Genomic DNA, 118,736 nt, shown 5'->3' on the forward strand with positions numbered 1-118,736 from the left:
TGGAGTAAATAAGCTTGTGTCAAGAAGGAATATTAGGCTACGATGGTAAGCCACTTGGTCGCTATGAAAAAAATCAGGATTAAACAAGTGTTTGTTTGCCTATGTTTTACCAGAATGTGATGTGGGACGTGTGATCGATCAAAATAGGCAGGAAGACATGCAACCTCCGTTGTTTAGCTTTTTCTTTTTTAATCTGACAGATATGTATTTGCTATGGCAGTATCTACGTGCGCATATGTTACGGCCTGGTACCGTTTTCATATTCTTTGTTCTTCAGATTCAGCATATTATGATTTTATAAACACGAGCATGGCTACATACGTAAACATTTATTCAACATACAATCTTGAAATGTGGCTCATGTGGGTAATATGGATATAGTAATTAAGGGTCGATTAAAGGTAATCAAGGTGAATGTACCAGAAGTAGGTTGCACATCAAGTTCAATTTATTTGCAAGCTCTTTCCTCGATCGATATGAGTAGATGTATCAAGTCAATTCTGTTTGTCCCTCCGTAGACACGTTGCTGGAATAATGCTATACTAGGTCAAGATTTCAATTCACTCCCAACTCACCCTCAGTCCCTCATTTCCTTTGGCAGTATCTGGTGGACCTTTGCAGTATTGCTGATGTCTGCCTACATGTCCTATAACATAACACAAGAGCTGATGAACTACTACAGATACCCAGTGATCACCAACACGAAGGTGGAAGTCCGACAAGAGCTTCCCTTTCCAGCCATCACCTTCTGCAACCTGAGTCCTTTCAACCTGACTGCGGTCAAAGAAACTGATCCCTACTTGGAGAACTATTTCAATGGGGTCAGCTTGCTTGGGAGTTTTAATGGTGCAATCAATTGGAGTGACCCGGGATACGGTTCTACTTTTTCAGAAGGGCAGAGTCAGGATTGGTGGAAAAGGATATACATGAAACCAAGCGAAATGATTTTGTTATGCATTATGAAAAGTGTCATGTGTTTGGCAGCTTTCAAACCAGTTGTGACCAACATGGGTCACTGCACAACATTCAACTGGAATGCTTCTGATGTTGCTAGAGTGAGAATCACAGGTGTCGATAATAACCTCATCATATTTGCAAATATACATCATGATAAATATGTGCTTGGTTCACAGATGGCAGCTGGACTGAGGGTATGTACACGATCGTATGAAGCACAGAGGGTCCTCCGTTATTTCGTGGGGATGTCTGTCAAAGATATGTGCATGTGGGAAGTAAACTATTCGCCTGAAAATAATGTCATCGTGTCATTAAGTTTGTTTGTGAGTCGGTTGGTTAACTCTGCACTCGGCATTATTGCTGCCATATGAAGGCGGTCTGTATGTAATCACATCTGGACCAGACGATCCAGTGGTTGATATCATGATCACCGATCCACGCAATTGGGATGCGATGAGATGCATCAACCAAGGCAGTGAGCCTGACCACCCAATCCCGTCAGTCGTCTCTTACGGCATGCATGGGTTGCTGAAGACCTATTCTGACACGGCTCTTTTGGGGCCTGGCGTTAAGTGCTCACATTCATGTTCTTTTGAGATTGTTGCTTTTTGTGATATAGGTTTGGCGTTTATTTTTTTCATGTGTGCCTAGGTGATCCTGCACGACCCCCGCATCCACCCAGACGTTGCGACATCTTCGTTTTTGGCAGCTCCGGGTACATCTACGTACGCAGCCGTGAAAAGATCTACGGTTAGTAATACAAAGTGTTAGTATTCCCGTAACTGGTGCATCACTCTGATTCGATTTGATTGTCAACGTGTACTGACTGAATGTACATTTCTATTGAGTTCATTACTGTTTGTAGTTATATGCATTTACATTTTGTACTAAATGCAAGACGGCACCCAAGTTGCAACATTTACATAAACTACGCCTGGAATTGTTGGTCATAGTAGAACTTCTCAGTGAGTTAAATATATTTCTGTATAAGACCGTTTGGCCAAGATGCATTTCATTGACGAAAACCATTCGTGAAAAGAACGTGCAGCTCAAAGCTTCTTGGACATCTGAACATCTCATCACCATGTACCACTTTGCACGTCAAATATGACGACTCTTGGCGCTACGACGAAACCAATCTTATTGACATTTGACCCTTAAAGTAAAGACAACTAATTTCTTTCGTAAATGCCAGTGATTTCCAAATTGAATGAGAGTGAAAAATAACGAAATGGGTAACGTTCACTACAATGAACAGGATAGAAGATTACAAGACATCACGTTAGCAACAAATGCATAACATGAGTGACATTGTTCTGGTTATTATTTTTTTATTATTGGCATTCCTTTTCTTTTGAACAGTTCAAATACCTACCTGCACCCTATACATCCTTCGAGAATAGGACATGTGTGGACACTTTGTCTCCGACGTTCAATAACACTCTGGAATATCACGACATCTACACGTATGAAACCTGTCTCCAGGAATGCTTTACAAGGATTACCTTTAACAAGTGCGGGTGTGTCAAGCCTTCGTATGATGGTGAGCGCTAACGGGCGATGAATCATATTTCACCATTATTTGCATTATCCTTCCAATGTCATGTTGCAATATCATGACACACATGTTGACCGAGTTCATGTGTTTATTCAGATTCTTGATAAACATCTTTCATTCAAACTGAAGCAAACGACGTTTTCGACAATAATCGGGCTTTTTACTCTGATCATAGTACGTGCTATCAACAGGCGATGAATGGAATACTTAATACTGGCTCTTACGACAAGCATGGTCGCCTCTTTCGACAAGCATAGTCGCCTTTTACGACAAGCATGGGTTGCTGAAGACCTGTTCTACCCCGGATCTTCACGGGTCCTGGAGGCTGTGTGTTATTTATTCTGACATGAAGAATGATTAATGCTTGATTTGGTTATAAGTGAGGTAAAAACGAATATTGAATCTCTAAATTAAGCCTTTTGACATAAAAACAATGTGTATTAATACATTGATAGGCCTCATCTCAATAAATATAAAAATGGCTGCCCATAACCCTTCTAATGTGGTAACATTTGATATTGTAATATTTTGGAATGGTTTGGCGACGATTGTAACGCCCTGGACCTTATCTCTGACTGGTTTGATTAATAAGACAAAGGCATCTCGTTTGCATACAAATGGTAACTGTCATAAAACTTTTAGGTACATGTTCGTGTAAAATCAACAAAACGTTATACGTGACAACATATTATTAAGAAATCATCGCCATCATCGTCAATTCAACATGATAAAGAGCCACAAATTTAATTGATGCGAACAATGTCTTCGAGGTGATGCTTCGTAAAAAATAAATTGTGCTTGGACGCAGCGAGTCACGGTGAGCCTATTTCGGTTTCTTTGGTTGAAATTTTATTTAGAAAGAAGAAATCAGTAGAACATCCAGTTGGATGTAAGGATTTGGAAGGCGGGAAGTTGACGTCAAGTTGACCTCTCCTGCAATACGATCTGTGTCGAAAAAACACCTCTTTAATTTACATGATTCAAACCACACGAAACCAAAACTATATCCAATTAGTACAATGCCTGTCCTGCTCCTTCATTGAATGCATCCAACAAACAAATCTCCCGACACTCACTGGTACACAACATGGGCACTTGGACACTACAACTTATCAAACATTCAGAACACGTACAGTTAAGCAAAACATGCACGAACTTCTAGGACAGGGCTCGTCTTCAGATACATGTTGGACTCAAAAACGGCTTTATTCAAACAATATTTCAGGTTGGCTCCCCAGGCTCCTTTGGCGTGGTAACGAGAAAGTCAGGATCAGCCGCGTGTAATTTCGGATTGGAGAGGAATCCATTTAGAACTTTACAAGGAGTTACCAACCGTGTTTTGAATAATTTAGTTCAGAGTTATAAATTACTATTTCTATAACCCCACAAAAGGAAATGCCATGTTCATTTCCATTTCCAAGAAACGACTTGGGTTGAGTCCATGCAATGAAAAACAAGATGGGATGAAATTAAAACATCTATCTTTTATTTGACCATTTTTTAAGTATAGGAATATAAGTATCTCATTTTGAATTAATTTGGGCTAATATGTGATACATTTGTCACCCCTTTTGTGAATTTAAAAAGGTGTTCCCAGGGGTTATTACATTTAAGGGGAAAACCTACTGTGTTTTAAAAATTGAGGTAGTCTCCCTGTAGATTAGCTCTCGGTTCCAGGTTAAAGTAGTATGCATCGAATCTTCTTCAGTTAGACGTCCACAAATTTCAAACAAAGTAGGTTTATCTGCTTATTGATGCCTGTTACCGTCGTAAAATGTCATCAAATATTACCTGCCGTTGTTTCAACTGAGAGTCACCACATAATATCTGTGTTTTACATTTTAGAAGTCATCCAAAATGCCGTGTATTAAGATGTACTTTTTACATGACATTGAGGTGAATCTGTTTTAATTGTAATCCCTTTTTGCGAAGACCTGGTGTCATCACTGATTTTCAGTGATCCATTCTCCATTCTTACAACAGTTTACTTTTTACTCCCCATGGAATCTGTTTCGGCAGATAATCGACTGATTATTTTCTGGCGTTGACCTTTTATATGTGTGTAAATGTATGTACATTATATGTGTGAAAATGTGTAGAGTATCATTAAAAGAAGTGACCCTTTAATGCTGTTTTCAGGAACGATGGGAAAGATATGCTCTATTATTGAAGCTAACACTTGTTATGAGCCAACATTTGGTAAGAACCCTATTGACATCGACATCTAACGGCGTTAGTTTCAATTACTACATTAATTCTGATTCCTGTTGCTGGTTCTCACTGCCTCAGTAAAGTTCCATGCTCCCATGAACATTTTAATAAATGTTTCTTATCACCAGTTTCTTTTCTGTTAACATTTATGGTTTTAAAGCTTCTATGTCTATGTCTATGTCTAATGTAAAGACTGTTAGGCTTAAACAGTAAAGGTGTGGTTCCTTTTCCTTGAAGGTTCCATCTCGCAAAACCCAGATGTACATACTGAATGTGGTTGTCGAATCCCATGTACCTTTGATACATACGAGACAAAGGTGTCATCTTCTAAATATCCATCCAACGTCTCAATACAGTACATAATTGACCTCGGTGTCCCCGTGGACGAAGCCTTCATGAGGTTTGTATAACGACGTCATCCTTATCTGAGTAAATATATGTAACTATCAGTAACTATCTTTCTCAGACTTAAATTAGTTCTAAAGGAGATTTATAACAAAATTGAGAAATGTGTATACATTTTGAACTGTAAAAACAAATAGCGAAATAAAGATTAAATAAGTTCATGTTGATGAGTTAGTATAATTCGTGCAATGCATATTCTCATCTCGAGAATGTATTTCTAGCTATGATGCATGCCTTGCATTACTACAAATATTGTTCTTGTGATACGATCATGGTTATAAATGTCGTGTTCATTCAATCATTAGGTTTTAATTACCGACGACGCGTCACTAGTGCCCATTTTCCAACTTCAGAGACAACTATTTGGAAATCAGAATCTACTATGAAGACCTCATGCTCCAGGTAACTGAACAAGTCCCCCAGTATACGACAGAAACCATGACAGGTACGTGATCACCCAGGCATAGAAAGTTAGAGCTATTGGCATTCGCAAAGTAAAATTGTTTTAATGTTTTCTTTGCCATTTTGTTACATTTTGTTTGCAATTTTGAAATCTCCTGTTCAGATACACATATAATTATGTACTTGTTGAAATATGTGTAATACATATACGCCCATTATACGCGTCAATTATTAAAGTATATTAAGTAACTGGTAGTAATAGAATTGGTACTATGCTGTACATGTTATGTGCAATTGTAAGTTGGAGTACACGAGGATCATAATATAAACTGCTTGAACTCACGACCAAAAGATGGCTAGGGGATGGCCATCTCCAAAATGTATTGTGACCGCTGGACCATTGGACCACCCGTCCTTGTGCAGTCACCAGAGCAATACATATTGAGCCTGATGTTGATTTTGATACTGATTGAGTCATATCAAGTATATTTTATATCAAACATTTAATTTCATTAATTCCACACTTTAGTCATGTGTAAAGGAAGAGTTGGTTCTTTTGGCAGGTAATCTGGGAGGTCAGATGGGCATCTGTCTCGGAGCCAGCATCCTGACTCTCACAGAACTCGGAGAGTTCTTTCTCATACTCTGCTTGTTCATCTTCAAAAGAATTAAGACCGGTGGAGAACTTAAGCGCATCAAACCCACCAAGAACTGACACAGACTGATGTCGAGAATATGATATATCATTAGTAGTTAAAATCTATATTTTTTTCTCCTTCTTGTGAAAATTAGCAAAATCACATGATTCTGATCATGATATGGTCGAAATATACAATGGACTCTGCTTGAACAGATTTTTCTTAAGATTAAATTGTTTGTTGCTCTTCTTTTGCGCGCATTTGGGGTCGATGACATACATATCAACCAAGTCAGCGAGCCTGACCACCCGATCCCGTTAGTCGCCTTTTACGACAAGCATAGTCGTCTTTTACGGCAAGCATGGGTTACATATGTCGCTTATTAAAACTAAATTTAAGGCCACAGGGGAAAGACACTCATTCAATTTGTTGACAACAATAAAGATTTGGGCCGAATTGTATCATTGAGTATTAACATTTGTTCAAGCACGACAACTGTGAGGAACCATTGGTCAACGAACATGTAAATTACTCTGCCATTATTATATTATATCACATCAAACCGGTAAAGACCCAGGGTAGAATAGGTCTTCAGCAACCCATCCTTGCCGTAACGGGCGACTATGCTTGTCGTAAAAGGCGAATAACGGGATCGGGTGGTCAGACTCGCTGACTTAATTGATGCATGTCATCGTATCCCAATTGCATGTAAGGTCCAGACACGATTATTTTCAAACCGCCGCCATATAGCTGGAATATTGATCAGTATGGCGTTAAACAACAACAACAACATCAGACTACCTTAAAATGTCCAAAGCTAATAGGGCACCAGGTCCTGCTAGTTTCTAGGACTGCTTTTGTATGTTGTTTCCCTGTGTACACGGGCATTTACTGATTAATTTGAATGTCGTGCTCCCACTTATACACTTTCACTTGTTTCAATACGCGTTTGACAATAGGATTCACACATTGTACCGATGAGGGAATCAAACATGGGTCTTTGGCATGACGAGTGCGTGCTTTAGCCAGTAGGAAACCTCATTGTCCCTTTTTTAAAGGAGGAGAAAGGAGCCACACAAGGGTGCAGGGGAGGCAAGGGTCAACTTCTGTTGGTTAGGAAATGGTACTTGAATAAACTCAAAACCTACCCCTTTAACCCCTTAAAGTAGTGGCCTGTCTAAAAGAAATCAAATAGATTCTGAAGTCTCTGTAATGTATTCACCTACCATAACGACTACTTGTTTCGCTCTTCTACTTGCAGTAGATACACTCAAGGATCTCAATTTCAGTCAGATGGATAATATGCGAATCGTTTCGTCTTTTGCTGTTTTTCTTGTCATTAAACAGGACTACCAATCTGGAAATCACACAGCACTTTTGTTTGAAACATAGAAAACAATTAACCGATTATTGAGACATTTTAAGGGACGAGATGTTAGGATTGGCCTATTTTCTGATACAATGTTTGGGAACCAGACACTGTCGCTCCAACAATGAGTCTGAATGCGACCATGCAGGAATATCTTGTCGACTTCAGACCATCTGAAACGAAAGTTCAACTCATGGAGAAAAAACATCAGCAACTATTAATTACAACAGAAATACCCTGGCAGCAATAACACGGTCACGTTGACTAACATACGCCCGGCAGGCGTTGTGAGCTTATGTGGGCTAACTGTAAGTGGTTCGGGGCAAGACATAACATTCAAACACACACATGTCAAAGGAGTGATCAACGTAACCTTTGCTGGAATCACACCAGAGATATGGCAAAATATTGAAGATCACGTTTTGAAAATGGTCACTTCCGGCAACGTGACAGCGTAGATATCAGCCTTGTTGCACCAGTCAGCATATCTTTAGGTGATACTGCAGATGCACACACGTCATCAGCTTAGTCAGCTGCTGTCTAAAGAATTCATCTGTAAAACAAGAACTACTTCTTGATACAAAAGCCCAAACCTTCCAATACATTTCTAAATTGCTTCCCCGTCAACGAATAGCTCAATAAAGTACAATTACAGCAATATTTTGAGAGCACCCCCCACCCGACATTTGCACCTGTAAGAATGCATTCCCTCGTGACAGGTGTCAGGTAATCACATCAGGCTTTTGGCTATTTCATACATACATGTATGACGTGCATCACACAAATAATATCTACATTTATCATCATTCGTTCTCAGTAAAGTACAGATTCTAGTACTTGCTTGCCATCCGGGATTGTGTGTTCATAGAATAGGTAAATTTGCGTTATTTGGATACATGCTATTTTCTTAGCCCTATGATTCGTACTTATTTAATCCAACCAGTAAAGCATTCTGAAAGGAGAAATGTTCAACTTTTGCCGGGGCATGTGTACTACGCGAGACCTCAATAAAAGTACGCGTGAGCATTGTCAAAACGTAGCCGATCAGCCGATTGGTGAACCAAATCGTCCACCATTATAATGGAGTCCGACGACTGCATATACATTGGATTCAAACAAGACTTTTCAAGAGCAAGGTCCGCATACTCAGCTTGATTTTCCTGATTATTGCCGACGACGCTGCTGTTAAAAAGGGATTTAAACTTAAATAACATAAAAATGCCATTGCTTTACCACAGGGACATACCCAGGATTGTTTGCCAGTACGAGTGACTGGTCCTGGGTACAAAACAGAAAGCAACCACCCAACTTCATGCAGGCAAAGGTGTAAGTAAGGTAGCTATTTTTCTGTTCCACACACAGTTAGTTACTAGTATATAACAAACAGCTGATGGAAGAAAATTGGCGTTAGATGTTTCCATTACGTTGACAGTTGTTTAGTTACTGGTTGATAGTGGTGAAACCAGGACTCATCACTAGTTTAAAAAATGTTGTTTGTTTGTTTGTTGTTTAACGCCGTACTCAGCCATATTCCAGCTATACGATGTCATTGGATCCAGAATAGTATCTTCACGATTACCCGATAATATTAGTATATTCACAGCAGAAGCATACGCAATTCTAACAGCACAATAATACATCAAGAACAAATCCAAATATAAAGAATATGTTATCTTTTTCAGATTCACTTTCGTGCCTTCAGCTTTTAAAGATATGTTTTGTAAACATCCATTTTTAATTGAAATTCTTGAATTATGATCTTAATGATCTCGCGACTGGCCAATATGACATCGGCTTTTGTTGGTTACCGAGCCATGTTTGTATCACTGGTAACATAATGGCTGCTGCTGCTGCAAAAACAGCACTCAACAAATCTGTGACACCACTTCTTACCCCATACACTGATTATAAACCTATAAATAGATCTTACATCCGTGATCTGATGCAACAGAAATGGGACACCCAAGAAGGTATCAATAAATTACATGAAATTAAACCAAATATTGGTTACACCTACTTGGGCTGTCAGTCCAGTTTTGAAGAGGTCATTATGCGACGATGTCGTATTGGCCCTTCTAGATATACACATGAGTATTTGCTAAAAGGTGAGGATCCTCCGTTTTGTATCCCTTGTGATGAAAGAATCACGGTCAAACATGTCCTCCTTGACTGCATTGATTTTTCCAGCACAAGGGATAAATATTTCAGTGTCAAAACAGTTAAGGACCTTTTTAATTATGTTAATTCTCATGTTATATTAAGGTTTTTTAAAAGAAATCGAACTTGTCCATAAATGTTGATGTACTGAATGTATTATTTTATAAATTGGTAGTGCTAATCAATAACCTAGAATGTGAGTGGTTGTACCCTCGAGGGGAGTTGAAGTAGCGTAAAATTATTGTCCCCCTAATTATAAGAGCGTATGTAAGTGCTAAATCATTCGAAGTATTTTTATGCATACCAGACTTTTAAAACGTAGCGTTTTTGTCATTTTAATCTTAGGCTTAACTGGCAAACTATCGCCAGTGACTGAAGGGATGATATAAATCCTGCCGGGGTCCATGCAGGTAGCAAAGGCACTGTAAGTCCCCATGGTCCCTAGTATGGTGATCTCCCTTTAGTTGCTGACGATCCCTAGCCCATTTTTATATTGTGTTGTTCACTGATGCTTGTGGCTTTTATATATTCTCAACTAGTTTTAAATCGAATCTGTGATATTCTAGTTATTGTACTGTCCTTCGTTGACAGCTTTTTATTTAGTCTAAATCTATGTATTATTAATGTATTTCTAGTCACGATATGGCTGAAATACTGCCGATGTGACGTTAAATTTTAACTCATTTACTCACTCCAGCTATATGACGGCGGTCTGTAAAATACCAGACAATCCAGTGATTGACATCATGAGCATCGATCCACTTAGTTGAGATCGATGACATGCATCAACCAAGTCGGTGACCCTGACCACCCGATCCCGTTAGTTGCCTCTAACAACAAGCATAGTCGCCTTTTATGGCAAGCGTTGGTTGCTGAAGACCTATTCTACGGGTCCCCATCACTAGTTACAAATCAGGCCTTTGAAAGGCATTTAGCAGTGATACACACAGGGACATCCATAAGGATACACATAAGTTGACATCCATATATTCTCTTTCTTAGTTAAAAATCGCTCAACAAAATCGGTTGCGTCCGCTCCCAATATACGTAAATTCTCACGGGATATGATAAGCATGGACTGTTTCTGCTTAGGAGCCACGCGCCTTGGAACCAAGCATGCTGAAACCAAGCATTCTGTCATACCTACTGTCGGAAATGTAAAAAACAAAAACCTTTGTTTTCTTATGATTAAACTGTTTGTTGCTCTTCTTTTGCAGAAAGGTAAATTTTATTACACGCCTACACATATACCGGTGTTGTCAATCATAATTCATGTATGTACTGTCAATAATTACAGCACGACAATGTCCCTTATGTTTTTATTCAAATTATATGCATCTGGACCAGAGGAAGCTGTATTTTTTTTTATTTGTTGACTCCTACCAAACGTAAGTTTTATGAAAATACTATACAGGTTTTGTCTTGCAATAATGAATATTGATGACATGTTAACCAAAGGTAGATAATTGAGGTTACAGTAGCAATGATTGATAAAATACCAGTGGGGACTCCGGGAACGAATGTATATCCTGCATATATGCTTGTTGCAAGATGCTCCTAAGTGTGATATGTCACGAACCCTTTACAGTGATGCTCACAAAGTCTACCTGGCGCGCGTACATGTAAGACAACGTGACCGTGTTGAGCCACCAGGACATCTGTCTTGTAATTAAAAGTTTCTTATTCAAGTAAATTTTATCCATGAGTTTAACTTTCGTTTCAGATGGTCTAACGGCGACATTGCGTGCAGCAACATAGAAAGTACAAACTGGTACCTTTACTTGGCTGATCGGTTTGAGGAAGTCCATCATCAAAATTTGTCATGATGTTAAATGGTAGATGTGCACTTCCAGGAATTACATTTGAATTATACATTAGGTTGTTCAATATTTTAGGTACGTGATTTCAAGAATGAGTGAGTGAGTGGCATTGAACGTTATGTCAGTGACATGTCAGCGTGATGTAGGACATAACGACTTTGTAGTCGTTTACCAAACAGTCGTTCGAGAAAAACATGGGCACACGAAAAGTGCTCACAAACCAAGTATCATAACTATTTGTTGGGGCTCGAACCCACCATCAGCAGACGACAGGAATATATATGCCACGTGATCGTGCAATGGATTATCTATATGACATGTCACAGCCTTGGATTCTGACCGCATTAATATAATAGTTTTCAAACTCATCCAAAATCCATCATGAAGAACTAAATGCAACGCAGGTGTGTAAAAGGTTTAATTGAAATATAATGAAGACAAAACGGACATTTTAAACCCAATAACGTCACACAGAAATGATTATAATCGAAATCACAATTCAACATTCCCCACGACTCCGTCAAATACTGGATTCTGATTGGTCATTTTCTTAAACGACCAGTGTGAAATGTGTTGGTATGATTTTATGAGCTCTTTACCACGTAATGACACTCTTGGATCGTGTTAACAAGGTACTTCGACTTAATTGTACAGGTTCCGGATTAGACAGACCGTCATGTATCTTTCAATGCCTCTTCAAATTTCAAACAGGTCAGAATGTAAGAAACGGCGCGTACAACTACAGATAATAGGCAGGTCATAACCGCTGATAGGAAACGCGATCGGTATGTTGTCTTTAAACGAGTATGACAACAGCTGCTTCTCATCGAACATATGTAAATGTTGTGTTTTTCTCCTCGAGGTGTTTTCGTTTTTATGTGGGCGTATAACATCTTGGGAAAGTGTCAGAGAAACCTTCCAACGCTTTATATGAGCCTCGCCTGATCAACCAACGTAAGCCACGGTACGAAAGGATTTCATATTAAATCGGTCATGGTAGAATGGAGATAAACCTACAGTTAGAAAATAGAGGTATATTATATAACGAATGAATAGCCTCTAAATTGAAACTAAAATAATAGCGTTTCAAACGAGAAAACTTAGAATAACATTTTTCTCCTAAATTATAAACGTGTGATAAAGAAGTGTCAGTGAATGACAATGCGCTGCCTAGGTTGTTGCTAACGTTTAAGGGCACGGTACAAGCGTTTGCAACAGCTAAGAATGTCTGGTACTATCATCAGCCCAAACGTAAAAGACAGCAACACGATTCCAAGTGTGCCAACATCTTTGGCACTACTTCTCTCGTCAGTGGCACTGATGTATTTACGTACAGTTTTCGACAATGATTTGGTATCCAACAGGAGTTCTTCCTTAATCTCGTCAGTGACCTCCTTCACGACTGCCTCATCCAGTACCTCGAGACGAGCACCTTTACACAGGCACAAGCATGCGCTTGAAGAAATGTCCTTGATACTGTTGGCCTTTCTGAACAAATTAGCCAGAATAGCTTCTGTGGGTGTGGCATCGACCTTTAATGTAGTAGATATTCCAGGTAATTCAAACGAAATTTCCTTTTGGATCGGGATTTGTGTCATTGCAGAGTTACTTGTCAGGATTGTTTCTGCTAAGGTTACATCGACGTTCAAAGTCGTGGGTATCATATTTAACTCAGAAGGAATACCTGGTTGTACTGGACTTGTCGATATGTGTGGTTGGAATTGGGACATTGTTAGAGAGGTTGTTAATGTATGGTACTCCGTTTCCGACAATGGCGTTGTTGCATACGTAGTTGTAGAAGGGGTAACCAGTGGTGGAGACACGGTCGCCGAGTCCATTGTCTGCGTGGAAGGTACTTCCGTGAGGCCTAATCCTGAATTGGGGGTGATAAAGGTGTTTGTGGAGTCAGCGTCAAGGACATTAGTCACCGGACTAACAGACGTGAGTAATGAAGTATCTGGAAGAACAAAACATTATACGTCTGGAAATATCTAGAAAAACGCAACATTATACGTATTGAAGTATCTGAAAAGTTAAATATTACATTATGAATTTAAGTATCTGGAAAGGCGAAACTATAATTCTGTGCTAGTGAAGCGTCAAGAGAGACACAACATGGTACATATTGAAGTAACTGGAATGACATATATTGTGCGTATTGAGGTATGTAGAAAAGACAAAACATTGTACTATTGAAGTATCTGACATGACACAACATCGTACGTATTGCAGTAAATGAAAGATAAAACAGTATACACATCGAAGTATCTTGAATGACACAATTGACTACATATTGATATACATGAAATGAAACAACATTGTACATAGTTATATCAAACACATTCTGGGCACAGGAGATGAACGTGCACTATGAATGACATCACTTCAAAAATAGAGAAGAACAGATCTAAATGACCGGCTCACGCCTGGAAAATTAAATAAATCTTTCTTGTGTGAATTGCATTACAATAACCAACATGGGAACATTGTCAAGACAGCTGTTTACTGCTAGGTATTTATCTAATGAATATGATTGGGCAATCATCGTAATTGAAAGGGAGAGGCGTACAAAAACGTCTCTTCTATAATGGAATAGCACGGTTTGCTGCAGACCTTTGCTTTTGCAATCAAAACACCATGCGATATCAAAGTATCGTGATTATAGCGGTTACCTCGCCATGACATTCATGAGTTTAAAGGCGTTTATATCAGTACTTGTCAAATTAAATGTAATAGCGACCAGAACAGAGACCACGGCGAGAAATTTTCATCTTCCCGAGGCAAGGGAGTTAACTCACTGTAAGGTCCAGTTTCCACCTTTGCTGAGCTAGGCTGGAATTGCTGGGTTCGACAGCAGAGTCACCTGTGACTAGTTATGTCCCTACCATGTCTCTTCTATTGACCAAACAGATTCCACCTATGATATCACTTACATTTGCTTCAAACCAGTGAAGACGACATGATCGATAATCAAGATCTATATTGTACTTCGCGAAGAAAAGATTTTGAAAATATCTGTTGACGCCCAGTTGACGGTAAACATGCTTTCAATTGCCAATCCTGCAATCGGCCGAAATCTGAACGGCAGTTTTAGAACCGCATGTTGATGTCGTTACGCGATTTTGATCGGACTATGCATAGACTCGTTAGTCCAGCCAAAAAATAATTCCATAATTCCAGCCAAGTTCGGCAAGGTAGGAAATTGGACTTTTGTAGTCAGTTAACTCCCTTACCTAGGGAAGATGGAAATGTTCGGATCACAGCAAAAGTGTTGAGATTGCATACAGTTGCATTGCAGTTATGAGAGATGAAATAATCTATAGGGTACTACAGAGGACATTCTGAAGATGAATCTTCTTTATTGAATTGAATATATCGGGGTAGATTGCATTTTCACAAATATTCTCCACATTCACATTCGAAGGGATTGCATTGTTATTGAATATTTAAATACTGTATACTTTCTGTGACTGATTATATTTTCACGAACAAGGCATGAATGTTTAACCAACACCCAACATCATCAACCGTAGAGCTATTATTTTTAAACTGTAATGCTTCCATGTGTATCTGTTTTCCTCTGCTGCGAATATTGCTGGCCCGGTGATATGTGTTTGTTTGTGTTTTAACACCGCATGCAGCAATATTCAATATGTATGATGGCGGTCTGTAAATAATCTGGATTCTGAACCAGACAATACACTGATTGATATTATGCGCACTCAACAAAGTCACAGTGCCTGACCACCCGTTCCATTTAGAGTCTCTCACGAGTATAGCTTGTTCAGCACCAGGAATCCCCACGACTGTTCATGACAGTGGGGATGATAGTAAAAGATGAATCACTACAGTAGGGAGATCGATTCTAAATAAATCAGAGGCTGAGTATTCGCCTTTGGGGGAATTATATAATTTTCATGTTGTCGACACTGGCATCGAAGGGGTCGATGTGAATGTAAAATATTTTATAGTCTCGTTTTGCTCCATTGTTGTCATTTTTACTGACGAGGGGAGTGTTTTTGCGGATTTATATATCTAAAATAGATTGTTTTTCTCTCTGTCTCCTTAAAAAGTTGAGGTCTGTTCAGTTTGTTCAATGCCGTGTCGTGCACAGAACGAGAAACATCCTAACACCTTCCTGTGTGAGCCCCGTTTGCCTTTGTTCTCGACACCCTCACTGGTTTGGGCGAGTTGGTACAGAATGTCGGTCTTTTTAATAACGTATGACAAAACGTACGGTTGTGATGCTTTAATGGATTTATCTCATTTTGATAATGACAAAACCTGTGTTCATAAAAAAGAGAGTCATGTGTGAAAAAAAATCATCAAAATCACGAAACCATCCTGACACTAGTTTCCCGAGAGTGTTTCCATTTCATTTAACACAATAGTACCTGTAGTTGGTGCTACGTTCACCGCAAGAGGATAGCATGCCACTATTATGATTCTGTGAAGTGTTTCTATGCAAGTCATATATGAAGTCTAACAAACCCCTGATGCGTGGTGTATTATTGTGTTTACCTGCAAGGCAACTGTTGTATCGTTTATATATTGATCACATCTCGCCCACATATCGGAGCCAGGATCTCGTAATGAGCATATCAGTAAATTAACAACCCCGATTGTCACTAGATCAGTGGAGTTTTCGTTTAAAACAGATGAATATTCGATGTGTGCTGTGAACGAAATACAACGGAGGTGTTCTTTCCAAAATAATGGCTCTAGCTATTTGGTCGATACGATTAGAAATACACGTCACTTCTTAAAACGATCTGAGTCATGCAATCCAGATATTAATTATTAATATGCATCAATTCATATCCAGTTTTGTATATTGGGCTTATAGCTGAAATATAGCCTATTGGTAACGACTATGTCTAAAAAAGAGCCAGGTAGCGTTAGATCATACTCCTTTAGGGGAGACCATTTGATAGTCATGGACTGATGCCATAGTCTGGCCCCCCAGGACTGTAGGTAACAGGGATACAAATGGGCATATGTATGATTTCATGTCATCAACTGTGACACGCAGAAACACTGACGGCGACATGCGAGACAATAGTCAACCTATCTTGCACATACAGATCTACGTATAGCCAATCCGTTCTTGCACATTAAGACCTGCGGCCCAAACAGACACCGTCACACACTGCACATACACACACACATTCATACACACACATCCATTCATTCATCCATCCATCCATCCATACATACATCCATCCATCCATCCATACATACATACATACATATAGACATACATCCGTAGACATACATCCGTATATAGCCAGTCATAACTTAAACATGCGACTTACGTCAACAGTAAAGCCAGTCATATCCTGCACATGCAGACATACGGCTAAAGTATAACCTCATTCATATCTAAAACAAACAGCCCAAAAGCCCAAGAATATAGTAAGCCATTATTTGCACATACAGACATACGAACACGTATTTTGCCAGTCACATCATACATCAGTAGTGTTGTCAGCAACGCATTGCACATACAGACATACGAAACTATTATGGTCAGAATTGTATTGAATACCTACATGGTATTTCGTCCTAACTATAGTCAAACGTACCTGGATCATATTGACAAACATCTCCAGTAAAGCCAGATTGACATTCGCAGACAAAAGAGTCATTTACTTCATGGCAGATGCCGTTGTTCAGACACGTGCTGCTCCAGCATATCTGCGGCTCTGTAAATACAAGGGTAATATGTCCATACATGCGAAATAAATGTAAGATATGTATATGTAAAATGTATATGTCTTGATATCATCTGGCGTAACTATTATCAAATAATAGGGAGTGTTCTGGCACATTCATTAGCCTAGAAGTGATCACAATGTCATTTGATAGGAACGCACATGTCAGTCGGCCTATTTACGAAGCTCTCTTATCGCTAAAATTGCCTTAAAAGCGACAAATATCTTAACTATTTATTCTCGAAGCTGTCTTGGCGCTATGTCATCCTCGTTTCCTAGAACTATTATGACAGGGTCAGTTCTATCTTAGGGACGTACGAAACATCAGATGGCGGAAAAGGACGGCATGTTGAAGAAAATGATCCGACAGTATGGGTCCACTGTTTCATTTCTAACTGCAAACCACATGTTTTCTTTTGCACGTTCAAAACACGAAGAACAGATCCCGGGAAACACACAATCAACATTTACCGTTATGACGTATTACCCGTGATAGCGTCACACTCATCCCATACAAATTGCTAAGCGATTCAATCTACGTTTTCGTTTATTTAAGTTGAAACACTTGCAGCGTGTTTGTATGTTATAGCAATGACCGTGACCTTTTCTTGTCAAGGGCAGTAAATTTCAATAGCGTGTGGGAGTGGTTTCCCTTTGTCTTCCACGTGAGAAGGCGTCTAGTGGAGAGCATCTTGTCGAGTATGTATAGATGGAGGGTAATGATTTTTGAAGACATTTAGTCCATGAATGAATATGTCATAACAGTGATAAACGAGTCACGATTATACTCTCAGTGTTGTTTAAAAATATTTCACGTCATTTGCAGACAGAAACCATTATGTTTTTTGTAGATCGACGTCACAATTCACGTTTACTACATTTGCTAGAGTAGTTTTAGTCGTTACCGTACAGGGATCCTTATGATGAGTTCTTGAAGATCTGATTTGCAATATTATTCTAAAATCAATATAATTATTTCTTCAAGGATGTTTGCTCATAGTGTGTGGTGCAGCCTGTCTGTTTTTGACATGTGGCCATACTGCTAAAATCCCTTGCCCTTGTAAATATATGTCCGTTTTGCAAGATGTTAGATCCTACACAGTGACACTCACAGTCGTTAGTTTACAAAATGTAACAAAGAAACATATGCATGAAGGGTATTTACAAACTGCCATGCACACCGATAATCATTCGGATGATCTAACTGGGCAACATTCAGACAAATTGTTGTCTTAGTGTTGAACATAGTCTTTTTCTGAGGTGAAGCAGTGTTCTCCATTCGTCCTAACTTTGTTTACAAATTATTACGGACATATCGCCAGCTGCAGGTGTGTTTATAAACCGAATGAAAAGTGTGCGACCCTGTATTTATATCGCAACGTTACGACATACTTATGACATAATTGCGACAAATTCTTTATATCATGGTCAATCTTCAATGTTTTACGATATTATCTTCACTGATTATTTGCACATAACAATAATATGAATAAAACAGCCACGTAGAAAGAAAAGAATCGATATTTATCCTCAATTGCGGCTAAAGTTTTAATCTTTGAATGGTGTATGTTTACACATTTACTCCCCTCACAGCAAGGGCCAACTGTCATAGCTTTGATTTGTGTCGTAAGTAAGATAGCGTTGCGATAGGTTATTGACAGTTCCCCTCTTTAGTCGCGGAGATTTATCTTAGCTAGGACAGCTTCATGAATAGGCCGGAAAGGTCTTATAATTTCCGGTATCAATTGACTTGCGTTACTGAAAAAAGAATACCAATTACACGAAAGTGGCATTTTCCAAGCCTAAATCAATTACATGTCTCCGATGGTCAGAACCTCCTAGCTGTATTGTAACAAATCACGATAACAGTCTATTATGGAGTTACAACCTCTGGTTATGCCAGGATCCGATGATTGTGGGTTTAAATGTCACATGTTCTCTAATTATAACAATTATGACCCGTGGTTTGGCACCACCATACCCATGCTCGTGGTGTCATCAAAGTAGAAATATCACTTCGGGATTCCTCCAAAATATACAGTGGACACGCCGTGATATAACTGAAATACTGTCTGGAGCAATATATGGTGAATTATGACTATACTTACCTAATACCATGCCTAACGGAAAAGCGACTCCACGAAACTTTAATGACACCGAGTACAGTGTGGCACCAAAGATGGTATTGTTGTCAGTCTGCAGCTGGAGAGGCCATGTTGTTATCTGGGTGTGTATTACACCATAATTACTGTTACTCAAAGGAGTATGGGTTGCTGTCAACATCGCCTCTAAGTCCCCAATACCATCTACAGATGCAATCACAGTTATAAAGTCAGAACCTGAATATGCTCCGATGCCTTGTCCCAAATCAGAACCAAAAAAATACTCGTTCGAGAAACTATTTGTTGATGGAATTACTGTCATAAAGGGGTCCCCTTTTTTGTCAGTGTTAACCTGGATGCCTTTCCCAAAGGCTACGACCATGACAGGATCAGATGTCTGGATGCACTGCTCACCGTGTGTGTCTGTGTCAATGTCAATGAAGTCGAGGGCATTGATATGATAGACAGCCCCAGAACTTGAATTAACCGTGGTATTGTCCATGACCGCAACTATTCTGTTGATGGATCCCGCTGCTCTTCCCGCGTTAGTCAACACATACTCAAACCCGAAATCTTTCACCGGTATAAGCATATCCTCCATGACATCCTTCCCGTTGACGTTAACAGGAACGTTTCCTCCGACGTTACCTGACACAACGCTGATTGGTCTGTTACTCGTGATTGACGTTCCAGTAAGGTCTTCAGTGCAATGGACACCGATAACGTCCAGTCGATGCAGCATATGTATAGAGATGTCCCCCGTCTGGTAACCATCAGGACCACACACACCACCATGTGTGTTGTAATGAATTATCACCTCTGTGGCGTCTTCAACTGCTGCTACAACGACGGATGTATTAAAGGACTTCCTTGTGTATGATACTGCAATGTAATAATCACCCAGGACATTAACAGGGATGGCGAGGAATCCGGACCCCGAGTTAAACACGTAGCTATGCGAGTAGACTGTAATTTTTGCTGTGGCATTAATGAACATAGCTTTTTTCACAACGGCTAGATTCTCTTCGTATCTGTTGTCCCATTGAAGCTCGACGGTGTGTTGGGAATATGCTAGGATTGTGAAGGAGTCTGTCTTTGATTCCCAAGGGATTTCAACATATACCGATGTCTCCACCTTTGTCACCATTTTGATGTAAATTGTCCCTTTTTTCTCAAAGTTTGACAGAAATGGAATGACAAACTGCTGGCCCCAGGTGCTTTGTCCTCCTGTTACTGAAACAACGAGTTCAACAGATTAGCCTCACTATTTCACATATTTATCGTAAGTAATATCTATCAGTCCAATATTGTCAATTAAAGATTGACTGTGTATATTTCCCGGTTCATTGAGGTATGAATCAGCAACCGATGTGCAAACTGTATGAATCCGCGTCCTGGCATTCAAGATTAATACAGTGATTCAATATTAAGTGCAGCTGCCACGATAGATTAACGTACATGTACAAGTGAGCTACGTACCTATATGGTAACAGAGTCCATGCAAGAGAAAGGCACAGTACACCTGAAACAAGAATACACATTGATATAAAATACAGGGATATGTAGATAAGTGGACAATTGTTTTCGTAAAATAAATAGTACTTTCTTTGTGAACGAGCGGCTCCCGGTGCGTCATTGGGGCGCACCTGTACATATCCACAGCAGATTGCCCTGCTTTCTTGTCGTAAGATGCGACTAACGGGATCGGGTGGTCAGACTCGCGGACTTAGTTGATGCATGTCATCGATCCCAATTGCGTGGATCTATGCTCATGATATTAATCACTGGATTGTGTGGGCCAGACTCAATTGTTTCTAGACCGACTTTGTATTACTGTTTTGCTACTACTCCGATATTATTATTTACAGTAATTGTTGTGTCCAGCAAAACATTACTTGTAGTAATATGCTTCAAATATTCCACCACCGATGTTTTTTTGTCTGCGAAAGGAGACGTCAAACACATCCATCATGTCCAGCTTACAATATATTTTTGGGTAAAACCAGAGGACGAGTTATTTTTGTTCGATCTCTTCTGGAATCCTTTAGTTTATACATTTTATATCACCAACCCTCTCCTTCTACTTCCCTACACACAGGCGCGCACGCACTCACACACACGCGCGCGCACCCTGGGGATGGGCCACATCCAGGATGGTCACATCGAGCCAGGGTACGTGACCTGACGAGGAAGCCGTTTGACCATTATACTACCTCCGCCATCATGTTCCAGGTGAACAACCTTGAAGTGTATTGTTAAAAGTACTTCAATGTTCAAATTCAATAACATTGCGTGTATGGACAATCGATCATTTTGAGGAACTTATGTACACTCTATGACCCCAGCAACCTTGTTGCTAGGCTTACGTCTCGTGTCATTGCTTCGCCGATGTATCTTGCAACAAAATTTCACAAATCATGTCATTGCGTAATGTGACGTGTTTGTAAATTTCACATTGCAACGGACGTCGTAAGTATGAGTTAAAGTATGGGAGCAATCTGCCGACAGAGGGTGCTGGCATAACTGGTGAGTAATAGCTGAACGTGATGTCTGCCAATTTAAAAGACTATAAACGCCAAGTAATAAATGAAATACATACTAAACGAGCTCGCGTGTAATACTAATTTTCGTAAAATCGAACAGCTGTTTTCGATAAATTTGTTTGAATTCTTTTACAATGTCGTATTAATACATGTCGGTAAGATAAATTCGTTTTGGCCGGTTGGTTGGTTTGTCGTTTTATGCACACTCAGCTATATTCCAGCGACATGATGGTGGTCTGTAAATAATCGAGTCTGGACCAGACAATCCAGTAACTGATATCATGAGCATCGATCCACGACAATTGAAATCGATGACCTGCTTCAACCAAGTCAGCGATCCTGACCACCCGATCCCGTTAGTCGCCTCTTCCGACGAGCATAGTTGCCTTTTACGGCAAGCATGGGTTGCTGAAGACCTATTCTGCCCCGGGTCTTCATGGGTCTCGTTGTAGCAGGATCACTCGGGGTTCAAAGGGTTTTATTCGTCCCACGTTAGGTTTTATACCTATAAAACCTAACGCGGGACGCATAAAACCTCATGTAGGTATAAACCCCGAGTAGGTATAAAACCTCATGTACCCCGAGTAGGTATAAAACCTCATGTACCCCGAGTAGGTATAAATCCTAACGCGGGACGCATAAAACCTCATGTACCCCGAGTAGGTATAAATCCTAACGCGGGACGCATAAAACCTCATGTACCCCGAGTAGGCATAAAACCTCATGTACCCCGAGTAGGTATAAATCCTAACGCGGGACGCATAAAACCTCATGTATCCCGAGTAGGTATAAATCCTAACGCGGGACGCATAAAACCTCATGTATCCCGAGTAGGTATAAAACCTCATGTATCCCGAGTAGGTATAAATCCTAACGCGGGACGCATAAAACCTCATGTACCCCGAGTAGGTATAAAACCTAACGCGGGACGCATAAAACCTCATGTATCCCGAGTAGGTATAAATCCTAACGCGGAACGCATAAAACCTCATGTATCCCGAGTAGGTATAAATCCTAACGCGGGACGCATAAAACCTCATGTATCCCGAGTAGGTATAAATCCTAACGCGGGACGCATAAAACCTCATGTACCCCGAGTAGGTATAAATCCTAACGCGGGACGCATAAAACCTCATGTATCCCGAGTAGGTATAAATCCTAACGCGGGACGCATAAAACCTCATGTATCCCGAGTAGGTATAAAACCTAACGCGGGACGCATAAAACCTCATGTATCCCGAGTAGGTATAAATCCTAACGCGGGACGCATAAAACCTCATGTATCCCGAGTAGGTATAAAACCTAACGCGGGACGCATAAAACCTCATGTATCCCGAGTGATCCTGCAACACCTTATAATTTATACATACATATATATCAAACATTATGATGTTTTGTCGGGGTTTTTTAAAATATATATATAATACAAATGTCCATTATAGGCATGTTGTTGTGGCTTATTTCGTACTGGCAATGTCAGGTTATGATACATTTCGACACTTAACTTTAACGTTTTCATTCGTCAATCCATTACATAGAGCGGAGACACATTTTGAGGAATTAAAGGACATGCGGTAACAAAAACAATGCCTTCTTTCCACCCAACTCACGCTCAAGGGCAGTAACGCCATTATGCACATATCTGATGGTCGATTCATGCTGCTATTTATTTACACTCGCATTTATTCCTTTTACCATCGCTGCCTGTAATGCATATTATTGTTTTGAGTTAAAACAGACTGCATTTAACATATATCTTCCTCTGAGTGCTGAGGGAAGGGATGATATACAGGTAACTTCAATGTTTCCGACTGAGAATATATTACACAACCAGCTAACATAACATCGATTTCAATGCGCTGCTAAATATAAATAATTTTATAACTTTACAATTTTCGAGAGGAGATAATAAATCGATGCAAATACTCTCAACGTGATTTCAACCGAAGAGTCCGTTAGCGAGAAAACACCACTGATGAAATACTTTGTATCATATTTCACAATTTACATGTTTAGCCTGTGTGAGTCTCAATACATACAAATGCAAAAACAGATTTACAAATAGCTTTACATATTATTCAAACACAGAGAAAATACTGAAAGTTGCAAGAAAACAATTGCAAATGTACTGCAGGACAAAGGAACGTTGTAGGGTAACCGATGAAATCTAAACGATTCGAGGCGACAAGCTACCATTAACCTTTAATGTTATTCACAGTAAACACAAAACTGAATAATAAATGCATATATATATATATATATATATATATATATGCTAGTCTTTTTGATATGTCATAACGCTACCGCGCATTTATGCACTTGCTCCATAAATCAGCTCATGAACTAGTATCATGGGGTAGCTTAATCATGTAATATGATCAGCAATTGTGACCATAGCCACACATACGTAAAGACATGTATTATGTACATGTATACGCTTATATCTCAGACGAATTATCACCAGGGCAGATCTTGAACTCACCAGGGTCGATTGGAACTGATATATACTTAGAAACGCTATACGGATACTTTTAGCCATAAAAGCAACAGTAGCGGACCAAGCGGACCAAGAGGTGCAAAATGAACAGCTTTAATGTGTTATAGTGTCAGTGACACATTTCCCGGATCAAAATGATAATATTAAGGACATGCATACCATTAGTCGGGAAACACGTACGATTCGGAAAAAAAACGGGCCATGGAGCTGCACGTACTGCACGTACAGCAGCACTATGAATGGTATTAAAGTGCAGGGTTTTTGCTTGCCTGGCATCTGCGACAGTGACAGTTCAAGACCATGCCGAGATTAACAGAAGTGCAAAGAAATAACGCCATATGCCGCTTGCAGGCAGGGAAATCCCGATCAGCTGTAGCCAGGATTTTCAAATAGCACTCAGCACCATCGCAAGGCTATGGGATCGGTTTCAACAGCAGTGGTCAACACGTGATTGGCCAAGGTCGGGACGACAAAGAGTAACCACCCCCGCCCAAGATCCGACTGCACCACCTACGTGAAAGGGCGACAACCAGCCACCTCAACCGCATCCCAAATACCCGGACGGAGCAGAATCTCCGACCAGACAGTACGGAACCGTTTAAGAGCAGCAGGTCTACGAGCAAGACGTCCTGTTCGGCGCGTCATATTAAGTCCACAATATCGTCAACAACGACTGCATTGGTGTCGTCAACACAGGGTATGGCCTCAGCTGCGATGGAGAGATGTCTGGTTCAGCGACGAATCAAGATTTCTCCTCCGTCGAGGGGATGGAAGAGCACGGGTCCACAGACGTCGTGGAGAACGTTACGCCGGAAACGGAAGTGAACAGGTTTGGTGGGGGGTAGCGTTATGATGTGGGTGACTATCTCTCATCATGGCAGGACAGTTTTGGTCCATACCAAGGGCAATCTTACGGCTCAACAACACATCAACGAAATTCTCCTACCACACGTCCTCCCAATTGCAGCCAACGGCAACGGTGTATTCCAGCAGGAATAGGCGGCTTCCACGACGTTAACCAAAGCCCAAGACGTTGAAGCAGTTTACTTTTGCGTTGCAGGCCGAGCTGGCTACCATTTCCAAGGATGTGATTCCCAAACTCGTCTCTTCCATGGGCAGGAGATATCCAGCCGCTATCGAATCCAACGGGGGACATACGCGTTATTGATGGTGGCTGATCTTCACCGTGGACTTTTCCTATATGTACCGATAACTGAGATGACTACAATCACCAAGTGTTCTTTCCACAACATTTTGGCTCAATACCGTTTACGGTTCCTCGTATAAATGTATTTTCCTACCTCACACAATGGTGATTAAGATAGTTCGAAACTATTCTTCAACACCTATAACTTGTAAACACAAATGTAAGCAGGAAAAATGAAACCAATAAGCTAATATTGTTCTTCAAGAAAGGTGTAATTATTATTCTTTCTATATAGATAGTGATGCTCATAAATGAAGATTTGTTATTGCTATCAAGAAGTGATTGCTCACAAAACAACATCTATTGTGAAAAATCAATTGTATAATCATATTATGGAAGCTACACGTACACCAATAAGTTGCTACAAAATATGAAAAGTAAATGTTCACAAACCTGTAAAATCAGCATAGTGACAAGAAGATGTTTCTGCTGGTAACTCGCCCGATGCTGTACTGCATTCTACGTTCGTCGAGCTATCGACCGTTTGAGACGCACTGTACATACATTGTTGTAGGTCATTGATGGATAGAATGGCATTGATTCATTCACGGTCTCTCTCCACTGGCATTGGAAGGATGTTGGAAGGGCGTGAAGTGTGGAGAGGAATATGTAAGCATATTGGCCCGTGCAGAGGGCATCGTTTTCTGAGCAGGAAATGAAGAAAATATCAACTTAATTTGTAATGTTATAGTCATATTAGTCCAAGATATAGCATGGATTATATTTACCTCAGAGGTCCAAAAAGGTTTAAAAACTGGATCATCGAGAAAATTGATTATATTTTCGGATAATCAATTTCTTACAAATCGTATCGTGATGATTACCTCGAGCTCAGAGTATTTTTTCAAACGCTAAGATAATAAAGAAGTGAGTGAGTGGGTATGGTGTTATTACTACTATTTCCTGTACATGTGACCATCCATAACTCGTTACCAACACATATGGTCAACTTAGAATCCAATTTGAAGTGAGATAATAAAGAGGAAAGCAACAAACATTTGCTGAAAGCACTCCATTTTACGATTCCAACTATATAAATTAAACATAAAACGTCCAAATCAGAGAATAACCAGTCTCGATTATCCAACGAAACATATTGCATTGGGCGTAAAAGACCAAAACGTGTGAACAAAATACCAAAGGATTACTGAAAATGATGACACTTTAATACATTTTTTGATCTAGTGAGTTAACTGTGTCTATAGTTGCATTCATGAAATAATGATAGTTTCCTTCGAATGAGCAAATCTATATGAGTACACGTCAATATTGTTGTTCTCTATCTATAAACCTCCAAGGTATTACTATTCATCATAATGTCCCTGTGAAAAGAGATAATAGTTGTTGATTCCTATATAGATATCAGCAAGATTATCTCTTGTGATGAGTGTATGTTCTAGTGTTACAGTGACCCTGATAATCACGCTTACAGACAACACAAATTCTTTGCGTCCTTGAACTTGTTGCGAGATCAATGTTCAGGGGCCCGTTAGGTTTCGTTTTAGAAGTAGTCACAATGAATGATGTATATATTGATGAAAATTATGATGCGGAAAATGAACGCTTTTTATATGAAAGACCACAGGACCATATTCATTGTTTTTACATTAGGTGGTGGCCACTATTGAAACAAATGAAACATTCTATATAATAGGGAATATTAATACTGTCTATATTTAACACGGGATAGGATATTGTTCAAGGATAGCATTGAAGATTTCAGCTAATTGACACAACTAGTAGCGCTGGGTTTCTGAATCGTTCACTTGATCATTGTACAAGATATGGTTGATGTACAGAACGTTGTCTTAAATGACCAATAGAAGGACACATAAGTGTGAAGTTATAAAGGCCTTTAACAGATGCGCAGACGCTCGTGATACTCGACTGTCTATCTGAGTCACTACCGAGATGTGAAGTACCAACTCTTAATCTGGAAAATATGTTTCTGAATACACATAAAGGGGAGTAAAGGGAACGATCATTAGATACTATGGGGGAGCCTAGAAGTTTGTCGTAAACAATACAATGTCCCTTTACAATTCTGGAAAAAACATTAACTATGATTCAGACTGTTTTGAAAAAAAGAAATACATTGTTGAAACATGGTTTTAAATCTTTAAAATATTTAGGCTCATAATTTTGCAGCTGTAGCTAGTAGCTGTAACTAGGCAAAATTCTGATCTGCTCCTGAGAGTAATATAAGTTTACTATATATACTTTACGTTTCACGGTGAATGCTGGTTGTTAGTGTCGATCTCAATTGTTGAAAACATAACGGCACAACAACTACTCAGCACCTGAAATCCTAGTTTGTCTACCCTTCATTATCCACATTTTATAACATTAAGATGCCCTGGGATTCCATGAAAAGTAGTTTTAACCAGTATTTAACGGTTTTCTGAGTAGTGAGTGAGTGAGTATGGTTTTACGCCGCTTTAGCAATATTCCGGGATTCGAACCCGGGTCTTCGGCGTGACGAGCGAACGCTTTAACCACTAGGCTCCCCGACTTTCTTCCCATGTAAACGCCATAAATGGATGCCACATTTCTCAAAACAGCCAACGCGAAAATAAAACATTTGCAGAAATCGATATATTAATGGGTCCAATTATGTACATGACAACCAATCCAACCACGCCGTAAACCCGAATTTGTGGGCTGACGGAAACTCATATGGGATTAGTGGCGACTATTGTCCCGAAGCATCACATCGAGTGACGTTTCTTGTGGTTGTGTCGTAGTTGTTCAGGTTAGATTTCAATACGTGCAGACCAAAGACCACACAAGCACATAGGAATTGATATGTCTATGGTGTTTTTACTTCCTGTATTGAAGTTGATGACTATTGTCACGATATGTTATGTTTAAGATACAATACATTGTCAATATCATTCTGCAGTCAGTATTTCCAATATGTACGGACAAGGAATAATCATACACAAATCAATCTGTATGAGTGCAAATATGCCTCCCGTGCCCCAGATAATATGTATATATACAACCATGACTGTTATAAAATATCTTAAAACTGAAACTGACACTGAATCTTATCCACCGTTTCAGTATCTATTGTTATAACCGCGAGATCTTATGTGTGAAAATGATTATCATTTTTTCAGATTAGGTCCAAAGTACATAATGCTTAAATCGTATGGGCATACTCTGTGACGGCGCTGATTTGCATATAGACATGGTTGGATGGACATAGTCTGTGCAGTGGTAGATTTGCGTGTCGTCATTGTTGGATGGACAAACTCTGTTTTATTGCATGTTGTCATGGTGCGATCGTTGCTCATGGTGTCTGCCACCGGTTAAAACTCGATTAGTTGTTTGACGTCGTGATGTGGCTGGAGTGGAACTAACTGCACCGTTCAACGTTCAAGCAACATGTAAAACGTTCATTGGCCTAGCCACCATCATGACGTCATTTTCATTTGGCACATTGAATATTAATATTTTTTAATTATGATATCCTGTTTTCAGTGAAACTGAATTATTGACAGTCATTCAATAAACGCGACAAGCTGTTTCCATAATCATAATAAATATCTGCTAAACATCAGAGCCAAATGTACCATTCCGAAGCTTGTGTATATAAACCACTGTAATGCATTGTCGATACCAAGTGTTTCCAATCCAAAAAAAGATAATTGCTTCGGACATCACTTTGGTCACTGATATGGAGTGTGGCTGTAACGGTCTTTGCCCCACAACAAAGAATTATAGACCACGCTGACAAATTGCCTGTACAATATTTTCAATGTTTACAGGTTGTATTTAAACCAGTTACGCAAACAAGTAGCATATTTCTGTAGGCATTAAAGGGAGGTGAGGTGAAATGGGTTTCAACATCGCGTCCAATACTAATGCACTTATATAGCGACGTGCATGCACAGTGTGTGCGGCTGCTTGTACCCTTAGTCTGTACTAATGCCAATTTTATAGTGCCAGCCCACTTATATACCATGCCGCAGTTTAACATGAATACCCCACTCAGACACAGTATACTGACTCCGATCCGACCAGTCCTTGTTTTAGCCCCTTAATGCAGATCCCCGGGCGCGTCATACCAAAATACGTTAAATGATGGTACTTGTTGTTACCCTCCGTAATCGTTTATCTTTAAACGTATTTTGGTATGACGCGGCCGGGGAACGGCGGACGCTGTACCACTAGACCACGGAGACGGTCGCATCAAAGGGACGAGATACTTTCTCTTGATGAAAATGAAAGAAATTGGCTTCGGCAACTGAAGGGAAAAACTCCAACAGCATTCCCTGCTGACATGTTGTCCACTATAGTGGATGATGCCCATTCGTTTGCCACTGTTCAGAGGTGGGCAACCGTGTTCTAAAGAGGATGAGAAGGTCCCGAAGATGAGCCAAGATCACGAGGGACCTTCATCTGCCACCACTAGGACAAATGTTGATAAAATACATGATAGGATTGACGACTCACAACACAGCACATAGCGATACAGAAGGCATCTCTCAGGAAACAGTTAAAACTGTCCTGATTCAACGGTACAATGCGCCTTTGCGGAAGTTTGATGCAGACTTGGCTGCAATGCAGGACTGTAGTTTTGGACTCATTGAGCATTCTCCGTAATCACCAGATTTGGCGACTCCCGGTTTCAAACCTTTTTCCAAACTAGACGAAAGACCTGTCTGGCAAGCAATGTGCAAATTACGATGACGTTATTCTGCCGTGGGTGACGTTTTACGCCACTTGGAAGAAGCCTTCTTCACCAGTGGCATTCTGGCACTCCAGTGTCGTTGACAGTGTGTGGACCTCGGAGGGGGCTATGTTGACAAATAATTAGCAACCAACTCCATCCTCATTGTTACATGTGGGCGCAGAGCTTTTCAACCGCCCCTCGTATCCTCCACATGTCCATCACACAACCTTTTGAAAGCTTTTCTTAGGCATTGAATGATGTAACCATGATCAAACTTTGCTTTAGCAAAAGTCTAATGACGTTTAATCACCGTTTTGTACTCTTAGTGAAACCCAACTACCAATACCCAAAACAAATATGAGATTTCAATGCACGGATGTATTGCAATTTGTTTTTGCTCTTATAATGTAAACTAATCTTATGTAATAGTGTCAGTCATTTATACTATCATTTTAACTTCTTTATTGTCAGTACCCGTAGCCTGCGTCACATATCAATACATATTAATCAATTCTTATTCATTTATGACTGAAATGACAAACAACAAAATCGATGACGTTGGCATAGGATACGAACATTGTTAGAAGTACAACCTTGCAATTACATGTATGAAATGTAGCGTAATGAAAATATTATTAAATCGCAGCCTGATAAATGAAATTGATAATTACTTGCAACTAAATCGGATAATGTATTGTTAAAGACTGATAATGATGTGCGTTTTTTAGACAACCATGAGCTATTCACTCATACCCCTACCTTTTAACGAAAACAAACAATGCAAAGGTTTTATTCGAAATAATGTGTTGGGGCGGGATAGATGTCACACAAAATGGTTATGCAATGTGAAAGTAATGTGAAAGCAAATATTTGTACGTGCGTGACATGCACTCATAATAATTGTGATTTCATATGTCTTCATATTGGTCCATTAAAGTTTATGAGAATCCAGAAAACAGCTGACCTCCAGAGATATCATTTATCAATATAATAGTGCTTGTATTTGGTCAAGACCATGAATGATAGATTTATCACGCCACAGGTTTTAATTACATGCCTTTGGGATCAATCAAAATATCAGGTTTGAAAAGGACGAACCCTGACGAGAATCAACAACAAAGCTACAATATTGAATACAATATCGAATATATTTGACAACTTGGTTATACACATTTTTTCTATTTAGTCGACTGTTGTTTGTGCCGTCTATGATCGAAGTTAGACTATTTTTGTTACATATCTTCACAAAGCTGCCGTCATGGGAAAGTAGGTTATTGCTACAGAAGATGGATACATCTGTATTTAGTCAAACTGATTGAACAGTCAAATTGCACTGGTGACTGTGTGACGTATTGTGTTTGCACGCACTAATGTGCATATAGTTGCTTTGTCAAGGCATAAGGACAATTTTCTTCGTATTTCCAAATCTCTTTAATGCCTTTGTATAGTGCACTGGTGATTCACCCTGAAATTTCAATATGACGAGGGCATCACATAATTGAAGCTAATGAGCCGTTATTCCACAAGATATAATCGTAAGTGTTGAGTTGCATGATATATTTCACATCCTTCCATCGATCTGTTCAATGTTTGCCGTCTGTAAAGCATTACTGCATTGAATAATAATTATGTGCTTTCCCATCAACACCAAGGGTAACTTGAATAGTTTTAAGGACATCATATAAATTATTTGATGAGCAGGAAGCGGAGAAAGCGTCAACTTACTGGGATTATAAGTGATTATAAACAACCATTTGAAAATTGGAAAGTAAATGCCCAAATAATGTCAACATCCACATTGGTTTTAGTGTTGCGACCACATTATCAACAGTAATGTTTTGCCATTACTATAACGATAGGATACACGTTCATGTGTTCAAATGTTGTAAAAAAAAGGATTATGAAAGTACAGTAAAAGTAAAAATAGTTCTATAAACGTAAGCAATCTCCATAGAACCATCCCGACTATATCAGATGCGAGTGTATGCGAATCAATATGAAATACAGATACCAGGTGTTCGATACCAAGTTGAGCACAAGCACATGCAGAGACGAGGAAAGTTTTCACTTAAACACGGGTAAAGAAGTGGTACGGCAATGAAGGAAATTCATGTCAGTAGGAGTCCCTGGGTGTCAAAATCAATACTCGGATTTTATTGAGGTACATGTACTAATATCCTAATGGGTAGTCGTGTGGTTAATGCGTACGTTACTCACGCCAAATTAAAGACCATCATGTATAAAATGTGTGATTGAGCTTTTATCATGATCAAACAAGTACGATACCTGCACCTGGTACAAACATAGAAATTCATTTTTTATATATGATATAAATATTGATTCCATTAATCAATGAGTTACAAAAATTACATTAGGAGGCGTTTTTTCAACACTTGTTATTTTTGTAATAAAATAATTTTCCAATCCGTTTCATTTCATTAATGCATGTAGCTACAAATTAATCTTTAACATTTGAGTTCTAACAAAAGTTACATTCTTCCATTACATTGGGTTCGATGTGTATTGATTAATTACAGGCGTTGAACACAAACAATTACATATTTAGAAAGCGTTACTTTTATTCCGCAATCGGAAAATAATGTGTGTGAGTGTTTGTTGTTTAATACCACGTACACTCGGCAATATTCCAGCCTTATGACTGTGGGCCACGCAATCCAGTGATCAATATCATAATCAACGATCCACGCCGACTTGGTACGTTAACAACCTACCATCATGCATGTAGGTTGGTACCCATTCTATCACGGAATCCCCACCGGTTTGCAATTCAATCGCCTTACGTCTAGCAATATATCGGGTGATGGGGACACATTCTACCTCGGGACCGCACGGGGAAATTATGTACCTGCACTGATCCAGTACGAAGAGGTCGCATAGTGGTTAAGCCACGGAGATGACCGAGAACGAATGTATGTGACTATGTAGGGGTTTACACCACGTGAGGAACAATCTCCTGTTGAAGTTATTATAACAAAATTATTGCAATGAAAAAATGAAAATAATAAGTGCACTATGCAGCCAATATGTACGATTATAATAATCATACCAAAGACACATGAAGCTTTGCCAGATTTTATTGTGTGTTTTCCAAATATTGGTGGGTGAGTTTACCGCCGCCTTAAGCAGTAATTCCCGTTAAGTATTCGAGTTTGATGTGGAAGGAAAGACCGACGTGATGCACGTTTACCACTTCCGTGAAACCCGCGAGCACGTGTATTGTGCTGAGAAACCTGGAAATACATGTAATATATGAGCGTTAGCCGAGCCCATTTTAAGCATGGAGTATAGATATCAAATATGTACGACATGTGTTATTAATGCGTGTATTAATCTCAGTAGATGTCGGTTTATAAGTCGGTCTCATTCTCGTGAACATTGGCGTGAAAGACGGGTATTTCATGGCATAATCACTGAATGTGTCCATGGTCAAATAGTACCAAAAACGGTAGCAAAAGTATTGGATAGTGTTTCTTTACTAAAGGAGAACTTGTTGCAGGCATGTGAGAGTGGACACTCGGACACAAACCGACAAACAGGGATGTCGGGCCACATGGAGTCGTAGCTGGAATAACGACATCGATGACTACAGATAACATACATATGTATCATATGACTTAAACATTCATGGTTTTGATATTACCATACGCTGAATATATGTTGTATCTAAACATAGAATGATTTCGCTCAATAGACATAGAGTGAGAGAGTGAGTATTATTTTACGCCGTTTTTAAGCAATATTCCTGCAATATCACGGTGGAGGACACCAGAAATGGGCTTCACACATTGCGCCCATATGGGAAATCGAACTCGGGTCTTCGAACGCTTTAACCACTAGGCTACCCCACCGCCTCAAGAGACACAAAGCTTTAGACAGACACTAGTATATATGATACAGTTGTATCTTGTGACAAGTACTGCTCAAACTCCATGTTCACATAGAAGGCGTTAACGCCGTCGGTTTAAAATTTCCAAGCTTTGAATACTCAATAACCACCGCAAATGATGTGTATCGACAATGTAAAATACTATAGTTATCAATGATTCTCTTTCTTTGTTAACTCTCACAATTGTGAGCCAAACAACTTCACTGTTATCAAGAAAAGATTTATGTGTTTCCAATCATTTTGAACAACAGCTTGTCATTAACCAGAGAGCAACGTAGACATCAATTCAGTTGACTGTGTCAGCGACCACACCCACCTCACTGTCCCTGATGAATGTGACACCCTTGCTTCACGGCAGAACAAGGAATGGTAGGTCAAGTCGTCTGATCGCAGAGGCGTTGGTCACGTTAAATCAGGAAAGTTCGACATTTTGATAACACGGAACTGCATCTTTGTCACATGACACACACTGACTTATTTCATCCTCCAAGCTTTTAACAGACAAGCTTCAAACAAAAATGACAGCACTGGTATGTTCGATTCAAGTCGTTCCAACATTTAATGATTTGTATCAACGTGAATTATATAATACACATTTCAATTGCCTAGACACACATGTCATGGATAACAGTTGAAACGATTTGACCTGGATTGCATCCAGCATACAACATGCTTAACGATCCGTGTTCATAAAAATAAAGAAACATTTACAATAAAACAATAAAACAATAAACAATTATGTATGTGAACAATTATCTTGACATCTGGCGTTCACCGGTCCTACTTCCAGGAGGGTGACCCTCTCGCCGTGTGAGTGGAGGCCAACAATGGGGTAGAACCCCCCCCCCCCCCCCCCCCCCCTTCGGGTGGCGGTCAGGGGAGGAGACGTGTAGATCTGAAATGTCAACAGATTCATGTTCGAAAATGATTAAAAGATGGCTACATGTCCTTCATAGTGGGTGCATATATTAATGTTTAAAAAAAATAGAGGTTCACCGCTTCAGTTAAATGTGACAGTGTTTTTGGACATGTTCAGTAAACAGGCCATTACTTCTCCAACACTGACTCTTCCATTCGTGTTCCGAGGAAACCCAGTAGCCACATAGATCCTGGAGTCAAAAGCGGGCCATTCAACAATATACTTTCAACTGTCTACAACATTACATATGGGTATAACATCGCCTTTAATAGACCTGAGTATGTTCGATACCATGGTGCGTCCGTTTCCCGTTGGAGGATAGCCTATACAGTGATTTACCACATTTGTTAAACCCGCGAGCAGGTTCTTGTGCGGACAAATCCAATCACGATAAAAACATATATTTAACCAATTCAATATCTTTCTCACAAAGCCACCGTATGATGTCACGTCAGTTGAGCTTTCTGGTCAGGCAATCACGCAGCGTTGAAGCTTCTAATGTATCGGCAATGACGAGCGAAACCTTCGGAGCTCCATGCCTTATTCCTGATACTCAAATGGGTAGTTCCGAATTGAGAATCATAAGATTCCTGTTATGGTTTGGATAATTTATACCTTGTCGCTTCTGAGTGTTAAGAATCAAAAGGTGTCTTTACGTTTGTGTTTTGCGACAGACAAATGACACCAGAAAGCTTAGTGTTGGAAAGCTGACATTAGATTTGAAACGAGGTGCACCTAACATAACCTCCAAATTCAGGGTTTGCCAGGTGTTTTCCTGCGAGGTATCGAATGAGAGTAAAATATCTGAAAACAGTTAAGGATTATGAATAGTGCGAATCCGGGATTCCAACCCACGATCGTTGGATTTAGGGTTGCAAGTCTGCACAGCAGTTCGTGACACTTTAACCGCCTGGGTCGCTCCTATGTCTATAGCATCGCATCGACGTGTTACGGAATGTGTATTTTACAACCTAAGCAACATGATATGCTTATACCACAGTATGAATTCTAAACTTGGAAATCGTGGAGAGACTTTTTCTTCTGATGATTATTAGGCTTCTATGCGTATGACATCGTATCAACCTGTTACGGAATATGAATTTGTACTTCACACCTAAAACAATGTGATACTGTTAACATGTCTTGACGACGGCCATACACATGTGAGGACATAAGTGTCCGTTAAATGTTATGTATCCTACGGAGTTGGCCTCCACCCTGGCTGCCTGTGGGCGGGGTAGTGTCTGTAACATACTCCTATAGCTATGTAGCAGTGCATGCCGGATCGTCTCCCCATTGTTCTCGGTGCCTTAGGTTTGGTACCTCTCAAACTGATGACTGACATTGGGAGAGTACCCGGGTTGCTACCAGGAATACAGCCCGTCTGACAATCTGGGTAATGCAGAACGCTGCAGTGTTGGGGGGTCTTCACATTCTCCGAAATATTCTCAGTGGGTTTGACAAGGCAACGCTTCCTGGGAGAAGTCCCATTCGCTGTCTCGGCTGCGTGTAGAGGGGGCAACAAGGGCCCTGAGCTGATGATGAGCCTAACCAGCCTGACTGTGCCAAGGTCACCCAAACCCTCTTTGCTGCTTTTTTTTATTTTAATCCGTAAATGATAATAATAATAATAATAATAATAATAATAATAATAAGTGTATTACCGTCTTCGCTATGCTTGTTGTTTTGACACAGATGTCTCTACAAACCCGTTCTCTCTTCATAAATCTGCCATATTCTTCGCAAAATAGCAACGTCGACGCCATCTTGGTCGATTGAAAGACCTTAAGATTGGTCCGGACCAATGGTTTCGATTGTAGCTTACAACAATCTCAGCCTTCAATCGCTTTGTGCAAGTGGATGGCGATTGTAGCCGATGCCTGAGATCGCGATCTTAAGGATTTACTATATTTGTAGCGCCTAAGATCGCTTTGAGCAAGTGTTTAATCTGTGTCTTATGTGTATGCAGGCATGTGATTTCTGTTTTCTGAATTCTGCGGGCGAGTGATCTGCTCTTTGGTCAGCGGTGAGTGAGGTAAACGCCACTTTGAACAGTATTTCGGTTAAATCACGGCGTGTGAGACTAGTGTGGGAGGAAAGACCGAAGTGATGCAGGTCTTAGGAAAATGTGAGCGTATCCAGCCCCACCGATGACACCCGTCACAAATACATGCAAAGGCCAGTCAACTGTTCACCAAACAAAAACATTATGGTACAAACACAGTGATGCCAGCCCTCACTACTGCCGAGCACAAAAGACATTTTGTCAACCAAAGACATGGACGTGTATCAATAATATGTTCCAATTCCTTCAGGCAATGCATGTCAAACATTCGCCAAAGTTATTAGTAAGAACGTTTAGACGCTCAAATAGGCATACATTATAACACATCACCCTTCCAATCATTGATAATCCTTCTAATTATAAAAATAAAGAGCTATGAAATCAGAAGCTCTAACATAGTTTAGCATTATATATTTTAATGGGCATGTTGGGTTTCCTTTTCATAATTGGGTCATATTTGCTCGGATTACCGATCACAAAATTTGAAAATTCAAAAAACGTAATCTTCATGTAATATGTCAGTAACAAACGTTATGAATACATGTGCGATGATTACATACAGTTTACCTGTAAAGTGTTGAGTTAACCTTGACTTTGTATCTTATAAAATATGTTACGTAACTCCGTTGAATATGGGCCTATGGCTTTTCATACAATAAAGAAATGAAATTGAAAATTGATATTATAGTAAGGAAGCGGAACATGTATTAGTGTATTCTGACATTATTCTAGATCACAACAGGTCCTCAGCTTCTGCTAACAGCCACCTTATTTGCGGATCAGGTACAACTTTCAAGATTCAAGATGCAATTAATTCTTATACAACAAACCTTTTAACAGTTCTACATCAGCCATTGTATACAAATAAAAAATACATGCATACACAGTCGAGATAACAAATGCAAATTAATATCTTATAACCCCCAAGAACTGGGAATCGATCGCAATGTCATTCGTCACCACATGCTTGGACACTTTGTCAGCGACCCTGCTAGAGTTGCGTCCCTTGAAATGTATACCGCATACTTAATACACGACAACATTCAAAGCACAGCCTATGGTCAAGTCGAAACATTAGCGACGGTAATTGACGTAAGAAGGTAAGGAAAGCCGACGAACATTGAACGTCTGTCCACAATTCAATTAAATAGTCTCGCTTATGAAATCTTGATGTATTTAGAAATATTTCACGCATTCCAACGTTTACCAAAATCAGGTGTCAAGAAAATACTTGCATGCATGATATTGACATTGACAAACTATACGAGTAGTGTGAAAAGAGTAATTGAATTAGATACCTGTACATAAAGCCAATCGGTTGGTGTCATAATATTTTATGTGACACCGTGAAAGATGTACCGTGTTTCTCATGGAGTGGTCATGAAAACAGAAAGAAATAGCGTGCATTCGAAAGAATAACAAACGATGTCGCGCAATGAAAACGTTTATATAGGGGAAAATAGACATGGGTAGAACGAAAGAGTGGCGTCACAAGAAAAATATATATTTCTATAACGCGGTTGTGAAATAGGCCACAATCATTCCTCACATGTGAATACTTCCTTGTTCTAAAAATAGGAAGGAAAGCTGAGTCGCGTCGCTGATATACTGTCAGAACACTGCAGCTGATATGATTCTGTAATGACTTTGGCAGCTACAACAAACACTCGGCTTTCCGGGGAAAGGGTGTATTCTCTCATTACATGCTAATACACTCAGTCAAGTGCAGTCGGCAGCCATGTGGTCTGCTAGCGCACAACACACACACTTCCGGCGCTGTTACACATGCGCACTCATTTATCTAGAGACATCGTATGGATAAAGCGAGTGACTGGTTATATGATACTAAAACGCTACAGATTCGTAATGTTTACTCCAACAGAAGACTTAGATGGAGTGTTGTGATATATAACAGATACCTTTCAATGATATGAGGCATGTCGCATAGAGCCAACATAGAGACGGACATATCACAGCGGTTGTAATAACACAGACCCGTATTACACCCCCTTGCCGGGCTAATGATTATGGCTTGTCAATGGATTTTCAATGGGCGATCCATATCAGCCGGGGATAAGACATTAGAGTTACGTCCCTTAATGTGTCGTCTGAACGACTGCTCGACTGCCGTGTCTTCTCAAACAAGGCGAAAATGTATTCACCTTCACTTGCAAATAGAAAGTCTTACATGTTGTGATGTATAATATAAAGGTTAGTATAAGGAACGAGGGTTTCTTACACCGAATAATCTCCATTTCATCATATTTTCAGCAAAGTTGTGATATTTGTTCATACCCTAAAACTATACAGTTTTGAATCAGGCGTTAGATTTTATAACGGGGTCGTGCTATAGGCGTATGGTAACGTGTTCTAAATACAGCTCGGGCTCTCGAGGAAAACCACGTCATGTTATACTGTCATTAATACACTGTCGCCGACATGTCTCGGAATATATACATGTACACTGAACCTGGAGGCTTTGCTGGGGTGTATTGCTGTACAATAAAACCAGAATATGTAAGCCGCTTCTCTTTCGAGGTTTATCTTTTAACATATATGATTACATATTGCATACATAGCATTTACGAATGTGACAACAACAGATGAATTTCCATATCGTAATCAAGCGAAATTACTTCATTTATGTAAGTATATTGTGTGTGTGTCTCTACTTTTGGTCGCCTCCACAACTGAAGTGTATTTTTGCGCTTCATTAAAACAGTAAATTTTTATTTCATCTTCACATTGGTATTTATTATCTGACAAGGATATGTATTGTTGCCCTTCAAGCTCTGTTGACAAAATGGCCGCACACATTGCCTATCACAGCCTGCACTGCCGAGAGATGACAGTCGACCAACAGACGGGAGAACTGAGGTATGTAACAACAAAGTTATCTGTTATAACCCTCTTTGTGAACGAGTGTGGTTTTACATCACATCAGGGGAAACTTGAAAAGGAATTCACATATTGTACCCATGTAGGGTTAGACCTCTGGTCTCCGGTGCGACGAACAAACACGGAAGCGATTCGGACTACCCACCCCACACACCCATACCCACCCCTCACCCCGCTTTTTCCTTTAGCAACCAATTCCACACACGTTTTGTAACTTGACATGCAGTGATCTGGACTTTGTCTTGTTACTGTGCATATATTTTACTCATGAGTCACTTGAATGGAGTTCTATACATTGTGAGTCAGTCATGTATAGCAGCGATGTGTTCGTGATCAGATCGGCCATTCTTTCTCATGGTATTATCATTATTCATATTCATATCATTATTATTATTATTATTATTATTATTATTATTATTATTAGGTACAGATTTAAAAAATGCAACAAAGAGGGTTTGGGTGATCCTGGCTCAGTCAGGCTGGTTAGGCTCATCATCGGCTCAGGGCCCTTGCCCCCTCTACACGCAGCCCAGACAGCGAATGGGACTTCTCCCAGGAAGCGCTGCCTAGTCAAACCCACCCAGACGTTTTCGGAGAATGTGAAGACTCCCCAACACTGCAGCCTTCTGCATTACCCAGATTGTCAGAAGGGCTGTATTCCTGGTAGCAAACCCGGGTACTCTCCCAATATCAGGCAACAGATTGGGAGGTACCAAACCTACGGCACCGAGAACAATTGGGAGTCGGACAACTTGGTACTTGGGATGCAAGCGTGACATTTCGAATGAGAGGTCTGCATATTTGCCCTGTTTTTTCCTGAATCTTGTCAATCACATTAGTGTCAAAAGGGAGAGAAAATTCAATAATATAAATAATTTCATTGGATTTATCAAATGTTTTATTATTATTATTACAGATACGAAACTGCTTCACCAGACATACCAGTGGCTCAGTTTATTGGACCGAAGCCGTTGTCACCAGCGAGTAACAGGTTTTCAATAGGTATTATAAAATAATGGTAATACTACCATCTGTATAAGACAGAATGCATCATAGTGTATTGGGGTGACACGCAAATAGATATCCCTTGGTGACCAAAATTGGATATGTAATTATTGATCACAACTTTGTATTGTTACAGGTTTTAATTTGTAATAACATGGATGAGTTAACAACAAACAAATATAAGGCACACATAACAACTTGGTCTACTTAATAACCTCCAATTACTACTGCTGTGTATTCCTCTTCAGAGATCGCCAATCCCGGCATGCACTGCTACATAGCTATAGGAGTGTGTAACAGACACTACCCCGCCCACAGGCAGCCAGGGTGGGAGGCCAACTCCGTGGGGTACCACGCAGACGACGGAGGGTGAGGAAATAACATAACATGTATAAGAACTAAACTGGGTACGACTAACGGCACACTTATGTCCTCACATGTGTATGGCCGTCGTCAAGACATGTTAACAGTATCACATTGTTTAGGGTGTAAAGTACACATTCCGTAACACGTTGATGCGATGCCATAGACATAGAAGCCTCATAACCAGAAGACAAACGTCTCTTGCAGGAGGTAGGAGTGACCCATGGCCAGTCGGTTAAAGTGTCATGAATTTGTGTGCAGGCTTACAATTCTAAGTCCGACGATCGTGGGTTGGAATCCCAGATTCGCACTATTCATGATTCTTAACTGTTTTCAAATATTTTACTCGTATTCGATGCCTCGTAGGAAAACATCTGACAAACCCTGAATTTGGAGGTTATGTTAGGTGAACCTGTAGCTGGTTTCAAATCTAATGTCAGCTTTCCGACACTAAGCTTTCAAGTTTCAAGCGCAGTTTCTGTCCAGCAATAGAATGCCCACACAAAGCACATACGACAATACACCCTTTGTTACCTAACGCTCAGAAACAACAAGGTATTAGTTCACCAAATTCGGAACTACCCATTTGAGTTCGTTACAGCTTCAGCGAGATACAACTATCAGGCATGACGCTCCGGATGTTTGGCTCGTATTGCCAATACTTTCGAGGCTTCAACGCTGCTTGATTGCCCCGAAAGCTCAACTGACGTGACACCATGCGGTGGCTTTCTCAGAAAGGTATTGAATTGGTAAAATGTCTGCTTTTAACGTGACTGGATCTGTCCGAACCAGAACCTGCACGCGGTTTTAACAAAAGTGGTAAATCACTGTATTAGCGCACCTCCCACGGGAAACTGACGCACCATGGTATCGAACAGAGACAGTTGAAATTATATTGTTGAATGGCGTGCTCTTGTCGCCAGGATCTATGTGGCTACTGGGTTTCCTCGGCACACGTATGGAAGAGTCAGTGTTGGAGAAGTAATGGCCTGTTCACTGAACATGTCCAAAAACACTGCCACATTTTACAGAAACGAAAAAGCGGTAAGTGACCTAAAATTTCAGATTCTACTCCGATGTCATTAGCCAGAAGGTTATATTTAATTTGCATGTTGCTTTTAGTTTATACTTACTACACGATAATTTATGTTACATTTTTTAAACATAAACATATGCACCCACTATGAAAGCCATGTAGCCATATTTTAATTATTTCGATCATGAATCTGTTGACATTTCAGATCTACACGTCTCCTCCTCTGGCCGCCCCTCCCGGGGGGTTCTACCCCGTTGTTGGCCTCCACTCACACGGCGAGAGGGTCACCCTCCTGGAAGTAGGACCGTGGACGCCAGATGTCAAGGTAATTGTTCACATACATAATTGTTTATTGTGTTATTGTTAATGTTTCTTTATTTTTATGAACACGGGTCGTTAAGCATGTTGAATGCTGGATGCAATCCAGGTCCAATCGTTTCAACTGTTATCCATGACATGTGTGTCTATGCAATTGATATGTGTATCATATAATTCACGTTGATACAAATCATTAAATGTTGGAACGACTTGAATCGAACATACTTGTACTGCCATTTTAGGCTGAAGCTACTAGTCTCTGTTAACAGCTTTAAGGATGAAATGAAATATGCCGTTTTGGTCATTCAATCCATTATCTATGTCGCATACGATGACATGTTTATGAATGATCCGATTGTAACGAGTGACCTGAGTTACTTAAAACTACGTCAGTGTGTGTCATGTGACAAAAATGCAGTTCAGTGTTATCAAAATGTCGAACTTTCCTGATTTAACGTGACAGACACCTCTGCGATCAGACGACGTGACCTACCATTCCTTGTTCTGCCGAGAAGCAAGGGTGTCACATTCATCAGGGACAGTGAGGTGGGTGTGGTCGCTGACATAGTAAACTGAATTGGAGTCTACGTTGCTGTCTGGTTAATGACAAACTGTTGTTCAAAATGACTGGAAACACAGAAATCTTGTCTGTGAAGTTGTTTGGCTCACAATTGTGAGAGTTAACAAAGAAAGAGAATCATTGATAACTATAGTATTTTACATTGTCGATAAACGTTATGTCTTTATCACATTTCCGAGTTTTATTGAGTATTTAATGCTCGCAAATTTTAAACCGACGGCGTTAAGGCCTTACAAGACAAAATGCATGGCGTCTTCTGTGTGAACATGAAGTTTCAGCAGTGCTTGTCACAAGATACAACTGTATCGTATATACTAGTGTCTGTCTAAAACTCTGTGTCTCTTGAGGCGGTGGGGTAGCCTAGTGGTTAAAGCGTTCGCTCATCACGCCGAAGACCCGGGTTCGATTTCCCATATGGGGGCAATATTTGAAGCCCATATCCGGTGTCCCCCGCCTAGATATTGCAGGAATATTGCTAAAAGCGGCGTAAAATCATATTTGCTCATTCACCCTATGTCTATTGAGCGAATTCATTCTCATGTTTAGATACAACATATATTTGGCCTATGGTAATAACAAAACGATGAATGTTGAATACATTTTTTATATGACACGAGTCATATGATACATATGTATGTTATGTGTAGTCATCGATGTCGTTATTCCAGCTACGACTCCATGTCGCCCGACATCCCTGTTGGTCAGTTTGTGTCCGAGTGTCCACTCTCACCTGTCTGCAACAAGTTCTCCTTTGGTAAAGAAACAATATCCAACTATGTTGCTACCAATTTGGTACTATGTGACCATGAACACATTTACTACTGATTATGCCATGAAATACCCGTCTTTCACGACCGAGAATGAGACAAGCACGAACAGTATTGCACGTGCACAAGCGACGCGCGCTGTCACAAGCCATGTGCTCTGGTGACCTTCACCTCATCATGGGATGACGTCACCGGAGGTTAAGAATGATTTCCGTAACTTATCGTAAAACTGTATCTCACTGTTATGCCAATTTAGGTTAATATAATTCCTTCTGTCATGTTTACTACCAAACATGCACTGAAGCTAATAAACAAAATCATGGGAAGAACACCAGTACTGTGTTTAATATTTTAATGGAAAATTAGAAAATCTGAAACTGGGTCGAAAAATACGTGATACACCAAACACGAAGAATATATTAATATATACTATGTAAAAGAAGAACATTTGCAGTTGATGACATTATCATTATTACATTTGTATCAGAAATATTTCGTATTTATACAGAAATCGTCAACCAAGGACAAATGTGCTACATATCTATCGGAGTGTGTCACCGCCGTTACCCCGGCAACAGACAACCAGGATGCCTGCCCAACTCGATAGCATATCATGCGGACGACGGCGGGTACTGTAATGTCAACACCTTTTGCAGCAGCATTTCTATTTTGTTATCTAGACAATAATATAATCAGCTAGATCCTTACAACATAGATTTAGGAAGTAACTTGGATTTAACTCCACTGTATTTTAGTTACATCACGGCGTTCAAATTAATGAGGAAATCCCAAAGTAGCACAGTTCGTACATTCGTGTATACACATGTAGTAGAAGTGTTTCTCTTCCATGGTAAGAGGGGCGGTCGGGTAGCCTCGTGGTTAAAGCCTTCGCTTGCCACGGCGAAGACCCCCGACATTGGTACAATGTCCGAAGACCCATTTCTGGTGACCCCTGCCGTGATATTGCTGGAATATTGCTAAAGACGACGTAAAATCAAACTCACTCACTCACTCACTCACTCACTCACTCACTCACTCCATGGTAAGACCACCAAGGAAGTGAGCAGTATTCCAGTTTTAGCATGTCTTGTCCGCTTGATATTGATGCAGGTCTAACACGTTTACTTTTTCTGGGACCCGTGAAAATCCAGGTTAGAATAGGTCTTCAGCAACCCATGCTTGCAGTAAAAGGTGACTATGCTTGTTATAAGAAGTGACGGGATCGGGTGGTCAGGCTCGCTGACATGGTTGATGCATGTCATCATATCCCATTGCGTGGATCGATGCTCATGATGTCAATCACTGGATTGTCTGGTCCAGATTCGATTATGCACAGACCGCTGTCATATAGCTGGAGTATTGCTGAGTATCGTTAAACAAAAAAAACAAAAAAACTTTTTTCTGGGACCCCTGAAGATCCGGGTTAGAATACGTCTTCAGCAACTTATGCTTGCCGTAAAAGATGACTATGCTTGTTATAAGAGTGGTGTTGATTCGACAAAAAGAAAAGAAAATGTATGCCTACATATACAATGTTTTGAATAACTTGCATACATAACAAAAAAAAACATTTCCCTACATTTAACATACAGTGGGTTTCAATCAGGGAATATCGGTATATCAAACAACTGTGAGGCATTATCGGACATGGATAGATAAAGACCTATAACGTCAGAGTATGTAGAGGCAACGAATCTGGTTTTGAATGTTAATAACGTGGAATATATACTTCAAGTGTATCATTGATTTCCCCTAAAATATGACGACTTGTTCAAGAGAAGATTATGTACAAATGAAAACACAATTATGCATTCATATTCTCCCTGTTTCTAGAATATACCATGGCAATGGTCAGCCATCACGTCACGCTTCCAGAGCCCGAGTCGGAGACACCATGTCGTGTGAGGTGGACTTCCAAGCGAAGATTGTTATATTCAGCCTTAACGATGTTGTAGTGAGTTGATCTAATACATCGATGTCCCCAGTTTAGATTTGTATATTTGATGATACGAGACATGTTGTATCTGTGTAGTGTGTACTGTTCATGTGTATGCGGGTGTACGACCAATGTGAATTTTGTCTACAGAAGTACTGTTTCTGTTTGCTTGGCCTGTGTGTAATTAAACTGTGACTTATATGTATGTAGGCATGTGATTTCTGTTTGTGAATTCTGGGGACGAGTGATCTGCTCTTTCGTCCGCAGGCGTATGATTTGCATCTGCAGGCATCTTATATGTGTCTGCAAATGTGCAACCCATGTCTGCTGTGTCTGCCGGTTTATAAGATCTCTGTCTGCAGGCGTGCCATCTGTGGGCGTGTGATCTCTGTTTTCTGGCGTGCCATCTGTGTCTGTGGGCGTGTGATCTCTGTTTACAGGCTAGTCATCTGTGTCTGAGGGCGGGACATCAGTGTGTGTGCCACCTGTGTGTGCTCTCTGCAGACATGTCTGCTGGGTATACGTGTGTAAAGGCTGCTGTACCTGCATGTGAATCTGTTTCTGCTGTGTAAGTGTGCCTGCGGGTGTATGATATGTGTCTGTGCGCGCATGATCTGAGTCTGCTGTGAAATGTATGTATCTGCTTCTTAGCTAGGACCTGTATCTGGTGTGTCTGCTGTGTCTGCAGGTGTACAGGAGCCCCGCCCTCAGGCTCCCTCCAGGAGGGTTCCACGCTGCAATCGGGCTCCACTCCCACGGGGAGTCAGTCTGTCTACTGGAGATGGAGCCATGGAGATCTGCTACAAACCAGGTACTGTCTTCACGCTTTACAAAAAAATTCTATAAACATCGATGTCTAAGAACACGGTATGTATGCTGTAGACGGGGCCTGACCATGGTAGACGGTGGTTGCACATAACGCTGGGTGTCAAAGTAATTATATTTGCTGTTTCTGTGGATATACTGAGACTGAAGGGTGGCTTGTGCTACTGATCTGCTTTAATCAAACGCTCTGTTAAAACTAAAAAAAATAATCGTCATAACGACACCGAATACAAAAGTGATGTGAGTGCATACTAGTTGTCACGTGCCGCGTGGCCAAAATGTCGTTTCGTCGCATTGTCACACTATGGTTGACTTTCACACTTTCTGCTTTGTTTTCCCCGTGCGAAAATGCGACAACACGACAATATCTCTTCTAGGATTCTATAAAAAAGATACTACGGTCAGGTCATAACACTCGTTTGCACTTGTAACACACAAGATTAATTTCATTGATGTGCATGTATGATGATTTGGAGAACAATTTCCAAATAGGCAGCATATTTTAGTTTATTTCCTTACTTTAAATAAGGAGTTACGTTTTAGAAAGGGCCCGGTATGAGCAATCTATGTTTATCTTATGAGGCTACTAAATAGATCGTATGGTCAGGTTCATTGGGTGTCATCGTAGCCGACGGCGCTGGATGTTGTTCATTATATCAATCACTAGTTTGTCTTGTCCATACTCCGAATATTTACTGGCCACAGTCATATAGCTGAAATATTGCTTAGCGTTACCTTAAACTACATTATAATGTCTGTTAAGCCTGATAATAGGCAACATTTGGTGCTGATTATCAGTACCATTATTCGGTGTGCCGGGATGCTACACTCAATCAACACAACGGTGTTTTGAGGTAATAATATTAATCATCAAGTGCATTACATGTATGAAATTTGAAATTTGTAACAGGAAATAATTTTGTCTCAGACTGGAAGTCGTGAAAACCTGATTGCTGGTCCCCAAACAATTGGAAAGCCAACGTGTACACATGCCCATTGAAGCAGCGACCCACAACCTCAGCCTCGTCACACAATCCTCCCTATATTGTCCGTTACGAATTGATAACATATTTCGTTTTCATTTACATATGTATAGCTTCAACCGTCAACAATTTGTCAAATACATATTTTTTTATTGAAGACAAATACAGTTTCAGCTACACTGGAGATGGTGATGATGATGATGTCCCCGTGGCTCTCCTACTCTCCAAGCGCCCCATGACCCCAGATGTCAATACGTTCTCTATTGGTAAGTGCTTCCTTTATATAATGTAGTCTCCGGACTAGCAGATGTTTAGCTCACCTGGCCCAGATCTGAGATATTGATGTCGAGAATCGCTTCAGTTATGATTTTTGTTCTGGTCCCGTTGTATCAAACTGTAATGATACATCAACGCGACCTAGTACCTCCATTAACTAACGTGCCATTAAATTCGGTTGTACATTCTTACATTCCCGATTTATTAACATATGGAGGTTTTGGGGAACCTTTAACCTGTCACTATAATCCTGTACAAGTGCTTGTGCAGATATATAGGTGAACACCCTAACTTATTGACACGATAGTGGAAATATTAGACAATATATTACACACACAGTTAATGCTAGAATACGTACGGCGTTGTACAACCCACCTTAAAGCTGCGGCGTACCTTTAACTAATAAAACAACGAATTGAATCAATTAAAGACCGTCCTTCCTTTCAGTACCCAAAGGATACCAGCGAAGTTATTCGACACATGCTAATTACTTTAGTCGTGTTTGTGATAAATTGATTAAAAAGGAATACGGAAGAGAAGTCGAACCAGTAAGACACGAATAGTATATGTGAAATGGTATTTTCTCTATTACAAAATGTCGCCTCCAGGTCAACGGTGTTCTGCGGATTGAAACCTTCTCCACAAATTAAAATAGTTGGATTTGGAACCAAATATGTTTGAATTGTTACCTTGTTTCGTTTTGTCGCTGTGTGTACATCTGACTACACTTCTTAACGTTATGACAGACCGACGGTCAACAACGTCTGACCGTGGCCGTGACGTCTCATAGACAAGGGTTAGAGTAGCTTCCCTTTGACAAAGGGCAGTTACTCTAGCGGACAGACCGATGGATTGCCGCGAAAGGCAAATTAAAACAATAATTTGTTTTTTTGCGTATATGTTCCTTCGCCACTGCATAAGAAACAGATTTCAGTTGGAACTATATTGGCTACTGTCACTGTCCGACTGACACATCACTTACCATATGACGTAATATATATTAATACGCGCATTCCAGGAAAACTCGCAATGTTTCGGTAATGTATGTGAGAGAGGGAAAGCAATTTTAAAGCACAGAATTAAAGAATGACATTATATGATAAAGAGGTTATCACGCTTGTGTGTTTGGGGATGGTAAATATCCTGAATTAGGAATAAACACTATGTATTTAGCTCGCCAAGGCTCGCTAAATACAATGTTTATTCCTAATGCAGGATATTTACCATCCCCAAACACACTCGCGTGATAACCTCTATGTATCAACAAACTAATTGATAACTTCCCGCTGTACGGTTCTTAAGATCCTCACAGAAAACGCCTTTCGATCACGCAGAATAATATCTGAATTCTGAGATCCTTTTTTCTCATTGTATCCTTTCAGAAATCCTAAATGAAGGAAGAGAATGCTATATCGCAGTTGGACTGTGCCCACAACACTACCCCGCCGAGGGACTTCCTGGCTGGGGCAGACACTCCATTGGCTACCATGCTGATGATGGAGGGTGAGTTTATAATAGTGTTGTTGATTGTGTTGAAGGTGCCCTTGTCACTATATGAAAACGTAATTGCTGACTAACGTTGTGAAAGTGATGTCTCATGGTTGATAAATGTTCGATGTCACAGGAGAGGTCTTCATTGGTAGATGATGAAGGTTATTTATATCCAACGTCAACGTCTAAGATCTCGATTATTCGGCGAAACAGATCATCTGGTCGTAAAAGGCAAAATAGCGGTGTACACTATATGGTGATCACCTGACAATCAATGATGATACCAGATGTACGCGAAAGATGTAGATGTTCGCGTGTTCTGTCCTACCGGTAGCACCAGGCATTCACACAAGGCGTTCATTTATCACCCAGAAGCCTTTGGTTTCATTCATTACATGGGTACTTGGAAATGAAGTTAACACATTCTTTGACGGATAAATTCAAGTATGTACTATTGGGCCGCAGATTCGTGATATACGATAGGTCATGAAATACACATGCACTGCAATACACCGCACCGACTATGAAGTCTCTTATACTAAGTATTTTATTTTCAAAGTTTCGTTTTCAGTCCCATAGAAAATGTGCGACTCACATTCCGGCCAATCAAATTACAATATGTTTGTTGTTGTGTATTTCAGTGTGTTCGTAGCGTCAGGCCATCCGGTAAAGGTTGTCCCTGCAGCTCGACAAGGTGCTACCATGACATGTCAGTTCAACTTCTCAACCAATACGGCAACATTTCTTCTCAATGGAGAAAAGGTAGCTTATCAACAACTTGAATGCACCTACCGCATACCGTGACATCTTGATATTGTGTATGTCTTAAACAAATCTTGATATCAGTTTTATTTGTACTCACATACACATGATCGACGAATCTGGCATCGTGAATATTGGCAACCAGGTTCTTGTCTTTATATCACATGAACATAAGTCAAGTATATACCTACTCATGACGAAGGGCGGCGAGTTAGCATCGTGGATACATTAAAGCGTTCACTCGTCACACCGAAGACTCGGGTACATGATCATAATGGTGTGTGGTCCATTTCTGGTGTCCACCGCCGTAATATTGCCGAAGGCGTCTCAAAGTATATCGATACCCGGAATTCGTTTTTCATTTACAATGCCTGTCACGCATCTTTCCAAATTGAACACGCATGAAGATTAGAGGTAGAATATGTCTTCAGCAAACCATGCTTACCGTAAAAGGCTTCTATGCTTGTCGTAAGAGGTGACTAACGGGATTGGGTGGTCAGCCTCGCTAACTTGGTTGAAACATGTCATCGATCCCAATCGCGTGGATCGAGGCTCATGATACCAATCACTGGATTGTCTGGTCCAGGCCCGATTATTTACAGACCGCCGTCATATAATAGGAATATTGCTGGGTGCTGCGTAAAACAACAAATGAACCAACCAATCCAAATTGAAAGTTGACCCAGAAGTTAGTTCGCACAATTCTGAACTGTGAAATCAGTAGATGACCACACAAGATAAATAAATAATCACCAAATTATAATCAAACGCAGTCAAATAGGTGGCATCAACAATGCGTAATAGACCCTATGAAAAATTCAAAGAACACACAAATCTCTGGCATGTGTCAGAGCCGAAAGTCTTGACACAGACACGTTCTTGAATCCGGAAACAGTCTCGGAAGCTGTCAGGAAGACGATATTTTCAGATAGGTATCTGACCCGCACTGAGACACGAGTCATGTTGTAGAATGTCTCGAATCACAGTCGTCTCGATGCCCAAAACTGTGACAAACACTTTGAATGATGTAGCTGTCCAGTTCATTGATACACAATCAAGGGATGTGACTCTGACTCATACAGCTGTACAGACTGGCAAGTAGATAGTTTACGAGCGTTTCATCTGCTGCCACTGACCATCACTGACAGTAAAACCAGAAGCTCTACTGCCACAAAACAATTGATAGCTATAGTTATATTAGTATTCTGGATTCACTTACTTTAGATGTCACATGATACTACTGAGAAGTGTCTTAAAAAGGTTTCAAACCTGCAGTATTGTGTAGTATCGCTTCAACATTGATTATATCTGCTTCAAAATCTAGTTGTGATTGAAAGTATTTTTCTCACAGGTGTATGAGTCTCAACCTCTCACAGTGCCCCCTGGCGGTTTCTACGCAGCTGTAGGGCTTAACTCACAAGGGGAGATAATAAGGCTGTGTGAAACTGAGCCTTGGCGAGGGAGTGAAGCACTGCCGTGTCTTGAACCAGAAGTGGTAGGTGTTTGAATAGTCCCTTATCTCGGTTCGTAGATCTCGTGTCAAGGTAAAACTCCATGTATGATTATTTATAATTTTTATTTTGACACAAGCTATTCTGAATTTAATTATGAAACTTATCAAAAATGAGAATTATTTCTTTTCTGACAGGGTAGAAGCTACACTAATGTTTGTCACAACATTTCTCAGGAAAGATAAATGATGCGATATGTATACGCATGCTTCACGTGATCAAATGTTGACCTCTCACCGGACAGGAGGCTGTTGACAATGTTTACTTTATCTTCATAATCACTGTCTGTCTTAACACTCGACAATATCTCTTCTAGGATTCTATAAAAAAAGATACTACGGTCAGGTCATAACACTCATTTGCACTTGTAACACACAAGATAAATTTCACTGATGTGCATATATGATGATTTGGAGAACAATTTCCAAATAGACAGCATATTTTAGTTTATTTCCTTACTTTAAATAAGAAGATTACGTTTTCGAAAGGGTCCTGCATGAGCAATCTATGTTTATCTTATGAGGCTAATAAATAGGTCATATGGTAGGTTCATTGGGTGTCATCGTAGCCGACGGCGCTGGATGTTGTTCATTATATCATCACTAGTTTGTCTTGTCCATACTCCGAATATTTACTGGCCACAGTCATATAGCTGAAATATTGCTTAGTGTTACGTTAAACTACATTATAATGTCTGTTAAGCCTGATAATAGGCAACACTTGGTGCTGATAGGCCGTTGCGGCCTTTTACGAATGCAATGATAAATGCAATTATTGTGTGTGCGTTTTACAAATCACACACATATTTCAGTGTTCTTTAGATTCGTGTACGTACTTTTGGATTCGTTTTTTTTAAATATTGACCCATGTTCGCATAAATTTCATTGATAATCCGAGTTGGAAATGCTTGCTGATCCCAAGTGTTTGCAGGTGTCACGTATTCAAGTTGAAGAATTAAGAGCAGTTCAAGAGCAGTACCATTATTCGGTGTGCCGGGATGCTACACTCAATCAACACAACGGTGTTTTGAGGTAATAATATTAATCATCAAGTGCATTACATGTATAAAATTTAAAATTTGTACCAGAAAATAATTTTATCTCAGACTGGAAGTCGTGAAAACGTGTACCGCTGGTCCCCAAACAATTGGAGAGCCAACGTGTACACATGCCCATTGAAGCAGCGAACCACAACCTCAGCCTCGTCACACAATCCTCCCTATATTGTCCGTTACGAATTGATAATATCTTTTGTTTTCATTTAAATATGTATAGCTTCAACCGTCAACAATTAGTCACATACATATTTTTTATTGAAGACAAATACAGTTTCAGCTACACTGGAGATGGTGATGATGATGATGTCCCCGTGGCTCTCCTACTCTCCAAGCGCCCCATGACCCCAGATGTCAATACGTTCTCTATCGGTAAGTGCTTCCGTTATATAATGAAGTATCCGGACTAGCAGATGTTTAGCTCACCTGGCCCAGATCTGAGATATTGATGTCGAGAATCGCTTCAGTTATGATTTTTGTTCTGGACCCGTTGTATCAAACTGTAATGATACATCAACGCGACCTAGTACCTCCATTAACTAACGTGCCATTAAATTCGGTTGTACATTCTTACATTCCCGATTTATTAACATAATGGGGGTTTTGGGGAACTTTTAACCTGTCACTATAATCCTGTACAAGTGCTTGTGCAGATATATAGGTGAACACCCTAACTTAGTGACACGATAGTGGAAATATTAGACAATATATTACACACACAGTTAATGCTAGAATACGTACGGCGTTGTACAACCCACCTTAAAGCTGCGGCGTACCTTTAACTAATAAAACAACGAATTGAATCAATTAAAGACCGTCGTTCTTTTCAGTACTCAACGGATACTAGGGAAACCATCAGTTATTCGACACATGCTAATTACTTTAGTCGTGTTTCTGATAAATTGATTAATAAGGAATACGAAAGAGAAGTCGAACCAGTAAGACACGAATAATATATGTGAAATGGTATTTTCTCTATTACAAAATGTCGCCTAGAGGTCAACGGTGTTCCATGATTTCAATGACAGGCTGTGGAACACAGGTGCGATTATTACCCATGTGGTTCGTAGTTAACTGTACATGTACTACCTCTGTAATAAATATTGATAAGCATGTACAAGTATATATAATACTGATAGGTTGTTTTAATTGTCCACATAAACATTATGTATCAACAAACTAAGTGATAACTTCCCGCTGTACGTTTCTTAAGATCCTCACAGAAAAGGCATATCGATCACGCAGAATAATACCTGAATTCTGAGATCCTTTTTTCTCATTGTATCCTTTCAGAAATCCTAAATGAAGGAAGAGAATGCTATATCGCAGTTGGGCTGTGCCCACAACACTACCCCGCTGAGCGACTTCCTGGCTGGGGCAGACACTCCATCGGCTACCATGCTGATGATGGAGGGTGAGTTTATAATAGTGTTGATGATTGTGTTGAAGGTGCCCTTGTCACTATATGAAAACGTAATTGCTGACTAACGTTGTGAAAGTGATGTCTCATGGTTGATAAATGTTCGATTTCACTAGAGAGGTCTTCATTGGTAGATGATGAAGGTTGTTTTTATCAAACGTCAACGTCTAAGATCTCGATTATTCGGCGAAACAGATCATCTGGTCGTAAAAGGCAAAATAGCGGTGTACATTATATGATGATCACCTGAAAATCAATGATGATACCAGATGTACGCGAAAGATGTAGATGTTCACGTGTTCTGCCCTACCGGTAGCACCAGTCATTCACACAAGGCGTTCATTTATCACCCAGAAGCCTTTGGTTTCATTCATTACATGGGTACTTGGAAATGAAGTTAACACATTCTTTGACATCACGGTAATATTGCTAATACCGGCGTGAAACCATATTCACTCAATACCATCAACATTCTTCGCCTTCCATCGGGATTCGGGTAAATTCAAGTATGTACTATTGGGTGGCTGATTCGTTATATACGATAAGTCATGAAATACACATGCACTGCAATACACAGCACCGATTATCAAGTCTCTTATACTAAGTATTTTTATTTTCAAAGTTTCGTTTTCAGTCCCATAGAAAATGTGCGACTCACATTCCGGCCAATCAAATTACAACACTGTCGATGTAATACACTGGATATTCCAGGATATGTACGAACATGTTTGTTGTGTATTTCAGTGTGTTCGTAGCGTCAGGTCATCCGGTAAAGGTTGTCCCTGCAGCTCGACAAGGTGCTACCATGACATGTCAGTTCAACTTCTCAACCAATACAGCAACATTTCTTCTCAATGGAGAAAAGGTAGCTTATCAACAACTTGAATGCACCTACCGCATACCGTGACATCTTGATATTGTGTATATCTTGAATATATCTTGATATTAGTTTTATTTGTACTCACATACACATGATCGACGAATCTGGCATCGTGAATATTGGCAACCAGGTTCTTGTCTTTATTACATGAACATAAGTCAAGTATATACCTACTCATGACGAAGGGCAGCGAGTTAACATCGTGGATACATTAAAGGGTTTACTCGTCACATCGAAGATTCGGGTACATGAGAATAATGTTTGAAGTCCATTTCTGGTGTCCACCGCCTTAATATTGCTGGAATATGGCTGGAACATTGCTGAAGGCGGCTCAAAGTATATCGATACCCGGAATTCGTTTTTCATATATAATGCCTGTCACGCATCTTTCCAAGTCGAGAACCCGTGAAGATCAGGGGTAGAATAGATCTTCAGCAACCCATGCCTGCCGCTAAAGGCGACTGTGCTTCTCGAAAGAGGCGACTAACGGGATTTGGAAGTCAGGCTCGCTGAAGCATGTCATTGATCCCAATTGCGTGGATCAATGCTCATGATATCAATCACTGGATTGTCTTGTCCAGATTCGGTTATTTACAGACCGCCCTCATATAGCTGGAATATTGCTGAGTGCGGGGTAAAAAACAAATCAACCTGGCATGTGTAACAGTTGAAAGTCTTGACATAGACACGTTCTTGAATCCGGAAACAATCTCGGAAGCTGGCAGACGATATTTTCAGATAGGTATCTCACCCGCACTGGACACATACATGAGACTCGAGTCATGTCGTAGAATGTATCGAATCACAGTCGTCTCGATGTGAAAAACTGTGACAAACTTTTCGAATGATGTAGCTGTTCAACATTGATTATATCTGCTTCAAAATCTAGTTGTGATTGAAAGTATTTTTCTCACAGGTGTATGAGTCTCAACCTCTCACAGTGCCCCCTGGCGGTTTCTACGCAGCTGTAGGGCTTAACTCACAAGGGGAGATAATTAGGCTGTGTGATACTGAGCCTTGGCGAGGGAGTGAAGCACTGCCGTGTCTTGAACCAGAAGTGGTAGGTGTTTGAATAGTCCCTTATCTCGGTTCGTAGATCTCGTGTCAAGGTAAAACTCCATGTATGATTATGTATAATTTATATGTTTGATACAAGCTATTCTGTATTTATTTATGAAACTTATTAAAAATGAGAATTATTTCTTTTCTGACAGGGTAGAAGCTACACTAATGTTTGTCACAACATTTCTCAGGAAAGATAAATGATGCGATTACGTCTTAAAATGTTAATGTGAGCAAATCTATTCTTACCTAACGAGAATATAACTGATCAGTTTTTTTCCTGGAACATTACCTAATAATAATGAAGCACTTTGTTCAAAATAACTTGTGTGTTTATACATGTAGAAAGGACGATGTGGTAGATTGTATCTATACGCATGCTTCTCGTGATCAAATGTTGACCTCTCACCGGACAGGAGGCTGTTGACAATGTTTACTTTATCTTTATAATCACTGTCTGTTTGTCTACTTCCAGACGCCGGACGCCCAGAGTATGCCCGAGTGCACTGTGTGCGTGGACAGAGCGGTCACCCACTTCCTGATTCCCTGTGGTCACACCTTCTGTTCTGAGTGTATGGAAGAGTGGTCAGCTGTCCGGAAGACCTGTCCAACATGCCGGACTCCTTACAAAGAAATGAAGCCTTTGTTTTTTGGATAAATACATGTCATTTAAGAGCAAGCTACTAGGGAGGAGTTCGGATCCTCAGATCATGAACACCTCTTCATTTCCTGAAATGAAACCTTTGTATTTCAGATGATAATGTCACTGACTAGCAAGCAGCCAGCGAGAAGCCAGAAACAATAAGACCAGGGAATCAATATCCCAGTTCCTTAAATATTCCCACTGGGGTGATCGATGTCTTGCGATAAATCTCCCCTGTTAACATGATCTGTGTTATTTAGTTGTACCTTTGTCAACTTTCGTTTGTTGTTTAACGCCACAATCAGCAATAATCCATCCACATGACTGTGGTCTGTAAATAATGGAACCTGAACCAGACAATCCAGTGATTGACATCATGATCCACGCAATTGGGATACGATGTATATATCACGTAGGTGAAGGTTAGGCGTGTAAGTTGACAACATATGTTATTGCCATCAATATTGAAATGTTTGTTTGTTTGTTTGTTTTTAACGTCGCACTCTGCGATATTCAAGCTACATGTATATGACAGTGGTCTGTAGATAATCGAGTTTGGACCAAACAATCCAGTGACTGACATCATGTGCATCGATCCACGCACTTGGATGCGATGACGTGATTTAACCAAGTCAGCGAACCTGACCACCCGATCCCGTTAGTCGCCTTTTTCGACAACCACGGAATCGTCACGGGACCCTTGTCTTTTTCAATCGGATGTTGTAAATATAGGCTGAGTATCCCCATACATCAAATGTTAATCCAGACATGTGTTAACCTGTTCGATCCACTGATGAACGGAATATATTCTACAGTCGAAAAAACAAAAACCGCGGTCGCCGTTTCCGTCAGATCTAGTCAGAGAAACTAAAGTCTTTAGCAGTCACGTACAAGTTCAATTAGCCATATACTGTAATCTTTTAGTTTGGAGAATCGGCGTTTTTCACTTCTAATGGTCATATTTCTGTTCTTTTGCAAGTCAATACTATAGGTTTGCAAATAAGATAAATGTCAAGTTGTCAATCCTTTAAATGCTTTGCCCGGTCATTTTTATATTTCGTATTTCGACATGAGGCATTTCATGTGCTCCCAGAAGGGCACTTATGATTGTCTCAGTCTTCATATCTGTTATCATCTTGCTTCTAAGTGAATGCGAAACATGGTGCTGACAAAGACTCATAATCAGAACGAGTCTGGCCTTCTAACCCACGATAGTCGGATCCCGACAGAAGTAAGCGGCACTCGTGCCATCTAGATGTATGACGCCAGGCTGTTATTAAAGGAATTCACTAATTATTATGTCATCATATTGTATATTTCCTGGTGATTATTGCTATAAAGTTTGCGTCAAGCATGCTATAAATATGAATAAATACATATTATTATATACATTGTATATTGTAGTGTGGCTTTGTTTTGAATTTGATATTACTGATTAAACATGTATTTTTGTTATCGTTTTAATGCATGCACACAGTTACGATAATTTTGATGAGCAAGACGGTGGTTTGAGTTCCCGATTTTGTTATATGTATTCTATTGTCGCATTATCTCACGATCATCTTCAATACATATCCGACCGCCTCCGTGGTCTAGTGGTAGAGCGTCCGTCTGGAGTGAGGAAGGTCCGGGGTTCGGTCCCAGGCCGCGTCATACCAAAATACGTTAAAAGATGGTACTTGTTGTTATCCTGTCTGGCGCTCAGCTCGGAGTCAGTATACTGTGTTTGAGTGGGGTATTTATGTTAAACTGCGGCATGGTATCTCAGTGAGCTAGCACTATAAATCGGCATCAGTCCGGACTAGTACAAACAGCCACACACACGTACATGTACGTCGCTATATAAGTGCAATAATTTTGGACGCGACGTTAAAACCCATTTCACCTCACCTCAAAACATATCCCACGCAGTGCAAAGAAACATACAGTGATAATAAAGAATCATGATGGGGCAAGTATGAGATCCAATCAATCAATTTTATTCGGGAATTGTAGGTCACCAGCCCTCGTTCACGATACATGCGACAACATACCTTGAATTAATGTAATGATTCGAACATGTGAAAGGTGTGTACACGTACTGACACACTGATATAATGATACCTATGATGTGACCTAAACACATACAGTTTGCCAGGCGCTTTGGCATCAATGTATTCAGTGGTTGAACAGCACGTGTCCAATACCTCGCTATACTGAGTTTTACATGTAGAACAATGAGTGTTTAAGAAAACTTGCACACATCTTGTCATATGTGTTCATAGTCATTTGAATTCTCTTTTACTTCATTACCTGCATCATAAATGCAAATTTGGAGGCCAAATGATACCGTAACGTTTATTTCAAACGTAGCATACGTTATATGAGTCTCTGATTACACGTTCATTTTCTGACATGCATTCATGTGGGAAATACTGTGATGTCATCGTGTGATAACAATGAGTGTTTTAAAAAGCAAGTTGTCGGAGACAAGGTGCACAGACGCAGCCCTTGATTGAGAGTTGCCCTGTTACCTGAATTTAAAAAAGGAAATTAATTTGTTGTTTAATGCCGCACTCAGCAATATTCCAGCTTTATTACGGCACTCTGTACATAATCTGGATTCTGTGCCAGACAATTCAGTGATTGACATCATGAGCACTCAACAATGTCACAGTGACTGACCACCCGATCCATTTAGAGTCTCCCACGAGTATAGCTTGCTGAGCACCTTTATGCCAAGCAGGAATCCCCACGACTGTGCATGACAGTGGAGATGATAGTAAAAGATGAATCACTACAGTGAGGAGATCTTTCTAAATAAATCAGTGGCTGAGTATTCGACTTTGAGAGAACTATATGATTTTGATGTTGTCGACACTAGCATCGACACTGGACCAGACAATCAAGTGATTGACATCATGTGCATCGATCCACGAAATTGGGATACGATGTACATATCACACAGGTCAAGATTAGTTGAAAACATCTTTTATTGCCATTAAAAATTAAGCAAATTTATGAATAATTTGTTAAGTGTTGAATCAATTTCTTTTCATACAGTCCCTTCAATGTAACTAAAAAATAACACATATACTTAATGTTCCGATTTACATTTTGGATAGGTAAGATCTACTTCAAGACAACGTGTCCTTATTGTTTCTTCAATGTTCGATAAAAACATACCTTATTTAACATAGATACACCAATAACGAATATCTTCGTGGAATTCGATCTCAACAATACTACAATGGCATCGGCAAAAGGCGGTTTTTCAGTGGTACTGGACGAGTTACTTCCCTTAGAACTACATCCGCAATCACAACAACAGGGTGCTCGAGAGGATATGAACAGGATATGACAAGCAAGAGAAGAATCTAGAGTGAACTCATACCATTTCCTGGTTCACTGATATTAACGCCCTCGCGACCTCACAGACATCAGATACATGAAATGACGGAAGAATAACCACTGAGCAGAGTCGTAATTACATGGGAGGTCAAGGTTCAAGGGCGTGATCGAGGTAGGCCGATGAATTCAGTGTGTGGTTCAATCAGTATTTGTCATTTTGAGAACTGTTTCGCGCTTCAAGCAAGAGTGAAAGGATATTCTGCTGTGATCATTAATTCTTAAGGCAGGTTATACTTTCACATGTTTTCTAGATGAATCTTTTATGGGTGCTTCAACACTTCTATCTTGTTCACGAATCAGTGAACTTCGTGATGTTTTTCGACGCGGTCAAAACCCCAGGCGACCCATGGCGGTCTCCAAATAAAAGATTCTGGATCTGGAAACAAGTATACGTAGTTGATAGCATGAACAACTATGCAATGACACACAGACAGCAAATATATAATTATATAATATATATGTAATAATGTGTGTACTTCTAATAAAGTATAAAACTTGAAGTATTTCATTTCCATTTTGTTATATGTTTTCTGTGTGTTTTCAAGCACTGCTGACGGATACAATGTCCGCAACCGTTAACTACCATAGTCTACACTGCCGGGAGATGGCAGTAGACCAACGGACGGGCGAACTTAGGTACGTATGTGCTCAAGGAAAACATTGTCTATTTTCAAATACATCAACATTTGTATCTATCTCTGAATTGAAGAAAAGTCGTTAATAGACTGTATATTTAATATGAATTGTTATGAATATTCGTTCCCGGTTTGTTCGTTTTATGAAAAGAAAACACTTATTACATGATATATGAGGCAACTTTAATGCATATGTATTCCTAGTTTGAATAATGTGTTGTACTATACAGAGACAAATATTCTTCCAGATACGATACTGCTTCTCCAGATTTACCAGTTGCTCAGTTCATTGGACCGAAGCCTTTGTCCAGAGTCTGTAACAGTTTTTCAATAGGTATATATTTCCGTTGGTCATTTGTACATTCTGTGCACTAATTGTTTATAATTCCGCCGGTACAAATAGTATTCAAATTACTGCCATTGTGACCACCCGATCCACACATTTGACAAGCGCATATTCTTCCGCCGACCCTGTCTTCACGGTTGTACAACATTTATGCTGATGTTACATATAACGACGTTTAAGGTTCGATGAGCGGTTACAGGTGCTGAGAGGTGGTTGGTAACCTGTAATTATATTCCTGTCTTATATCCCGCCAAATGCAAAGGCCTCAATATGTGAAGTCCATTACTTATGTCTCTCGCCGTGGTATTGTTTTAGTTTTGCTAAAAGCTGCGTAAACCCATCCTCAATCACGAAAACGTGTAAATAGCTATCAAAATCACCTGTAACATCACTGTACAAATGTCGATTTTCATTTCGTTCACCAATAATCCCTGATTGTGTAATATTTCTCCTCAGAGATCGCCAATCCCGGCATGCACAGCTACATAGCAATAGGAGTGTGTAACAGACACTACCCCGCCCACAGGCAGCCAGGGTGGAAGGCCAACTCCGTGGGGTACCACGCAGACGACGGAGGGTGAGGAGATAACATAAAATATATAAGTAGTAAATTGGGTACGATTAACGGCACACTTATGTCCTCACATGTCAATGCCAGCCATCAAGGCATGTTAACATCATATTATGTTGGGCTTCAAGAACATATTCCATGACACCAATAGAACGCATACATAATAACTGATTCTTTAACACCAGGTGTTCGTGAAATGAGTTGTCTCTCTTGAGATGTGTCAGGAGCCGCGTAGCGTTTGTTCGAATCCACGATTTGCCCAGTGTATCATTCTTGTTGCGTTATCAGCATATCCAGTGGACCACAGTAATAACACCTCCCTCCCCCTAAGCGTCACTTATGGTTTTTTCCCTTCATAACGCCAACACCGCGTGACATAAATTGTTTGTTTGTTTGTTGTTTAAAGCAACACTCAGCGATAATCCAGCTATATGACAACGGTCTGTAAATAATCGAGTCTGGACCAGACAATCTAGTGATTGACATCATGTGCATCGATCCACGCAACTGGAATCGATGACATGCATCAACTAAGTTAGTGAGCCTGACCACCCGATCCCGTTAGTCGTCTCTTACGACAAGCATAGTCGCCTTTTACGGCAAGCATAGGTTGCTGAAGACCTATTATACCCCTGATCGCGTGACATAACTGAAATATTGTTCAAAACGGCGTTAAACACAACCCACTCACTCCATTACGGGGGAAGAGATTAGCACGTTAATGGAGATCACTCTGGAGCAAGCAACGCGAAGATAATTTTACGGATGAGCACGTGGCGTTGCTATAGCAATTAGGCGGAGAACCCTGGGAGCATTGATTACAGGTTTGAAGACCTTGGCCCCCTTTGTTTCAGCCACGGGGGTCAGATCCTTATTGGTTTACGGAGCACCGACAGGAAGACTCTCACCTGTATGTTAACCACGCATGTATTTGTTCATCCTAGAACGTTAACGGTGAAACTCTACCTTCTATTAGTTGCGCTTGTAACTAAAGACATGTCTTCCTGCTCATCCAGGATCCCTTGAACCAGCTCATAAACCGCGTTTGAGACAAGTAGGCGTTGCACAGAACTTGGGCAAACATTTACAGGTTTGTTGCAGGAAGAGAGAGTGTATGCATGTTGTGCACATGCAAATTATGAAAATGAAATTGACACCGTGGACACGCGTGTTGCTCATAAACTATTATGAGGTCGGTGTGACGTGTCGATACCAGAGTTATCTCGATCTCATTAAAAACAGATCTTAGTTCTCGCTATAGCTATACAAAGATCTGAGGACATCCCATTACGGGTCACGTCAGAATGACCTTTCATCCGACCAATCAAAGCGTCGATTACCAGATCATGAAAGTGACAGTCGGAATGTGATTTCTGATCATGCAACCACGAAAACGTTAACACGGGGTAATCAGAACAACAGTTATGGCCCGTACGACTGATTCCGTCAAAATTATCGCCTGTCTCTGGCTTCCGTGGGATAGACATTTGAACGGAGGAGGCGTTGCTCAGTACGTTGGAAGCACTGCCATACAATCGCAACCATATATTAGACATTCCGGAATATTCATTTGTTGTTTTCAAAATGTTAATCGAGAACTGTGTCAACATATTTTTCAAGCGTAGTCTGAAATGGATGTCGCCAGGTTGAAACGAGTGCCGTAAAGCCCGAGAAAGCTGCTTTCTAATTGTCTGATGTCTACTTCTTGTTGGTCGTTTCAGTTGTGGGTTAAAGTTCGCGAAAGTTCGTTCTGACGTGACCCGTAATGGTATGTCCTCAGATCTTTGTTTAGCGGCAGCGAGAACTTAGATCTGATTTTAATTACTTGTCGCGGAACCGATGAAGATCCAGGGTAAATTAGGTCTTCATGCAGCAACCCATGCTTGCCGTAAAAGGCGACAATGAATCATTGAACGAATATCATAAGAGGCGACTAACGGGATTTGGTGGTCAGGCTCGCTGACTTGGTTGATGCATGTCATCGTATCCCAATTGCGTGGATAGTTGCTCTTGTTGTCAATCACTGGATTGTCTGGTCCAGACTCGATTATTTACAGAGCGCCATCATATAGCTTGAATGTTGCTCAGTGCGGCGTTAAACATCAAACGAACAAACAAACTTCGCAGACCACCAGCTATCCCTTATTTCACAATGGTACACGCCAGTGGGCGGACCTCACACATGGTCATAAACAGGAGTGGTAATCGGTATTCGGTATTAAAGCTTCGCGGCTTTCCCCCAGCTGTAACCTGTACGCTATGATGTAACTTAAATATTGTTCAAGTCGGGAGATACACCCCCCCACCCCCCAACACACACTCCTGCCCCCACCCCCACCCCCCCCCACCCACCCACACACACACACCCCACCCCACCCCACACACCCCCACACACACCTACAGCTTACGCCCTTGGTGCCTGTAGACATTCGTGGGAAATATGAATATGTCAAAACAGACATACGCTGTACATATTCAAGTCTGTTTATTGACAGTGTAATTTCTGGTGTCCCCCGCCGTGATATTGCTGGAATATTGCTAAAAGTGGCGTAAAACCATACTCACTCACTCACTCACTATTGACAGTGGAGGATATACCAATATTAACACATATATGTGGAGTAGTAAGCTAAGGTCTCTGTCATGCAGCTTTACAAATGACAACGCTTTATTCCCTGAGTTGAAGAAGTACAATGAAGCTGTCGCTATAGCGAAGTTGTCTGTAACGCTTCAACTCTGTGCATTATTCTTCAGTATTTATCTGTCGACTGGATCCCCGAAACAGAAATTTGGAAAAATCCGAGTGGGTGAAGTGATGGGCTGCTCCGTGGACGTCACCGATAATACTGTCACGTTCTTCAGAAATGGAAATACGGTATGTGGACATTATGCATACATTATGCATCCATACAATGTTTGTAGTCTGTATACATTGTATTTGTAAGGAATACATAATGTAAACATCTATATAAGCACCGTGTTGTTTCAATTATACAAGTTTTACTAAAGTCCTTGTATGACCGTATGGATATTTTAGAGACGATGTTGATGTCGATAATAAGTCTTTTTTATACAAGCCGGGAATGTACAGAGTACTTTACTTGTAGCAATCATACAAATAGCCTCTTTATAGATGTGTGCTGTGAAGTGAAGCTGCAGCTGATATTTGAAAATCTGTTGCTTAGAAGGGGAAATTATTGCAGGGATATTTCGGAAACGTATTCACTGTCCTTGTTATTATCAGGTAGACTGTGACCATGAACTTACAGGAACAGTCCACTAAGCTGAATAGGGGCGGTGGGGTAGGCTACTGGTTAAAGTGTTCGAGTATTTTGCTGGAATATTACGGCAGCGTAAAACCTTACTCACTTAACAGAATAGACACAGTTCCAGTTCAGTGGACCATGACCTGTGTTCTCTGCCTCTCTTCTCATACCATTTGAGTGAGTGAGTTTGGTTTTACGTAGCTTTGAACAGGAGATTGGTCATATGACGGCACGTCAGCTTCATGGGGGAGGGAAGGTCATGTCAAGCAGGTCGTAGACGTTTACCAAGTTTGTGAAACCCACGAGCAGGGATTAGGTGCAAAGTAAGAAACACACTATTTAATGGTGTTTGCCTCTGTCTACAGATCTACAAGTCTCCTCCTCTGGCCGTCCCTCCCGGGGGGTTCTACCCCATTGTTGGCCTCCACTCACACGGCGAGAGGGTCACCCTCCTGGAAGTAGAACCGTGGACGCCAGATGTCAAGGTATGTGATGTTATATACTTTACTGCCCATCAAAGATAAATATATGATTTACATACCGAGAACGTTATTATTTTTGTCACCTTCAGCCTTGTTTTGTCCGAAACGAACAAACGACGTATTCTTTATCTGTATGGACCAGGGGGACACGAGTGGCCCAGTCGTCTAAGGCGCCGCGATTCGCTGTACAGAGATGCGTCCCTTGAGCACGCCAGAAAACTATGATTGTGGGTTCGAATCCCGGTTCGCCCCGATTATGTTTCTAGGTTTGTCAGCACCATACCCGTGCTCGTGGGTTGAAATGGTAAATGTCTGAGACCTCAATCACTTCGGACTTTTCTCCCACATTAAGCTGACACGCTGTGATATGACTGGAGTATTGTTAAAAGCGGCGTTACACCCCATTCACTCACTCACTCACTCTATGGACCGGAACAAAGCACATTACTATAAATATGAGCCTTTGCCATCAGTTAATTATCCCCCGCCCCAACGAAGTTGGCGGGGGATATAGAAATGGGTTCCGTCCGTGTGTGTGTGCGTGTGCGTGTGCGTGTGCGTGTGCGTGTGTGCGTCCCGAAATCGTTTCCGGAGCATAACTCAGATACCGTTAAATATTTCTCTACGAAACTTTGCATGTCTATCAGACTCATGCTGAACTGGTGCCTTTTGCTATTTAGGAATTTTATAGATTTTTGTTTTTTACGTTTCCGTGGCAACAAGTTGGACTAAGGTTCTATAAGGGTGCTGTTCGTTTCCGGAGCATAACTAAAAAACTGTTGAATACTTTCTTACAAAACTTTGCATGTCTACTAGGCACATACTGAAATGGTGCCTTTTGCTATTTAGGAGTTTTAATTTTTTATTTTTTTTTACGTTTCCATTGCAACAAGTTGGACTTAGGTTCTATTGGGTAGTGTTTGTTTCTGGAGCATAACTCAAAACCCATTCAGTACTTTCTAACAAAACTATGCATGTTTACCAGACACATACTCAACTGCCTTTTGCTATTTAGGAATTTAGGAAATTTTTATTTTTTATGTTTCCATTGCAATAAGTTGGATTTAAGTTTTAATAAAGGGTTGGTTCACTTATGGAGTATAACAAATAAACTGTTAAATATTTCCTTGTCAAACATTGCATGTCTATATATAAAGCACATACTGAACTGGGGCCATTTGATATTAAGAACTTAGGTCTGATTTTAATGAGATTGGGAGGCTTCTAAGTTTGTGACTTTTGACAAAAATAATTTGTGTCGGAAAATGCTTAAAATAGTTGTTTTGGTTCGGGTATAACGAAAATGCTTGATGTTCTGAAACCTACGTGGTAAAATAAATAGTACAGTAAACTATGGTTATAACGAACTCAAAGGGACCACTTATTTCAGTTCGTTGTAACCGTAGTTCGTTATAAACATATATACAACCTATATACAGCAAATGGCTTGGACCAAAAACAGTTTGTTATATCCGCCAGTTTGTTATAAGCGCGTTCGTTATAAAAATAGTTTACTGTAATCTGGCTTCACGTTTCAGAGTATAAATTCGTGTACTTGAAGCAGATTATTAGATATCACTCAATTATTAGATATGATGTTTGTAATCTCGACATCTTGATGATAAAAAATGCCTTCTTTTACAGTCCTTTCGGGAGACAGAAGATGTGGTATACCATTCCTTGTTCTGCCGAGAGGCGCGTGTGTCTCATTCATCAGGGACCGTAAGGTAGGCGTGCTGTATGTAACCCGTTTCATTGGTGGGCCTCATCGCCATTTTTCACTGCCGTCACTCTTGGCTTTCTTGACACATTTAACTGAGGTGAAGTGACGTGAGGTGAAATGGTTTAACGTCGCGTCAAAGATTATTGCAAGATTATTATAGAGACGTGCATGCGCATGTGTGTGTATGAGTGTGGCTGCTTGTACTGATGCCGATTTATAGTACTATAGTACTAGTCCGGTCTGATGCTTATTCATAGTGCTAGTCCACTGAGATACCATGCCGCAACTTGAATACCCCGCTCAGACACAGTATACTGACTCCGAGCAGAGCGCCAGACAGGGTAACAACAAATACCATCTTTTAACGTCTTTTAACGTCTTTTGGTATGATGCGGCCCGGGATCGAACCCCGGACTCCGGGCGGACGCTCTACCACTAGACCAAGGAGGCGGTCCATTTAACTGAGATGTCGGATAACCAGGAACAAGGGTTCAACCGGCGTTACAGAACAATCCATGATGAGCATTTTGTACTTCTATGTCAATGTAAACATATTCATTAACGCAATATATGGCTGTTTCTAAAACTTGACCGCTGCAACTTTATTTAAAACGAATGTCATATTAAATTAACGAATTCCTGTTCATTACAGAGAGGTACGTGAGGGAACAGTCAGTTCCGTTCGAGCATTTTTGTCATGGGTTTCACAAAGTATAAGAAACATCTAAACAAGTCGATTGTTCTCTTGTGTAGGTACGACATACATAAGGATATGGTATTGTTAAATATGAATGTTCTTATTACTTTTTTGCACGTCTTTTGATGAAATGAATGATACACATGTGTTACCGATATTCACCAATATCTTTATATTATTACAGCTACGACTCCATGTCCCCCGACATCCCTGTTGGTCAGTTTGTGTCCGAGTGTCCACTCTCGCCAATCTGTAACAAGTTTTCAATCGGTAATGACGGTCACTCTTGTCAACCTATCGTGTACTGGTTCTTGTAGGACAAACATGTAAACATTATTCTTGAAAGATTTATTTTTGAGAACTCGGTAGAACCGGTGGAACTCATATCATTTTTCTTTAGTTTCATTTCTATCATTTCTGGTATCCCCCGCCGTGATATTGCTGGAATATCGCTAAAGGCGGCATAAAACAATACTCACTTACTACTGTTGTCAGAGACCCACAATCCAGTTGATATGTTTCTTCATATTCATAGTCTGCTTTTGTGTCTGTAGTTGTTGATACCTGTTGTCCAGATGTCTTAGGGTCTGCAATTAGCTGTGCAGAGTGGTGCCAAAACCCACGCTCGTAGGTTCGAATTCCAGATACGCCCTGTGTCTTGGTTTGCCAGTACCATCCCCGTGCTCGTGGCTTTCACCTAAGTGGTACATGTCTAAGACCTGCATTTCTTTAGGCTTACATGATTTCATCCCCCATCAAGCTGACACACCGCGATATAATTAAACTACTGTGAAAAAACTCAAAGCGGCCGTACATGATACTGACCTCCTACTGTGTACTGGAACATCCATAAGTCGTTCTGTGAGCCCAAGGACGGCCTTACGTTAACATAGACTCGTATCTCGGTTAGCGCTATCATGTAGTAGTTGAATGCTACCACAGCCCAGTGTTACAAATGTCCACCATTCAGGTATCAAATAGCTTACCAAGTTAGGCAAGGTCGACGTGAATCAATACTTAATATGTTGATATTTTCACCTTCGTTAGTTTCATGTTCTGGGTGAATGGTTATTGATTCTGTATGGTTCGATTCACGCAATTGGTTGGTTTGTTTGTTTATTGTTTTAACGCCGCACTCAGGAATATTCCAGCTATATGAGGGCGGTCTGTAAATAATACAGTCTGGACCAGACAATCCAGTGACTGACATCATGAGCAGTTGGGATACGATGACATGCATCAACCAAGTAAGCGCGCCTGACCACCCGATCCCGTTAGTCGTCTCTTACGACAAGCATAGTCGTCTTTTAGGGCATGCCTGGATCTTGATAAGATTTACATGTGCAGGTACGTAATGTAAGCTGTGGGTGACAAACACCAATGTTATAAATAGAAACAGCATGCGCATCCCGTCTTATAATCAAATCGTTTTGCGAGTCTTATCTATCAATAATAATTTCTCTTACTCAGAAATTGCAAGCCAAGGACAAATGTGCTGCATCTCTATCGGAGTGTGTCACCGCCGTTACCCCGGCAACAGACAACCTGGATGGCTGCCCAACTCAATTGGATATCATGCGGACGACGGAGGGTAGTGTGTCTTCGACAAATTTACCTTTAACCTTTCACCCCGAGCCACAAAAATTCGTAAAAGTATTCCAACGTTATGTAATTGCATTGACGCAATTAAACCAGCTCGGTAGCCATAAATATATTTGGGGAAATGTTCACACATTGTTATTTTCACTGGGTTGGGTAGACACACGTCGTCATCTTAATTTCATGATCGAAATAAGTATATAACGCAATCATGATTTTTGAAAGTGTCTGTGTAGAGGAAGGGGTGGTGGGACGTCCAGCCGGAGAACGAATTACACGCGTTAAGAAAAGGAATTTATTTTCCTGTCATTGAGGGAGTGAGTATAGTTTTACGCCGTTTTTTGCAATATTCCAGCAATATCACGGCGGGGGGACGCCACAAATGGGCTTCACACATTGTACCCACCCGGGTCTTCGGCGTGACGAGCGAACGCTTTAACGACTAGACTACCACACCGCCCCTTCTTGTCATTGAGTTTTCACATAGTTTGAAACTAGTGTCGTAAAGCTCGAGAAAGCTGCCATCTGATTGGCCAATGTCGGATTTCTTGTCAGTCATTTCATTGGTAGGTCAAAATTCGCGAAAGGTCGCTCTGACGTGACCCGTAATGGGATGTCCTCAGATCTTTGTTTAGCGGTAGCGAAAACTAAGATCTGATTTTAATGAGATTGGTGAAAAGCAAAATGTGTGTGCTTCCATGTTAATATTAATCAATTGAAAGTACGGTGATCATTCCTAAGTTCCTCATACACCAAAGGCAGTCAGCAGTAGGATTATTGTCTGTGAAATATTTTGGTTATACGAGTTTTATGTGTAGCATAACAGCGGGGCACACCATGCACCATGGACCATTGTTGTTGATAACGATATGCATCATAAGCTACATCCACACATTTAAAACACATCCTTAACTGCAGCATCTTCCACGGAAGAGGGCAGCCATCTGCGCAAGGCCCCCGCGCCAGGGCAGGTGACACGATGTCCTGTGAAGTGGACTTCCGCACTAACACCGTCATATTCTGCCGGAACGACACAGTGGTATGTTCAGATTACGTCTACATCTGCATACATCGTGTATTTGTACATCGCCTGAACACGGCACTCTGCAGTATTTCATACCTTCATGATTGCCAAGCACCTATAGCCATTGATTTTACCTTACATTAAAATACCAGTTTCTTATTGGTTAAGCAGCAGGGAGTTATTTTCCATTTTGCCCACTCCTGCAGCATTCGAGAATTCATTCAAGACACATCTTTGGTCACTTTCTTATCTCGCTAGGTATCGTTCAGTTTCTGAAATTCACCGATGTTTAACCGAATGCACTGGGTAAAGGGAAGTAACTCACTTTGCGTCGTCTGCTACGAGTTTTATTTACTCGGTGAAACTGCGGACATGTACTGATCTTCCAAACCTGTATGAATGAATGTCGGTAAGGTAACTGATCCATCGGGTCATATGGAGTGATGTACACCTCGAGATCGGTTGCCAACATATAAGATGCCGTCATTTCCCTTTCATTTACTCCTGTCTGTCTGTTCCTCTTTGTAAATTTATTTATAGGTCTGATGCAATGAAATCATTGAACACGAGAATGTCTGTTTTATTCCAAACAAAGTGTAATTATATCCATATTTTGTTATACAATTATACGAATTTGTTGTTCAAAATTATCTTTCTTTAAGGGATATATAACATACTTCCTGGTATATAGTCCAGCACTTCATCTCGCTTAGTCATTCATATGACGTTGAGTCTGGTGATCTGCACTTGAACTGGCTTTATTTACACGAACAACCCCACTTGCGTAGGTGTCTGCTGTGTCTGTGGGTTCATGACCTGTATCTGGTGTGTCTGATCTGTGTCTGCTGTTTCTGCAGGTGTACAGGAGCCCCGCCCTCAGGCTCCCTCCGGGAGGGTTCCACGCTGCAGTTGGATTCCACTCCCACGGGGAGTCAGTCTGTCTACTGGAGATGGAGCCATGGAGATCTGCTGACGACCAGGTACTGTCTTCACGTTTGGCATGTGGTACTATTCCTGTGCATATTGATAGGGAATGCTACCTGAACATCTATTACCGGCAGTTGACTTCTACCGCCATTACTCCGACATTATAATGTTCATCCGTGTCATATGTCTGCTTCACGCACAATGTCGACCGCCACAACACTGTTCAGTCTACTTCCTTCCTTATCTCACACTGGGAGCAAGGCGATGTTACTGAAAACTCTTCAATTTATCTGTTTTGTTTATAACGCCGGTCTGGTGTCCCCCGCGGTGATGTTGCTGGAATAATGCTAAAAGCGGCGTAAAACCATATTCACTCACTCACTTATAACGCCGGATCAGTAATAGTAGAGCTTGATGGCGGCGACCCGTTATTTTACCAGTGATGGATAATATAACCAATGTCAAACATCGTTAGTCATCGAAACGCCTCTAACGACAACCATCGGTTACTGGGTACCATTTATCACCAGAAATTCCCACGGAGTCTCTTATGTTACAAATTGTGTATAGATGTTAGATTTGGCGGAAGATTTATCGCAAAAGAGTTATTGTATTTGTTTCAGATTAATACAAGGTACAATTTGATTCAGTTATTCCCACACTTTCGCCCTCTGCATATTCAAGATATTTTGAAATGTCTGGTTATACCCAGACACGTGCAGGGGAGAAGTACAGCGGCTAGAAAGAAAGTAAAATTTGTTTGTACTTCAATATGTCTCACAAAGGCATGAAGATACCCTGGTCTGCCACGTCAAATGTATTGGTGTTATCAGTCTGTGAAGCCGTATATTGCATATCATAATAATTATCATATATTTGCTCGCCACCCAAGGATATGATTGCGATTCATGGGCTCACATAAACTGTGAAGGTTTTTTTCTTGGTTACGCCCTACCGTGAAAATTTTGAAATACTGTTAAGAGCGCCGTAAAATCATGCTAAGCTCATTCGTCAGACAGTCATAAAAAAAAACTATTCGTAATTTGTTTCCTAAGCACAGTGCACGTGACTGCATATGAATGTTGTGTTACTCTACAATAAGACAATGACTCCAATATCTCGGTGTATGTAAATACTAGTATTATGCCCTGAGTCAGGGTTGATTGCAAGAACACTTCTCCCTGATATGAGACACACAACCAGTCAGGGTCACTCAGTTTCACAACGCCATATTTACATATATAATATCTGCCTGTGAAAGCTATTCTGAGCCGGAATCACCACGGGTTTAAAGGGGTCCAGAGGCACTTTATGTATCTACAACTGCAAATTTGTAACCCATACATTTCATTCTGTGTCATTTACTTGACCGTAAACATACCTGTAATTCAGATTTGTGGTGATTCTCAGTTGACCAGAACAACCATCACTCATTTACTGTTATACACATTGTTTTCACGCATTCACTGTTATATACATTGTATTCACTCATTCTCTGTTATACACATTGTTTTCGCTCATTCACTATTATACACATTGTTTTCACCCATTCACTGTTATACACATTGTTTTCACTCATTCACTATTATACACATTAATTTCACCCATTCACTATTATACACATTGTTTTCACCCATTCACTATTATACACATTGTTTTCACGCATTCATTGTTATACACATTTCTTTCACTCATTCACTGTTATACACTGTTTTCTCTCATTCTCTGTTATACACATTGTTTTCACTCATTCACTATTATACACATTGTTTTCACCCATTCACTGTTATACACATTGTTTTCACTCATTCACTATTATACACATTGTTTTCACTCATTCACTATTATACACATTGTTTTCACCCATTCACTGTTATACACATTGTTTTCACTCATTCGTTGTTATACACATTGTTTTCACGCATTCATTGTTATACACATTGCTTTCACTCATTCACTGTTATACACTGTTTTCTCTCATTCTCTGTTATACACATTGTTTTCACTCATTCACTATTATACACATTGTTTTCACCCATTCACTGTTATACACATTGTTTTCTCTCATTCACTATTATACACATTGTTTTCACTCATTCACTATTATACACATTGTTTTCACCCATTCACTGTTATACACACTGTTTTCACTCATTCGTTGTTATACACATTGTTTTCACCCATTCATTGTTATACACATTGTTTTCTCTCATTCACTGTTATACACATTGTTTTCACGCATTCATTGTTATACACATTGTTTTCACTCATCCACTGTTATACACATTGCTTTCACTCATTCACTATTATACACATTGTTTTCACTCATTCATTGTTATACACTGTTTTCTCTCATTCACTATTATACACATTGTTTTCACTCATCCATTGTTATACACATTGTTTTCACTCATTCTCTGTTATACACATTGTTTTCACTCATTCACTATTATACACATTGTTTTCACTCATTCATTGTTATACACTGTTTTCTCTCATTCACTGTTATACACATTGTTTTCACGCATTCATTGTTATACACATTGTTTTCACTCATTCATTGTTATACACATTGTTTTCTCTCATTCACTGTTATACACATTGTTTTCACGCATTCATTGTTATACACATTGTTTTCACTCATCCACTGTTATACACATTGTTTTCACGCATTCATTGTTATACACATTGTTTTCACTCATTCACTATTATACACATTGTTTTCACTCATTCACTGTTATACACTGTTTTCTCTCATTCACTGTTATACACATTGTTTTCACGCATTCATTGTTATACACATTGTTTTCACTCATTCACTATTACACACATTGTTTTCACTCATTCACTGTTATACACTGTTTTCTCTCATTCACTATTATACACAGTTTTCACGCATTCATTGTTATACACATTGTTTTCACTCATTCACTGTTATACACATTGTTTTCACTCATTCACTGTTATACACATTGCTTTCACTCATTCACTAGTATACACATTGTTTTCACTCATTCACTATTATACACATTGTTTTCACCCATTCACTGTTATACACACTGTTTTCACTCATTCGTTGTTATACACATTGTTTTCACGCATTCATTGTTATACACATTGCTTTCTCTCATTCACTGTTATACACATTGTTTTCACGCATTCATTGTTATACACATTGTTTTCACTCATTCACTATTATACACACTGTTTTCACTCATTCACTGTTATACACTGTTTTCTCTCATTCACTGTTATACACATTGTTTTCACGCATTCATTGTTATACACATTGTTTTCACTCATTCACTATTATACACACTGTTTTCACTCATTCACTGTTATACACTGTTTTCTCTCATTCACTATTATACACATTGTTTTCACGCATTCATTGTTATACACATTGTTTTCACTCATCCACTGTTATACACATTGTTTTCACGCATTCATTGTTATACACATTGTTTTCACGCATTCATTGTTATACACATTGTTTTCACTCATCCACTGTTATACACATTGTTTTCACTCATCCACTGTTATACACATTGTTTTCACCCATTCGCTGTTATACACATTGTTTTCACTCATTCATTGTTATACACATTGTTTTCTCTCATTCACTGTTATACACATTGTTTTCACGCATTCATTGTTATACACATTGTTTTCACTCATTCACTATTACACACATTGTTTTCACTCATTCACTGTTATACACTGTTTTCTCTCATTCACTATTATACACAGTTTTCACGCATTCATTGTTATACACATTGTTTTCACTCATTCACTGTTATACACATTGTTTTCACTCATTCACTGTTATACACATTGTTTTCACTCATTCACTATTATACACATTGTTTTCACTCATTCACTGTTATACACATTGTTTTCACCCATTCACTGTTATACACATTGTTTTCACTCATTCACTGTTATACACATTGTTTTCACGCATTCATTGTTATACACATTTCTTTCACTCATTCACTGTTATACACTGTTTTCTCTCATTCTCTGTTATACACATTGTTTTCACTCATTCACTATTATACACATTGTTTTCACCCATTCACTGTTATACACATTGTTTTCTCTCATTCACTATTATACACATTGTTTTCACTCATTCACTATTATACACATTGTTTTCACCCATTCACTGTTATACACACTGTTTTCACTCATTCGTTGTTATACACATTGTTTTCACCCATTCATTGTTATACACATTGTTTTCTCTCATTCACTGTTATACACATTGTTTTCACGCATTCATTGTTATACACATTGTTTTCACTCATTCACTATTATACACATTGTTTTCACTCATTCACTGTTATACACTGTTTTCTCTCATTCACTGTTATACACATTGTTTTCACGCATTCATTGTTATACACATTGTTTTCACTCATCCACTGTTATACACATTGTTTTCACGCATTCATTGTTATACACATTGTTTTCACTCATTCACTATTATACACATTGTTTTCACTCATTCACTGTTATACACTGTTTTCTCTCATTCACTGTTATACACATTGTTTTCACGCATTCATTGTTATACACATTGTTTTCACGCATTCATTGTTATACACATTGTTTTCACTCATTCACTGTTATACACTGTTTTCTCTCATTCACTATTATACACAGTTTTCACGCATTCATTGTTATACACATTGTTTTCACTCATTCACTGTTATACACATTGTTTTCACTCATTCACTGTTATACACATTGCTTTCACTCATTCACTATTATACACATTGTTTTCACTCATTCACTATTATACACATTGTTTTCACCCATTCACTGTTATACACACTGTTTTCACTCATTCGTTGTTATACACATTGTTTTCACGCATTCATTGTTATACACATTGCTTTCTCTCATTCACTGTTATACACATTGTTTTCACGCATTCATTGTAATACACATTGTTTTCACTCATTCACTATTATACACACTGTTTTCACTCATTCACTGTTATACACTGTTTTCTCTCATTCACTGTTATACACATTGTTTTCACGCATTCATTGTTATACACATTGTTTTCACTCATTCACTATTATACACACTGTTTTCACTCATTCACTGTTATACACTGTTTTCTCTCATTCACTATTATACACATTGTTTTCACGCATTCATTGTTATACACATTGTTTTCACTCATCCACTGTTATACACATTGTTTTCACTCATCCACTGTTATACACATTGTTTTCACCCATTCGCTGTTATACACATTGTTTTCACTCATTCATTGTTATACACATTGTTTTCTCTCATTCACTGTTATACACATTGTTTTCACGCATTCATTGTTATACACATTGTTTTCACTCATCCACTGTTATACACATTGTTTTCACTCATTCACTGTTATACACATTGTTTTCACTCATCCACTGTTATACACATTGTTTTCACTCATTCACTGTTATACACATTGTTTTCACTCATCCACTGTTATACACATTGTTTTCACTCATTCACTGTTATACGTATTGTTTTAAGTTCCATCACTTTGCTTCAGTATTTACCCCCGCCAGTCCAACAGCTGTATCACTATTCCGTGTGCAAGGATGCTTCTTTGAATCAAGCCAGTGGGATGTTAAGGTGAGAATAGTCAATATCTCTAAGCCTGCATGTATTTCACAACGCAGTCCTAACGGTAACACATCCATATGGAAAATACTGGCTGAGACTGCTTTGGGAAGCACGTCCAATGTGATACATGATTTAATATCTACACTTTATCAGATATTGTAGAAATTCAAGACATTCTCGTGTTTTATGATAGGTGATTGTTATTTCGACTGGTAACGCAGATTTTCCAGTTTTATTTCTACCCTTGAAAACTGATGATGTAGTATGTTGCTTAGTAGCGTGAACGACCTCCTCGCTGCTGAGACAATGGCATTTACATAACCATTAAATCCATCGGACATTTTTACATAGTTACGCTTTTTTAGTAAAATGTATTATACGATAGTAAATCCGTAAAGGTTGATATAGTAATATACTTTACATAAGCTTTGACATAAAGACATACTAAATATGATTGATAACGTTGTTGCATTTGACAGCTACAATGGAGGTGATACTGGGCCTGTTGCTCTCTTGCTTTCAAAGTGTCCTCTTGCTCCAGATATTAACAGTTTTTCTATTGGTAAGTCAGTGAAGGTTAATCATGTTCCTGAACCCTCGTTTGTCAATCACTTCCATTTTACCCCAACCCAGAGGGTCGTGGCTGAAATGAACAAGCGATGTTTCAGCGATCTGAACATAGCGAAATAATATATAATTATGGGACGGGTGATACGCAAATAGACATGATAGTTAGCAATTACCTCCCTTCCTGCATATGTCCGTCCTGATTCGTTTCATTACTGAAACTAGTTCACTGTTTGTTTGTTGTTTAATACCGCACACAGCTATATGACGGCATAGTAGCCTATAACGAACGGATTGCTGGGTTGCTTAAGACCTATTCTCCCCCTGATCTTCACGGGTCCTCTAGTTCACTGAGTCGGAGTGAAAAATATGATTTCGCTCAAAAGTTTGATTCTATTCTACGGTGGAGGTATATTCTGGGTCTTTGGATTCCTGAACCACGTTATGTGCCCCTCATTACTGCTGGGGTGGTTTAGGTTGTTTTCTGTTAAACGATACACTCAGCAATATTCCAGGTTTAGTTTTGAGTACAGACTGTGTGTCACCACCTGACAGGGAAGATCGCTATTGTTGTTTCTGTTGTCAACAATTGATTTGTCTGGTCCTGAATACATTATTAACTATCGCCATGATATGAGGGAGTGAGTTGGATTTAACTCCGCTTTTAACAGTAGTCCAGTAATGTCACGGCGTGTCAGCTTAATATGGGAGGAAACCCCGAAGTGATGCATGTTTCAGACGTTAACCACTTTGGTGAAACCCACGAGCACTGGTATGGTGCTGACAAACCTAGAAACATAAACGGGGCGAACCGGGATTCGAACCCACAATCATAGGTTTCTGGCGTGTTAACGTGGTCGTAATGAATCTATTATGTATCTGCGGCAACTTATATCAATGTATGCGACCATAACCGCATGGGTATCCTAGCGGGAGGCATTATATAGTCGTCGAACTGTTTGTGTTACCTTCAATTAAGAAATAAACGACGTGTGGGAGTTGATGATCGAACAATAAAACACTGCAGAGAGAATAAACCACTCGAAAAACACTGCAGAGAGAATAAACCACTCGAGTCTGTGTCAGTGGGCAGTGTTTTCTTGTACGATAAGCAACGACCGCGAGCCGTTTATTTTTTATATAAGAGATCAACATTATGAACAGTCTTTAAGGATAATGATAAAATGTACAAGCTCTAAAAATATTTTCCCTATTTAAATAGCGATTACTCATTCAATAGAATCCGACCTCGGCAATATCGGACAAGTCCATGTTATGCACAGGTGGGTATTTTCCGCATATTCTCACAATCCTAATGTCGAAAACCTGTACCTTTTCCCCTATTACCGAGTGTGTAATCTCTGTTGGATGCGATCGTTCGGCCATCAAGTTTATCTGCGTTGCCCATCTTCATCTAAGGGAAACAACTCACTAGACACTCCGCCCTCAAAAATAACGCCGTCCAGTATTCGACGTCATCAAGTTGATAGCGCATGTTTGAATCTACAGAAATGGCGCCACAGTGTCAGTGTTTTATCATGAAATATGAAATGGCTACTCGATAAATCGCAAAGAACATTTGAAGTGTATAATTTGTACAGTGTTACTTATCCCATTAAAATCCCATCTTTTACTCTGATTCGAGGACACCTCCAAATGTCGCGTTAGATGAACGCTGAGCGAACTTTGACCGCCCGATCTAACTGAAGGATGCGTGTGTTATTTAGCCAATGAAATATCAGCTTTCAAGAACTATTCAGCTTAATGTATTTGCCACCTCGATCACAAATGATTTGTACAAATGAAAGCCCACGCAGAACCCAAATATTCCTTCGATCGTACTACCTATTTCTGACCGCCTCCGCCCGGAGACCGGAAGGTCCGGGGTTCGATCTTTCCGTCATACCAAAAGACGTTAAAAGATGGTACTTGTTGTTACCCTGTCTGGCGCCCGGCATTAAGGGGCTAAAACAAGGACTGCTCGGCTCGGAGTCAATACACTGTGTCTGAGTGGGGTATTCATGTTAAACTGCGGCATGGTATCTCAGTGAGCTAGCACTATAAATCGGCATCAGTACAAGCAGCCACACACACACACATACACGTACATGCACGTCGCTATATAAGTGCAATATCTTGGACGCGACGTTAAACCCCATTTCACCTCACCTTCACTACCTATTTTTTGTAGCTTCCATGGCGCTCAGAAACGGTGGCCGATTATATTCGTTTTCGAAATGCGGAAATCAGATACTCTTGCCGGAGAGCTTCGCTCACTCCAAAACGATAACTGAGAAGCATTGGCGCTCATTGGCTGGTTAGAATGTTCACCTGCATGACGCGACCTCATATTTCTTATTGCGTTTATACAAATACACACGCTACGTACGCATTAAACGGGGGAAAGGGCGGTAGTCAGGATCCGCTGGTCCTGGGTCCAATCCGATTAGGATGATTGGTTTGTCCGGAAGGTACCCTTGCTCGTGGTCTTAACCAAAGTGTAACGATCTGCGCTTTGAGCTGTTTCTATCCCTTCTGGGTCAAGCTGATGGCTTACTGTAGCCAGAAAGTCACTGTCACGCTCAACATTGTTTGATTTGGTAAAAAACATTTCGACACTCGCGTAATTTGTTTTCAGGAATTGTAGACCAAGGAATAGGGTGCAGAATTGCGATGGGGCTGTGCCCTCAACATTATCGGACGGACAGCCAGCCGGGGTGGCACAAGCACTCCATAGCCTACCATGCAGATAACGGCGGGTGAGTACGTCAGACGTTATACACTTACCTCCCTCTTATTACTAAACTCTATTGACATTTCATTCCACGTTGGAAGCATCCCATTCAATTTAATTTGTGCGTGTGGACAATATCTAGTATTGGAACAATACAGTGTATGCTGTCTGTATTATGTAATTAAACTTGGGCCCGCCACTGTGGTCTTGAGGTTGAGCGTCCGCCTGGAGGGTTCGGGGTTCGATCCCGGACCGCGTCATACCAAAAGACGTTAAAAGATGGTTCTTGTCTGGCGATCGGCACAAAGGGGCTAAAACACGGACCGGTCCGCTCGGAGTAAGTATACAGTGCCTGAGTGGGATATTCATGTTAAACTACATGTGGTATCTCCTCATTGGGCTAGCACTCTGAAATCGGCATTAGACAAGCAGACACACACACTTGCACGCACGTCGCTATGTAAGTGCAACACGCGACGTTAAAACCCATTTCAACTCACCTAAGTAAACTTTGAAAAGATGTTGTTATGTTAAAGGTATATATTTAAAACAAAATACAATGAATATATACAGGTCAATGGACATGTGACAAATGGTCGTCACTGGTGTCCACAACAAGTCTACATCAGACTTAAACTCCTTAAAGAATCTAGGAAACAAGGTATTACCCGTAAACCTCGTCATTGGAGACCAGTCCGCAATACCGTCTTCACACTAGTATTTGGAAAACTGGCCGACTATATTACATGTGGCTGCCCGTGACTGATTAAATGAGTAAATGCTGTTTAACGCCGCAGTCAGCAATCTTCCATGATAATGTTATGAGATACGTGTATAGTCATGTCTGGACAAGGCAAACAGTGAATGAGACATGAGCAACGGTACACGCCACGGGGTCCGATGACAGAGCTCGGGGGTCAAGTGTAAAAGTCATCTCCTCGGAAACCAATGAAGCTTAATCTCCACGAAGCAACTCCAACCAATAGTGACACCTGCTTTTGTTCGAATCCAATTTTCATAAAGGAAGCCATGGTGGCAATACTTAAATAGCTGATTACTTCCATTACTCAACTGTTTAAGTCCAAAATGTAATGCCATTGGTATTTGTTGTGTACGCTGTGGACGTTCAGACACAGACTTTCAGTTTTTTTAAATATTGTAAATTTTCACCTTGTTTTGACCATGCTGATGAATTCTTTCAAAATGCATAATTGGCCCCGTGAACCTATCAAAACCTCTCTCTCTGATAACTGCCAGACCGAGAATATTTCGTTATTCTTATGATGACTCGATATTTTCTTTAGATTTTGTTTGTTTGTTTGTTTGTTTGTTAACGCTGCACTCAGCAATATTCCAGCAATTTGACGGCGGTCTGTGAATAATAAAGTCTGGAACACACAGTCCACTGATTGAGATCATGAGCATTTATCCACGCTGTTGGGATAGGTTGACATGCATCAGCGAGTCTGACAACCCGATCCCGTCGGTCGCATGTGGGGTAGAATAGGTCTTCAGCAAACCATGCTTGCCGTAAAAGGCGATTATGCTTGTCGTAAGAGGCGACTAAAGAGATCGGTTGATCAGGTTCGCTGACTTGATTGATGCATGTCATCGTATCCCAATTGTGTGGATCGATGCTCATGAAATCAATCACTGGATTGTCTGGTCCAGGCTCAATTATTTTTAGCTGGAATACTGCTGGTTGTGGTGTTAAACAAAAAAAAACATAAACAAATAAACAGTCGCCTCTTACGACAAGCATATCATGTGTCATTGGAATGAAATCAATAGTGCAGACCACTGTTAAACTTTCACGACATATCCAGGTGAACTGCAATGGCGTGGCACTATGTTTTGCTCATGGATTGGTGAATTGTTTTTAGGGTTTGGATATATGATGTTGCATATTTCAGCATATACGCTGCCACAGGAGTTGCCATGAAGTCACTTCCTATAGCTAGGCACGGCGCCACCATGACTTGTCAGTTCAACTTCTCGGACAAAACAGTCACATTTCTCAACAATGGGAAAAAGGTGAGTGGCTCGTAGACAGGCGGGCGTGTTGAGGTTGTTGTAATTAGTGACGTGCGTGAAACTGAGACTGTGTCTCTGTATTCTGAGGGTAATAATTCAAAGCAACTTGGAATCTAACATGTCGTCATCCCACTCACTTCTTTGTGTGGATTTGTTTGACATACTTGCATAAGTGAATGGGCCGTTTTGAAGTAATGTTGTTGTTTTTAAATAATGATGTTATTTATTCTGCATCATCAGTGTTGTATTATCACAACAAATCTAGCCAGAAAGCCGTAACTCACAAAAATCACCTGCCCAGTTACATGGTTGCCAGTCCCGACTTTGTAAACAAACACATTATGTGCGAACTTCTTTCTGGAATCTTTACACCAACCTTTCCTACTGAAGTAGTATTTTTATTGACTTTCCAAATAAATGCCACAATGAGGCGAAAAGGGCTTTTGCGCTGTGTTCAAGATTAGTATACGTTTTCGACGTTTGTGTATGTGTTGGTGTGTGTGCGTGTGGCTGCCTGTATTAGTCCTGACTAATGAACGCCGGTTTTATAATACCGAGCGGCATGCAGGGTAAATGATAATCGAGTCTGGGCCAGACAATCTAGTGATTGATATCACGAGCATCAATCCATGCAATTGGGATACGATGAGCCTGAGCACCCGATCCACCCGATCCTATTTGTCGCCTCCTACGACAAGTACATTAACCTTTTACCGCAGGCATGGGTTGCTGAAGACCTATTCTATCCCGGACCTTTATGGGAAGTATCAACAAGTAACATCTTTTAACGAACTTAATAATGTCGTTAGCTGCGACTTACTTCGATCGGTTTTATAGGCTTGGTTACTGGCCTGATTGTGCGTCATGGTAAGCAGACATATTGTGATCTTGATATATCTGCCACTGATCATGACATGTCTTCTAACTCTCACGTCACTATCGTTCATCAAGTATCAAAGTGAATGAAACCTGTTAACATATTCCGCGAATGCTTCTCAACTGTACGACATGGCTCCATTGTTACAGGTGTATCAGTCCCCACCCCTGACAGTGCCCCCTGGTGGCTTCTATGCAGCTGTAGGATTACACTCACAAGGGGAGACAATCAGGTTGTGTGAAGTTGAGCCTTGGCGAGGAGATGACCCACTGCCTTGTCTGGAACCAGGAGTGGTAAGTGACATGGCGCCTTAGACCTGCTAAGTCTACAGCAGGAACATTATGTTTAATGTGTGTATCATTGGGTTGTGAGAGAGATGTTTAATATAAGGTATTGGTTGCCAAAATCTGTCAGTGAACAAGCATCAATATCAATAAATTTTAAGAATGTCCATCGAACTAAAGAATGACCAAAAATAGTGTTACGATTTAATGTGTTGATTATAAGATCCCCATACAGGGAAACCTTTCATCCGAAAACTCTGTCTTTTATATGACTACTATATAATATAAAAGGGAAATCGTACCCGAAATGCGTTAATCCGGATATTTGGTAATCCGGACGATCCGGAACAACACACTCCGGATTAACAGTCACTGTATCATATGCATACATGTACCTGTATGCCAGGCTGATGATGTGAATGACATCAATAATGATCGTGACGATATGGTGGACATTGCTTTCAGACGCCGGACGCCCAGAGTATGCCCATGTGTGCTGTGTGCATGGACAGAGCGGTCACCCACTTCCTGATTCCCTGTGGTCACACCTTCTGTTCTGAGTGTATGGAAGAGTGGTCAGCTGTCCAGAAGACCTGTCCAACATGCCGGACCACCTATCAAGAAGTGAAAACTTTGTTTTTTGGATAGTGTTGCGAAAATCGTAGTGACTTAGACAGTCGATATTTTATTTAGTATATTTTGGTGTATTGAGATTCGAAACCGTGTCGTACATGTACATACGACGAGCGAGAACAAACGAATGTCTTTAAAATGTACTTGTTTGTAATGAGTGAGTGACCACTGGTCACAAGGCCACGTCATTCCTTGGGAGAAGAAAAACGGGTTTAGCACAGTGTAACTAGTTCAAGAATTGACCCCAGTCTTGGGCCTGACACGCCAATGCCACTGCCACAACATACAAAGAAGCAAGGTTTAACTGAGCTTAAGTCAGCATTGGCGGATTCCATCAGCTTGGTTTGTTTACACAAGTTGGAGAAAATGCAATTAAGATATTAACAAATATGAAAACAACTGTATTAGAATTATTGGAACTGTTCAAGATGCTCAAGACATTACCAGGATCATATTGCTATTGTTAAAATTGTTAAATGTATATATTTATTAAATGTGTGATATTGATTGCGACATAATGTTAAGTTTTCTAAATATCAATCATTCCCGAACAATATGTTAATATTCAATCTAATATAATCTGGGAAACTGTGTTATCCGCCCAGTCGTAACTGATGTCTTGTCGGTACAAATGTACGCACCTTTTGGATTCGAGCCCACACTGCCAGAGAGAGGCAACTAATCGCCAGCACACAAAGTCAGCGATCTAACCCGCTCAGCCACCAAGGTGTTCACAAAAATGAAAATGAAAGTGTAAATTGGCACGGGGAATGGCATGACGTGACTGAACCCCCAAAAGGTACGAGAATCTGCACTTTACTTAGAAAGTGTAATTCCAGATTTAACTTTTGTTACATTTGACCACTTTCTGAGTGGCATTGTGTGTTCATAGCTTTCACCCATGGGAGCCGTGCCAATTTACACTTGTCAGAGGGGTACACAAAGTGCGGGATCTAGACTACCAGTTTAATAAGAAAGTGTTATCCCAATTATAACATGTATTGCATCAAAAGCCAATAAAATATGAACTTATTGATATTGTATGTTTGCCTGCTGCCGCAGCCTGTTACCAACATGCACTCCACGGGCACAGTGTTCCACTCCGCCACAATCCCCTGGTTAATGGACATCGATTTTCCGTTGCACGCGGAACGCCTTGTGTCGCATGTGATCACATCGATGTTTCTTTAGTTTGTTGATCAGTATCTACTCAATCGCAAAAGTACTTATAGCAATGATATTCCTGAAATAACTTGCGTGATAAAACTCCTGATTTAAGGTCTCTATCCCTCGGCACACGTAAATGTCAAAGTCGGGATTGCTGTGAAAAAATATTTCTGTCTCGCGTGATTTTCCAACCTTAAATGACTGAAGAAATAGAACGAATTTCCCGAAGTCATGTTTTCTGCTATTTCTATGATTCTATTTATTAGTATTTATTTCACATCAAACATTCAGACGAATCATTATCATAAGATGTTCGTACAAAATCACAGATCGAAATTTCATTCCGACTTATTTCAACATTTGTCACAAGAGTGGTGCATCGCACGTATGTATCTTTTACAGGTGCTCGTTCAATATATAATTATATATAACGAGAAACTGTATTACAGGGAAAACGGAGTATTGACAGGACTGCTGTTGCATCGTATACCAGATGACAGCTGTGGTGCTTCGCTATTGTATCTATTTCCAGTACTTGAACAGTCCATGTATCAATACTTATAATCAGTTTATGTATATGTGCATAACTATTGTACGTATTTAGTGCTGACTTGGTTGATGCATGTCATCGTATGACACGCCGCGATATAACTATAATACTGTTAAAAGCGGCGATAAACCCAACTCACTCACTCACGCTATGGTTCGCGTTTCTTTTGGCGGTGTGTATATAACCTATGAGCTACGTTGTGTCGTTTTCAATCATTCTATTTTTTTGTTTTGTGATCGCATGAGGTTGACAGCTGTGATCAGATGTTATGTCCATGTGTTTGCAGATTGGGAATATGTGCATGCATGCTTGTATGTATATGCACAATGTCCAATTTATGGAGCAGGCTGGAAACAAAAAACACATGTTTGAATGTTCATGAAAGAGTCACATGTGCTTGCATGCATACCAGGACAAAATCTACAGTTTCTGCTTCCAGTCGAATTTCTTGGAAATGATTGTCATATTTGTCAGGTTTGTGTTTCTTTCAAATAACTATTCCATGGGACTGCCTGCCAAAAATGCACAATGTTTAACGTGATGGTTATCCCAAGGCTTGGAGTAACCAGTAGTTTTAGCTGGTGAGTGACCAAGCCCGCTCGTTTGTTATATTGTCATTTGTTGCCGCTCTCAGCAACATTCTGGCTTTTTCAATTCTGTCAGTAATCGAGTCGTCAGGCAAACGAATACTTGATATATGAGTAACGCCCCACAAGGTAATATTGTGGGTATACATATATGACAAATGAGTATATACGAAGTCATTTATAAAATAAAGAATAGTCCTTCATTGCTGTTTTGACGGGGTGTTTGAATAGCAGTGATGAAGATGTTGATAATGATTACGAAACTCCCATCGACAACACAGAAGTAGGTTTTGCTTGAATTTGTCTTTGGAACACCAATGCCTAAAACAAGCCCTGCATATATGGTTAGCATCAGCGCACGATGAGACGCATTCAGCCAAGTCACAGCGCATGATTACCCGATCACACTTAGTCGCCTCTCACGCACCGCCTGGGGCGGTCGGGTAGCCTAGTGGTTAAAGCGTTCGCTCGTCACGCCGAAGACCCGGGTTCGATTCCCGACATGGGTACAATGTGTGAGGCCAATTTCTGATGTCCCTCGCCCAGATATTGCTGGAATATTGCTAAAAGCGGCGTAAAACCATACTCACTCACGCTCCGCCTGCAACTGTTTGGGACATTTATGCTCGAGTACTTTGACACGAGAAGGTGTAAACCCTTTACAGCCACCAAGGCGTTACAGTTTAGCTGCCATGTATTTTAACCTGGTTCCAACTTATTGAACCTTTAAACGAATTATCTATACTACCAACACACATACAACGTGAATGTTCTGTATTTATACCCTATACTGTATGTGTACTTGCTGGGAAAGTTAAACTCAAACTGCCATGCTTTTGTTCAGAATCATGCATGATAATCACATGTGCAAACATTTTGTTATGATTATCCACGATGACCCTACAAATACAGGTACATGTCATTGCATGCTTTATATCCCGTGAAGAATTCCGTCACACATTCACAGTACACGTGGCACCCAGTCATTTCAGACACAAAGTAAGTAATTGAAGTGTTCTATAGAATTAACTGTGTTAAGTACTTTTGTTGACGAGCAAACCGCCTACACGTTCTGCGACGCGTGTCTAATTGCATGTGAATGTTTGAAACCGCAAAGGTTCGGTTTTGATATTTGCACCATACAGTCACTTTTGGGTCGGTACCAACAGACTGGGGCCCGTGAAGATCCGGGATAGAACTGGTCTTCAGCATCCACATGCTTGCCCTAAAATTCTACTCTGCTTGTCGTAAGAGGCGACTAACGGGATCGGGTAGTCAGGCCACCATGCAGTCACTTTTGGGTCGGTACCAACAGACTGGGGCCCGTGAAGATCCGGGATAGAACTGGTCTTCAGCATCCACATGCTTGCCCTAAAATTCTACTCTGCTTGTCGTAAGAGGCGACTAACGGGATCGGGTAGTCAGGCCACCATGCAGTCACTTTTGGGTCGGTACCAACAGACTGGGGCCCGTGAAGATCCGGGATAGAACTGGTCTTCAGCATCCACATGCTTGCCCTAAAATTCTACTCTGCTTGTCGTAAGAGGCGACTAACGGGATCGGGTAGTCAGGCCACCATGCAGTCACTTTTGGGTCGGTACCAACAGACTGGGGCCCGTGAAGATCCGGGATAGAACTGGTCTTCAGCATCCACATGCTTGCCCTAAAATTCTACTCTGCTTGTCGTAAGAGGCGACTAACGGGATCGGGTAGTCAGGCTACCATGCAGTCACTTTTGGGTCGGTACCAACAGACTGGGGCCCGTGAAGATCCGGGATAGAACTGGTCTTCAGCATCCACATGCTTGCCCTAAAATTCTACTCTGCTTGTCGTAAGAGGCGACTAACGGGATCGGGTAGTCAGGCTCGCTGACGGATGTCATCGTATCCCAATTGCGTGGATCGACTCCCATGATGTCAATCACTGGATTGTACGGTCCAGACTTGATTATTTCCAGATAGTCATATAGCTGGAATATTGTTGAGTGCGCCGTTAAACCACAAACAAACAAACAAACAAACAAAACGAAAAGACTGACAACACCAGTGATCGACCGTGTTCTGACCACTAGCCTATATCAAAGCTTAGTTTTACCCTTGCTATTTCAAGCCTACCTTTCTTGGCGCGATCGTGCCGCCGACCCTGTTTCTGGAGTGTCCACCCCTCTCGCGGATGACATTCGCAATGTTCAGTCTGATTTTCAACATTGGGATCCTCTCCACTAAATGCCAGATCATTCTCCATTTCTCACTGGGTGGGAAAAGAAATCCCCAAACGGGTTCAAATGGGTTCATATCTGGGTTTGTCATTACTTTTCGGGATTGAATTGTGAACCCAGAGGTTTCGTGAATGACGTTTACTTTACAGAGGATGTGCATTGACACTGTCATGATGAATTCCTGTTCATGGACATAAGTATGCCTATGTCTTCGATTACGCTACACTCTGCAATATTCCCGTCATTTCACGCCGGTGTTACAGGCTCAAATCAATCCTGTAAATAACCGAGTCTTGGTAAGGCAAACCAGTCGCTGACATCTTCATGAACGTTTTGCTATCGTCAATACTTAGATTGAAATGGGATTTATGCCTAAAGATCAATGTCACCACATTCGGGTCACTTTTATATTGAGGTAAGTCGTAGTGTTATGACCACTGACATTTATGAGTCAAGTATAGACACATATTCAATACGCGTTCAGGATATATTGCAATACAATGAAGCATAACAATTGATAGGCCAAGTAGACCATAATATATTGGTAACAGCCCTTCAGGAATCATTTGTGCAAGGAGTTATAATGGTAACTTATAACAACTTGGTATTCTATCAGCTATTTGACCCCAAGTTGGGCATAGTTAACTTGACACATTGACTTCAGTGACATATGTTACAGACATACATGTTTGGTGTGCTGTCACGTGTTGTTGAATATGAGCTATACTCGTTTGTAATTATATATAACCATCAGGAATCTACCACAATGCTTTTTGCAAACAAGAGCCTCTGTCAATAGTGCTGTCAATTAATGTCCACGTACGCATATCACAAACACATTCATGTCGTTTACACCTGAGCGTATTTGGAAGATTTGGATAAATTCAAACTGTACATGTAAAGCATACAGTATATTTTTCAAAATATACACATTGTTCAAGGCTACTATTTAAAACTATGCATGTCTTAAAACAAAATACCAACATTGTTTACTTTGTGTATGTGTATTTTCAACAATTGTGCACGAACATACCTCATTCCACCAATCATTGGATGCCATTCTGTGTCATGGGATGTCATAGTGGGTATGGTACTTAAGGTGGAAGCGACATAATGTACATGATGTGTTATCGGTTGAGGTCCCGGACGCCGAATGAATGTATACCCGCAGCTTCAGCCTTGGTGTCGAGGTATGCTCTTTTTACAAAGATTTCAAAGAGCGTCGTGTGACTTTTGGTTAAAAGGTGTTTGAATCAGGGTACAAAATTCAGTGACCCAGCAAAGCATTCAAAAACGTTTTGACATAGAAAGGCAAATTCCACATTTGACGCATCATTTACAATCATTTTACACCACTTCAACCCCGAACGAGGGTACAGCCACTAACAATCCTGTATTTCATACACAGCATTTAAGTCAAAATTAATGAAACAATGCAATTTAAAAAAAAAAACAATAACTAAATGAGAACGTATAATTATTAAAAAGGTCCTTTATGGATGAAGCATTGACATATTGATCCCTTTTGATGTAAAAATCAATAGTCAAGAAGGACATGCTTGGCGATGATTCGTTCATTACAAGTGATACAAAACGGAGGGTCCTCACTTTTCAATATATCCTCGTGTGTATATCTGGAATGACAAATACGACATCGTCGCATAATGACCTTGTCAAACCTGGACTGACATCCCAAGTAGGTGTAACCTATAGTTGGTTTAATCTCACGTAATTTTTCTATACCTACTTCTTCTGCATTAGATCTGTGATGTAAGATCTGATAACAGGTTTGATATCGCTGTAGGGAAGCGGTGAACATGTATAAGAAGTTGGTCTCACAGATTTGTGAAGTCCTGCTATAGCTGCAGCATCAGCCAGAATTACCAGTGATTGGTAACCAACAAATGACGTTGTCGTAATGGTCAGTAGCATGTTCATTATATAATTCGACAACTAGGATTAAAAGTGGATGTTCACATGACATGTATTGAATAGCTCGTGGGCACGAAAGAGAATGGGAAATAGTTTGACTGTTTACTGATATACTCCAGAGCTGTTACAATTTCAATGGCTTCTGCTGTGAACATAGAACAGTTATCGGGTAATCTGTGTGAGATAGTCCTGGATCCAGGGACAGTGGCGCTGGCAACAGAGTTACCATCCTTGGATCGATCGGTGAATATAGATTTGTAAGTATCACATGTGCTTAATTCATTATATTGTTGTTGATAAATTAGTTGATTTGTTTCAGGTTCAGGTTTTTGGCTACAATTTATATTAGCCCTGTCTTAACAAACATTAATAACATTATTTACTTTGTGTGACATAAACAATCTGTGCATGACCATACATTATCCCACCAGTCATTCATTCTTCACGTTTCATTCTGTAAGTGTAAGTTTAAAGCCGTAGTGAGCTCAATCTGTATATAGTACACCGCCTCTGTAGTGTAGTGATGGAGCGTTCGCCCGGAGAGCGGAAGCTCCAGGGTGCGATTCCCGGCCGTGTCACATCAAAAGACGTTAAAGGATGGTACTTGCTGTCACCCTGCTTGTTGCTCGGCATTCAGGGGCTATAACAAGGACCGGTCGGAACCCTTATTAACCTGGGGCATGGTATCTCAGTGTGCTAAAGCTATATAATGGGCATCAGTCCGGACTAGTTCAAGCAGCATGCACCTCATTTCAACTCTAGTGACGGGTCACCGCGATGTAATTCAAGTTTTGCACATCCTTGTTCGGAAGGGGGGGGGGGGGGGGGGTGGGGGGGGGGGGGGGGGGGGGGGGGGGGGAGGAGGCATTTTCTTTAATTTGCAATATTTAATTGGGGTAATTGCTTACTAATTAATAAGATTTACACATTTAACATATATTCGTTCAGCCTTTTTTAAATACTATATCTACAACATGCCACCCCTACAATGGGAGATGGCATGTTCGATGTCCAAAAAAATGACTTGCCAAGCTGATTTCCAGGAAATTACTTGGCGAGTGCGATGCCTTGCGATGAACTTATAACAGTATTCTTTGGAGTGTTATTTGTCAACTTCTTTTTGAAAAAACTGTGTTTTAAAAACTTATTTTGAACTATTCAGGACTATGTGTATTTGAACAACCAGTACATAGTACGTGAGGTGAGAGGGAATTAACTGGCATGATGTCACCTGTTGTGGACCCAGAACCCGAGCATACGAAGATTTCAAAGAGCGTTATACGACTCTTGTTCAGAAGTTGTTTAATCAGGGTCACATCATTCAAGGCCTCAGCAAAGCATCCAAAAGTTGACAGTGACAAAAATGATGTCAGATGCAATTCACTATATTGACTTGCCCGTATATTTTCAGGTTAACACCTAAATATCGCCACTATTTGATAAGGATTCAGAAACACATGCTCATGATGTAGCAGGAATCGTAAATGGATTATGCTTTAGTTCAGATTTCTTGTGATTGTAATTTTGTTGTTGACACTGCAATAATACTGGCGGAGACGTCATTTGACAAAATGTATTGTTGAATTGCTGCTTGTAAAGGGCAAGGAAATAGCCTTGAAATGTCTAGATGCTATTAAGTTGCTGTCAGTAATAGTCCTTGTCATATATATAAATCTAACTTGTAAAGACCTATAAAGTCTTTCATATGTGTCATCCTCTGTGTGACTGCCGGCATCAATGTGACTAGGTATTATCTGTTGTTCTTGACACAACTGGCTACCGCATTGTCATCAGCTTCTTCCTATTCCCCATGAAGGAGGTTGGGCAGCGGAGTTTAAGGGGGGAAGAGAAACTCTCGAAATGATCCAAGACCAGGAAGACCTTCTGCCACCTCTGAGGAACATACTGATAAAATACATGATTGATAATCGTCGACACAGCACCCGTTTGACGACCAATGCTGTAGGCATCCCTCCTGAGAGATTTGATAACATGCTCATGATATATTCCACCGTGACACTGAAGAATGCTTGATTCTGATGGGTTTTAATATATAAAGCCTTTTCACACCAAAACCGTGCGTATGAATGGCTACATGTACATATCGATACATACAAAAAGTGTCTGCCGATTGATCACCCATAAGAACGGTACACTGTATCGATATTTCCTCTATTATAACGTGGGCACTAATAGTGAGTGAGTGAGTAAGGTTTTAAGCCGCTTTTAGCAATATTCCAGCAATATCGCGGCGGGGGACACCAGAAATGGGCTTCACACGTTGTACCAAGATCAGGAATCGAACCCTGGTGTTCGGCGTGACGAGCGAACGCTTTAACCACTAGGCTACCCGACCTCCCCGTGGGCTCTAATACAAGCCATGCCTGTAGTGCACATCGGGTCAACGGCTCTCGCGAAACGCTGGATTGTCTAGTTTTAACAATATTCCAGTTACATCGCGGCGTATCAGCTTGATGTGGGAGGAAAGCCCGAAGTGATGCACATCTTATACGTTTATCACTTCGGTGAAACCCCCCAGCACGGGTATGGTGCTGGCAAACCTAGAAACATAATCGGGGCGAACCGGGGTTCGAACCCACTTTCATAGGTTTCTGGCGTGCCAAAGGGACGCAACTCTGCACAGCGAATCGCGGCGCCTTGGACGACTGGGCCACCCGTGCTTATCTATCGGAAGGAAGGGACGTTTGATATCGAGTGTTTATGGCGACGATTTTGACGGCCTTGGTCCTAACCCTGCCTGCTTCGATGATGTGATTACAAGCTTTAACGAATGCCCATCTTTTGCATCGAATGATCCTGATATCGTTTATGTAACTCTTAGGGACATGTTTATTGGCGAAAAGGTCATTTCGGCACTGAAACAAACGATAATGGAAGTAAAACATAACATTGTAAAATAGTGTTTTAAAATACTTCATGACAACAAAAACTTCATGACAACATGTTGTTTGCAAACCTTTTTTGGATCGATATTCATTGTCATCTCCGTCAACCAGCAATGTTAGGATTTTGGAGGAGAGGATTTGAAAGCACATCAGAGAACAGAGCTCCCTTCGAAAGGCCAAGAAACCTCTTGTCAAAACAAATGTCCTGACAGAACTGCACAGAAACGTGATCACAACAGCGTATCAAACGTGACGAAATTCATTTCAGATCACGCACAATTAAGCAAAACACACACGAACCACTGTCACAGGTCTCTCTCTCTCTCTCTCTCTCTCTCTCTCTCCCTCTCTGTCCCCTCCCTCTCTCTCCCCTCTCTCTCTCTCTCCTCTCTCTCTCCCTCTCCTCTCTCTCTCATATATTGCACATATATTGTTACCCTAGTGTATCTGTATATACATGTATATATTTATTTGTATTATGTTGTTGAAATAATTTTACACCTCTGATCATGATGTCGCGGCCTGAGTGAAAATAAAAGTTCAGTTCAGTGAACTCAAACGAAATCGATGACGCTGTGATCTAGTGATGAATATTAATGAAATTTAATGGAAGTAAACATGTCAATCATCTGTATAGCTCCCTTTTACAATCCAAGATATAAGTATCAATAAAGTTGTAAGCGTGATGTCTGAATGGTCGCTGTCAGGTAAATAGTTTCACCATATGCCATCATGTTTGATAACACAGGCTCATTCTCAGCAACGATTGGCAATACAAATCAAACAACGTATACAATATTATATCCAACAGATGGTGCATCGTTTGACAGTCTGAATTATTGGTCGATCCTGAAGAGTTATAAAATGAGAAGTCATCACCAAACTATCAATTCTTCTCCAGGAACAAGGCGATAGGTAAGTAAGAGGTCGAGAGCACTCAGAGACCCATTCTGCTGCAATTAATAGTATAGGTTTATACTTGGAGGTTATCATGTCTAAGTAGAAGGGCATTCGTATACCTACTCGCGAGTATATGTAATGCAGTATTCGTACAACATCGGAGTTGAGGTGGGGATGTAAGCAAAATATGACTGCACACTAACGCATCATGTATCTAATTGAGACTTGAAACCGGGCCTTAATTTCGGCGTACACGAGAGAAGGCTTTCAAGGTTAACAACACCCAACCTCTCAGTCGTCTTGCCGACGTCATTGTAATCTTCCATCGTAATCAGTATCCCTCCCTCCCTCCATATAGATAGATAGATAGATAGATAGATAGATTATTTTTGATAAAATGATAGTTTCAGATACAATTCATTCGATCATTGCATCAACATTCTTAGAGGTTATATTAAAGTGTATTTATGTAACAGTTACTGAATCACCGGTATGTTGGTAGAAAATGTATGCACAGCTGCTTGCTATTTCTGGCTTAGTTTACGAGAGAATACTCACGGTAATCAATATTTCTGCGTAGAAAACAATGCCTAGCAGAACAGAAACTACAATTTAAATGGAAAACCATGTCTAGTGATAATGTATCTCAATTTTCACAATTTTATTGACTAATTGCAAATTTGTTATCACCTGTTCATTTTCCTGATTTCCCTGGTAATATACTATGTAGCTTTTTACTGCGCATAATATGATGTTGACCGACAGCTTCACCCGTTCATGTCGTGTATACATTAATCAACAACAACAAAATATGTCAGATTGGTTGCAGCTCTTTATTGTACATCCTTTATGATATACGGTTCCTCATCCTTCTATCCTCCAATAGATGTCACGAATAGCGCCGGACACAAGTCAAACCAGTCGAGATCATGGTTCAAGAAGCAAAATATGATTCCGCGAAGAAAAAGCCTATTCATATTTCAATACTTTCGAGTTCGAGTGTTGTTTCCCTTCAATGTGCATTGGCGCTATCATTTCACCATGTTGCCTACATATGCGATGCAAAGTTTTCACTCACTCACTGTAACCATATTAAGGGGACACAGCTGATGGATGTTAAGGGGGAACACTTCAATATAGATGGAAACCCCGTTAATCTGGATGATGATGTTATTCAGGATGACTAAATCGCCCGGGATAATACTGTTTTTGTTCGGAGAAATATGTGGTTATATAAATGTAAACCGTTAACACCAGAGAATAATAAATCCATATTATCCGCCCTGTGATAATAGTGTCCTTAAGAGTGGGATCCAATCACACATATATTCGAGACCGAATTGTCACTTGCGTTGAAGATTTGAATGGTCAAAATTGGTATTAGGTGATAGCAAAACGCGGTTATATTCAAACTACACTACTGATTTGTAACTATTGATAATGTATCCACATGTTAAAAAGCCGACAAATACATTTCCATAACCATAAGAAATATATTTAAAAGGCATCACCCATTGTACGATTCCCACTATATCACATGCCCTGAAACACGGGAACACATAGTACAAGTCAAAATAGGGATTGGGTTCGGACATAATTCTTGTCACTGGTGTGTCAAATTTGAAAATGTCTTCTGCATGTCTACCATAAAACCTTTGGTGACGCCTTGAATGCTGTAACCTTGTTTAAACAACTTTTGAGCGAGAGTCGGATGACGCTTTTTGAAATCGAAATGTGCGACTGTACCTCAAAAATTGGGAAATGTGGACGCCAAAGGCTGAAGCTGCTGTGTAATTACATGACCAACAAGTTCGCAGCAGTGGGATGAATGTTTTCAGCCACAAAAATTAGAATTTACATCATGAGCCGCCAAGTGTGTGTGTGTGTACTCAGAGGATTATTCAAGACAAGGTGAATGATGTGGTCACTATTTACTTCCTTTCACAGAGAGGTTTTCGCCATAATGCCCTTACTTTCGGTTGACTTTTTAAACAATGTTATATTGCCAAATGGTTCTAATATGCAGGTATGATATTCAATAACATACATTCGATTTCAAATGTATTTCCTATTTATTAGATCAACATAATGCACTCAATATATGTACATTATAACTACCAGTGATATGTAGCGTTTCAAAAGTGACGATCGCATAACGAAATAATGAATGTCAAGCGAAAAGTGAATACAATATACTGGATGTTATTAAGCCCTATATTGTCAACGGTCGCAGCTGTGGACCACATATGAGACAAAATGAGCATGATTATGTACCTTTAGCCGTACAGCGTCATGTTTCTATCCACAAGTTTAAATTAACACTGAATGATATTCCGTTTCAGTTTGATTGTCTCACCATGAAGATGCGCGGAGTTATCGTGTTTATTGGTGTTTGCTTGTTGTCCATGGTTACGTCCATGACAATTCCACTGATTCTCAACCTGGATCGTTATGGTAATGAACAAATTCACATCACTGTCATTCTTTGTTTGTTTTTTGTGTATTTTGTTTAACGTCGCCTTCAGCGGAACAGCCAAACCTGTTATTGATATTATGTGATATAAGAACGTTTCAAGCAGTCGGGTACGATAGCAAACAATGACGTCAGCGAGCCTGCTAACACCGCTCCATTGTAACCTTAACGAAAGACTTACAGGTAGGCTTAACGTCGCACTCAGCAGTATTAAAGCTCTGAGACGACGTCCTGTGAATAATCGAGTGTGGAACGGGCAAGCCAGTGATGGATATTATGAACAACAATCCATGCAATCGGATACGATAGCATTCAATGAAGTCAGCGAGCCTGTTAACATCACTCAATTGTCGCCTTTAACTGGGGTCCTTTTGTAACCCGGAAGTGGTTTATTGTTCGACTGGCTGCATGGTACTGTGTGTTGATCGTTAAGGTCAGTTCCATCACATTCTTGTACTAAGTGTAATAATGTTAATATATGAACAAGATGAGGGTAACATGTGTGCAGTTTGTCTACCGGGTACGCCAAGCTATTGGATCACAATTGTACTTTGTCTTTGTTTTAACATATCTAGAGGTAAAACGTCACGAATTTCAGTTATTTACAGAGTCTGGACCAGACAATCTGACATCATAAGCATCGATCCAGGCAGTTGGGATACGATGACATGCATCAACCAAGTCAGCGAGCCTGACCACCCGATCCAGTTAGTCGCCTCTAGGTCTTATAATTACGACAAGCAGAGTCGCTTTTGTACGGCAAGCATGGGTTCATGAAGACCCCGGATCTTGATGGGCCTGTTATAGCCGTATAGTTGCTGGCTGCGTGTAAAACAACTTTACACAAAAACATGTGCATTTCAGTTAAAGAAGGACATTATCGTTACCACAGTAACAGTTTCATTCGCTAATTATACGGTTGATGCATTCACTTAACTATACTGAACACGTTGATGTGTTTCATGCATATGTTATCATCGCCATTCTTCAGCTGAGATCATGTACAACGTCGCCGACGACGGCTGCATGGTGAATGGGGCGTTGAAGGGCTTTGACAGTGAGTTTACCCTGGACTTGACTGGAAGCTGTGTCAAGTATCGATGTACAAATGACGGAGTAAGCATCATCACTGACCAGTCAGGTATGTAAGAGTATGATTGTCATGAAGTACTTTTAAAGGCTACATTTTTGGAAATATGCGCATTAAATTTAGAAATAAGATATTATATCTATACATATATTAGTATGAAGATACAAATACATCAATTCCATGATAACACATAATTATCCCAATGGTCAGAACCTGGACTTGACCCAGTAAGGTGGCTATTGTTAAATGCAGGGTGTAGGGCTTGGCTTATTGCATTGAGGGCTTGTATAACCCTAAAGGTTTGTGGTGTACTGTCTGTTTAGTTTAAAGCTGGAACGAAACCTTTAAACTATCTAACTAATATAAACAAATACTGAAAACTTAACTTGGCACATACACTACCGGGCAAAAGAAAGTTTTCACTTTTAAAATAGTTGTATAAAAAGCAAAAAAGCTGGTACAGATTTGAACCCTCGCAGAAAACATTCGCCCCAATGCAACATGACCACAACCACAACGCGGAGTTTCAAACGCAGCTTTCCTAATCATGCATCGTTGAAAACGTGCAAAACGTGATTTTGAGACATTGGTCCAAATGCACGTTCGTGATTGTGGCATAAATACCGACGTTGGACAGAGCAGGCATTCAGTAAACAAAAAAACACCAAGAATATGCCCAGACTTGCACAAGCGCAACGAGACAGAGCGATCGGTATGGCCAATATGGGGGCTACTCAACGTCAGATAGCCAGAACCTTCAACTGCCCCCAGACTACCATCAGCAAGCCGCTACCAACAGACAGGACAGACTGAAGACCGGCCAAGATCGGGAAGACCGAGAGTGACAACAGCGGCCGAAGACCGCTACATCCGGCAGATTCACCTCCGAAACAGATGTGTGACGGCGACGTCAACGGCGGCAACAGCACTAGGACATGCCATCCGGACATTCCTTCGACGACTTCGTACGGCTGGTATACAAGCCTACCGACCCTTCCGTGGAATGGCCTTGACCCGTCTACACCGTCAACGCAGACTGCAATGGGCACAAACTGTACGTCGGTGGGAGCGACGTGACTGGGCGAGAGTGCTCTTTACAAATGAAAGTCGGTTCTGTCTGTTCAGGAACGATGGCAGAGTTCGAGTTTTTCGACGAAGGGGAGAGCGACTGGCACCAAACTACATTAGAGAAGTTCACCCGTTTGAAGGTGGAGGCGTCATGGTATGGGGTGGCATTTGTGGCCAGATTACAACACGGCTGGTTATCATCCGAGGATACCTGAATGCTCAGCGATACAGAGATGAAGTGTTGAGACCTGTTGTGGTGCCCTTTATTCAAAATCAGCCATCAGAGGATTCATTTTGCAACAAGACACCGCCCAAATTGTTCAGGACTACCTGAACAACGTTAACGTCAACGTATTGTCCTGGCCACCTTGTTCTTCAGACATGAGCCCCATTGAACATCTCTGGGAGCATCTTGATCGTTAGATGAGACAACATGTACCGCCTCCAGCGAACCGACAGGAACTTGAACAGACTCTATTGAACTTATTGAACAGGATTCCTGTTGTCGTTATCTGACGACGTCAATGGGGAGGCATGTGTTGGCGTGCATTAATGCCCAGGGTGGTCACACTCGCTATTGATGACGTGTTACCTGACTACTCTGTCATTAATGGACTCTTCATGCACTTTTTCAATGAATTCTGATTTGTGTATTTTTTTTTAATTTGGACCCCTTGACTCTTTCTTTGTGTATTGCGGAGAATACAATATACTACTAATATTACAATGCATTTTCATTCTAATTCATGGAAAATGATTTCCGTTTATAAATTAATCATCATAAATCTCACATATGCCTTTGTTTTTGGTGTTTGGTCAAGTGAAGTCGGTGAAAACTTTCTTTTGCCCGGTAGTTTAGAAATTATCTTAAAATAAAAATCTATCACTACTTGAACACGAATACAAATAAGAGAAGTTAAAAAATACATATGGTGCTTCTGGAATTGTGTAATCTGATGACGATCGGCTTCAGGGTGTGAGGGGGACAGCGGCTGTGTGACTGGACTGACGGCTTACGGCTGCAATGCGTACACATGTCCAGAGGAGGGCACGACTATGAATGGGAAACCTAAGGTGTGGTTGATTGACACGGATGCTGAGGGTATGTTTTTTTTATAATTACTATGTAGCTACAATTATATTGCTTGCCAAACCAGCCACCTGGTTAAGACAGACACCTGTTTAAGAAACAAACATCACAATGTTTAACGGAATGATTTCCGTATGGTAAATACCAAATAGTAGGAATACATAAACATTCTGAAACAAGCATAATTATACTCTTTTTTATTCTTATTATATGATATTTACGACAAACACTAGGCTGATAATCTCTGTTCATCCTGTACTAACACGTATATTAAGTCCCAACAAATACAATGGACATGTTTTACAAATACATATACAACTCAAAACTCATCTGGAGGCGAATGTGTCCAGGATATTTAGCTCAACAGATTGGGGATTTAAAGGGATTAAAGGACCCGATGTGCATATTTTATCCATGCTACAAATATTCGTTATTTCTTGTTTTCAGAACAATGCGAAATATTTGGTGTCCCCCAGTGTTTTGATCTGCATGAGTGGCACACAGTCAACGGTATGAGATGCAAATGTGACTCACGTTCCGTAATGAACTGCGAATTTGCCCCTATGCCCCCCGCAACTTAGACAGATCATGCGATTCTTCAGTCAAATACTTATTCTGCATATTACATCCAAACATTAACAGCAGCAAACCTGAAAACACTGACATCCCCTTACGTTTATATAGGTCTACATTACCAAGAACCCTTCTGACTCTTACCAATATTTAATGAATTCAAATATATGTGTGTCTGGATCTATTTTAAAAAAAACAAAACATTTGCCGCGCATACGTAGTATTATGTGTGAGTGAGTGAATGTTGTTTACACCTCTGTTGGAAGTAACCCAGTAATATTGTATATAAATGCCTGCATATGATCGAGTCTTTCTCACACAAACTAATGGTTGACAGCCATAGTAACAGTCACCGGACACGACGACGCGAAATCCATCAGATCACACATTGTAAATGTATTGTTTGTTGTGAGGGCCACGTCTGTACGAATCCGATGACCAGCATTATGAACATAGTATTATATCAACGAAACTATGTAAATCTAGAACCCTATTCGTTACATGAACCAGGGGATTTCCTAATAGAAACCTATGCTTGTCGTTAGGGGGCTAAATGGTACGATGGTCTGGCCCTGTCATATACTGTCATTGTATCCCGATTGCATACTAGACGCTCATGATGCCAATCACTGTATTGTGTGATCCAGACTAGAATATTTAAAGACTGCCGCCACATCGATGCCGAGATGAAGCAATATATCATAATATACATTGAAAAATTAGAGAACGTGATCTCCATGAGTCCACCCTGTCTGTATTAGATCAATTGTGTACATATTATTACCACTGTTTGGCACAAACCATTTGTGACTAGTGTGACGCGCGTGTAATCCTTACACCGCTGACAGATGTCCTGGGGTACTGAAGAACTGTTAGTCACTGTGTGAACTCGATTTACTCACTCACATTTACAATATGTCACATATAAGACAGGAGGCGCACCATCCGTCATTTCAACCTTTTGTCTTCTCTTGTAATATCTAATGAATAAAAAAATCCTGCTGCTGTCAGTCTTGCGTTCTTGAAATTGCTGTTTGTGGATTTATTCCACTCAACACTGACATCCTTTCATATATGCACATGCCCAAGTAAACAACAAAGACACAAATACGTTCCTGTTATTTCCACCCATTCACGTCGCGGGACTATCAGTATCGGATCAGGCTCGCTGATGTGGTTCATGAATGTCATCGTGTACAAACTGCGTTGATCCATGCTCATAATTCAGCAGATTGTCTGGTCAAGACTTGATTATTTACCATGTAGCAGGAGTATTGCTCACTGCGATGTAAACACAATTACAAGCAAACTAAGCATGCACTTGTAAATAAAGCATGACGTGCCTATGGTAAGATATTACAGACGAATGGTTTCTTTTGATACAGTCGTGCAGCCAAATAATCATAATGGTATGTGAACATTTTTTATCGTTGCTTCAAAACAATGTCCTGATAGCCACATCCCAATATTCCCTTTACAGTTCCAACTTTTCCGAGGCATGCAGTCATCAATGGGCGAGAATCGTGTCCTTCATGATCACACATATGGACGTGGATAAAACCTCTCTAAAGCCGCTATTGTTGATTTTGATACCATATTTAGTGGCTTTAAGTCGCATTCTAGTTTATATTGTCATTCGTAGGGTACTTTTCAAAATTATATCATCTCTGAATGCCATGTACATGCAGTTTAGGTAGATTCATTTGCAGGAAGGTGAAGGACTTTTTTATTTGGTGCCACAACATTGTACCTGGTGACTTGTCGCCTTCTTGCGTTTTTTCTCCCTGTCCAATTGACTTAAACATTCAGAGGCGTATGTGTTTTCACAAGTTAAGCCTTGTGCTTGGCCATGGATCAGGTCGTAATCAAAAGGGCGAGTTCCCATTTTGCCGGACTCTGTTGTTGATATTGGTTGGTATTGATGTTTGTTTGTTTGTTATTTAACGCTGCACTCATCAATATTCCAGCTATATGACGGCGGTCTGTAAATAATCGAGTCTGGACCAGACAATCCAGTGATTGACATCATGAGCATCGATCCACGCAATTAGGTCAGCCCAGGAGTCTGTCTACAAAGCTCGAGGCACCATCAGTATGGTGATTGTGGACAGAATCATATTTGGTGACAGGGTCATCTACGATGTTGATGGTTGCGGTAAGGCATGATGTTGAGTAAGTCATGCAGATACTGTTTGTGCACGATACTTGTATCGACCAAAGACTAAGTTACGACCACCACGTCTCTCGAAATAAACCCTACGTTGGCCTGAACGAATGCCATTATGTCACGAAGACGAATCCTTTAACGCCAAGCTTATATGTATAGCATAGTTGAGTGAAAATCATACAGATTGGGTGATCATCAGTGAATAACTTAATCCACGTGTCGGTACTCGACATATGGCTGAAATAATGCAGATTGCGATGTTAAATTTTAACTCACTCATATCTCAGTTAATTCGATGGAGGACCCGTGAAGATCCGGGGTAGAATAGACGTTCAGCAACCCATGCTTGTTGTAAAAGGCCACGGTGCTTGTCGTAAGAGTCGCCTCTTACAAGCATAATCGCCTTTTACTGCAAGCATGGGTTGCTGAAGACCGGTTCTACCTCGAATCTTCACGGGTCCGCTTGGTCAGGCTCGCTGACCCAATTGCGTGGATCGATGCTCATGATATTAATCACTGGATTGTCTGGTCAAGACTCGGTTATTTACAGACCGCCGTCATATAGCCGGAATATTGCTGAGTGCGACGTTAAGCAACAAACCAACCAACCACGCCGAAGACCCGGGTTCGATTCCCGACATGTGTGAAGCCCATTTCTGGTGTCCCCCGCCCTGATATTGCTGGAATATTGCTAAAAGAAAAGAATATTGCTTTAGACCGCTAAATTTAAACGTCTTCATATATTTTGGATGCTCTTCAATTGACTTGTGTGCCACTATACATCAAAGCATTGTGTCATAGCATTGTGTTTGTAAATTTTAAGTGCGCATCTTTCACTTGTACTTTGTACTTTGTTTTGGTAGTTCCCGGTGTAGTGTCTTGGCTGTGGTTAAATCACGAAACTGTTTCCGGTGTATTTGAGCGTGTTGGAGTTGTTTTATTGTTAAACGCCGCACTCAGCAAAATTCCAGCTGTGTGACGACGGTCTCTAAATAATCGAGTGTGGACCAGACAATCCAGTGATTGGTATCATGAGCAACAATCCACGCAATTGGGATCGTTCGTCACCCCTTACAAAATGATGACATGAACATTGAGGTTCGTGTCTGCCTTGTAATCAGTTCCCAAAGGTCTTGGCGGAGACGTTGAAATGTCTGATAATGGGCCGTTGCAGAAGAGCTCTTCCTTAACGTATGTATTGCTGTTCTGGTAATGATACATGTCGGGACTAGGTCGGCGATAGTTCAACTGTGTTCAGCTTGGCATGCTCAACTGTTGAGGGGCGGTCGGGTAGCCTATTGGTTAAAGCGTTCACTCGTCACGCCGAAGACCCGGGTTCTATTCCCGGCATGGGTACAGTGTGTGAAGCCCATTTCTGGTGTCCACCTCCGTGATATTGCTGGAATATTGCTAAAAGCGGCGTAAAACTATACTCACTCACTCACTCACTCAACTGTTGAGTTCAGTAATTGAATGTGTGATTTTCTCCAAGACAGGAATGTGTTACTGTTTTCGAACACATTCCTACATGTGGAAATATGACAAGGAGATGTGAATATTTGTGGCTGTTTGAGTGTAAACAACGTCCATGAATACAATGATAGGACAAATTACCAGACATCTAACTGAAAGCGTATGTCATTGTTCAATTCAGCAAAAAAAGAAGCGACTTATTTTTTGTCTTTCGCCCCTGAGTCAATGGAGGATGTCGGTCTGATTGTTGCCAACACCGGAACCAGGTACGGTGTTTCGTTTCCGCAACACACCGCGTCGACTCACACTTCACCTAGACCAGTGGTATAATTGCTCCAGTTTTATCAATCGACTCATCACGACATGCCATGTGCATGGAAACCATTAACCATGGAGATATAGTGTGTCTCAATCGTTTGGTATAAATGTTACCCTCAGACCTCAAACAATGACATGATCATGTCCACATATTACGCTCGATTTAAACATCGGTCGGATATCATTTTTTAAGTACATATTTACGATGATGAAAGAAATAAGATAGTTATGATAATTTTATGTCAAGTCCTAATGGCAGTTCATGATTAAAGATTCCTGAATTACAACAGAATTCGCTCTCCTTAAGCTTTGTCTCCCACGTGTACTTTGTGAAACAATGTCGATAACGTTGTGATCTATTGACGAATATTACACTTAATGTCTGTAAACATGCCAATCTTCTGTATAGCTCTCTTTCATAATCCTGGCTATAAGTATCAATAAGTTGTTAGCGTGATGTCTGAATGGTCGCTGTCGGGAACGTTAAATAGCCTCACCACATGTCATCATAAATCGCCATGTTTCATAACACAGGCTCATTCTAAGTAACGATTGGCAATAAAAGTCAAATAACGTAATACAATATCATATCCAACAGATGGTGCATCGTTTGACAGTCTGAATTGTTGGCCGATCCTAAGGTGTTATTAATTGAATTGAGAAGGCATCACTAAATTATCTATTCTTCTCCAGGAACAAGGCGATAGGTAAGTTGAACGCCGAGAGCACTCAGGTTTATACTTGGAGGTTATCATCATATGCCTACTCGTGAGTATGTGTAATACAGTAGTCATACAACATCTGGACGGAGGTTGAGGTGGGGGAAGTAAGCAAAATAGGACTGCACACCCATGCATTGTGTTCCTATGTAAGACTTGAAACCGGGCTTAAATTCGGCCTGTACGAGAGAAGGCTTTAACGTACATGTACGCTATCACTTCTCGATATGGTTCCATTTACCATTTACCTATCATCCATATTCAGGACGCAGCTGATAAATGTTAAGGGGGAACACTTCACCATGGAGGGAAACACCGTTAATCTGGATGATGATGTTAATCAGGATGACTAAATCGTCCGGGATAATACTGTTTGTGTTTGGTGAAATACGTGGTAACTTTTACGTCAACGCCAGAGAATGTCCTGAGAGCAGAATACTCTCATGTTTGATGTCATGTGAGCGGTTGGTGCGATGTTAGTGCTACTGTTACACCAGGACATGCTGACACATTATGCGAGAATGTCAGTGATCCAATCATAACATTTTCCTCACCATTTTGTACTTTATGTCCAATGGAATATGTTTCCACACATTTTCGAGACCAAATTGCCTCTTGCGTTGAAGTTTTGAATTAAACAAATTGAATATAGTTGGAACGCTTATACTTATATACTGTGACATTGAATAAGATTTAATGCAAAGTTATGTTTTTTTACAAAATCTGAAACAGATAAAAGACTCCTGTAAGTGTTCAAATGCTTTAATTTGCCATACTGACTTCAGAAAATGCATGATTTCATACAAAAACATGAACATGCCAAAATGTCAGTTAACAAATCAATAGCGACGCAAGCAAGCTTAAGCGACGCTAGCAACACATCTTCGTCTCATGGAATGGACCAGGCGTCTCACAAAGTCCTGTGGGATATCTGTCCATATCTGCTGGAGCATGTTTCGAAGTTCACGGAGTGTCTGTGGAACACGTGGTTGACGTCGAAGGCGCCGATCCATCTCATCCCACATGTGCTCGATTGGTGGGAGATCAGGGGAGCGAGCCAGCCAGGGGATGTCATTCACGTTGTTTTGTTGAAGAGAATCCTGAACAAGTCGAGCAATATGAGGTCGGGCGTTGTCATGTTGAAAGGTAATGCCTGGGCCGTGACGATACAAAAACGGTAGAACAACAGGGCCGATGATCTCGTCGCGGTAGCGCTGTCCATTGAGATTTCCCTCTACCGCGATCAACCGGTCCTCTGTCTTGCTGTAATACCACTCCATACCATAACGCTGCCGCCCCCGAACCGATCCTCTTCCATGACACAATGGTTGACATAACGTTCACCTCGACGTCGGTACACTCGAATCCGTCCATCGCTGTGGCTGAGGTGAAAACGAGACTCGTCAGTGAATAGAACTTGTCCCTACTGCATGGCCGTCCAGCGTAGACGCTGTCTGCACCACTGTAGACGTGCATGACAGTGGTTTCGTGTCAAAATGGGACGTCTGGCGGGTCTTCTGGCGACAATTCCTGCACATCTGAGACGACGACGTGCGGTTTGTGAAGATATTCGTCGAAGGCCAGAAATGCATCTTGCAGTCACTGTTGCTTGCTGGATTCGATTTCGTAATTGTGTTGTTCGAATCCAGTTGTCTTGTCGATTATTGGTTACGCGTGGCCTGCAACTCCGAGGATGGTCTCTGACTGCATTCGCCAACGTTGCCATAAAGACCAAATGGTGTTTCTGTGGACGTTAAATTGTCTTGCAAAATCACTTTGACTCGATCCTGGCATTTCGTAATGTTGAAAAACTTCGTATTTTTGTTGTTTTTCTGACTGGTTGTTGTCAGCACGATGCTAAACAATGTATATGGAATCCTGTTAACGCACATTCTTGGGTAGTGAAATGCATGGGGCTTGCATTAAAGTCAACTTTTTCATGGAATGCATGATTTTCTGTAGCAGTTGCGTTTTTGTGACTTGATTCCATACATGTACTACAATATTGTAAACCAAACTTTACTTTTTTGAAAAATAGACTAAAATATTGGTGTCCCAGGAACTTTTGTTGTTGAGTATATAATAACGAATAACTTTGCCATGGATAGATATGTCAAACAAAATAGACATACATGAAATCTCCAATTTAGTACAAGGTGATAGCAAATCGCGAATATATTCAAGTTACATTGTTGATTTGTAACGAGTAAAATTCTATCCACGTGTTAAAAAACCCCATAAAAATAACTCCCATAATCATAAGAAGGGCATTTTAAAGGCATAGTCCATTGTACGATTCCGACTTTTTCCCATGTGTTTCTGAATCAGTATCAAATAGTGATGACACGAGGTGTTCACGAAAAGGTAAACGCTTCCAGTCCCAATTGGTGGAACCCGTTGTAAACACATACAAATGCAAGTCAATTGTTCACCCGAAACACGGGAATGCATAGTACAAGTCAAAATAGGGATTTGGATTGGACATAATTCTTGCCACTGATACGTCAAATCTTTCATAAAACGTTTTGAAAGCTTTACTGAATGTTGCAACCTTGATCAAACAACTTTTGAGCAAGAGTCGTATGATCATGGCGCCCTTTGAAATCGACATTTTCGATTGTACCTGAAAAGTTGTGAAATTTAGACACCAGAGCCTGGAGCTGCTGGAATAATGCTCAATATCAAGTAAGGGATGACTATGCAATTATATGACACACAGGTTCGCAGCAGTAGGATGAATGTTTTTAGCCGGAAGTAGTAGAATATACATCATGAGCTGCCATGTCCACGTTTTGCAATTGCCTAACATAAGATAACTACGCGATAAATCACAAAGAACAATGTAGAATGAAGCGTGGTTTATTTCACGTTAAAATATTGTTCTGTCATGACGTCATATCTGGAGATTCGAACATGAGCTCGCAACTTGATGACGTTGTAAATTGGACGACGTTATTTTTGAGAGGGAAGTGTCCAGTGAGCTGTTCACCGTAGATATAGCAGGGCAACGAAGATAAACACAATGGAAGAAAGATCACATCCAAAAGTGGGAGAGATATGACAATCGATATTGGGAGAAAAGGTACAGGTAATCGACGTACAAATTGTGAGAATATGCGGGAAAGACCAAATTTAAACCCCCTGTTCATAAAATGGACTTGTCCGACACTGCCGAGGTCTGATTCTTTTCAGGGAGTCATCATTATTAAAAATACGGGTAAATATGTTTAAAGGTTGTACCTGTTATTGACATCCTTTAAGAGGCTGTACATAATACTGATATTTCATGTAATAAATAAATGACTCGGGGTCGTTGTTTATCGTACAATAAAACACTGGAGGGAGAATAAACCACTCGGGGCTACGCCCCTCATGGTATATTCCCCCTTAAGTGTATAAGTATATATACTCACCGCTAAAAAAAACCCCGCGAATACCATACATGTTGGTTAATATATGAAGATTTACTCATATTCACGATATATAAGATTGGTTCGACGCACAAAGAACCATACTGGTGTGTTGTGTGAACCGATGCTCATGAATGCATCACATATGACGTCATAGATCCATGACACGAGATGCACCATTTGTCTCGCCAGGATTTGCGTTTAAAGTTTGGAAACCACGTGCAGCATATCGTAACAAGAATATAGACAATTTGTTGTAACACTTGACTGATTGTCAGTTTTGTCATTAATTGGTACACATTGGAAACATCTCTTCTCAACGTACATACTTCTCTCTATGTTTCTTATATATATATTATATATTATATATATACTTTAGTGTCAAGCCCGTACACAAACTGTTGACGTTTTTTTCACATTAGTTCCACGTTGGCAAAGAAAAATAAGGACAGAAGGTCATTTATGGAGTTAATAACACTTCTTGTCGTTTTCTATTCTCTCGAAAATGTTTCGTTATATTATAAACTGTAAATTTCTCATTTTACTCGTCAATCGAGACTGTTCGTTTCGCAAAGCTCCTTTTTTGTTACTTGACCATAGTGCATTCTTTCGCTTCCAACAGCGATCTTCTAGTTTTCAAGAATATTTTTGTTAAAGTTGATTTTGTATATAATCATATCTAAATGTAGGATACGGAATTTTCGTGACCCTAAATATATTTTGATAATTTTGTTTATATTGTTTAAGAATACGGAACTACTTTTTAAGTTGCATATACATGGGGTGATCAACCGTCCCTGTGTGTTCGGTAGAGAGAATTTACGTTTCAAGGTTTCAAGTTTTAATAAAATAATTATTTTTTCGGTAGTCACCTACACAAAAAGTATATAATAAATCTATTAGGATATTTCATGTGTCTCGTGAAATATCATGCTTCTCTCATCTCATTCTTCCCCGTCATTCGATGCGAGAAACATGATATTTCACAGAAACGTCACCCCAAGTAACATTCGATGAAAAGTTGTCATTCTAATATAAGGGTAATTTTTGTCAAAGTTTCTAAAATTTAATATTAACTTGTCCGGAAAAATGAAACTTGATGATAAAAAAACAAAGCAGATGACAATAAAACTGATCGCCCAAACGCATCACGGCAACGGCCATGGTAACCGGATGCACGTGAGTTCCGTGCAAATTGAAATGCACATGCGTTCCCCCATTTTTTGCCTTATAAAAATCCACCCAGATCGGATAAGATTCATTCGTTACTGAAATGCTACCACATGCAAAGACAAGAAATCATCGACGCCAAGCCCTTGGACGATTGCAAGCTGGACAAATCGCATTTCAAGTCCACGTAAGGACCATATACAAGCTCCTGCAACGGTACCAGACCATCAACACTACAGATGACCGACCACGTAGTGGAAGACAAGGGTCACCCCCCGACGTCAGGATCGTCAGATTGTGCTACAGCATCTTCAAGATCGCTTTGTTACTGCTCGACAGACCATGGGGACACACCAGAGAAACATTAGTGCGGACACCGTGCGTCGACGACTGACGAGCAGACACCCCCACTGTCACAGGCCACACCGAGGACCCATTTTGACACCACGTCGCAGTGGAGAAGAGTCCTTTTCTCAGACGAGAGCCGTTACTGTATCTAAACAGTAGGTGGCAGAGAAAGAGTTTGGCAAGATACATGGTGTGGGGTGGAATTGGTATTACACAGTGTGCCCTGTGTTCTTCCAGGACATCGGTCCAAGGAGAGGCAATGGTGTCACAGCAGCTCGGTACATTGATCAAGTCTTGAGACCACACGGCATACCTCATTTGGCACGTCGTCGGAACCACGAGTTTCAGCATTTCAAAGCCCATGCCCACAATGCGAGAGCAACAAGAGACGTCCTCCAGCAGAATACATCAGACCCATGCAGTGGTCTGCCCTCAGTCCCGATTTAAATCCCATTGAACACCTGTGGGACGAGATTCAGCTGAATGACGTCCGACCAAGGGCGACAACTGCAGCTGAACTGCGTCAGGCGTTCACATTTTCCTAAGATCGGAAAAGTGAAGGTTGTGCAAGAATTGCGCTCACGCGGCACTGGATCTACCTCTGGCTATAAATTTACGCAGAGGTGGAGAATATTAAATGTCCTATTCGATGGTGTAAATTTAACTGCTAATATTAAACCGGTTTGAAAAAAATACACTTCTATGTGTTGTCCGAGAATTTATTCTGCGTCGAAAAACAGTAAATTTCTCCGCTTTTTATCGTACATCGATAAAAGTACTGTGCGACGATTTTTTTATTTCGAAGCTTCACGGAAACTGTAAGCGAACAGAATACTGCCTAATATCTGAACGACATAACTACATATCAAATGGAGTAATATGCGTATGTATAACGACATAAATTCAATGCCAAAAATAGCATGCCGTAAATGACGAAAACTGATTTTTCTCTATGACGACCATCTTCCCGAGGCAAGAGAGTTAACTGACTTTAAAAGTCCAGTTTCCGCCCTTGCCGAACTAGGCTGGAATTCCTGGGCTCGATCGAAGCGCCACCAGTGCGCCGTTTTGATTGGACTATGCATAGACTCGTTAGTCCAGCCAAAATGTAACTCCATTATACCAGCCTGGTTCGGCAAGGGTGGAAACTGGACTTTTATAGTCATTTAACTCACTTGCCTCGGGAAGATGTATGACGACAGGCGACAGAGAGGTTACAAACGTACAAAGAAAAGGGGGCATAACTCTGCTATGCTTAGCACTAGTTTATTGTAACTCAGGTCACTTGATGAGAATAAGCTGTGGGTAAGGACAATATATTTTGGTGGTGTTTTGCTTGGACTTATACAGTAATATGTAGCTTACTTTTCAAAAGTGGCGATGGCCATCACGCAAAAGGTGAAAACAATATGCTGGATGTTACTAAGCGCCATTGTCAGCGATCGCAGTTGTAGACCACTTGCGAGACAAAATGAACATGATTATTTACCTTTCACAGTACAGCGTCTTGTTTCTATCGTCGAGTTTATATTAACACTGAATGATATTCCGTTTCAGTTTGATTGTTTCACCATGAAGATGCGCGGCGTTATCGTGTTTGTTGGTCTTTGCTTGGTGTCCATGGCGACGTCCGAAACCATGCCACTGATTCTCAACCTAGATCTTTATGGTATGAACAAATTCTCATCACTCTTTGTTCTTGTTTTTGTGTGTTTTGTTTAACGCCGCACTCAGCAATATCAAAGCTATAAGACGACGGCCTATGAATAGTCGAGCATAAAACAGCCAATCCTGTTATTGATATTATGAACAACGAGCCACGCAGTCGGGTACGATAGCATAGTTACAATGAACTCTGCGAGCCTGCTCACACCACTCAGTTGTCGCCATTAACTGGGGTCCGTTTGTAACCCGGAAGGGGTTTATTGTTCGACTGGCTGCATGGTACTGTGTGTTGATCGTTAAGGTCAGTTCCATCACATTCTTGTACTCAAAATGTAATAATGTTAATATATGAACAAGATGAGGGTAAACACGCATGCGGTTAGTCTACCGAATAGGCCAAGCTACTGGCTCAAAAATGGTCAGTGTACTTTGTCTTTGTTATAACAAATCTAAAACGGTGAGATGGAACTGTCGAACGAGTTTGTAACAGAGGATAAACGTCCTGAATTTCGATTGTTTACAGATCGCCGTGTTATAGCCGTATTTTTGCTGACTGCGGCGTAAAACAACCATACAAACAACATGTGCATTTCAGTTAATGAAGGACATTATCGTTACTACAGTAACAGTTTCATTCTCTAAACATACGGTTTGTCCACGTACTTCTACCAATACTGAACACGTTGATGTGCTTAATGCATATGTTATCAAGGCCATTCTTCAGCTCAGATCATGTACAATGTCGTCGACGACGGCTGCAGGGTGAATGGGGCGTTGAAGAGCTTTGACAGTGAGTTTACCCTGGACTTGACTGGAAGCTGTGTCAAGTATCGATGTACAAATGACGGAGTAAGCATCATCACTGACCAGTCAGGTATGTTTGTCAAGTACTTGTGGAAATCTACGCATTGCCATTTAAGATAAGATTTTATAAGCTCCGATACTACTTTTACGCTTTGATGCTGACAATTCACTTGTTCACCAACAACAATTTTAATCATACATTTCTGGCCACTTTAATTTAAGACCATAAAACAATCGTGTTTTATAATACAGAAACGACTTTCATATAAGTCTTCAGCAACCCATGCATGCCGTAAAAGGCAACCATGCTTGTGGTAAGATGTGACTAACGGTAACGGGTGGTCTGGCTTGTTGACTGGGTTTATGAATGGCATCGATTCCCAATTGCATATATCGATGCACATGGTGTTATCACTGTCTGGTCAAGACTCGTTTATTTTCTGACCGCAGTCATATTGCTGGAATGTTGCTGAGTGTTTCGTTAAACGGCGATCAAACAAACAAATCTTAATAATGATTGGTTGGACTCTTTTTTACAAATTGTCATCACGATAACATAAGAACATATAATTATCTCAAAATAATAACCTATCACTACTTGAACAAGAATACTTTGTAGAAGCAAATGAGGGTATTTAATAAAGACATAATGCATCTGATGAAAACCGGCTTCAGGATGTAAGGGGGACAGCGGCTGTGTTACTGGACTAACGGCTTACGGCTGCAATGCGTACAAATGTCCACAGGAGGACACGACTATGAATGGGAAACCTAAGGTGTGGTTGATTGACACGGATGCTGAGGGTATGTTTTTAGAATTACTAAGTACTACTTGCCGATCCAATCACCCGGTAATCCTGTAAAACTACCCGTGAAGATCCAGGGTAGAATATGTCTTCAGCAACCCATGCCTGCCTTAAAAGGCTACTATCCTTGTCGAAAGAGGCGACTAACGGGATCGGGTGGTCAGGCTCGCTGACTTCGTTGAAACATGTTATCGATCCCAATTGTTTGATCGATGCTCATGATGTCAATCACTGGATTGTCTGGTCCAGACTCGATTATTTACAGACCGTCGTCATATAGCTGGAATATTGCTGGAACAAACAAACATCTTTGCGAAAAACTAGTTGGGCGATGGGATAATAAATCAAGCGGTTCACGCATGCTTGTTCTTTTGGAGATGATGATGTCTTGAACGTCGATTATTCTGAAAATGATAATACGTTTGAAGAGATTATTACGCTCGCATGTTTCCGTATGGTAATTATCAAATACGAATACATAAACGTTCTGAAACAAGAACAAATGAACACTTTTTTAATCTAAATGTACGTTATTTACAACACACAGTCCGCTGGTAATCGCTATGTTTATCTTCCCGCAAATAAGCCTATATCAAGTCCCAAGAAATAAATTGGAGATGTTTTAGAAACATATATACAACTCAAGATTCATCTGTAAGCGAATGTGTCCAGGATATTTGGCATAACAGTTTGGGGATTTAAGAGATTAAAGGCGGTAAAATGACCCGATGTGCATATTTTATTCGTGCTTCAAATATTAATTATTTCTTTTTTTTCCAGAACAATGCGAAATATTTGGTGTCCCCCAGTGTTATGATCTGTATGAGTGGCACACAGTCAACGGGATGAGATGCAAATGTGACTCACGCTCCGAAATGAACTGCGAATTTGGCGCAGGGCCCCCAGACAGTTAGACAGAGCATATGATTCTTCAATCTAATCATTATTCCGCATTTCATCCAAACAGCAGCAAACCTGAAACTCTCAAACCCCTTAAGTTTATATAGGTCTACATTACCAAGAAGCCTTCTGACTGTCATCATTATTAAATATCATCATTAATATAGCGTGTTGTTACAACATACAAATATACAACATATCAAATATTTAAGAAATGGATGTTTAAAAGACGCATTTAGCACACAACCCTAGTACAGTATCCCAGCTGTTTGTATTCCTGGAAATGATCGAGTCTTGATCAGGAAAGCCAATGCTTCACAGCAATAGTGACTACTTGACACGACGACACATAATCCTTAGACCACACCATATCTGGCACTCAATACTCGGGTTTTAGGACACACATGATATTCTTATGGTCAATTCTGCCCGGAATCCCGACGAAGCCCAGCATTCTGAGAACAGTATTATATCAGCATATGCATATACTAGTACATGTTATATACTATAACCCTATATGTTACATGAACTCGCGGGGATTCCACATAGAACAGGTCCCGAGCAACCTATGCTTGTTGTCAGAGGGGGCTAGATGGAAGGGCGGTCTGGCCCTGTTACTTACTGTCCTCGTATCCTAATTGCACAGATAGACGCTCATGATGTCAATCACTGCATTGTCTGGTCGAAACTAGAATATTTACAGACTACCGCCATATCGATGCCGTATTAAAGCAAAAAATCATAATATATATTGTAAAAGTAGAGAACGTGATCTCAATGACACAACCCCCTCTATATTAGAGCAGTTGTGTACTTATAGGGGATTATTACCTCTGTTTGGCACAAACCATTTATAACGCTTTAGTGTGAGGATGACGTGATCCTAACGAACTGTCAGACCCTGTTTTAAACTCTGATTCACTCACTCACATTTTCAGTGTTTAAGATGAAAGGAAGCATGTCTTCCCTTGTCATATCGAATGAATAAAACATATTTACTGCTGTCTATCTTGCGTTCTTAAAGTTTCTGTTCATGGTCTCATTCCACTCTTGCATAAATATGACAATCTTGCATAAATATCACGCACATTACCCGTGAAGATCCGGGTACAATAGGTCTTCAGCATCCCTTACATGCCGTAAAAGGCGACTATGCTTGTCGAAAGAGGCGACTAAAGGGATCGTATGGTCAGGCTCACTGACCTGGTTGATGCATGTCTGGTCCAGACTCAGTTATTTACAGACCGCCGAATAGTCCGAGAATATTGCTGAGTGCGGCGTTAAACAACAACAATGCACTTTCTACACAACCGCAAGTAAACACCGATACCTGGAAGATGATTTTGTCACAGCAAGTTGTGCCAGTGTACATGGTTCCTAATCGCGGTCACAACAGCGACATTTGATCTGTGCTCCGCTTGGTTCTCTATCCACAACCAACACAAGAGAGAACCTAATTATCCAAATATCCGTCAAGTATGTGATCAAATTGTATCGTTGGCTCACAACAATGTGCGTATAGCCACACACCAATATATCCTTGTCTTGAATGGTCTGCACACGCATACGTGGCTTTCTCATATCGCCCACACGTCAATATGCCTACAGGTTCTATATATGTAGGCGATTAGGCATACCCCTATGCCAAAATATATACTGCCCCTACATGTCATGATCACTAAATACATTTTTTAAACATTTCACAGTAGATAACACAACAAAAAGTTAGAGTTCCCACAGCTTTATCTCACTGTAAAAAGCGATTAAAGAACTGCTTTTGATCACATTGTCAATTACAGATTGTTTTGTGATCTCGTTAATCTCAAATAAACCTTGTCACAAACAGATGCTAACACAGGTTCAATATTAATTACATTCACTATTCTCACTGCAGGAAAGATTAAAGTTTATTCAGTGATTGATCGGACGAGCATCGATCCACGCAATTGGGATACGATGACATGCATCAACCAAGTCAGCGAGCCTGACCACACGATCCTGTTGTTTGCCTCTTACGTGAGTGAGTGAGTGAGTGAGTTTGGTTTAACGCCGTTTTTAACAGTATTCCAGTTATATCACGGCGTGTTAGCTGAAATAGGGAGGAAAGCCCGAAGTGATGCAGGTCTCAGACGTTTACCACTTCGGTGAAACTCACGAGCACCTGTATGGTGCTGATAAGCCTAGAAACATAATCGGGGCGAGCCTGGATTCGAGCCCACAATCCTAGTTTTTTGGCGTGCCCAATGGACGCAACTCTGCACAGCGAATCGCGGCGCCTTAGACGACTGGGCTACCCGTGTCCCTCACCTCTTACGACGAGCATGGGTTGCTGAAGATCTATTCTAACCCGGATCTTTAAGAAAAGATTAAAGAACTGCTTCCGAACACATTGTCAATGGCAGATTGGCAGCTATGGTTAATAAGGACAGTCGGATATAAGGTTTATCTTCTTAGGATTAACAACTGAGTAGCAGATTACTAGAACAGCATTTGATGCTTATCTGCAGAGTGATGTTTTTATGTTATCCTTTTTATTCTGAATTAAAGTTCTCAAAAAGAGGGGTATAACATAAGGACCCATCTACATGTTTACAGAGCAGCCAAAGATATAATATGAAACCATATCAATATACAAAATAGAAATACACATGCGTACCTCACACACATAAGTCCCAAAAAGGGACAGGTCAGCCTAAATTGCTGGGGCAGAAGGCGACCTCTTAAACACTAAAAGCAACAACAACAACATTCTTTTTCATTTCAATATGGCAAACGTTCAGCGAGCTGAATACAGCTGGTTGGTTGGTTTGTTGTTTAACGCCGCACTCAGCAATATTCCAGCTATGTGACGGCGGTCTGTAAATAATCGAGTCTGGACCAGACAATCCAGTGATTGACATCATGAGCATCGATACACGCCTTTGGGACCGATGACATGCATCAACCAAATCAGCGAGCCTGACAACCCGATCCCATTAATCGCCTCTTACGACACATCGATTATGTATGTGGCATATGTAGATACAGGTACATGCAACAGTAAGTATATATGTGTAGGTGTATGAATGTACATGTATCTTATAGACAATCCATGTGACAGTTCATGAATTTATCAGTCAAACTGATGTTTGTGCTGTATGTATATGTGTTGAACAGTCTCACTGAATTCATTATATATTCTACATTTATTATTCAAATTTTGATGCAAAATCACACATTGACGGCTAGAGTGGGACGTGACTAGTCCTGAGCAGCAAACATTAAGCCTCCTGATTCACTTTTAAGGCGAACCGACTTCATCTAAGCGAATGACTCTGCAGGGTTGCTGATAATCCCATCACCTGGGCATGAACTCCATGCAGTGATCATTCAGATTTCCTCTCCTTGAAGAGGCACTTCACTTGGTTGACACTCATTTCTGTACCGTCTAGCAGTACAGAACCATCAACAAAATCAACACTGACATTTAGATTATGTCCAACATCCTTGGCTCGTTTTAGAAAACTGTGGAATGCCTTGTTTTCGTCGTGAGTCTTGACATGCTTCACAAGAGGATCATCAGACAAATAAATGTGTGCAAAAGTGCACAAAACACTTCTGTCATGAAGAGCCCTAACGTTAATCAAACCACACCATCCCATAATGATTGGTAAATATAAGCGATTGAGGGAAGAGCGAGGGTGGTGAGATCTATTGTCTGACATGATTCTTCGTGTGAGGGTGTCAATACCCTGAATTTCTTGTTTCGTCCAATCAACAACACCAAAAGAATATGAAAGGACGGGTACAGCATAGGTATTTGTGGCTTTTACTTTATTGCGAGCGTTCAGCTCGGAACTCCAGATTTTCTTAAGTCTACATTTGTACTGTGCCCGAAGATTTCCTTGATATGGGCATTCTGGAGTTGTTTGTTGTTGTTATTATTATTATTATTATTATTATTATTATTATTATTATTATTATTATTTGATATAGTCACAATAACTTTGGGTGCAAGTATACTGAACGGCAAAGAAA

General features: G+C 40.5%; 6 protein-coding genes across 10 annotated transcripts in view; 5 read left to right on the forward strand and 1 right to left on the reverse strand.

Moving 5' to 3' along the window:
• The window catches only part of LOC139451021 (acid-sensing ion channel 4-A-like), a 6,358-nt gene extending 110 nt beyond the window's left edge, over window positions 1–6,248 (forward strand). The window contains exons 1-8 of the mRNA XM_071232836.1: window positions 1–45; window positions 602–1,151; window positions 1,609–1,707; window positions 2,320–2,500; window positions 4,655–4,714; window positions 4,964–5,126; window positions 5,485–5,576; window positions 6,097–6,248. The exon at window positions 1–45 is cut by the window's left edge and continues 110 nt beyond it. Of these exons, the coding sequence (XP_071088937.1) occupies window positions 1–45; window positions 602–1,151; window positions 1,609–1,707; window positions 2,320–2,500; window positions 4,655–4,714; window positions 4,964–5,126; window positions 5,485–5,576; window positions 6,097–6,248 (1,342 nt within the window). The remainder of the gene's footprint in view (window positions 46–601; window positions 1,152–1,608; window positions 1,708–2,319; window positions 2,501–4,654; window positions 4,715–4,963; window positions 5,127–5,484; window positions 5,577–6,096) is intronic.
• A 6,196-nt stretch (window positions 6,249–12,444) lies between these two features.
• On the reverse strand, window positions 12,445–26,054 carry LOC139450039 (IgGFc-binding protein-like). Its single transcript, XM_071231669.1, has 5 exons — window positions 25,974–26,054; window positions 20,813–20,855; window positions 19,340–20,566; window positions 17,103–17,222; window positions 12,445–13,474 (listed from the first exon to the last, which is right to left on the reverse strand). Exons 1-5 carry the CDS (start codon window positions 25,986–25,988, stop codon window positions 12,699–12,701), a joined length of 2,181 nt encoding a protein of 726 aa, XP_071087770.1. The 5' UTR covers window positions 25,989–26,054; the 3' UTR covers window positions 12,445–12,698.
• A 12,123-nt stretch (window positions 26,055–38,177) lies between these two features.
• LOC139449650 (SPRY domain-containing protein 3-like) lies at window positions 38,178–60,211 on the forward strand. Of its 5 annotated transcripts, XM_071231130.1 has the most exons (18): window positions 38,178–38,252; window positions 39,943–40,029; window positions 40,967–41,052; window positions 41,304–41,424; window positions 42,342–42,462; window positions 42,660–42,779; window positions 43,236–43,318; window positions 44,021–44,106; window positions 44,628–44,748; window positions 45,953–46,073; window positions 46,744–46,866; window positions 52,834–52,934; window positions 53,232–53,329; window positions 54,251–54,371; window positions 55,122–55,242; window positions 56,174–56,317; window positions 56,472–56,548; window positions 56,795–56,811. In XM_071231130.1, exons 2-17 carry the CDS (start codon window positions 39,956–39,958, stop codon window positions 56,517–56,519), a joined length of 1,689 nt encoding a protein of 562 aa, XP_071087231.1. In that variant the 5' UTR covers window positions 38,178–38,252; window positions 39,943–39,955; the 3' UTR covers window positions 56,520–56,548; window positions 56,795–56,811. The 5 variants fall into 5 exon arrangements, with proteins under 5 accessions (XP_071087231.1, XP_071087232.1, XP_071087229.1 ...); XM_071231131.1 differs by lacking the exons at window positions 56,472–56,548; window positions 56,795–56,811 and adding an exon at window positions 60,142–60,211; XM_071231128.1 differs by lacking the exon at window positions 56,472–56,548 and having other exon boundaries at window positions 56,795–58,358.
• A 42-nt stretch (window positions 60,212–60,253) lies between these two features.
• On the forward strand, window positions 60,254–85,407 carry LOC139450418 (uncharacterized). The gene is made up of 17 exons (XM_071232109.1): window positions 60,254–60,464; window positions 60,898–60,988; window positions 61,236–61,321; window positions 61,790–61,910; window positions 64,659–64,779; window positions 65,536–65,655; window positions 67,297–67,379; window positions 68,257–68,342; window positions 69,543–69,663; window positions 70,590–70,710; window positions 71,553–71,675; window positions 77,183–77,265; window positions 77,736–77,818; window positions 80,462–80,582; window positions 82,471–82,591; window positions 83,618–83,761; window positions 84,218–85,407. Exons 2-17 carry the CDS (start codon window positions 60,915–60,917, stop codon window positions 84,398–84,400), a joined length of 1,791 nt encoding a protein of 596 aa, XP_071088210.1. The 5' UTR covers window positions 60,254–60,464; window positions 60,898–60,914; the 3' UTR covers window positions 84,401–85,407.
• A 9,169-nt stretch (window positions 85,408–94,576) lies between these two features.
• On the forward strand, window positions 94,577–101,938 carry LOC139450043 (uncharacterized). The gene is made up of 5 exons (XM_071231676.1): window positions 94,577–94,660; window positions 96,988–97,099; window positions 98,110–98,259; window positions 100,250–100,378; window positions 100,814–101,938. The coding sequence occupies exons 2-5, from the start codon at window positions 97,003–97,005 to the stop codon at window positions 100,945–100,947; spliced, it is 510 nt and encodes a 169-aa protein (XP_071087777.1). The 5' UTR covers window positions 94,577–94,660; window positions 96,988–97,002; the 3' UTR covers window positions 100,948–101,938.
• Window positions 101,939–105,548: 3,610 nt separating this feature from the next.
• On the forward strand, window positions 105,549–115,756 carry LOC139450337 (uncharacterized). Its single transcript, XM_071232015.1, has 5 exons — window positions 105,549–105,604; window positions 112,102–112,213; window positions 112,934–113,083; window positions 113,689–113,817; window positions 114,600–115,756. The coding sequence occupies exons 2-5, from the start codon at window positions 112,117–112,119 to the stop codon at window positions 114,731–114,733; spliced, it is 510 nt and encodes a 169-aa protein (XP_071088116.1). The 5' UTR covers window positions 105,549–105,604; window positions 112,102–112,116; the 3' UTR covers window positions 114,734–115,756.
• The last annotated feature ends 2,980 nt before the right edge of the window (window positions 115,757–118,736 follow it).

Source organism: Haliotis cracherodii, unplaced genomic scaffold, assembly GCF_022045235.1.
Source record: "Haliotis cracherodii isolate W230 unplaced genomic scaffold, xgHalCrac1.p SCAF_8, whole genome shotgun sequence".
Taxonomy (NCBI): Eukaryota; Metazoa; Mollusca; class Gastropoda; order Lepetellida; family Haliotidae; genus Haliotis; species Haliotis cracherodii.

Excerpts from the sequence above, each read along its gene's own strand:
- LOC139450337 (XM_071232015.1), top strand. The coding sequence starts at position 112,117 with ATGAAGATGCGCGGCGTTATCGTGTTTGTTGGTCTTTGCTTGGTGTCC. Across the intron at positions 112,214-112,933 it reads TCTCAACCTAGATCTTTATG|CTCAGATCATGTACAATGTC; the intron begins GTATGAACAAAT and ends GCCATTCTTCAG. Across the intron at positions 113,084-113,688 it reads CATCATCACTGACCAGTCAG|GATGTAAGGGGGACAGCGGC; the intron begins GTATGTTTGTCA and ends AACCGGCTTCAG.
- LOC139450418 (XM_071232109.1), top strand. The coding sequence starts at position 60,915 with ATGTCCGCAACCGTTAACTACCATAGTCTACACTGCCGGGAGATGGCA. Across the intron at positions 65,656-67,296 it reads CGTGGACGCCAGATGTCAAG|TCCTTTCGGGAGACAGAAGA; the intron begins GTATGTGATGTT and ends CTTCTTTTACAG. Across the intron at positions 71,676-77,182 it reads GGAGATCTGCTGACGACCAG|TATTTACCCCCGCCAGTCCA; the intron begins GTACTGTCTTCA and ends ACTTTGCTTCAG.
- LOC139450043 (XM_071231676.1), top strand. The coding sequence starts at position 97,003 with ATGAAGATGCGCGGAGTTATCGTGTTTATTGGTGTTTGCTTGTTGTCC. Across the intron at positions 97,100-98,109 it reads TCTCAACCTGGATCGTTATG|CTGAGATCATGTACAACGTC; the intron begins GTAATGAACAAA and ends GCCATTCTTCAG. Across the intron at positions 98,260-100,249 it reads CATCATCACTGACCAGTCAG|GGTGTGAGGGGGACAGCGGC; the intron begins GTATGTAAGAGT and ends GATCGGCTTCAG.
- LOC139449650 (XM_071231128.1), top strand. The coding sequence starts at position 39,956 with ATGGCCGCACACATTGCCTATCACAGCCTGCACTGCCGAGAGATGACA. Across the intron at positions 46,074-46,743 it reads TCAGCCTTAACGATGTTGTA|GTGTACAGGAGCCCCGCCCT; the intron begins GTGAGTTGATCT and ends CTGTGTCTGCAG. Across the intron at positions 55,243-56,173 it reads TTCTTCTCAATGGAGAAAAG|GTGTATGAGTCTCAACCTCT; the intron begins GTAGCTTATCAA and ends TTTTTCTCACAG.
- LOC139450039 (XM_071231669.1), bottom strand. Across the intron at positions 20,567-20,812 it reads TGGACTCTGTTACCATATAG|TAACAGGAGGACAAAGCACC; the intron begins GTACGTAGCTCA and ends TCGTTGTTTCAG. Across the intron at positions 13,475-17,102 it reads TGTTTGTCAATATGATCCAG|ATACTTCATTACTCACGTCT; the intron begins GTACGTTTGACT and ends TTGTTCTTCCAG.